The sequence below is a fragment of the Ambystoma mexicanum genome, chromosome 5q (assembly GCF_040938575.1).
Source record: "Ambystoma mexicanum isolate Mex_15411 chromosome 5q, UKY_AmexF1_1, whole genome shotgun sequence".
In the NCBI taxonomy this organism is placed as follows: Eukaryota; Metazoa; Chordata; class Amphibia; order Caudata; family Ambystomatidae; genus Ambystoma; species Ambystoma mexicanum.
This window is the reverse complement of record NC_090933.1, coordinates 292,770,584-292,914,762: the sequence shown is the minus strand read 5'-3', so window position 1 is coordinate 292,914,762 and position 144,179 is coordinate 292,770,584.

Sequence of the window (144,179 nt, the reverse complement as noted above, 5' to 3'; positions counted from 1 at the left end):
CAGGGGACTCCAAACATTAGCATGCGTGATCACTGCATTCTTTCCTGTTGAATTGGAGAAGACAAGGTGAATAATGTGAAGTCCTGCCTGATGTCTGACAGTGACCCAGTGGAGACAAAGGATGTTGGAGTAGAACGTGTCGTTTAACCAGCAACACTGATGTGTCTGACAATTGAAAGGAAAGCATCAGTCTCACAGCTACTCGTGACTATGTGAGCCACAAACAGTGGTATGGGTGTGGCACACCACAACTGATGCAATTCTGGGAACACATCAATGGGGCTGGCATAAGCAGGAAGGGAAAAATGTGGAGGAGTGGCTGGATAGGAAGTAGCGGAAGTGTGGCCTAGATTTTGAGGCAATATTGTAGCATTGGAACATCACTTGAGGTGTGACCAGACATGAAAGGCATCACTGTGTATTGGAATCTGTAGGTATGTCTCCACATCAGCACTGAAAGGCAAGGTTTGAACAATTGACGGGGTAGGTGCAAATATCGGGAGGATGCAGAGACTTTAGCAAGAGGAAGGTTTTCAAAAAGGGCAAATGGGGTCTCAGTGGGGAGAGAGTTAATAAGCGGATGCAGTTCAACAATGAAGGGCCTGTAAATAAGGATAATTAAGAATAGACCATTGAGTTTTAATGTATTTGAAGTACAGAGAATACAATTCAAAATGAAAATTGAGACGCAATAACTGGCAATATTGATCATGAATACAACCCCTCAACCACCCCTCACAGGTCTTTGGGAATGGGATAAGGTAGCCTGGTAAGTATGCAGGCATTGAACATGACAGAGTCCTGGGGTTTATACACTTCTATGAGATGGGCATAAAAGCATTTTTGGAGTTATGAAAGGCAACATTTTCAGGGAGCCCGAGAGTCTAATTGTGTAACATTCGAGCATTCCAATGTCCCCAAGTGAGACTAGTGGGAAAAGTATCAGAGGAGGAGAGAGTGGCTCCCAAGAAAATTAAGGGAGAATAATAAATTGGAGGTATAGGGATGGTCGGGCCACTTATGTGGACAGTGCAAGGTGCAAGGATGGGATAGCTGAAGTTAGTGGACAGGGGATGAGTAGTAGCATGTCATGCTGTGATGAACAAGGACCCTCCAGAAGATGTGACAGGCGAGTTTTTTGAGAAGAAGAGAAGGCAAGTTGATAAGCTCGCAGTGGGGACATGTGGGACTACGGTCTGATTTGAGGGGCTGGGATGAGAATGAGTATCTAATGTCCTCAAAGGATGGAAAATGGGAATATGCACTGAGAGGTTGAATCGGATGGTGCCTTGTGTATAAAGCACCAGTTATTTTAGTGGATCAGCAATTATGATGTAGTAATTACATACTATGATCAGTTGGACAGCTAGATAAAAGAATCCAAGACATGGCTAGCTTTAAGAACAATGCTGGAAGTTATCAATTATAAAATAACTCTAGTGCAATGTGCCTATACAAATGGATATTATGATGATGATATACTGATAAACTATACACATACAGACTGAAGAAATTGCTTACCACCCTGTTGTTGTATGTTAGTGACATTGGTTTAAAAAATCAATTGTTGGAAAATTAAGGTCATGGCCTTAACATGAATGGTAAAAAAGTACAAGTGGAACCTGTAGAGTAATCATATATATATTTTTTTTTTATTGAATATAGTTGAAATTACATCAACTTTGTCAATTTATAAGAAATAGAAAAATCCATAAACATCAAATCCAAATAACACAAATATTCATAAAAGATTACAAAATGCTAAAATATCATCATACACATTTTTTTCAGAAAGGGATAAGCAAAGAACTCTTAATTTCATTCCATATTGAAGGCTTTTAAAAAATTGATGGTTGCAATTCTTATACTCATGCATTCAGTGGCTGCCATGGCGATCCATCTATTTCTAGGATCAATTTGTGCAAAATACGCAAAGTGGTTAACAAAGTGCAATTTTCTTAAAGTAGATAGCGCAGGACAGTTCAGTAATAAATGTTGTAAAGTTTCGACAATCGTTATATTTTTGCAAAACCTACACCAGTTAAGGTCAGAGGGGATTTGCTTTCTTTTTGTTTTAACCTCACGGGTGGGCCAGATGTTAAACCGCAACCGAAGAATGGCCGTTCTTATAGCAGCAGATGGTGCCAAACGTAAATAAGCAGCTATGTCTTTATAACGCTTGGGACCAAAGATTGCAGAGTCAAAGTCTTTGTAGGTTAGCACTGAGTTCTTGTATCAATCCAGTCTATCATGTACACCTTCTTCTTGGCTTGCTCTGGATGAAGTACAAGAAACTCAAGTGATATGTCAGCGTTCACCATAATTGATAAGATTTTTGAAGACCAATGTCTCGGAAATTTTTCTGCGGAGCTAAGCAAATAGCTAGAAATGGAAGATAGTGTGGAGTTATCACATGGGGCTAACAAACATTTGCGAAATAGGGCACATAGACGCCAGTTATATATGGCAGTTAGAGAGGTTAATCCCAATTCATAGCGTATCAGCACACCAGGGATACACTGTGGAAGATGTAAAGTTGCACGCCAAAACTTGGCTTCTAGTAAATTGAGAAAACCTGGGGGAACAATTAACGTTTCTAAACCATAAAGGATAGTTGCTACAACATTCTGATTCCAATATGTGATGGCAGCTTTGATAGAGAATTTGCCATATTTAGAAACAATTACTCGAGTTTGACAGATTGCCGTGACTAGCTTATGTTTAATTTTATTCAAATGTGAGTCTAGCGTTGGACAACCATCAAAAGTTAGGCCCAAGTAAACGTAATTTGGTACCATCATTATGGGTATTCCCTCAATTTGCCATTCTAACACGTGTTTACGTAACCCTTTCGGGACATACGTGACAATTTGTGTTTTTCCAGTGTTTACTACTAGTTCATTTTCTTTAAAATATGAGCATAGTGCTGACAAAAGATTACGTAAACCACTGGGAGTTTTAGACACTAAAACAAGATCATCCGCATACCACAAGGCACAAATTTTTACACCGTTCAGTTTAGGAGCATCAGTTGTTATTTTGCTAAAGATCCAGCATACGTCGTTAATAAAAAAATTAAACAGGGCGGATGCTAAAGTGCACCCCTGTTTCAACCCTCTAGATGTTGGAACTGGGGATGAGAGCAGACCCTCAGAATTCAATCTCACATAGACCTTAGTGTATGAATGGAGGGCAAAAATAATATCAATAAGAGTTGGAGGACACTCCGCTTTGAGTAACTTATCTATGAGTTTTGGTCTTGAGACCGAGTCAAAAGCGGAGTGTAGATCTATAAACGCAAAATATCTGGCTTGTCTCTTATTAACTGCTTGTTGTCTTATAGCATTTAAAGTAATTAAATTGATGCCAGTACCTAAACCTGCAACAAAACCAGTTTGTGCTGGGTCACGTTGATTTGCTTTATTTGACCAAGCATTAAAATCTCTTAATACCAACCTAGAGAATATTTTGCCTGGAACATCCAGTAACGTTATTGGACGATAGCTTTTCGGGTCCATTCGATCACCTTTTTTATAGATCGGAATGATCACAGAAGAGCGCCATGAATCAGGAATATTTTTGGTTTGTATGATGTGGTGGAAAGCATTGTTCAAAATTAGTGCCCATTCTGTTATATTTTGTTTGAGCATTAAATTAGTAAGACCATCCAGGCCTGCTGCTCTAGATGAAGAAGATGATTTGATAAAATCTTGAATAATAGATCTTGTACAGTACAGAGCCCACCCATTTATAGAGCTACTGTTGTACCTATAGCCAGTCATCTTGGAGTCATCATATAGAGTAGCAAAATGTGTGACCCACACTGATTCAGAAACTCCATTGAGTTGTATATGACCTTGGGGTGATATATTACATTTGTTCAACAAATCCCAAACCAATGCAGAGTTTTTGCTACGACAAGCTACCAAAAAGTGTTCGCTGTCTATTTGATACATAGTTGCTCGCCTCATGCGAACCTAATTTCGATATCTCGATGCAGCAACCTTAACTGCCTTAATTTGATCGATCATGGGGAGTTTACGATGATTTCTGATCTCTCTTCTGTAAGCCTTTTTTCTTTCACAGAGAGCTAGATCAAACTCATGCACATGTCTTTTAGGTAATTTACTATGAGTGGGATAAAGATTTGCAAAAGTGCTTAACAGGTCTATATACGAACCAGTCTTATGTAGCCGTTGGTTGTCTAGAATAGCACCATTCAGGGCTAGTAATTTATTAACCGACCATTTGAAGCGGTTTTTACCATTATTAACAGATACAGATTGATTATAGTAAGATGCAGTTTTCGAATGATTTTCAATTTCGGCCGCCCAAAATAGTGCTAAAAGATGGTGATCGCTAGATGACTGTTTTACTATGATAAATTTGGTGGTATTCGTAAAAATGCTATTGGACATACAGATGTAATCAATTGTAGATTTTGAGTTGCCTCTCTCCCAGGTGTTCATTGGGGGAATGTCACCTATAATCGCACCATTTGCCATCTTTAAAACGTGATCTTCCATATAGGAGATCCATTTTGCACCCTCACGATTCAACTTTCTAGTGTGCGAATCAAAACAAGAAAGGTTCAGATCACCCATAAGTAGGATTCCAGAGATATTTTTTTGTGCAGAAATGTACTCGAAGAAAAGAGAAAGTGTATCATAAGAACAGTCATCATTGATTCCTACCGGATTTCTGTAAAGATTAATAAGTGGGTATATGTGTGAATTAAAGGAGATTTGAACCAATTGCATACATTTATTTGGTGCTTTCCAGGGAGATATCTTTAGACCCCTACTCACTTTCACTGCAACTAACAGTCCAGCTGTAGGTCTACCTTTACCAGCTTGAACTGCTGGTAGCAGACTAATCTCATGGTCATCCCTTATAGGGGGGTTTACTAACCACGTTTCTTGCAATGCCACTATATCATAAGTGTTCAATTCATTGTTTATAGTCCACTGCAGGTGAGAATAGCCTCTGGTATTCCAGCTAGCAAGTGAAAGATCAGTAGTGGGCATAACTGCTCGTGGTTATAAGTGAGAATTACAAGATGCTCTGGGGTCTGATGAAGAGTCTTTAGTGCAAAAATTGCAGGCACAAGATGGTGCAAGGGTGGTACCTACGACAGATTTGTTACCATCAATCTCCTTAGAATGCTGACGTGCTGGATCTTGGGCTAGTAAAAAGCCAAGATTGAATAGATCCATTCTGGCGTTCCACAAAGTATTACGAACAATTCCAGACTTTATCCAGAGTCTAACGATGGAAAGATTTTTGTCACACAGAAACTCAACTTGATCCAAATCAGTGGAAGAGATGGCATCTAACCCCTCAATATCTCCAAATATATTTAGAACACTAGCACGACATAAGTCGTATTTTGGAAAGGACCCATCGCGACACTTCAAAATTAAAGTGTGGAATTGATTAAGTTTCTTTGAAAATGCAATGTTATCATCATTTATGTAAGGTTTGGTGCCATCATTACGTAAATCAGAATATCTCTTATTGTTTTGTTTTGATAGATATTGAGGACAATTCCTATTACAATGAGAAGGTTTAGAATTCATACAAATATCTGATCTGCTTGAAAGAAGTGAAGCTTCATTTTGGGTATTATGAGAGGGGTTATATGTTTGAAGGGGTTGATCAATGGTATGTGAAGCTTCGGGTAACACCTCAGAAATTTTTTTTAGTAGATAGGAGTCTACAGCAGCTCTTAAGGAGCTTAAACGGTCTTCAACTCCCACTGTAGAAGCAACAGAGGGAGGTAACTTACTAGCAACTGTGTTAATGACATCACATTGAGTAGGTAATGATGTTTGTACAACAGGAAGGGATTGTTTTATTTGTATATTATCAGGCTTAAATGTTAACAGATGTACCAACTCATTCAAGGGATCATACATAGGAGGCGACCTTGAGACTTCCTTTAAAGCAGCTTGAGAAGATGGAAAGTTGGCTGGCATAGCTTTAACAACAGGAGAATTTTCGGCTATAGCGGCTAATTCGCTATTCGTGACCACATCGCGACTATCTATAGGGGCAGTAGCACTGTGAACAGCAATTTCCATCACCGCCAAAGTTTTTTTATTTCTTTGTGTAGCTTTGGATGAGACAGATTTTGTCTTTTTGTTGTTCACTAGTGAAGACCCAATTTTTCGTAGGTTTTGGTTGACGCCCCCCTTTTGTTTACTGGCGGCAGATTGAACATCACTCTTCACAGGAGAAGCCACACTGATCCAGGACTCATTATTTTTTGAGGTCACAATTTCCTCCACACATTCAATCGGACGGATAATTTTAGAAAATGTTGGCATTACTGGGGTAATAGTCAAAGGATTTCGAGTCAAATTTTCTAGATGTGAGAGACGTTGTGTAATGGGTACCCCAGAGTATTCATTTGAACCTTGATGGGATAATATATGGGATTCTAGATGAACTACTCTTTGTTCCAGGTTTCCTAATGAAAGACTTTTAGCACATTTAAGTGAGGTGTCCTTCATCCAATCACTTATATGGTCTAGTTTAACAGTTTGAACAGCTATCTTCTGATCTAAAGAGTTGAAAAGCTTAAATAGAGTGGACATAGTAGTGTTAATGGCCCCCAAAGTAATTTCTAATAAGGCAGGATTAGCCGAGGTAGCAAAAGATTGTTGTTTCCTGTCAGTAGTTTGACAGCGGTGGGGGGTCGGATGTAAGAAAGACACCTCCTCGTCGAGTCTTATTGAGTCCATGGAGCACGGTTGTGCATAGTCAGTCATTATAGAAGCTCTTGAGCTTTCTAAGTCCCTGCAATCAGGAGAATTTTGACAGGGTGGAGATGTGGATTTATTTGGACTGGCATATCCCATGTCTTCAATAATTACTGAGGCCAGCGAGACGTTCTTGGTCAAAATATCACGTGCTACATTATGGCTTTCGATTGTCGTGTCTTCAATATGAAGAGTCGACTCTTCTAAAACAGTAGCAAAGGTTTGAACGGATCTGATAGGTTTAATAGGAAAATGGGGTACAGTTAATAAAGTTTGATCCGAAATAGTAGAACTCAAAGGGCAAGTAGAAGCCTCGTTGTTAATGGTGGGATATTGATTTGGAGGTTCACTACATGGACAACAATTAGGAAGCTGTGGATTCGAAGCAATCTTAACAAGAGATGCCAAGTTAATCGGATCAGACATTGCTATACCATCTGACTTTGTCTCATAGAACTTACGAATGTCAGGTTGAGTGGGAGTTTTATTAATTGGGGTTAAAATGATATTTTTCTTAGAAATACGAGTTCAACTTTTGGTCTTTTCCTGTGATTTTGGGATATTTTGGTTCACAGGTGTCTTTGAAAGCAAGGCTAGATCCGATGAACTAGGCATAGAACTTGGAGAAGTAACCATAGGGTCTCTGGTGATCTCCGATGGCATGCCTGTTTTCAGGGTAAACATGGAATGATTTATTACAAAACGTTAAAAGGCGATGTAATTTTCTCCTTTGATAAAAATGCAGGGCACCAACTCAAATAGCAATAAATGCTGATAAAATTTCAACCACACAACAATTTGGAATGTAAGCGATTAATGTTAGTAGGTGCAGCGGCAATAAACAGTACCTGAGGCAGGGTGGTATAATGCCACCATCCGCCAAACAGCCGCTCAACAGCCAGTGGACTTGACGCCACAGGGCTTATCGCCGCAAGGGTCCCTTCAGCTGGTTCAAATGGTGTTCCAAAGTCACGTGATTGAACACATGAGCGACACGGGTCCTACCTCCTCCTGCAAACACGTGACCAGTAGCAAGAGCACGACTCGCTCGCAGTGCCACTGGGAGGTGAAAAAGTACTTGTGCAGCTTGTGCACAGTTCAGGGAACCAGTTTTAAAAAACACACGTTCTTCCTGGACAGAACGCAATGCACCGCTCGGGCGCCTTCCGGCCGCTCAAATGGTGTTCCAAAGTCACGTGATTGAACACGTGAGCGACACGGGTCCTGCCTCCTCCTGCAAACACGTGACCAGTAGCAAGAGCGCGACTCGCTCACAGTGCCACCGGGAGGTGAAAAAGTACTTGTGCAGCTTGTGCACAGTTCAGGGAACCAGTTTTAAAAAACACACGTTCTTCCTGGACAGAACGCAATGCACCGCTCGGGCGCCTTCCGCCGGCTCAAATGGTGTTCCAAAGTCACGTGATTGAACACGTGAGCGACACGGGTCCTGCCTCCTCCTGCAAACACGTGACCAGTAGCAAGAGCGCGACTCGCTCGCAGTGCCACTGGGAGGTGAAAAAGTACTTGTGCAGCTTGTGCACAGTTCAGGGAACCAGTTTTAAAAAACACACGTTCTTCCTGGACAGAACGCAATGCACCGCTCGGGCGCCTTCCGCCGGCTCAAATGGTGTTCCAAAGTCACGTGATTGAACACGTGAGCGACACAGGTCCTGCCTCCTCCTGCAAACACGTGACCAGTAGCAAGAGCGCGACTCGCTCGCAGTGCCACTGGGAGGTGAAAAAGTACTTGTGCAGCTTGTGCACAGTTCAGGGAACTAGTTTTACAAAACACACGTTCTTCCTGGACAGAACGCAATCATATTTAAACTGTATATATATAAGTATTTGGGGATTAAAATTGTGGGTTTGAAATATGGTATGCTGTACAAGTATGTCAACATGGAGGGGAAATGGTGGCAACTAATGTTGGTTTTTTCTTTAAGGACTCATTATAGTATATCTATTTGGATTTGGATTTAGCTTCCATTGAACCCAGAGCAGTACAGTCCTCGTTTCTATACTTGAAGCTAAACATTTCAGCTCCACATACATTGAATACAAGATTAAAAGAGTTTTCGATTGGCACTGGACATGATAAAACATGCAAGAGGCTATTAAAAAAGCATTGACTTACTTTAAATGGACTGCTTGGGTCTTAGTAGCTTAAAACTCTAATACTTCTAAACTAACATATGTAGTCTATTTGCAAACCTGTACCTCATTGGCAAGCGAAGCTGATGCCTCTGATTAAATAGATTACAGACCAGTCAATAATACTTATTTGAAGTATGGTGACCAGTTTCTGTGTCCTAAAACAGAAACGATTACATGAGAATGAGATTCAATGTGCTACCCACGTTAGAAATAAAAGGTGCATTGAGTGGACTACCGTGATCATTACCAAGATGAAGATTCTGTGGGTCATATCAAGATGCTATGTCCATACGACATCTGCTTATCTCCTGCCTTCATTGAAAGAATGCACAAAGTGGCATTGTAATTATTGACTGTGAAATTAAAAGGAGCAAACAAAGTGTGTGGTCTACAATTATGCAAAGTGAGGATATTGCCATTGCATCTGGTTGCATGAGGTGTGGATGATCATCTATAACAAACTGTCAATTTTAACACATTGATTATAATTAATAAAAAGTTTGTTAGTGTTAATATAGGTCAAAACTGTTTGATTTCTGCATAAAGAAAGTAGCTAATAATCACAAGATGAAAGTAGTGATACATGTTAAATGTTAATGTATTTATACAAGGGTTTCTATATGAATCGAATATGCAAATGAAGTTCAAACAGCTAAAATGTTAGTGCAGTTAATTTACCGCCAACCACACCAGATTTTAATACTATGACAGGCAGAAAATGGAAATGTACTTTTTGAATAATTGCATCTGCTTAGCAACCTATCCTGGTTCATACCATATTGTGTGCTTACTTGTGTGTGGCACATGCTATCAGTGTGTCACTGATCACAACCTCACACAGTTACAGCAATACTGCGAGTGGTGTCTAAAGATTGGGAGTAGTATGCGTTATGTCCCTGGGCCCTGTCTAGTTCTAACAGGGCCAAATCGAGTCACACACAACTTTGCAAACCTTTTATGCAGATTCCTACTTCAAGGACACATCAGGGGTTGGCTAGAGAGATCCTGTAAGTGACTGCCTTATCCTATTATCTAACAACACAACTGCTTTTAAGAGGACCACTGAATATGAAATAGTCAAGCAAGAGTGCTAGGTGTAAATCACAGCTGTACAACTGTGCCAGTGTATGGTAACTATGGTGCTGGTGTGCTGATTGTGGGGCATCATGAAAGGAAGCAGGATAACCTCCTTGGCTTTGGCAAATTATCTTCTGCTGTACCTGGTCTTTAAGGAGCCAATAAGAACAGGCAAACAGTTGCTCCTGGGGATTGCTTGTTTCCGTGCAAAGGAGACATGGCTTTAGAGCTTGGGATGGGTCCTTTTATTTTAGGGGGAATTGTCATGACATATTCAAATACAGCTGTTTCCCTTGTAATGTAATAGACAGGAGAGGTAATCTAATGAACTGAATGATGACCAGATCAATTCTATTTGGTTACAAGGCTTTATCATCCTTACATTTTAGTATTCTCAAATGTATAACACTGAGGCATTCATTTAGACAGTAGCACTTACCCCTAAGAATCCAGTGTAGGTCCCTCTTTTAAATCAGCATGCCAATGGGCCTGTTAATATGCTACAGACCGGAGAAAATAAAACGCACATCTTTTCTGGATATTATTTGTCATGTATCGAACTGAGAATAGGTGTATGGTTTTGGTGCCAATATTAACACTGACAATGATTTTGTCTTACAATACAGATTGTCACACTTTCAATTGTTGACATTCATTTGAAGAATGGTAGGAATTCTCAGAAACGTAAGAAATTAAGATATTGAACGCAGGAGCCTTTAATATGTTTTCAAACAAGAACATGTTAGAAAATGAAAATCTGTGTAACAGGTTTGTTTTAAAACAGTGATGGCCTATTGGCAAACATCCTGTAGGGAAATGTAATCTGAATTTCAACTAGGACTCTGCATTTCAACAAGGGTAAAAAGTTGATACCAGTATGTTTGAGCAAGAGTGTGAGACTCATGTGTGAGATTCAGGCTGAATCTAGTAGCTCTGCACATGCTAACAAAATAAAGGTTTTCAATTGGGCATTGCATAACACTTATCACTTTGCCCCACGACATCACAGTTGTGGGCTGAGTTGCATTAAAATAAAAACAGGAAACTAACATATACTAATTTACTTTATCCATATAACATACAACGTATTCCATACTAACTGTTAGGAAATATTGTATGCAGTACCCTGTGTGAGACTGTACCAGCCTTGTCCTCTTGGCAAAAGTTAACCCACCTTTGGTATAAGGATGTAATACACAAGTTGGTAGAGTGACTGAGCTGCCAGGTTTATCTCAAGAGGGGTCAATGCGAGCTGTAGGGTTATAACATAGACATTCACAGTGACAAGTATCCACATAAACACACTCTAGGTTTATTGATTAAACATGTATGTATTAATATAACAGTCAGTTGACTAAGCCTTCCTTAAAAGGGAGCAAAGTATGTAATACAATAATATACTTCAAAAATACACACTCTCAGTTTCAAGAAATCAATAGATACCTATTTGGGATGGCACACAGATATTTCCTACAGTCTGAGGTGACTTAAATAACTAGGACACTGTGGACATTGATATATCACTGGCACATTTAGAGCAATACTGAGGTTAGTGTCAAAAGGAAAATATGAGGGAATAAAACAATGGTTAACACATATTCTTTATCAAGTAAGTACTTTTTGAACCCCCAATGCAAAGTAAAGTATCCCTTTCCCAGCTACACAAGTTGTAGAATGTGTGACTTTTGTTGAGGGATAGTTAAAGCACAAAGTCAAAGGATAGAAGAGTCTTTCAGGGAGCTAAGACAGCCAATGTGATTGAGCAAAAGTCTAGGTGAGCTGAAGCACTTCTTGAAGCTAAGTAAAAAGTCTTGCACAATGTTTTAGTAATCTTTGTAGAAAATGAAATCACTGTTAGGCCACAAGCTGGGAGGCTTGTGAGGGGCAAAGCTGCAAGCAACTCTGAAAAAGCAACTAAGGTGAGTCTCAACTGAGAGCTAGCAAGGCTACACAACAAGAGGTAAGCAACCCCTCAGTTTTACAGTACCTTTGGTTTGAAGAAATTGGTTCCAGCTGGCTTCTGTTCTAGTTGTAGTATGGCAGATGCTATTGTGCCTGGGCCTCCGTCGTGGGGACAAGAGGGATGACATCTTGGGACTCCTCCACTACAAATTGAAGGTCAGCAGCAGCAATGGACAAACTTCAGATCAGCAGCACTTTGTGGTTTCAGCTTCTCACAAATAGCACCAATTAAGTTCTCGGATACAATACAGACTTTCCTCGCATCTGTGGTCCAGCACTCTGTTGATGTGGTTCAGGCTTGGTCAGTTCTGCTTCATGGGAGTTCTGGAGGATCTTCCTGGAGCTCAGGTCTGACTTAAAGATGACACACTCGATACTGGAGTCCCTCCTCCTGGGAATCGGTTCCTGCAGCAGCAATGGAAGTACAACCAGCTCTGAGAGGATTTCCAGATGAGTTCGTCTTTGGGTTCATTGGTCCCACCAACCCAAGGGGAGAAGTCGCCCTCTGCAGGGCTTCTCGAGTCGAGACAAATTTGGAGCTTCAGCAATGCAGCAGGGTTTCACCAGGCAAACCAATGGACCAGGAGTTGCAGCAAGAATCTCTTCCAAGTTCTTCTTCGAAATCCTTCATCCAGTGGTCAAATCTGCCTTCCAAGCAAAAGACCTCACCTTTTATGCAGGTTTCTCTGATTCATTTGCAGCCTAGCCGTCAATCACACAGAAGGTTAGCTGTCCTCTGAGGGCAGCCAGCCAGCCAATCACCTTTGGGTGCATTCCTGTAACCAAGGAGACTAAGCACAGGGAGTTTCAGGCACCTCCCTCACTTCCTGCCCTGCCAGACATGGTGGAACCAGAGGCGGGCTTCATCAGTGAATCCCACCAAAGACAAAATTAACAAAGGGACCAAACCTGGTTTGGCACGTAGACCACATCTCAAGAAGGACTTTTCCACGAAGAAATGGCAAAAAAAGAAGACCGGGCCATTTTGACAAAATGGGCACCCATGGGTGCTTTACTGCAGCTGCAATTGCAGCCTGTGGTAGAAACACACAATGGTGTGAAAAAGTAAACCACTGTCACCACCATTAATTGTAGAAAGGGTAAAAGAAAATGTTACATGGTAAACTAGACAAAGGGGATACTAAGTAACCCCTCCAGTACCCTATTGTAAGATAGTATATGCTGGGTCTAGAAAGTTACAAAATGTAAGTAAAGTCAATTTCACTTCACTGTCCTTGGAAACAGTAGTTTAACCAAGAGAAGGTATTCAAACCTTGCGGAGATCTGGAAGACTCCCCTGTGTCACTGCACTGAAGGTGCTGTGTGGCACAATGTAAAGGTATGATGCCTATGGGGTTTGTCAGTCTTCAAATCAATGAAAAATACACAATAGAGTGGGAAAAAGGTCTCACTCTCTCCAGGATAAAAATCAAAATATCTAAAATCCAGCAAAATTCTGGGGGTTTCTAAGGTAGAAGGGAATTAGCACATTTCTGAGAATTTTCCCTAACACTAACAATCAGTGCAAATCAGTTCATGCCTGTTTTACGCTTTATGCAGATTGATTAATCCAGTGTGCAAGGCATTTTGGCTGTGCAGGGTTAGCTTGGAAATGCAATACATAATACTTGGAGAATAAAGGCCGCGCCGTGTTCAAATGAAGACGTGACAAGTCAGAAGTGTGGAATGTGAGATCCGTTCTGCTAAAGACATTGGGCCTCATTATAAGCATGGTGGTAGCCATGCCTGTATGGCAGGCACGGCTACCGCCATACTCGCTACCAGCCCAGCCACCCGCGATTGGGCAATAACTGGCCCATTACGAGTTGAATGGGCCGGTAATTGCCCATTCGCGGGTGGTGGTATTGCCAGCCTCCTGATCCCCATTCTGCCCCATAGGGCAGAATGGGGGTGGGAGCATGGTTGCACCGGCACAGTTGATAAGGGTGCCGGTGCAATCACGAGTTCTGCTTGCGGGTGCCGCACAGCCCACCAGGTTAGACCTGGCTGGCAGTCAGGATCCCGCGAGCAGAACTCGTAATGCGGCGGGACAGTATGAACGGTGCCAGTGCCTTACCGGCACAGTTCATACCGTTACTGCCAGGGTTGTAATGAGGACCATTTTATTGTTTAAAAGACTATCAGAGCAGGAAAACAGGGCTGAGATGTAGCTATTTTGTTACATTGCTACCATTATAAGCAATCAGGATGAGCACTGTCAGGGCTTTCGAGAGGGCTGGATGATTGACAAAAAGGGAGGTGGTTTTGAATGACACACAAGGTCACAGAAAGGGGAATGCATTTCTACAGTTTATCTCAGGAGGATAGCTCAGGGGCAACTTGCTCACCTTGGAAGCAAGATGATACAGAGCAACACAGGTTCGATCCCTGGGTACGCGCTTAGAAACCTCTGGGTATTAAGCACATTATAAATAACCTACCATATCATATCATGTAGGTAGGACCTATATTCTGGGAAGGTCTCAGAAAAAGGCTTAAAAAGATTGGCCAGGAAAGGGGTAAGGGTTTGCTCTCACTCACTGGCTCAAAAGCTGCCAGCTGTCTCATGAGAGGTTCCATCCCCAGGCACTCTTATCCTTTGGTACTATGGGAGAATCGTACGGCAGGAAGGCTGGTAGAAGAATATGTCGGCTCATTCCAGGCAAAAAGGGTGTGGACCAGATAAAGAGTTGTTCTGTCTGACAACTAGCCTGAGGTTGCAAGCAGGTCTGGAAAAACACACACTTAAAGATTATCCTTTTGGTGAATTCATTTAATTTGAGGAGGGTGCTAATGAGTGAATGCTTAATAGTAGATAGTGCAGACTGAATAAATAATTGTTTTAGGTGTTGCACTGCACCTTTTAAATGTAGACAGCTGTCTTCAGGTTTCTCAATTAATGCGATAAAATTCAGATGTGATAAAGGTCATACTCTGCCAAGTGTTGTTGCAAAGTTCAAGGCTGGTGCTGGCAGAACTTTGGGCAATTTTGCAAATATAATGTTTTGAAACCCATAGAAGGAAAGGTTTAGTTTATGTTTGAAATACAATGTGGATGATGTGCATTGTATCTGTCATTCTATGTAACTTGCATATTTCTAACTTCTGATAAAGAATAGCAATTCAAAAGTTGGATCATGTCAGAATTTTTATTACATATTTTGATCTCTGATGGTAACACGGGGCACTGTGAATAAGCAATAGTGAGCTTGCATTACTGCCTGTGGTAATTTCACTTTGCCACATGTGAAAAGATAACAACCAAACTGGTTATTGTACACTGGGTTTTGGAAGGGCTATGTGTGTGTGTGTGAATGTTCATATTGCATTTACATGGTAAATGTATTCTGAGATGCAAGCCAAAAGGGCATAACATGGTGATGTACATAAAACACTAAAAGGATAATGTCATGATTGAGAGTGTACTAAGTCTAGTATTTACTCACCGTTAGTAATCCCGGTATAAGAACAATGATCAGGTGGTACAATAAAGTTAGGATCACCACTATACCACAGAATACCACAAAAAACCACCAACCAAAGAAAATACTAATAACCAAAAATGCTACCTAAAATGTCTCCAACAATCCCCCATGACAATGTATCCCTATAATATTGTGGCATGTTGCTAGATCTGCGTTAATAATGAATGATATATCCTGCCTGGCAGTCTAGTGTACGTGAGGGCTGCCCTAGTGCAGGTATCCATTAAATCATTGTGCTTCCACCTGTGATAGTATGGTATGCCTCATGAGTCTCTATTTTGACAGAATACTAATTTACAAAGCAAACATATAGTAACATTTTATTTAATTAATAGCACATATACTGTGGCTTGGAAAAAATACAAATTTGAAAAAATAAACAGAAGAGTTTGCTTCTGATCTCAAAAGAGAGATTGCATGTTAACAGGGACACAGATGGAGTTATTAAGCATTAACGATGGTGCAACATGCTCTGACAGGGAACACAATGTTCCTTAAATATGTCCTTTTAATTGTCCTTCCCCTTACACTGAAGCACATCCAGCTATACCATTATAGTCCTTAACAGTCTACCCAAATAGAAGCAGCTAGGACTATCGGCACTGTGAGCAAATGTACAGAGGTTTCAAACAGGCTTCAGCCACTGAAAGAAATGCACCTATGACAGCCACTGTCTCCCAAGAAACACTCTGAAAATGTACCAAGACAAACCCTACCTTACTATAATTCATCATTCTTTATATGCATTACTATTGCTGTCAACCTCAACATCCCACTAAGGACTTCCCTATTGCCAGCTAGTGGCATGCGTGAGGGGCTTAGCAGCTTAAGGTTATAAGTGAGATTTGATTGATATGCCTATGGGTTTATAGTGAGTTTCCTCCAATCAGCCGAGACTGGTAGCACTAAGAGCTAAAGGAAATCTTCTCTCCTGTGGATTAGTGACAATTGAGGACCTCCTTACCCCTTATGCAGGGTCAATAAACTTCTGAAAAATAGGAGTGTGTGCCCTGTAATGAGATCTATTTATGGAAAACATGTACTTTTCCATCAGTTGTATGATTACAGAGAAATATCCCAAATCTAATGCCCCCCCCCTTCATGAATTCAACTCTACACTTGTCTCCCTTAAATGCAAGGGAAGGGTGGCTGAGAGGAAATGGCATGCTTCAGCTACATCCAATGACAAACTGGCCTGTCGCCTGCTGCAAAGGCAATACCGGCTCTCTGTCCGCATCAAGAAGAGATCCCACATCCAAGCCTATGCCTCTGCGGCATCTAACAACTCTGCCAAACTCTTTAATATCTGCAAGGAGCTGGTCAACCCTGCTACAGTCTCTACTTCTCCTGTCCCCTCAGAGGCCCTCTGCACGGCCCTGGCTTCTCATTTCATCTCTAAAACTCAGGGCATACTGTCATCTCTCTCTTCCCCCCACCACCTCTACTCCCTGCTCTTCCCCTGGCCCTTCTTCCGCCACCTCTCCTCTCTCCTTCTCTGCCTTTCCCCAGGTCTCCCTTGACACGGTTTCTAGACAAGTCCTATCTATGAAAGTCTGATCAAAACAAGTTCACCTCTGTTCCTCCAGAACCACCAAGGACCACACTGGCACCCTGGCTCCTGCTCTGGCTGACTTCTGCAACCACTCCTTTGTCACCGGAATCTTTCCTTCCACCCCGAAGCACTCCTGTATGCACCCTCTTCTTAAAAAACCCTCTGCCGACCCTTCCTGCCCGGTTAACTATCGCCCAATCTCCATCACTCCTATCCTGGGAAAACTCCTAGAAAAGTCTGGCTTCAGAGCTGCCAGAAGCACAGAAACTGCTCTCCTGAACATCTGTGAAGACTTTCTCTCCAACCTTGACTCCAATACCCCCTGTGTCCTCATCTAACTTGATCTCTCTTCTGCCTTTGACATGGTCAACCATGCCATCCTGCTCAACTGTCTCCATGATAACCTGGGTATCACCAATCAGGCACTGGCTTGGCATACTTCTTTCCACTCTCTTTTTAACTTGGGTCCTTCGTCTCCTCTATCTCTATCTCTACCTGTGGTGTTCCCCTAGGGGTCTAACCTCTCTCCCTGGCTGTTCAACCAAAACCTGGCACTTCTTGCCCACCACATTGCTGCTCTCTGCCCCAACCTCCAATGCTTGGTGGATGACACCCAACTCATTTTTAGGCTCCCTTCCACCACCTCCTCTCCTTCTCTCATCTCTCACTGTCTGTCCGCTATCCAGGAATGGTATGCCACCAATGATCTCTACTTTAATGCCATAAGACTGAGAATCAACTCATCGGTGCACCTGCTCCCTCCTTTTCTGTCACTCTCTGGCCGGCCTCTCTTGGCCCTCTTCCTGCTTCCACATGTGAGGCTAAAAACCTCAGGGTCATCTTGAACTCCTCTCTTGTCTTCTCTCCTCACATCTCCGATGTCTCTAAGAAGTCTCACTACCAGCTGCACCTCCTCAGAGGTATACTTCCTTTCCTCTTCTTGCCCAGAGTCTCACTGTCTACAGAGCCCTGGTTCTCTCGTGGCTGCACTACTGGAACAGCCTCTTTCTAAATCTGCCTGCCTCTACTCTCTGCCTTCTGCAACTCATCCAAAACAGGACTGCAAGACTTATCCTTGGCATCAAGCCCAGGGATCGTATCTCTCCAGGACTGAAATCTCTGCACTGGCTCCCAGTGGCTATAAGGATTAAGATATCAAAACTCTCTGCATTGTCCGCAAGTCCTTCTGGGGCCTGAGGCCTCAATACCTTCAACTCTCTCTTCCTGAATATCTTCCTTCTCGGGCTCTTTGCTCATCCGCCTCCAACTCCCTCCGGGTCGGTCACTTCTCCAAGCAACAAGTTGGTGGTAGATGTCTTTCCTTTGCTGGGGCATCCCTCTGAAACAGCCTCCCTGCCTCTGTGAAACTTGAGGAGAACCATCTCCGGTTCCAGGAGCACCTCAAGAACTTCCTATTTGCTTCTGCTTTCTCTCCTCCTCTCCCCTGATGATCTCCTGGCTGAAATTGCACTGGTTACCTGGGTACCCTCTGATCTTGGGTCCAGGTCCCCTCCCCACCAGTTGCACACCTGCACTGCCCCCCTGGCAACCCTTGCACTCGGGGACCATTTCTGTATCCCTACAGCCCCCTTCCAGCACTTGACACCTAATGTCTGCACTTACCTGTTCACTTGCCACCAGCTAGCTGCATTTTTATTTATTGTTTTTTTTTATTTTATTGTTTATTTTATTTATTGGGCCTTATTACGAGTCTGCTGGTCCGGAAACTATGGTACCGGTAATCTTGCCTGTACCGTAGTTCCCAGACTGGCAGACTACAAGCTGTGCTCACGGATGCCTGTGTGCCCGCCAGGTCAGACCTTGTGGGCACACAGGCACCTGTCAGCATGACACGTCGGATGCACCAGCACTATTTACAGATGGTGCTGGTGCATCCGGCTTCCCCATTCCCATATAGGGCTCAATGGGAATGGGGAAAAAAAAATCTGGCGCCCTGGAATGGGCAATTACCCGGTCCGCCGGGGTTGCCCATTCCATGGCGCTGGAAAACAAATGACTCTGGCGGCAGCTGTGCCTTTATTAAAGGCACGGCTACCGCCAGGGTCGTAATGTCTTTTATTTATTTTCTTGTTATCCAATGTACTGAATTTCCCCCTCCTCCTTTTCCCCTGCACTTTTCCCTTCCCCCTCCCCTGCGCTTGCACGATCTCAATGTCACCTCGCCTACTAAGATTGTTTGTCTCTGTCTTCCCTCTATTCCTCCTCCATTGTCTCGTCGTGCCTTGAAATCCTTGTGTATAGGCACGTTATAAATGCCACATCATATCATATCATATCACACTGGGACACCAGACAGGATATTTTAGTCTTAATATTTTGTTTTATTTAAGATTTTAAAAAAAATAAAGGATTTACAGTGGGTCCCTAACTTGTAATGCTGGGGGAAGTCAACCACTTTTGTTAAAGAAAATACAGGAAGCGTGTCTACAGAAGGAAATAATGCTCCCTGCCTGCTGTAGTCTTACTAAATTTTTATTTCTTGATATCCAACTTATTTTTCATAATCACACTAATAAACGTACATCAAAAAACACATATGAATGGTGATTCTAGACAACGGACTCACACATTGATGTATTGCTTGATTTAACCTTTGTGAAAGCATCAACCTACAGTAAAGAAGTATTAGTATCTGAAAAAGACCACCACCTGAAACCAAAAAAGGGAAGCAGTTCTCAGAATATAGTTAGAAATGAAGCAATTTACTTAATTTGCTCTGAAACGATTAAGAAATATAGTTCAGTTCAGTGCAAAATCATTATTTCGGGAACAGGCCCACAAAAGTGCAAATGCTACCCATAGGTAAATCTGCATCTAGCATTCCTTCGCCGTGTGATGACATGCACCTTCATTATAAAAAAAAAAATTAAAAAAGAAACACGCTTGTGTTAAAATGACTGTGGAAGCACAGGAACTTTCATGCAGAACTGATGCTTAAAGGGCTCTGTCTTTTTATTTCACTTCCCACATTGGCTCTGATGTTCTTTGCCTTTCTAAAGATGGCCGACTGCATTAGGGCTTGTAGGCTACCTTTGGCCTGAACCTGCTCCACCACCATTGGCTGCCTGTTTCTTCATCTGCCAATCAGTGGCACCGGGAGGCGGGAGCTGGCCCATCCACCAAAGGCCCACATTGGGGCCCTGTCTGTGCCTGTCTGGGCTGAGGAGGACCAGGAAAGCCACATATATTCATATCTAACTACGATCCGTCCACCGGACTACTTACTGAGTACTCCACTGTTACTGGTTTAAAGGCCTCCCATGATCTCTGCAGTCATGAAAGTGAGTTTGGCTGACCTCCATAACTAACTCCCTTGAGGCATTGTCCGTGCTCTTCACCTCCTCCATCTTCTTCTAACTTACTTTCATCCCTTTCACTGAATTTATTACTCACTTGTGTTTTGAATTACCTGTGCACCATCGACATTGTTTGCTGCCTTCATTCAAGTTCGATTTTGGGTGTGCTTTTAAAATCAAATTAGGGTGTTTTGCATTACCTGTGCACCATCTGCATTGTTTGCTGCCTCCATTTTTTAAATAAATGTGTTGTGTACAGTTACATCGCTGTGCCACTCTTCTAATGTAATTATGTTCCTGCTGTGTTTCACTTCTTCTCTCCGACTCAATCTACTAGGCCCCCCTTGGTGAGTTCACCAGAATGTGCAGTGCTGCCACTCCTCCCTCAGTCCTACGCTAAAACCTCTGCCCTCCTATGGCTCTCTCCATCTCTCTCATATTCTCTAACTTCTACACTATCACCTATCCCCATCTCTATCCAGGTCTGGCAGAAAAAACACTGAGTGCAACCCCTCGACTTCCCATTGCAGACACCTATGTCAGTGCTTCCTCTAGAGAGGTTTTCACTGATATCCTTTCCTCTGTCCCCTCTCCTGATCTCTGGACCCCCCATCTCATCTCTACTCTCTTTCCCTCCTCACATTCCTCTCTGAATGGGCTGATCACTGCTTTTTATGCTCTTCACATCTAACCTTATCCTCCTGTGGGATTTCAACATTCACCTGGACTCCCAGCTCTGTATCCACTCTATTCACTGACCTCTGCTCCTTGCTTTCCCTCTCCATTCTCCCCACCGGGCCAACCCACACAGCTGAAAAAAAATAATGGATGCCCTCATTCACTCGAATGTCACCCCTCCCTCCTCTCTCCTGGTTTGACCACTCTTTCCTCTCCTCACATCTGGGTCCCATTGGCCCCATGACCACCCCCACCCAAAAGTCACACCAACCTCGTTCACTAACACCCACCCCTGAAACCAGTGACAGTGGCTGAATTCGCCTCCACCTTAACCCCCTCCTCACCTGAGTCTAGCTCTGACTCTGCCCTCAGCAACCTCCATATTTCCATCACCAACGCTCTTGACCTTATTGCCCCAGTCATGAGGATCCGCCTGAAACCTGCCTAAAAGTGTAACACTTGGTACAACACTGAACTTGGAGACCTGAAACAAAGTGCAGGGCAGCAGAACAGAAGTGGAAAACTTCAGACTCACCTTCTGACAAACTGGCCTGCCACCTGCTACAAAGGCATTACAGACTCACCATCCGTGCAATGAAAGGAGCCCACATTCAGCCACGGTTCTCCGGTCCATCCAATAACATGGCTGGACTTTTCAAAATCTGCAGGGAACTAGCCAACCACTCTGCAGTCTCCTCCTCCCCTTCTCTTTCCCAGTCCCTCTGCAATGCACTGGCCTCACACTTTGCCACCAAAACTCAGGATGGACCAATTGACTACCCTTTCTACACTTCCTCACAACCCATCCCAATCCCCCACCACACTTCCCCCTCTCTGTCCTCCTTCCTCCTTCACCCTACACAACAGATCTCCTCTTGCTCATCCAAGACCAGCAAGGACAACATTGGCTCTCTTGCCCCTGTTTTCGCTGATTTCTGCAGTCACGCCTTTACCACTGGATCTTCCCCTCCCCCTTAAGCCCTCCTTTGTGTGGCCAATCCTGAAAAAACCTTCCTCTGACCATTACTGTCCCGCCGTGTATCACCCTATCTCCATCACACTCTTCATGGGGAAGCTACTTGAGAAGCTGGCCTTGCATGCACTTAAATCTCACAATTAACTTGTTGGAGGACTCCACAACCATCAATCTGGATTACGAGCATCCAGAGGCATGGAAAAAAACTTATGTTCTGAACACCTGTGAAGAACTGCTTGCATCTCTGGTCTCCAACTCCCCAGCTGTCCTTCTCCTCCTCAATCTCTCCTCTGCATTTGACACAGTTAACCATTCCATCCTCATACAAAGGCTCCATGATACACTTGGTATCTCAGAATGGGCACTGGATTGGCTGTCCTCTTTCCTCACTAACCTCTCTTCCCAAGTCATCTTGGGCCCCTTCTCCTCTCCTACTTCTATCTCTACCTGTGGTGTCCCTGAGGACTCTATACTCTCCCCTCGCTCTTCAACATCTACCTTGCTCTCCTTGCCTTCCATGTCTCATTTCCACATTCTCATCCACATTCTCATCCTAATTCCAGTGTAATGCAGATGACACACAGCTCTTCTTCAGACTCCCTGCAACCCTCTTGCACCCTCCATCATCCCTGACTGTCAATGATCTCTACCTCAACACCTGTAAAACTGAGGTCCTTTCCACTGGGACCCCTGCTCCCTCCTTCTCCCCTTCACACTGGCCTTCGTCTTTGGCGCTCCCCCTGCACCTTCAACTGAAGCCAGAAACCTTGGAGTCATCTTTGACTTCTCTCTTTCCTTCCTCCCTCACACTCAGAACATTGCTAAGAAGTCCAATTATCAGCTCTGCCTTCTCAGAAATTCTAACCTAACTTTTATCACTTTCTATCAGAGGCTCAATGTGATTGAAGCCCTGGTTCTCTATAGATTTGACTACTGTAACAGCCTCCTCCTGAATCTGCCTTCTTCCACTCTGCAACCCCTCCAGCTTATCCAGAATGGGGCAGCAAGACTTATCCTTGACCTTAAACCCAGGGATCGTATCTCATCTCTTCTGCACTAAAAAGTCTTCACTGGATCCCGGTTGCTGCACAGATTAAATTCCAATCCTTCTGCATCATCCACAAGGCTGTCTGGGCCCGGGACCACATTATCATCAACTTTATCTCACTATGTACTCTCCCTCTAGACCACTTTGCTCCTCTGGTACCAACTATCTGTGTGTAAAGCATTTTGCTAAACAGAGGGCAGGGGGTCACTCACTTTCCTCTGAGGGTTCCTTCCTTTGGAATAGCCTCCACCTGCGCCTTGAGCAGGATCTTCTGAAATTCCAGAAGCTCCTTAAGACTTTCCTCTTTTCCATCTCCTTGCCCCCTTCTCTCCTCTGCTAATCTAAGTTGCTGAATTGGTGTCCTTGGCCCTTATGCATCTTTGGGGCCCTGACCTCCCACACCACTTCTTCCCAGCTCCTGTCTTTCCACAGCACTTTGTATTTGCACACCCTCTGCTTTCGAAACTCACACTTGCACCTCCCACGGACCAGGCTGTGTAGCATTCTACATGCCTAGCACTTCATCCGTGGCTCACCTTTGGGCTCAGAATCGACACTCTCCCTCCCTCTCTGCCCTGTGGGGGCTTTGAAACAGTATATTCTTATTGTATAAGAGCCTTAAAAGGAAACAATAAATAAATAAACAAACAATTAATAAACACCTGTGTGTACAGGACAAAAGGACTTGACTTCACAATTACTTACACAAATAAACCAATAAAACAGGCATACATTTCTGTTGATATTATTAGACACAATCAATAAATACAGCTAGGCAGCATTATACCATGAAAATGTAAGTTAAAGTCACAGACATCATCTAATTCTTAGTTCTCACCTGCCATGCTTTGACTAAATAACTGGAAGCTGCAAAGACCACTTCTTCATTACATGTCATCTTGCAGATGGCCAGAGCATCTCCAGTGGTTTGGGACTGAAATGTTAAAAAATATGGAAAGAAAGTGACTTAAGATTTCTGTTATATTTTGACAAAGGGCCAACAGTTGCTAAGATTGGATGTCTATCAGTATGAGTACTCTGCAACCGGAAAGATATTCCGGTGGGTTTTTGATGCAATTTCCTGTTATAAACAAGAACAATCTTATTTAAATACATTTCTGATGCAAGATCAGTTGTATGCAAAATATAGCCACACGATCTTGTCAAATAAGCGTACAATATAATTTCCTCTTCTATATATAAACCTTTGATTAAGAAATAGAAGTATCAGAGACATATGTTGCCCTAATATTGTTTACTAATTCTTTGACTTGCTTAAATCTAAAATGTTGCACACTGTCCATGACAAACTCTTTGATATTTTTTGTCATGAAGAATGCCATGTGGCATTGGTCGCAAAAGGTGGTAAAGCCTTTAGTTTCTCAGAGTTTCAGTTTCTTTTTCAAATGCTGCCCAGTGCTAATGTTTAATGAGCAAAACATTTCCATTATTTCATTGACTACGGCAGATATCAATAAAGGACTTGTCATCTAAATTTCAATCTGAAATGTCTGAGGATGCCAGAGAGCCCAAAATCCTGGGGAAAACCCATATTATGTTCAAACTGTTAAATGCTTAAATTTGAATTATAAATATCAAAGAAAATATTCCTTGCATTACATTGCAACTTTCTGTGACATCGTTTTTAAACAGGGATCCCACAATACTTGGATGCGCTATCTGGGGTTGAATGCATTCTTGTGAAAAATGTCTAGCTAATCTAGTAACAAGATACTCAGTTGTGTTCATCTTTCAAAGCACTAAGGCAGGTAGTGACACTGCCTGTCATAAGTCAGCTCCCTCAGGCATACCTATTTTCACTCTGTACCTGTTCAAAAAATCCCTCTCAGAAGAGCTGTTCCTGGCTTAGGAAATAATTTTGTATTCAGTTAAATCCTGTTGTAGAATATGTCCCCCTCATTTATATTTAGTTCTTATCCATTCTGCTTTACTCCAGTCACACTAGTCATCTTGCCTCTCCATTTTCTGAAAACTCACCTTCTTCCTATGTGTTTCAGCTTCAATCCCCAGCAAACTCCATCCATGTAGCTTTAGACAGCATTTTGAATTGGACAGAACCTTTGATACGTTTACTTCACTTTTCTCACAACCACCAAGGACCTCCTTCTTGATAATATTGGCCCAATTAAATTTGATTTGCCATGAGGAGTTGTATCAACTCCTTTTGAGTTAAACCACTATTGAACTAGAATATTTGTTTTTCAAATAATTGACTGCACAGACCTGTGATATTGTTCTAAATAGTATATTCACATTCATAAAACATATTCTGAATCTGGGGACATCTTTTATGTTTCTGTCACTACATGCATGATGGTGTTAAAAATATGTGAATTATGCATCTACCATAGATTTTACTGTAGCATTCATATATGTACACACTGTGTGCTTCTCTACTAAATCCAGATCTTTATCTGGTTTCACATGGAGACACATGGTTCTGAAATTCTAACTAATAATGGATTACCCATTGCCACATTGTCCTGCACCTTCTGAAAGCTGAGTTTACTATACTTTTTAGCTACATTTCATGAATGTGGCGTACTACTTTAGCAACAGAAATCATATGTGTCATTTAATTTAAACAAATTAATTGGTATGCTATTCTTTGTAATGATACAAATTTATATTCTCTATGAAGAATCCATTTGTGAAAGAATTGCATCATGCTCTGCAAGGTTACAGGTTCAGATCATCTCCAGTGAAGATCAATCAGTTAATGCTGGTGTATAGATAGCAATATAATACATCAGCAATTAAATACAATTTAAACAACTATATCATGACAGTAAAATGTGTGAACACTCTATGTATCACGCTTAAATTAAATGCCACGTGTATATTAGCATCAATGCTTCTAGAAATTACTAAGAAAATCATATCACATTAAATCTCTACAGCAAAAAGTGACATAAGCAATGAATGAAAAAATAAATGTGCCCCTCTCTCATGCATCATTGACATGTCATCAGTACATCAATGTATGATGACCATAACTTTATTTATAAAGGTCTGCAGTGTTCAACTTACTAATATCCAATAGACTGACAAAATGTAAAGACCACCTGGTCTTCATTGCTTAATATTTCCAGCCATGAAGAAGTGTAGTAAGGTTTTTCTTCTCATCATGTATAATCTGGACGAAAAATTTGAAATTATGTAAGTGATTCTGTTGTATTGGTACAAAAAAGGACATTGACATCTAATACTAATATTTTCTTGACCATGTATGCATTAGAATTTAAATTGTAATACATTTATCTGTCACTCCCATCAATATAACTTAAGTATTCATTTCAAATATTCTACCTATAACTGTCAGCGTTCCCATGTGATTTAGGACTGAACACTGGATTTTTTGAATTCTGTATGCACAGGCATAATAGCACCTCACAATTTCCAATACCATGTAATTTGGTCCCTCTGAGGGTTTTCAACCTAGTGAAATGTTGAAAGGAGCAATACAAATGAAAAAAAAAGAATGAATACCCTCCCGCTTTACTGTTAATCATTCACAAATGTAATTTTATCATCTGAAATTTCACATTCATAGTCATTCCGTGAGGTTTGGTAAAATAGCATTTATGATTAAAATAAATGTAGCCCCTTTTAATGTAACTATTCAGTGAAATTCAGCCCACTATATTGCTCCTTAACAAATCCCCTACTATGCTTCATTTTCAATTTCATGACCATTGTAATTTACTGTGAATCACATCGATGTGCCTCCATTTGTATTGTTCTCTGTTTTTAATCATTGGAAAATCATGTTAAATAATAACTTGCGTAAAATGTTATCAGTAGCTTTGATTAAGGACACACACTTATAACACACACTTATAGCAAGCTGTTAACCTTCTGCCTCCCTTTTTGGCTATAGGTAAAATACCAGCCTTTTCTCAAGCAGCCTGCAGTGATACCTTGCAATTGCATTCATTATATTAATTAAAAAAAGAGACCACACATCATAATGGAATTTAAAGACATCAGTAGAAATGCAATCTGTACCCGCTCTGGTGTTGACTAAATTGAAATCGTTGTGTATATATCAATGAATTCTGAAGGCTATAGAGAAGTTGGCATATGCTCCTTACTTTATTTACCTTACCCCTATTTCTAGTATGAGCTACTGTAACATACTCTGTTAACACTAGTTGCACATTTCTATATATGTTTGATCAATTAGATTTCCATACAGAAGGTTCAACCTTATTAATCAGGCTGTGAGTTTCCTGCCCTTTAGCGTAGAGTTTTACAACCAGACTCCAGAATCTTTTGGGATCTTAATTGGACACTGCTAGAATGACACCTTTCCAGGCCTCCCACTCAAGGTTCTGGTTTTACTTTGTGCATGCAAACTTGAGTTGTTTCCTTAAAGAAGAGATACATTAAGAGCATATGATATGCGATTTGTAGGCTTCTAATCATTTCTCTTTTAATGTTTGATCATAATATCCACATTTTTGCTAACTTATTTTCGATTTGCATAGCCCATAAATTTGTAACTAACTAATCACAGAACGTACTAAAAGAGACCACTCTATGATCGCCCAGAGTTGCTTCTAAATACAATAGAACTTATGAAAACATAGAATTATCTTAACCTTCCCATTTTAGAGTATGTGATTTGTTCAATATTACTTTCTCTACACAGGCAGGTAACTTCAAGTGACTAACTTTATATAAAGAAACTGAAAAGTCAAATCTACCTATAAATGGTCACGATCAGGAAGGGGTCTGATTAGTGATTACCATATCCTTGGCTGTATTTAATTTCTACTGAGAAGTATCCCTGTGTCTGCTGGTACATGCAAATTGCAGCATCAGCATGGTAGAGACATCTGAAATCGCATCTTGAGCCAACCTTGCCACTAAGGGAGCTCGTGTGAATGGCTGTTGATTATCCTAAAATGGATGACGCCTCTCAAATCATGGTAGGGGAACTTTAAATTGGTGTCATTATGTATTCGAAGTCTATCATTCCAATCCCTTTTTTTCACCTGTTGACTGAGCTGTTTCCAAGGCATAGGTCACAATCAAAAAGAACTGTGTATGAATGCAATTGGCACCTCAGGAAGTAAGGAGCAAGGTGTTGTGCATTTTTTTAAAACATTTTTTATTGATTTTCATGCTTTGAAGGAAAGAGTTGAAAGCAGAGAATGAATAGCAGGATACATATTGGATATGATTGAATGCAGTTGAAAGTGAGATGCAAAGATGGTGTGTGGGAATTCCACCTCAGGAAGCGTGGGTAGATACATACATCATTTTTGTAGCAACAGCCTCAATGCCTATGAGCAATGACTGCAAAGTGACTCGAGCCATAGAAAACAATGAGTTACCAGTGAAAGCAAATGTAAACAGTAAAACAATGAGGGCTGCACCTCTTAGGATGGTGAAAGAGGTGTGAGGGCTGAACATAACTGAGCATCTGTGTTATCAAACCGAGATGTTGAACTGACTCCCATGTTCAGGATTCACAGACTCCAGAGTTCCCATGACACTCCCTACCACTGCTGACTAACACCCAAACACATATGCAAACCCACCAACATCACCCGAACCATCTCTTCAACATGAAACCTGATATCTTATGTCAATTAATTATAATCACCTGTGTTTAACAAATTCTATGACTTGTTTCCCCTCTAGTCATTGGCAGCCAATGCCACATGCTTGCATGTTAATAAAGGAAGAGGTGAGGTGGTAATGTGCTTTACACTCAAAACAATAAAGCACAATGATGAGATTGTTGACGCTTTAATTGAAACAGAAACAGCCGACACGTGTTTCGACACGCAGGTCGTTCTCAAGGCTGAAATAGTTTTGTGTACACATAGCCGAAAGCAAATTATCATGTTCAAAACAAAATTGAATATGGTCAAAGAGGTGAAAAGATTAATGACAAATCAAGGATAAATACAAAATAGTACAACAAACATTGAAGCGTACCACATACCCGGGTTGAAGAGTGGAGCAAAGGAAGCGAAGACAGTTGCAAAGAAAAGAAAACAGTGTGATAAAACAGTTAAAAATAATAATGAGTAATGGAGTGTATGGTAATGTAACCATGAAATATATTGACATGTATTAAGAACTCACTGAATATATACATCATTAGAATATATAGTGTGGGGTGCTGAAAAAACCCCATAGGATGCACAAATCACCGGAGCCACTACTTGTGCACAGCAAGCACCAATCACCTTAGTAGCAGCAGTGTAAATAACAACAGAAACACTAGAATCTAGTGGATACCCCATCAAAAGTGGATGGAGTAGGAGGCGTGAACAGAACTACTCCAAATCCAGTGCAAGCACGCATGCTAGTAAAATAAGTAAACCACTTACCAAACGTAAGTCAATTGTAATAGTGTATTCTTAAACACGCGTTCTGTGCTGGTATCCAAATAAAACGTATAGGATAAGGAACCGAGTCATAAATCAAAACAGATCAAGAATTGACATATAATGTCACAATGAAGCCACATACCTAATGGAGCTTTCGAGTAATCAAATGGGAAACTGGTAACCCGTGTCGAAGAAGTGTAGACGCCACAATGGCAGTATCAATATATAACCTGTAGAAAAGTTAATATAGTCATAACTTGCCACACTAAACCTAATATCAGCAGAGTATATAGAACACGGATATTTATGTTATCGCACAAAATGCGAGAAAGGAAAAGCAACAATAACCACAGCAAACTTACTCGTAAAATCGAGCATCCAATTGTAGAGGGGAATTCCCAGAAAGCAACCATCCTGATAGCGTCTGTCAAATAAATACGCACGCGAACGTCACAATGGTGACGAAAGCCGCATCATGCAAAAAATGCGTCGCATCGATGACGTAATGGGTAAACAATCCAAAGAGTGGCGCGTAATAGTGCCATAGGACAACGTCGCACCAATTACATCATAGATAAACAACCATTGTATGGCGCATACAAATAAAACGTGTTTGGTTAAGTTAACGAGTACATCAATTCATCCATTGATTAAGTGTGAATACCATAAGTACATACAGAAAGAAAATACCCAAAAAATACACGATAAGTGAAACAAAGCAATATCGGACAAAACGATCACAAAGTAAAGGGAGCATGTTATTACTGGAATAATGCGCGATTGTCAATTAAGCAAAATAGAATGCCAAAGCCTTAGTTAGATATTAATGTTATGAGAAAACCATTAATGGTGCATGCAATAAGAAAAGACAAAAATGTGTATAAAACAAAATAATAAGTAACAGTGCTTGCAAGCAGGAGCAGAAAGGGCTCTGGTGTGGTGCAACCAAAACCTGCCATATCTTATACTTAGTTAGACGATCACATTCATAATGGTCTTGAATGCGATTAAAGGAACAATCAAATCAACTCCTCAGTAAAATAAACCATAATATTACAGAAAAACAGACATCTCATGATCAGTGTTAAGACCTCGTGTTGTACATCGTAATAAGCAAATAAGTTTAGCCTCCATTTGGTGTAATTTAAGTCGGAGATTGCCGCCCCTTTTCCCCCTATGGGCCTTCATCAGTCCAATGAAACGCAAATCAGAAATATGGTCCATCTGATGTTCCAATTGCCAGTGAATGGCCGAAGGTAATTTAGGTTCCGGCATTCTAAGGCTGGCCAGATGGGGAAAAAGGGGCGGCAATCTCCGACTTAAATTACGCCAAATGGAGGCTAAACTTATTTGCGTATTACGATGTACAACACGAGGTCTTAACACTGATCACGAGATGTCTGTTTTTCTGTAATATTATGGTTTATTTTACTGAGGAGTTGATTTGATTGTTCCTTTAATCGCATTCAAGACCATTATGAATGGGATCGTCTAACTAAGTATAAGATATGGCAGGTTTTGGTTGCACCACACCGGAGCCCTTTCTGCTCCTGCTTGCAAGCACTGTTACTTATTATTTTGTTTTATACTAATTTTTGTCTTTTCTTATTGCATGCGCCAATAATGGTTTTCTCATAACATTAATATCTAACTAATGCTTTGGCATTCTATTTTGCTTAATTGACAATCACGCATTATTCCAGTAATAACATGCTCCCTTTACTTTGTGATCGTTTTGTCCGATATTGCTTTGTTTCACTTATCGTGTATTTTTTGGGTATTTTCCTTCTGTATGTACTTATGGTATTCACACTTAATCAATGGATAAATTGATGTACTCGTTAACTTAACCAAACACGTTTTATTTGTATGCGCCATACAATCGTTGTTTATCTATGATGTCATTGGTGCGACGTTGTCCTACGGCACTATTACGCGCCACTCTTTGGATTTTTTGCCCATTACGTCATCGATGCAATGTATTTTTTGCACGACGCACTTTCGTCACCATTGTGACGTTCACGTGAATTTTTATTTGACCAACGTTATCAGGATGGTTGTTTTCTGGGAATTCCCTTCTACAATTGGATGCTCGATTTCACAAGTAAGTTTGCTGTGGTTATTGTTGCTTTTCCTTTCTCGCATTTTGTGCGATAACATAAATATCCGTGTTCTATATACTCTGCTGCTATTAGGTTTAGTGTGGCAAGTTATGACTATATTAACTTTTCTACAGGTTATATATTGATACTGCCATTGTGGCATCTACACTTCTTTGATACGGGTTACCAGTTTCCCATTTGATTACTCGAACGCTCCATTAGGTATGTGGCTTCATTGTGACATTATATGTCAATTCTTGATCTGTTTTGATTTATGACTAGGGTCCTTATACTATACATTTGTTTTGGATACCAGCACAGAAAGCGTGTTTAAGAATACACTATTACAATTGACTTACGTTTGGTAAGCGGTTTACTTATTTTACTAGCATGCGTGCTTGCACTGGATTTGGAGTAGTTCGGTTCACGCCTCCTGCTCCATCCACTTTTGATGGGGTATCCACTAGATTCTAGTGTTTCTGTTGTTATTTACACTGCTGCTACTAAGATGATTGGTGCTTGCTGTGCACGAGTGGTGGCTCCGGTGATTTGTGAATCCTATGGGGTTTTTTCAGCTACCCCACACTAGATATTCTAATGATGTATATATTCAATGAGTTCTTAATACATGTCAATATATTTCATGGTTACATTACCGTACACTCCATTACTCATTATTATTTTTATCTGTTTTATCATATTGTTTTCTTTTCTTTGCAACTTTCTTCGCTTCCTTTGCTCCACTCTTCATCCCAGGTTTTTTGGTACGCTAATATATATATATATACATCTTTATATGTATAATATTTATGACCTTCAATGTTGTTTGTTGTACTATTTTGTACTTATCCTTGATTTGTCATTATTCTTTCCATGTCTTTGACCATATTCAATTTTGTTTTGAACATGATAATTTGCTTTCAGCTATGTGCACTCAAAACTATTTCAGCCTTGAGAACGACCTGCGTGTCGAAACATGTGTCGGCTGTTTCTGTTTCAATTAAAGCATCAACAATCTCATCATTGTGCTTTATTGTTTTGAGTGTAAAGCGCATTACCACCTCACCTCTTCCTTTATTAGTTTCCAGTACCAGCCAGGGTGGACTGGCTGGCGTAGGTGGTTCTGCTGCTTGCACTACAATTTGTATTACGATACCTCAGTGTAATCAGTGATCACTAGCGCACAGACCCTTGTTTGCGAACCCACAGTGTTTTTCTTAGACTGCTTGCATGTTTTGTGAGGCGGTCACTAGATTTGTCACCTCCCTAGTACTTGAGCTAAATGTGCGATTTTCCAAAAGAACGAGCCTATCCTATTACAATGTTTTACCTTACGCTTAGGTAAATCCCATTTTGGAGTTCCACGTCTCTCTTAACGAAATCCGACTTATATGCTTTATCTCTCAGACATCTACCTAAGCAACATCTTGCGTCTGGCTCCGACTACACGGCTGATAATGGATCCCAACTACGCCTGCCTTATTTGGACTCACAGCCGAAACTCATCCAAACCACCTTATCTTACTTGGGAGGATAGCTCAGGGGCAACACGCTCACCTTGGAAGCAAGACGAGACGAGCACCACAGGTTCGATACCCCAGTCTGCACTTAGAAACCTCTGGGTATTTAGCGTGTTATAAATAACCTATCATATCATTATCCGAACCTCGAAGGAGGTTTGGGGAAATGTTGGTGATCTATTGGAAAACGTTCATTTTTGATTGTGGCTTAATGGGTTCTACTGCATGTTCTCAAGGAACGTGTGTAAGGCAACTACAGAGATGTGTTTATTGAAATCAGAATTGAATCTGGTTAAAAACTGCCTCTGTCACCTGGACACTATGAGTCCCAGCACCTACACACTCAAGTCCTTACCCTTACTGTGCACCACCCCACCCTGCATTCCAGCAAACAAACTTTGCACAGTGAGCCCATACACTTCACACCAATTCTGTCTATACCATCAGTCACACTGTACCCAGCATATGTGCTCTTATGTGTACACTATAATTTCCATGAGCAGGCAGCCATGGGCAGGAGTATTGTCACATGGGCCTGTGCCTGGTAGAGGCACCCATGAGAAGCATATCATCAATGCACTTGTTTGGATGCACCAGTCTTGTGCACACTTGACAGGTCCAGTCTGTGCTCTGCCTCTAATATCACTGATCACCTCCTTTGCATCATTGCTAACTCCCTCCCAACTTTACTGTCCTATTCTGAGTATAGTGGACATACCTCTAGTTTGCCACAGTATCTTTTCTTCTGTACAAGGTACGACTCATAATTAATTTGAAAATAAGTAAACCTGTTCACTAGCAAAATGACGTATGTGTTCGATAAACTTCAGTTTGTCTTCCAGCGATCAGGACTAGTAATGGGTAAGCAGGGTTACAGTTTAAGGTATAACATTCCAAACTGTTCGCTTCAGGACATGCATACAGCTACTAGAAAGTTGGCACGGCTAACAAAGTAAACATGTCCCTTCACAATAGTTGGCAACGTTGCCGCAGCAAGCAGACCCACTGCCCCCATCTATATAGTCCCTGGTACTTCAAAGGTATATATACTCAATTTCAAGTCATTCCCCGCTTTCAACAGAATTCGCCAATACATCTATCGCGTTGGATGCCTCCACTGCTCCCCCTTCAGTGCATTACCCGCGTTTCCTGTCGCACTAGGAACACCTAGCTCCCTCTGCACTCCAAACATCCAAACAAACCCTTCACCAGACATGACAATAGGCATGCGCACAACTGAGCCATCCGTTCTTTCCATATACGGTTCGACTGGCAAAGAAACCTTCCACGGTTTTACTGGCATAGGCAGCATATGGTATTGTTTCACACGTGTAATGGAACAAACACCATGCAGTAGACCTGTTAACATCCTAAAGGCATTAGGAAACAGGACTCCGAAAAACCAAGCACGCAGCAGCACACTTCGTTTACCCCTATCCCTGAGAGAGCCTTGCTACCCCTGTGGTCTCCCTTGCTACTCCTAATGTAGCTCTTTGTTTCTGGAGTGGCTGGTTTTCTGATAGCTATAGCCAGTAAGGTAGCTCAGTGGTTTTAGCGCTCGCTGCTGCAATGTGATCTGCAGGTTGCAGGTTTGTCTCCCGGCAATGTCAACTCAGCCTTTCATCCTGCTGAGGTTGATAAATGAATCCCAACACAGGTTGGGTGATATTGTATGTATATTTGTTCTATATGAAGCGCTTAAGCGTAAGTGCCATATCATAACACATAATGATTGTTTGGCCATGGACGTCTGCTTGCATTCATAGTAATTTGGTAATATGGGCCTACACTCACTGATATTAACAATACCTATAGGGATCCATTCTTGTATGAAATGTATATCAGTTTACAGTGATATGCTAACCATATTTTGCGTAGTGTACTTAGAGACAATGCTCTTTAATGCCACTGTTTTGTAAAGGGATAAAAGGTCATGTTCCATCACTACCCGTGATGTCACTTTGGGGTGGGGTCAAATGACATCACTTCCTGTGATGTTATCAGAGGTCAAGGGTCGTGTGCTGTCACTTCTGCTACCTTAGAGATTTTGGTGAAATGACGTCCCTAGAGACCAGCTGTGACACTGTGACTCCACATTGTCATTTGGGGCTTGATACACAGGGGTGGGGTGCCACAAGCCCCTCACTCTAGTGCAGTTTTGCATATTACAACCAGGAACGACAAACATTTATAGAAGATAACATCTACTGCAACCAAAAATTACCACAAGCCATCACATGCGCTCTGTGCCATGGCTGCTATTTTTGTTTGTTTTTAGCATGTAATGTTTTCAGTGTGAAACTATTCAGTAAACGTGTATGTTTGTATGATTCCGTGTCAATTCAGATATACGTATAAACAAATGAACAGTATTTCCCTACAAATAAATGAGGCGCGTGTATCTTCTGCGTACATTTACATCACAGTGATTTCACCACTATATAAAGGTGATCATGCAATTGAGCCGTGCAGAAAGGAAGCTGTGAGGGAAGTCAATGACGCGGAAAATATTACTCTCCCAATCCCAGAAAGCTCTTGCGTCCCATGCAAACATGTGTAGTGGTCAGTCATGACCATAAAGGTAAGACACAAGGACAACATGCGATCTGTGCTTTCTACAGTGTGAACATTTACTGCGGGTTCTCCTTCGCACTCACACCCAGTAATGGTAAAGCACAACCCGCGTGCTGCTGAGCCTGGTCGCCATCTTCCATCTAGGCCGGTGTGTCGCCAACATGTGCTGACTTGGTGACCTCGGGAATTTAGGAAAAGCTTAGGTCCCCAACAGTAAAGGCCCGGGTATGTGTTTTAGGCTGAAATTGACCTAACTGGCTGTTGCTTCATATCTGACTTGGGCTGTGCAGCATTGTAGGTATACACCCTCTGGACATATGCATGTTTAAGCATCAACCCTATTAGCTATTTCATCAGGTGTGGAATATGTGCCCTTCGAACCATAGATTTTCGGGCACCAGGGCACAAACAATCGTCTCATGAATTGCTTTGTATGTGCTTCATTTTGGGGGCACTGAGTCTGTTTCGGAATAGTTACCAGATAAATGCGTTGCTAGTCTGTCTGTCCCTCTGCTTGAAACATGCTCCAAACAGCCATGTTTGCATTAAAATAACAGATGGCGTGACTTGGCAGAGGCAGCCTCAACATTGTCATCTCTCGTTTCAATTCCAACGGTGATACTGAGGTTCATTGGGCCAAAGTATTACAAAAACAAAACGGGGGGAAACGGCAGATTTGAGGGAGATGTTGCCAAACTAAGCGGTGGGATACCATGGGGATGAATATCAGGTCGCAAAAGGCCATCAGCGCCTCCTGTGTCTGGATTTGGAATTCCTACGGCTGGCACAGGCTCGTGTATATGCCCGAGGACAGGAAAGGCTGTCCGCGTGCACTGACTGCATGATTATCATTTTGGCGGGTAGAACTTGCTCTGACACACTCACGGCTCAACGGAGTTCCATGTCCTGGCTGCATATTGTTTAGCAACAGCCGAGATGTTTTGTTATTGTGACGGTTTGTAAGAAGCATGATTTGCACCATAACCCCATATGTGGTATAGCGGCTCTAAATGCAAAACAATACCAGACTAAATAATAATAATACCATTATTAATAATAATAATAATAATAATAATAATAATAATAATAATAATAATAATAATAAGACTAATAATAATGATAACACACTGTGTAACGTCGCTTCATGACAGAGACCCCCTGCTTATAAGCACGCATTATCATATAACCCCGCAATATTGCGGTAAAATAGCTCATTGGCTTGAGCACTCACTGCTGCAATATGAGCGTGATCTGCAGGTCGCAGGAATCCTGGTAAGGCCAACTCAGCCTTTCATCCTTCCAAGGTGGATAAATGAGTACCAATTTCGGTTGGGTGATATTATATGTAAATATGTGCTCTGTAAAGCGCTTTGATTTAAGGTGCTATATAAATAAAAACATAATCATCATTTACCCCCGATGCCTGGACAACAGATGAATAAAGGGCTGTCTAAGCCCTCCGACCTGAGACCTGCGATTTCAACCCTTAAATCAGGGATCACCCTTGGGAGGCCTTCCTACATATCACGTAATTTATGTAGTGTTATATGGCCGTTAAGGAGAGTTAAATAGGCACCCAAATGAAACACCCTCAAGTCCTCCATTAAGATGAATGGGTTTTCCATTAATTTGCGACAATGGTGTTATGTAAATTGCAAAAAGCTATCATGAGAGAGGTGACTCCGGTAGATGACGCGGCATTCTGCCCTACAGTGCCGGCCATCTTCTATTGTGTGTTATGTCACGTTAGCAACAATAACTAGCTTACATTCTCATTATCGAGCTCTCAAGTAAATGTCTTCGACCATAACTGCCTATTGCTAAACTGTAGTTTGTTGAATAATATTGCATGTAGGAGTAATTGGTGTAGACAGGCACCCATGCCCCGGTACAGTACAGATAGTTTACGTGTTTTGTTCTGGGAATTCATTATTTAATGTATGGTTTTAGGATGCACCTTACTGGAAATGCAGTTTCTTAAACGCTCGGGGGGCGGGGGGTTTTTAATCACAGAGGAACAGGGATGGGAGCAGACACAAGGAAAAGGGCTGGGAGGGCAAGGGTGCAGGATGCCCTGCTGGGATCATGGGCGTAGGACAAGGAGGAGCCACTAGCCAGCAGGCAGCGACACGTGCTCGGCTCCTGAGAGTGTGACTCCGACAGACTGCTCCTGCGACACCGACTCGACCTGGAGTCCTGAGAGGCTGAGACTTAACGAGAGAGACCTCACTTAGTTACTCAGCTAAGGTAAGTCAAAGTGCCCACCCCCTCCTGTCTGTGCTGCAGAGCTTCGAAGCAGCCGGCGTGTGATTGCTACATAAAAGATCACAACGCAGTAAACTCTACCAGTTTGTGTTTCTTAGGAAGCTTGCGGCAAAGGGACTTTTTTTCCCCACAAGCTCTGCAGGTGAGGCTTGAAGGGAAAGCACTGCAATTACTTGGCAGGTCGATCATAACAAGGCCCCCCTACCCTCCCTACTCAACTCACCGCCCCCACACACACCTCGTCACTATTGAAGGCCGGGCTTTGGCACTGGCCCGGGCCCACACACCTGCTGCTGTCCTTGCTAATGCTTGTATTGTGCTGAAGCAGTACTTGGAGCAAGTCTCTGCCTTCAAGATTCGGCATTGTGTCCATTAGACCACGCCTCCCCCATCACAACCACTTAGACAGGGCAACAACAGGGAAGCGATTGCATGGCTAAACACCACAGTTGTGCAACTTGATGGATGATGAAACGGGTCCCCATGTTTGACGAGACTAGCACTGCCAAGCACAGCTACACACTGCCAGGCTGTTGTGTGGGAACCATGGCGTGGCGGCTCTTGTCCTTTGCAACAATAACGTATTATTTTCAAACATCAAGTCATGTCAGGCGGGGCCCCTGGGCCCGTGCTTAGCTACACTGCGCTGTGGATATCGACAGGAACGCGTGTTCTTTTGCACGCACAAGAACAGGGCCAGTTCAAGTTGCAAGAAACAGCAATGTATGTTACATGTATTGTAATTGCGGTCGATGCACATCTAAAGGTGATTGGCCTGCGTTGCTGTGGCTACATTTCCTAGGGCATAGCAGACATGTTACAGAATTAGCAGTCAATGTCAGATATTCTCTACTGAGAACGTAAAATTAAAATAGCAGGCTCTAGAGGGTGTGACCAACCTAAGAGGACCTCAGTCAATTTTCGCTCTGCTATAGTCTAGAAGAATATCCATGTTGGCATATCTGTCTGATCCGCTCACAAGGACCTTCCAGCCTAATATGCCTAGCAATTCACTGCTGAGCAAGGGAATGAAAATCAACCCTGTCCATGTGTTCCTGCCTCGTTGGGCATAATCAGTGCCATGCAGCTGCCTCTCTAAGAGCAACGTTTCCAGCACTAACTGTGGGTGAAATCCTAAACAATTAAATATTATTCAGCAATCTGAGTGATCCCCCACTGAGAAAGAACACAAAATAAATAGCCTGTTCTATCGGCCATAACTCACCCAGAAGGACTGCCATCATGTTTCAGCCATCTTTTGTATACTGCAACAAGGATATCGTTTTTTGTATGTGCCTGACTCTACACACATGGACAGTACAGCTTGAAATATTATGCATATCTCCTCAGAGCACCAAAAGCTAGCGTAGAGCATGATATTTTCTTCTCTGTCAGGCCTGGTCTGCTATGCAGATGCTAGTCCCCGGTCAGGCACATGAGAGCTAACACGCAGACAAGGTATTGTGAGCTCAGGCACTGCCCTTAGTTCCAATCCCTTCTCACGTAGCTGGCTTATTGTGATATAGGCTCACTTGCTAGGTTGATGAAAAGACAATCACACATAGTTTGTACTGAAAATAAAAGTGATGTCATGCGATCATCTGCAGGAGCTTTATTATTTGATCTGTCTTGACCCGAGCCGTGATATGATGTTGATATATCAGCAAGCAGGGCTTTATGCTTTGCAGCATTGACATTTAAGTCCAAATGTCAAGTGGCACCTCCAATTTAAGGCATCTGCCAGACATATGAAATAAAAAAGAGAACTGTTTCATAGAGGTTTTTTGTTTTACTATCTCTGTTCCTGTGTCTGTAATAAACAGTCTTTGAACATTCAGAGCTCCGGAGCAATACCAACTCATCCTCTGCAGCAAACACAGGGTGCCCGTTTTCTCACTGAAATGAGGCTGCCACGTCGGAGAGGGTGCAGGGAGAGCTGGCGTTTTTAGAGTCGGGATGCTGCTTACCAGCTTGTAGAAGGGGTGTGACCAACCAGTTCATGCTGATTGCTCCTTTTAGCTGAAGCCTGATTTGCATATTCGTTTTCTTTTTCGTTAATGCCACAACAAGCTGATCAGATGTGGATTGGAGAGTTGCCCAAGCCAACGTCAGTGGTTAAGACTGATTAAAAACCTTTGAGCCATCACTCTTTGGGGTAGCATAAGTCATCCTAGGTTCAACGGGTATGCCCAGACATGGGCACTAACATTGCTGTGCTAATACTGGCAGAAACACAACACGGTTGTGTTTGAAAACACTGCGGTTTTTCTTTCCGAGTTTCTCAGGCTCCTCCGAGCCGGAGGAGCCTGAGAAACTTGGAAAGAAAAACCACAGCGTTTTCAAACACAATAACGTTGCTTCAAAAGCGACCGCAAACATAAATACAACGTTTTTAAAGCTGCAGTTTTATTTCTAAGTTTTCCGGGCTCCTCCAGCCCGGAAAACTTAGAAAAAAAAACGCAGCTAGTGCTTATTTTTTTGTTAAAAATAAATAGCACTTACCGAGATTCAGCTGCAGCTTTCCTGCTCTGGTCTCTGGTCCCCGTCCTCCGCGTACAGCACCAATGAAGGAAAAGCCACCCAGCGGTAGCTTTTGTTTACTACAACTGGGTGGCTTTTCCTTCATTAGTGCCGCAAAAGCAAAAGCAGCACAGACGGGCATCCATTTCACAAAATGATTGCGCCCATGTGCTTGCTTTTGCGAATTTTGACCTTGAATAGCTCAGCATTTTACATAGGAAGTTTAAAAAAAAAAGTGCTAGTATTTTATTTTTAATGTTGCCTATCTATTTTTTAAATAACATTTTTAGCTGGACTACCCCTTTAAACAAACACCCATTAATCAATCTTCAGTGCTGCTTTTATGGTTCCCAGCCTTACTGTGCCACATGTTCCTGTCAGACCTTCCTGTAGAGTTGGGTGCCGTTTTATGACATGCAGAGTATATGCCAGTGACTCCACCCTCCTCAGATTCCTATCTGTCATGTGCAGACACAAACAGATCTCCTTTTTCCCCAGAACTCTTCAATATCTCCCTCTGGCGCCCCGGGGGATCCTAGATCTCTGTAAACTACTCTATCACACCTGCACTGATGTCGCCCAACACTTCCTACACGGCACAATCTGCAAAATAATCATGAATCTCTAGCAACATGCCTGACTATCATTGATTCATACATTATAATTGGAATGGGTTATTTATTACGTGCTTAATACCCTAAGGCTTTTAAGGGCATAGCTGGGGCTCAAGTCGTGCTTCCCAGATGACCGTAGTGTCCCTGAGCTATCCGAGAGATATGAGAAGAGCTTTCCAAAACACTTTTGAAGAAAAATGAAACATTCTGTTCTTTAACATCAAATGTGTCATCAACTCCCCTTCAATTGAAAACCTTGGCAATTGTCTGTGGTCAGTCAATAACACCAAGATCCAAGGTAAAACACCAAAGAGTAATTTTGAACTCTAAAATGCCCCAATAACCCAAATCAGGTCTGTTGGCAGATCATAACACTACTCCTTTCCACAGTAGTGTATCCCATCTTTGTCTCTCCCACAGTAGTATTAGCCATCAGCTTCAGTCTTGACTTTGCGAGTTGCCTGTAGATCAGCGAATTTGCACAACCATTGGCCATCTGATGTCCTGTGGCTGACCTGACCTGGCCTGGTGAACACCTAGAGCGTGGAGCACTCTCACACTCAAAAAACTGCTCAGCTTCTGTAGGTAGGATTATGGCGAAAGATTCATCAGCAATGACAGGAAGAAGGGGAGCCCTGTAATGCCCCGGCAGCTGGTGCACGCCATACCTGCACCACTTGCCATCTAAGGATTCTCAGTTAAACAATACAAACAGAAATATGAGCTAGAACATAGAGTTGGATCAGCATAGGTACAAATATATTTTAGGACACTTTCCAGAATGTTTATGGTGGCCCACCCAATCAGATTTGTGGAATACTGTGCATTATTAGCTGTTTGTTGCCCAGAATGATCCTCTTATGGACGGCTTTCTCCAATGTTAGTTCCATTCCCTCTGTGACTGTTTATTCTTTTTGGCCCATCCAATTACATAATCCTGGCTCCCAACTCCTCTTCAAACCTTGTATACAGCACTCATTCTCTCCCCTGCCCCCTTCCCTCACACTCTGCCTGAACTGCTCTCTTTCCCATCACCAAGCTCTTTGGCTACATGATCTCTGGGCTGTTGCTGACACCATTTCCTCTCAAGCCATTTCATACTGCCTGCGTTTAGCCCAAAGGACTCTAGTCTTCTACGTTCACCCGCTGCCACTGTCTATCACTTTACATGCACCATTGAAGGGGGGTGGGCAGCTCAACCTACTCTTTACTGTGCCATGCTCTCTGGTCTAATGTTGTTGGACTGCCCTGGTCATGCTGTCATATGCAGGCTCCTCTTGTTGCAGAATCCCAGCGCTCCCAGTTGCCATGGCAACACTGCACAGGTGGAACATACGGCTCACACAACCACTTGGAAAGTACATTGACCCCCTTGGGAAGAAGCAATGGCAACCATTATGTGGTGTTAGTTATCGTCCCATTTATATGCACGCAACGCACAGGGCCATACTTTACCCGCTCCATCTGCTGTCAGGGAGTGGGCACCGCCCGCCAAAACTTTCCCTACCAAACCGCGGCTTCTACAGGCAGGGGGAGACCCGAGACAACCTCCTGAACCAGATTGCTATGAAATGGGATGGAGACGCACGTAGCAACTCATATAGCAGTAGGGCAGCACACAGCAGGGCGCACAACATGGACTGTCCAGCTGCTGGCCTAGCCTGGCCTGATTAATCGTGTCATCTTACCATGCAAAGTCCCCAAGGTATTCTCTGTCCCCGCCAGATTTTATGTGTCTCTTACGCCCCTGGCTGGGATGTTGGGGAAAGGGGGAAGGGGCGTACAGTTTAAATCCACAGTACCAAGAAAAGTGCATTCATAATTTACACATTGAAGAAGCATCACATCAAAAACAAATGTGCGTGGAATGTATTCACAATGAGAAATCTGTTCCGGGAGAGTCTGGGGGGTATTCAATGCAAGCACTGCTTAATCATGATGGGGGAGGGCCTAGAAGAAGTGGTTCTCTGTGAGTTTGAGGGAAGGGGGGTTTGGAGAGCACAGGGGTAACTAAAAGGTGGTGATCCCGGGACTGGCACATTAAATAAGCGTGGCTTGGTGCTGTGGAAGAGCCTTACAGCGAGCTTTTCTTGGAACTGGCGAGTTACTATTCGTTCAAAGTTCTTTTGTGATGGAGTGCATTGACGTGTGAAAGCACATATGCGGCCTTCTTTTCTTTTTTGATCTTTGCCCCCCCCCAAAATGAGTGAAGTTAAGCAAGGAATCTAGAGGGACCTGTTTGATTGGTATTGAGGCAGATATTGTTGCCTTTCATTCATCAAAGCCCCCTGTGCTGTGAGGCATGCGCTGATTGGTGAATCTGCATGAAGTAAGAACTCGTAGAGCCCGCTGATTCCCCCATGAGTCACATAGCTCGTGCACTCATGCCTCATACGGATTTCTGTGAGCCACACATTTGACTCCGATCGACTGACTCTACTTGAGCAGCACACACTCTCCCTACCTCATCAATAGCAGTGAATTGCTCATGTTGTCTGTCTCTGCCTCCTGTCCTGATCATCAAGTGACGACGGGTCGTCTACTGCTCAGCTTTTCCTTTCCTTTGAAGCAGACTGCAGTGACACAGATCTTCCCTTTTATGCTGGACAACTGCAACATGCAGGAATGGTTCACCACAGAAAGCAATGAAGAACACACAGACACTGCGCCAGACCTGCCAAGCCCACTGAGCAAATAGACCAAATCAATTCCTTTCCTTTTAACTATTCCCCTCCTAGCTTCTTTCAGTATTAATATGAACTATTATTTGCCATGTTATGCCTCCACGTTTAATTTTCAATGTCTTCTGTTAATATGAGGGGTATTTTAGTACCTTAATTGACTCTGGCCTTTGGCCATAGTATGCATCATGGGTCCGTAAAACCTTGTTAATAGCCCTCGCTGTGCCGGGGCCTTTAACTCAGTCTTTAGAGCCCATAGCAGCTGCTACAGTGGAATGTTGAGATCTCTGTAGACAATGGATCAAAGGAGCTTACCCACTGTTACAAAACTTGATTTTTCTTTCAACATTTCGCCCGCCGTCTACCTCTTTTCATATGTTGTCTTTGCCCATAACCTTGTCCTAGAACTCCATCGGCAACATTTTTCATAGCTGGTACTTGCCGGCAGCTGGTTCTGGTAACAGTCTGTTCTGTAGAAAACTGAGGTTCCTTGGGATCCTCCTTCAATCTTATTGCAATGGGGGTCATCACGAGGTAGAAGGTAACTTCCCCTTACCGGGTACCGGGTCCGGGTTACTTGAATGAGGAATTAGCGGGCCATTCCGACCTTGGAGGGCCCGGTATTTCCCCATTCAGGGAACCCAGACCCTGTGCATCCCTATTCCCATCCGAGCTCCCATAGGGCTCAATGGTGGCCTGCTCGCGGGACCCGCTAAAACCGCCTGGTAAAACCAGGCGGCCTTAGCGGGTCCCACAAGGATACCTCATAATATTGCGGTAGGGGGTTAACGGCTTCGGCACCTTTAACAGCGCCATTAACCCCTTACCGGCCACCTCGTGATGAGGCCCAATGTGTCCTAGTCAAATTTAAATCTCGGCGCAGGCTGATCTCTCTTTGGATGAGTGGCTTAGTATTAAAATAAGTGAGTGCAATGCCTCCTTTTCTGACATACTGGCTATCCCGGCTGACAATGGGCCCTGTCTTCCTCTGAATCAAGCACGCTCCACCTATGGTGGCTGCCCGGACCAAAAAGTGCAGCAGCTGCCTGGGTCCACATTTGCTTGACTCTCTAATGCAGGAAAGACGGGAGCCCACCACTCTGAATGCATCCTAACAGGCCTCCAATATCTTCAAGAGCTTGCTTCTTGAAAATGGAATAAAATACAGCTTTTGGGGATCTCCCTGAGTGTGAACTGGCGGCATTGTGAACACATGTATATGGTACTGTGTGGAACATTTCCAGCAAGGAGTACCGGACACAGAGGCTGATCTGTATTAGGCCCTGAATAAAGTACAATCTAAGCACCTTCCCTTTAAAACTCTAGTTCAATATTATGAATGACGACACCTTTAATTAAGACAATAATCCCTTTGCCATTTTGACAGGAAAAACAGTAATGCAGGCAAGGATACATTTGCGAAAACAAGTGGTGACCAGCTCAATGGTATGTAGACATTGACACGCAATGACGACGTGTCCATCACACTAGCCATGGTGTCAAACAAAGAAGAAAATAATTGTGAGCATGTTGTACTTGTGTGTATTAAACACAGACACAACCACGCTGATTAGACAATGTGTTCTCGCTTTACAAATCGTGGACATATTAAGCAACAGCCCTGTCTTACCTGTTACCTCCCAGAAGTTGCACTTCAGCAACGGCCCCCCTCATGAGCCCCGAGTCTCGCTATACTTTTGCACATGTTTAGCTATTGAGAGAGATCTTGAGGCTTTATGGTAAAGAACACACTGAGACAAAGGAGGCCAAGATTCATTATTACACGTGGGTTGCCCAGACAGACATGCCATCTGGCCCCCACTGCACAAAGTCTGGTGCAGTTGGCACCCATGTGGTGAGAAATCATGGCAACACAACACTTTGGAGTGAATCCTCTGTGCACCCATGCTGGAGTTCCTCTCACATAAGCCATGCAACAACGGTCCACCATCCATTCCTCAGCTGGCTCATGACAGGATGAGGAAAACAAAAAAAGAGAGGCTTTTTGCTTGCTTTTCACTGAGCTTTTGAAAACATGGCAAATCCGTATTTCTTACATACAGCCCCCTCCCAAATGGTGTTGGGGGCCTAGGGATGTTTTCTTGGACATAGCTTCAACATGGCTAGACCCACCATGCAGTGAGTAATTTCCAGACGTACCCCCCGCCCGTGCAGAGAACACCTCCTCACCAGCAATTTCTCCTGTAGTAGCTCCCCCGGTAGCAATTCAGTCCCACGAGAAAATGGGTCCAATTGGACACATAGCTCCTCTATCCCTCGCCCTCATTCCATCTATCTACCAAACTTTGCTTCCCACTACCACTACTGAGTGTTCTATCAAACGCCTCCTTTGCTTCTCTGACAGTCAAACACTTTGAGGCCCTAAACTATGGTAGGAGGTGCTGTACACATCCAAGATAACAAGAATGCCACCTTCTAAAACGGCAATGTCAATGTCATGCACATTGTCCAATTCCATTACCTGGGACACTCGTTCCACTAAAAATGTACACCTCCCAGTGACTTCTTTCTTCTCCTTTTTCTTCTGTCCTTTCTCTCCTTCTTACTCAAGCTGTCACTCTCTCCCTTGTGACGAGATGGCTATTACCGAGCCAGGGAACAGCACACTGTAATGGCTTCTAAGCCTTATGCTCTACCAGCACCGTTACTTGCCCAGCAGTATTCGGGTAATATAAATGAAACATAAAACCCCACGAGATGCATACCTCCTTTGTCTCATAAGTAAGCACGGACGGTGGCAGATTAAACTCTCTGTGATGTGTGAACCAGAACAGAAATATCCAAACAACAATCGTGCAGTGCTGCCAAATAAAAGCATCAACACAGGTTTCGTTGCTGAAAACATAGGCAAGGGGTCAATATTGTCCATCTCCCATCCCTAAAAAGTAAATAAAGTGATAAATGCAAACTCAGCTATATGCGGGTGTCTCTGGGTATGTGTGACAGGATGGTGAAAAGAGCAGCAGAATTGCATAAAAAGAGCAACAGCACAATGGTTACCTATGCATGCCTTTTAATGGAGGGCACTTGTCCAATGACATGCTTTGTGATTGAAACCAGGTGAGCAGTTTGACTGGATTCAGGAATAGAGCCATACATTGCTGTCAGCGGGTGACTCGGGGAGCTCGCCAGGATCCAGATGCAGGCACCAGTGGTACCATTGGGCAAATCTTGATCACTTGACATGTGGCTTGGGGATGAAAAAGCAGGTGAATGGGATCTGCGTCAAGTGGATTTTACTTCACAGTTTTCCTGGATTCTCCGGGCAGCTCTGCGTGGCGAAGCGTAACTCAGAGCACAGGAGATAGGGAAGTAGGACAGTGTCAGAAACTTGATGATAGTTTTATTTCAGATCTATCATTTTGATGCAGCTCAAATCAGCAAATGCTGGAATCTGCAAACAGCATTGCTAAAAGCATCTTCTGTGCGCATGCTGTATGGTGCTTCAAGGTCCTTAAACCAGTCCTGGGCATTGCTGCCTGTGTACCAACAGCTTTCAGTAACATGTTTTCTTCCAGCTGTTGCCTCTCTTGTCCCCAGAGACAGCTGAAGAAAGCGTTGCCAACTCTACACTAGGTGTTGTCTTCTCCCTATGCAAGGGCCCTTGACAAGCATTAACTCCAAAAAAGAGTTCTGCCTTGATCCTTCTGTTTAATGATGAGTGCGAAAGATGATTCCACAAATGGAGAGCTTCAGCTCCATACTCTTGCAAATCCCTTTTGAACGCCTTTAGTTAAAGGCAAATCAGTATCTCTGTTAGAAATGTTCCCATTTCTGCAGAGTCCTTCATTTGCCAGAAGTCAGGGGCTTTTAGAACGACTTGGAGTACAATACATTCCAAGATGGCCAAATAATTCTTTTGGTAGCTTTTTAGCCACTTGGTTTCCCTTGGCCTCCCTTTAGCCACACCTTTCATTGATCAAGTGTTTCTCCTCTGCCCTGCAGCATACATTGAAGTGCCTGTTTCTAGGCCTGCACCCTGAGGAAGCAAGACTCTCCACTTTGCAAAGTTCTCAGAATCCACAATAGGTTTACTGGGTACAGTTGTACCCGTGTGTTGTGTGGGCAGCCTTAAAGGCAGAAGCGTGCAGCAGATATATCTGTCAATCTGTTGGCAAAAGAGGAAAACCAGGCTGGTGGATAAGGTATGTCAGTCAATATGTTTTCGGCTATTTAATGTAATTCCTTCATGGATCACATGACCTTATCCTTACTTTAGCAGTGTTCCTAATTCAAGAGGGATGGTGCCACTACCACCATATTGATGAAGATACCAATTAAAAATGTAAGCACATTTCTTTGCCCTCATATGGATTCAAGTTTTGATTCCAAAAAAGGCCAGTGCACATTTCAGAATAACTTATTTTTTTTTTTTTTTTTTTTTTTTGCATTTATAACGGATATGTGAAGCTTAGATATGTTGCAAATATACAGGCAAAATACGAAATGACATTACATCTGAAATAATACAATATAATACAATATGCAAGACTTAGGTTGCGCGTAGAGGCAGAATAATTTACATCTCGGTAGTTGGATCTACACACAATTTACAATCTAGCAGCAGGTCGTGCTAACATACCCTAGTTACAGGGCAAACTAATTCTCAGTCAGGTTGAGGTGATTAATTAGGTTCTTTCTGAAGGAGTAGGGGAGGTCGGCTCTCAGCTGGTGTGGCAGGGAGTTCCAAAGTTTAGCGGCCTTCACAGGGAAACTGATGCCGCCAATCTTAGAAAATTTGAATCTGGGTACTACCAAACAATTAGTATTAATAGTTCTGGACGGTCTGCTAGAAGTTCTTCTGGATATTCTGTCAATGAGATAGCTTGGTGCCACGTTGTGTAGCGCTCAATGTGTCAAAGAGGCGATTTTTTGTTGTATTTTATTGAGGGCGATAACCATTTATGCTGACGTCTGATGGTAGAGATATACACTCTTTTGTTAATGCCTAGTGCAGCTCTAATGGCATTGGTTTGTAATATTTGGAGTTTTTGGATAATGGTTTTATTAGCACTGCTGTAGAGGACGTTGCAATAATCTAATCTTGATAGAATCAATGCTCTAGCCAGTATAAGGCAGCTGTCGTCGGGAAGGAAGTGCCTGCCTGCTCTGATCAGCTTACAGGTATAGGCCCTGGTAGAGGGCAGAGAATTTAAAGGACATTGTTGCATCCAGGTAGAAACCAAGTGTTTTTACCTCCTTGGAGACAATAGTATTATTACTGTCAATGATGAAGGAGGCATATTCATGCCCTAGTTTGGAGATGTTGGGTGGGGAGCCAAGGATGATCAGCTCTGTCTTGTCATCATTCAGGCATAGGCCGTGAGTGGCCATCCATGCCGGAATGATGAGATAAATCCTATTCACCAACGCCAGGTACTTGCCATGATCCCCGGAAAGCAGAAGGAGAATCTGAGTGTTATCCGCGTAGTTAGTGTAGGTGACACCCAGAAGGTCCAGATCATCGAACAGTGGCTTGTTGAATATATTGTAGAGAGTGGGGGACACGCAAGAACCCTGAGGGTCACCACACATGATAGGGGTAGAGTCCGCAGCTGCAGAGGGAGAGAATACTCTGCTAGTTGTCACTCAAGAAGGATTCTATCCATTTAACAGCACCTCTAGAAAAGTGGGCTGCTGTATCAAGATGCCCACAAAGGACCTTATGATCAACCAAGTTGCATGCAGCTGAGAGATCGAGTAGTAGTAATAATGCTGTTTTCCCTTGGTCTCTCAGCTCATCGATTTGTGTCTTCAGGTCTATCAGTGCAGTTTCCGTCCCGTGTAAAGGTCGGAATCCTGATGGAGGGACCCCTAGGAATTTGTGCTGTTCGAGGTGTTTTTGGATCTGCAAATATGCAATTTTATCCAAAATCTTAAGAAGGAATGGTACTGTTGTGATAGGGCAGTAATTGGTAGCGATAAGAGGGTCTAAGTTTTGCTTCTTGAGAAGCGGAAGTACCCAGGATTGTTTCAAATTGGCTGGGACGATGCCAAAGGAGGTGTTAATCAGTTTGGATATGAAAGGGGAGAGGTCTCTCGCCACCTCTTTTATGATATGCGCTGGGCAGATATCACCTTTACAGTTAGATGGTTTGAGAGAGAGGATTGTTTTTTCCACCTCAAGGATAATAGTTTTGATGAAGCAGAATGTGGTATTTGGATCGGAGATATTTGCATTAGATGGGGGGTGGTGGTTGGTTGGTTGAGAAAGGTTCAGAGAGTCTTTCTTGTTTTTTATTTTAGTTTGGAGGGTGTTGATTTTACTAGTTGTATCTCTGAGCACCAGTTCCTGTCTTTAAGGCAGATATCGGGGGGAGAGATAGGGGACTCTAGCTCTTTTAGGATTGAGAATAATTCTTTCATACTTGAGTTGGACTTTGTAGACATGCTAGCCATAAACCCCATGGATGCCACCTTCCGTCTGCACTCAGTAATGTTCCTTGCAATGTGTGGAGTGTTTGAACTCTGGTGGCAGAACTACCAACCAAAAACTGATTTCTGTGTCGTAAGTTAACAAATTGGCCACGTTCACTTATTAAAGTGTAGCCGCATCTAAAAATAAGATGTGTTTAAGAAGACAGTTTGTAGATGCACACCATTCTATTCCCCAGCGTGTAATAATTGGTTCAAAATGTAAATAAACTGTGTCAATAGACATCGCCATATTGTGAATGAGGTTGTCTTTGTGAATAGTATGCTGGGAACATACATGAAAAACTGTTCCCCAGTTTCGGTGTGTGCACATTTCCTGTTTCGCACAAATATATGTTAGATACGAAGTGGTCTGACAGCTTTTGGAATGCCAATTAGTAATTCCAAGATGAGAGCATAGACGTGTGGTGTTTTATATGGACTTTGGTAAATACAATTATAAAACTAAGGGCCTGCAGAAGCATTTGGGTGGAAATCCAACAAATCCAGTTTTTGAAAGACAGGGCAAGAATGAAACTGTTTAACATATCTGACATTCGTGGCAGAATCAATATACTTGAGCCCCTGAAATTTCACAAATCCAGGAGATTCCCCCTTAGAGTTGACATCCCTGTTTCTCCTCTCAATTTTTCCAGCCCTGCCAGCAACCTGTCTACCGTGTGCTCTCTCCTCTAGTCTTCCCCAATAACACCCACACCACACCCATATTGACACACACAGGAAACACAGTATCAATTCTCTTAAAGTCCACTGTGCCCCGTTGTTTATTTTACATTTCTTCAATCATGAACATCAAACAAAGTCCACCATCCCTACCCAACAGATATGTCCTGCCTGCTCCAAATAGTATCTGCTGGAGCCTCTCCTGCCTTATGCTAAACTTGACCTTGTGGCTTCCTCTTCCTCACCGTCAGTCACTTCCCTTCGCCTGCACCATGCTGGCTCTGGGTGCCCAGCCGCCATGATTGAATACTTCCGCAGTATCCTTCTTCTTTGTTGGCAACCTGATGGCATCCTCTATGATACCGGGCAGTTATTCTTCTTTTTCCCTCATCCTTCCAGCAGTCAGTCGTGCACCACAGTCACACGCTTCAGATTTTGAGTTAGGCCACTTAGTTTACTTTCCTTTTTTGGCAAACAACTACTTTTTAACAACTATGTTATTATGGCCTAACGATCTGACTAGGGTGAGATGTAATAGCTATTATATGCCCAATCTCCCTGGTTAAGTGACGGTAGCTCTGCCTTAGGCCCTTAACTTGGAAGCAGGTCAATAACACCCATTGCAGCCCACTAAGGCACGCAGGAAATTCTCAATCTAGTAGGCACAGAGTGATAGTGGAATTGTTGGATAATTATTTGATAGGCTGAAAGGGAATTGGGTAATGTCCATGTAGAGTTGGAAATCTGGGGTAAAGGGCTCAATAAGGAATGCAAGGGGTTTGATAGAGGTGTTAAATAGCCTGGGGCAGAAGGCGGTTATGTGTGTATTATCTATTCATTTGAGATTCTCTGTATGCAGAATTGCTTAATTTCTGTACATTTGTAACTGTTTTGAAAAAGAGGTAATGCTCCAGAAGCCCATTGGAAAACGCTCTGTGATTCAGGACCTTTGTGTTTTCATGCTATGTAAGAAATGTCCTTGCCCCAAAGAGAATACACATGTCAAACCTGGCTGCAGCAGGGTGTATATGTAATTAGGCTCAGCTAGTATAAACGCCATTTAACATTGATATTCTCTCCCTATATATATATATTAAATATTCATACTTTATGCAGCATCAAATGTACATGCCTTTTAGAACTCTTTGATTTTTGTACTAGTTTTATGATTAATAATGTGTTTATTTTTATATTATTGTGTGTACTTTATGAATAAAATATGAATATTTAATCCTTTACTGACCGGGCTTACCCCCTTTGTTCGCATATCGGAGTCGAATCTATTTGCACATTTTTCTAAACAACTATTTGCCCATGTGACAACTTTTCTTGGTTGTTTGGTTATATATTGCCCCCAGGTCCACGATGAAGTGGATGCCCATCATTTTGCTTCAACATGTAAAATCACTGGCATACGACTTTTAGAAAATATGATTCTGAAATTCATCTGTCACCTCATCACGCGCGTGATATGATCATTCCACAACTGGGCATACTCCTCTGTTCCAAAATGAGTTTCATCCACCATAATGAGGAGCTGACATTTCAGTGGTTAAATGTGAAGTGCTGGGATATGTTTTCCAATTCCATTTCATTTGACTCCTGGCTTTCGGTCTCTCCCTTTCATCTTTAAGCTTTATAAATTGAGTACCATTACATTGGGTAAAATAAATATTACTTATATCATAGCAAATCTGTTTTTGGAAGTGTTATGCAAAACATGTAAGAAATATACAGAACTCCTGTTGTAGAGTGTTCTGCTGTTCTTGAGAGAAGATTGCGCTGTAAGCAATACAATGAAATGCAAATAAATGCGATAACTTACGCCTCAGTGATTGTCAAAAGGGCATTGCAGGTCATTGTCCCATTTCGTGACCAAATAAGTCGGCAAGGCTGACATGGCATTCAGAACACTTTTCACATTTCAATTTTGGGAACTGTTGCTGGAGGCAGATTTAGGAAATGTAGTAACTTCTTAATAAACTGAATATTTGACACCAATGATGCTGCTACTTTAATAGTAATAAAATCCCACCCCAACCCACGTACAACCTTATCTTCGCAGATAAAGTACATCACGCCCTTACGTGGCCTCTACTACACCACAACCGCCCATGCAAGCACCATTACACCATATAATTCCAGCTTTCCAGTTATTAGCCAATAACGAAAGTCAAAACTGCGCACCTCACTCAGAGTTAACAAGAAACACATCTGCCCACGTGTTATTCTGTCAGAGAATTGTGTGTGAAGAGAAGGCATAGACCCACTCGGGTACCTCGTCTATGCTTTCATATGTACCGTGGCACTATGCACAGTCATTGGAAGCTGTCAAAAGATCAAAAGTGCATGCCTCCCCACAACGTCAGACCAGCAGCATACCACTACCAATATGCACAATTACCCCCGGAAATACCACAGCCATGGCATTGTTTTGGGCAACACGCTCTACCCCATAATGCAACGATGCATGGCTCTGATCCCTTATTGTGTCAGGCCAGTACTGTGGAAGCACTTGAGTGTGGACAAAAGTAATACAAGTCACATGACAGACCGAGCATGCTCAATGCTATCTTATACCTATTCCTTTATGGACGACAATGGATCTAAGCAGCTTGCAGAAACAGCTGGCCACCATCAGTTTTCCAGCTGTCTTTTGTCTATGACATGGCAGTTCTGGAATTGTAGAGTGTGGTTATGGTAATAGTGGGGGTTGTTCTAGTCTGTGGGCCTAAGAATCCACATCTCCATGGATGTGTGGACCAGTGGTCAAAGCACTGACTACATCACAGCACACTGATTGGTCTGTCCTTCCTTTATCAGCCAAGAGTGCTCCCAGAGTAGTGGAAGGAGGCAGCAATGGTGTTTATTTTATAATCACTCAGACGTATTCAGGGCAGTAGACACACATCTGGTGACATCTGGGAGAAGTTGCACGAGGTGAATTCCCCTTGACCAAGGCCTTGTGATTTTCATATGATTTGTTGCAGGCGACAATAAATAAGATGTCTATGCTGCCTTTTAAATTTCCAAGAAAATGAATGTCCCCTGCTTTTCCTATGTCCATCACCTCACGGTTACACATTATATTAGCAATTGTCAACCTATGAGAGAAATAGCTGCTGTGGCCAAGAAGATCAGCTCACACTTCGACTGGGTTTAACATGCCAAAAGCGCATGCCAAACATTGCCAGTGCATATCCTGAAGCCACAGTGGCCACCCATTTAAAACTGCTTTTACCATGTTGGATAGATTGTGTGAGCAGAGCAATTCCATTACTGATTAATGCCACATTCAGAGCAGATCTCTATACCAGGCACTTTTGACACTGTCACAGTTTTATTACACAGCACACTCCAGCCAGGGACTCCTTCCCCCGACAATGAATGTGGCGTACAAGAAAGCGCTTTTTTATTTTTAATAAACCACAGGTTCTTTTCTGTTTGAGTAGGCCTCCAACCCGTCTCGCACCCAACCTCCAAAAACACCCTGTTTCACAATGCACCAGGAAACAGGCCGGTGTGTATCAATAACATATTTATTAATTTTTTATTTAATGAAAAAAGAAATCAAACAATTTCACATGTTGTGGTAACACAATGCACTAATCTCCACAAAACAATTAGGTTAAGATATACTGTTACAATTCTCACTATCTTTAATTCAAACACAGAAAAATAGCAATTTTAGAAAGCAATAACACCAACGGTTTAACACTCCCCCATGCAACACTCACCCCCCAAACATTAGCTAACTTGAATGCAAGGCAGTGGGAAGCAGTAGGGATAGAGAGAGAAAATCAGATTTGGAGTACAGCCCACCACCTCCAAATGGGAGGTCAGCAAAGAAAGTGAAAACCGTTTTTTGGAGCAAAAATGGCAGAATGTGATTTTGATAATTACTCACAACTGCTATGAGACAGAATGAAAGGAAATTTGTATTGCTACACTTGAAGAGCTAGGAAAGCTTAGAGACTACCATTCAGCACACCAAAGAAACAATAGAAATTAAGTAGGAAAATCAGTTTTGGAAGGAAGCAAATGCAAAAGGAAAGATACAATGGCAAATGGAAATTCAATTTACACAGGATTACAATGACGGGCAGCTCAGGGAAGGGATATAGCTCAGAATAGGAAAATCGTTTTTCATTGACACGGAGAGAGACACATAACAGATAGACTTGTAGACAAAGGGAATTGCTCTCAAAGGGACTGCGGTTTGGGGTTTTAACAGAACAGATGCAGATAGGAATTTGTGGGGTAATGCACACAACACAGAGACAAACTCAGTTTTCAGTTACAAGGAGACTAATTCTTTTGAGGCACCACTTTAATTACTATAATTATTAAAGAAAGACACCAGGGACAAGGGGGTTAATTTCGAATTTTAACCAACTTGTACCATGAATTTCAATGGGGGAATTCATTGATTTACTAAAGATATGCTAGGGATTTAGACAGACACTGAGAGGTTTACCAAAGGGAATATGCTAACACACACCGGCTAAACACAGATTCTTCTATGGGAAGGTGACTGAATTACACTGGCAAGTCAGGGTTTTCAATGGGGTTTTCAATAGGATTTTCAATAGGTTTTTCAATGGGTTCAATGCCACAAAAGGAAGGGTTTATGCAATTTAGGGCTGGGGTTATTTGCTAGTTAAAAAGTAAGCCTTGGTTCGGGATTCTGGAAAGCCAGCTGGATCTCAGGACACTCTGGACAGCTAGGCAGGGGGTCTCATCACTGCACTGTGCCTTGATTTGGGATTCTGGGAAGCCAGCTGGATTTCAGGACACTCTGGACAGCTACACAATGGGTCTGGTCACTGCACTCTCAAAAATGGTATGGTTCAGCTACCTCCTCTCCGTCCTCCGTCTCCTGTCTCCCCGGATTTTGTGTGTGTCCTTTGACTTAGCACAGTCCCCCTTATATAGCACAAATGACATAACTCACGTTACAATCTAGGGGCAGTACTCTGTAATTACCCCTACTGCTCGGATAGGACAGGTTATCATTCCTCGCTCCGCCCCCTGGCATGATTGGTTCAAGGGAAGAGAGCAACATCTGTCTATTTGCATTTATTCCCCTACTTTGTTCTCTTGGCCACTTTTTGACAAAAAAACAGTTATGTCTCATAACTGTATAATTCTACTAGCCCCTGACATATGCAATAGAGATGCCATTTTAGTGGGTCATAGGGAGTTAGGTAAGCCAATTGCCAACTCTGTACGGGGTAGCATGGCACTTTGGCAAATCCTTTTCATTTTCATAAAATGTATAACATTTATGACTCTGCAAATGATCTATCATGTTCCTAATTTCACCTTCCATCTTTCCATCAAATCTCATAGTTGTTACAGGTTCCGAACAGCCATAAACTAGTCTTAACTGGCCATTTCAGTCCCCAAAATCCTAGGAAAATGCAATTTAGCTCTTAAAAAACGCATGGATATTACATAAAAACATAGCATAAAACAAAATTATTTCTCATTCTAATTCCTGCAAAAATGCCTAAAAATGTAATCAGTCCTTTAATGTCAATTGGGAGGATCTGTCCTCCTCTGTGGGAGGGGTGCTATATCCCCTACAGCCAGTGACCACAGATTTTGATGACCCCCTTTGAAGTTGTCTGTATGTTCTTGGTAGTGGGTGCAGGAAGGAGCTCACACCTCCAGTCAAGTTTTAGTCACACTTGCTTTCCTTGAAATCCCTGAGCCCCTGCCTTCAAGTCTGGCAGAGCAGGGAATTATAACGCCCTCAGTACATCCCACGTAATTGCGGGATGATTCACTAGTAGGTGCGACTTCAGTGGGAAGCAGGTCTTTCAATTGAGAAGTTTCCTGTCTGTGCCCCAAACTGGTCTTTTTCCAGTAGTATGAGTCTCTTCCAAGCTGACTGAAGTCTTGTGGGTGGATTGCTTAGTCAACCCCACCACAGCATATTTCCCTGACATTTCTGTGCTAGCAGAGCTATCCTTTCACGGTGGCTTTTTAAAGTTATTTTTCTTTTCCACATGTGTGTAAGCCATTCTTTTTCCATTTGCAGTGTTTCAAAGACTGCTGTTCAAATGAAATGGAAAGCAAAAGCTGTGTCGGTTTGTAATGTTGAAATCCTTGCACCTTATGTGAATTAAAAGTAAAACAAGGCCGTTTTTGCGATGCAGTGCATAAGGTCATGTCATTCAGGTGAAACAAAAACAAAGTTGGGCTGTTTTTGAATGCAGTGTATAACTTCATGTCATTTAAGTAAAACAAAACAACGCAGGGTGGTTTTTGGATGCAGTTCATACTTCTTGTCTTTAAGGTGAAATAAAACATGCAGGGCCGTGTTTGGATGCAGTGTTCAACTTCATGTCATTCAGTTGAAATGAAATAACGCAGGGCCGTTTTTGGGTTGCAGTATTCAAATGCTTGCCACTCATGTGACAGGGAAACCAAACATGGCCGTTTTTGGTATCAGGGTTTAAATGTGATGTTTCAGGTGGAGGGGATTTCAGTTCAGGGCCTTAAATGCACACCACAACAGGTTGTCCCTGGATGCTGCGGTCTACTGCCTTCCCTGATATTTTGAATAGGCCAACCAGTGTCTAAGGCATCACAGTTCTTTTTTCATTGAGGTTTTCCCACTGGTGTACCTACTTGAGCTAAACCTATAGAACTTTGCCAGGGTCCGTGCCTTGGAAGGTGATGCTGATGTGGCACAGTTTGTGAGGGACCTGCATTGAACCTTTGATGGAGATCCATAGGCAGTTACATTTAAATGTAATATTTATTACCTGATGCCCTCTATAATGGATAATCAAACAAGAACGTGTGTCCCAAAAGGAAAGAATGCGAGCTCTAACAGTGGAATAAGTCACTGTGTGCTGTCTCAATGTACAATAGCTGGAAAAAGGATCACTCCTAGCTACGTGCATCTACTTACTACCTAGTATGGTGTCCTGGTGGTGGCTCTCTGCCCAGCCTACAATGGAGCCACATTTGAAAGTGAAGGTGGGCAGTTTCCACCCGTAAGTGCCAGTGTTGAGCGATGAGGACTCACAGAACACATCGCAAGTAGGGGACTTTGTGCAAAGAAGTAAAAATGTCATGCAGCAGCACTTGCAAAATAAATTTGGAGACAGATCGCAGGCAGCATACAGATCATGAAACAGCCCACATTTTTCCAAATTCACTGATAGTTGTTTAAAGCTTTGTAAACAGTTTGGGGATAGTCTAATGGGATGTGATGCTGTGGGATATCCTCCCCAGTGAACCAGGCATCTTTCATGCAGGCAGATCATCAACACACATAGAGAGTGGACAATCATCTGCACAAATGCTTGAGGACAAGCTACTGAACACCTTTGGAAAGGGATGATGAGCCAGTACAGTACAGTAACTGGAACAAGAAGTGGTCAGTCTGTCTCTTCAGTTTGAATTGAATTGCTAAATTGCCCCTCAGAATTATGAAGTTTGGAACAGTGCAGTCCAGGCAATTATCTCTAACCACAGAAGGAGCATCAAAGTGCTGCATGATGAAAACAGTCTAACTGCAATGTGGACATCAGTTGAACGACATCTACCCACAGCCATCACACCAGCTGAGAAGATGATTATGATGATGATTTGTTTTCTAGTACATGTCACACACCATAAAAGTGGAGCATGGTTATTTTGCTGAGCATGTGGGTGGTTAAAAGATAACAGCATTTGTGACTGTGAATCCCTGGCCAGTTACTGACATGCATATGCCTTTGCTGTTTGTGCCAGTACAGTTTTTGATCCTACTATTTTATCTGTTATCTTCACAAGTGCCAAGTTCTCCCACAGCGTGAAGTCACACCCTTACATCCACTAGATCTCCCACAGAGCACTGCCACCCTCCTTTGTGGGCAGACTTCCCAAGTGGGCAGTACCTCCCTCTCCACTGGCTCCTCCCCCCGCACAGTAACCTGCAGCATATACTTCTCTATGATAGCCACACTTCCTCGCCTGGGAGGCATCAGTAAGTACAGGCAATAGGTGCCTGCATGCTTCATCTCCCGTTTCATGGATTCTGAGCATAATTGGGCACTGGTATTGACATGGTGACCCAAACATCCTGTTGGGGCTTATCCAGCAATAGTTTCATGCTGCTGGCCATGCTTGCCAGCACCTCCTGCACCAATTGGACAAAGTTGTTCAGTGCAGTGGTTTCCTGCTGCTTGGCATGCTGTGGCTAATGATGTTGTCTTACACCGTGGCATGGTAGGTTCTAGCACACACATTCTCATCATCACGGGAGAGAGAAAGGGTGCCTCTGAGACACTAGGGGACTCAGAGGAGGCAGGGGACTCATTTGGCCAGTAAACATCTTCACTTCAGCAGTGAAATGGTTGTGAATGTCTGCCACCCCCAACACATGGCCCTTCATTCTTGGTCTCACCTCACCTTCCCACAACCTTCATTTTTGCAGAAGACCATATACTCCTAGCCCTTCAAGGTCTCTCCCTGTTGCAAGTCCAAGTACAGCCACACTCAGTAACATGATGGGGAAAGGTCTCACTGTGTGGGAATCCTCATCCTCCATTGCTCCCTTTGCAATCACAGCCACAGAGTGTCTCCACTACCTGCTCATCAACTACCTCATTCCCCTTAGGTAGGTCCACAGTCACTGCAGCACCTCCACAGGTTGGCCCACCACACTGAGTCTCTTCCCAAGCATGAGTCTGGAGAACCTTTCACTCCCCTGCACCCTCATCCTACTGGATAGTGACTCCTTCTTACTCGGCAATTGTGCCCACTGAGAAAGGAATCATCATATGGAATTCCTTCTTCATGGTGCTTTTGTGTGGAGTGATCTGTGGTTGTATGGATGTTCTTTGAAGAGTATGGTCTTCGGGTCCTTTTCGAAGTGTAGGACGGAGATGACCAGTGCTGTCTCCATTGATAACAGATTCCAGGGACTGGGTGCATAGAAGAAAAAGGTTTGCATGCTGTTTGTTTGTCCCCCGAAAGTTTTTGTTTCCAGTCTGGTGGTTATATGGCTTCTGGTGGTTCTGAGCCCTCTAAAACTGATGACTTTCTCAGCTAAGTATATTGGTGTTTAGATGGTGACTGTTTCCTAGTCGAAGCAGGCAGTGTTGAACATTGTGCGTGCTGCAATGCGTAGTCAGTGCATATCTTCGATGACAGACTGATGTTATTGAATTTTCTTAGTTATTTGATAAGATGCGCTGCAACATGCTAGATGGCTGTCCGTCCGAGGTGCCATCAGGAATCCTGCGAATAGAACATTGCCACCATCCAGGGATCACATGACCAGTGCTTCAACAACTGCTCTGCAACTCAGGACAGGGATGAAAGTCGTTAATTTGCAGAGAAGCTGGTGACCTTTAAATGGATAGTACATTGGCATGCCACATCCTCCCATTGATCAATGTCATTTCGAAATTTCACACAGGGTGAAATTGTTCTCAACCTGGACTCCTAAAAGGCATGGAAAGATCCTGGTAATTGGAGGATAAACATTCCTTAGATAAAACCCTCATATGGACCTCCTTTTAACCTAATGTTTAAATCAGATGTAACTGACTTAAGTTATACCTTCTAGTTGATGTGCATCCTAAATAGTACCAATTTTAGAAGGTTTGACAGTAAACAGCCAGTGAATTTCAAAGTGATCTTCCTGACTGACTGTTTACCTAAATTCGACAGCAAATTCTTATTAACTGAACGTGTAGTTTGTGCTGAGAAACATCAGATTATTTCAGGTATGCAAGATGGCTTTAGGATAAGATGGAGTAGGCTGGAACAAGCCTTTATGTCAAGTGCATTTGCTAAAATGTTAAAGTACAAAATGCTCTACATAGCCTTTATAACCTTCAAAACACTTTTTATTTTGTGGGCAGGGAGAAAGTCTGGACAGTTGTGAAAGAACTAGCAGTGCTCTAGTTGTAATGAATGACAATATAACTATGTCCAGATGCAATCAATAAGAGGAGTTTACAGACACGTTTTCTATTGCGGTCGAGGTGAGGAAGGACTGCATATTCACGCCCCTGCTGTTTATATTGTATATCAATGATCAAGCAGGGTGGATCAAAGAATTGGAATTGATGCACCCACCATTCGCGGAAGAAAAGGAGGCATTCAAATCAGTGCAGATGACGTTGCCTTAACATTGAAATCCCCAATGGGAAGAATGAAGAAGGAAGATGCTATACACTTTACAAGTGTTTTTGTAATGACCATAAGCTAACACGGCAGCACTGTTTTGCCACCCTCGAACGTCCTCCAGGGGGTTTTCAGGTTTAACGTGGATCACATGTGTAATGTTAACTTCTTTGACTGAATGTGCATACTTTTTGCTCGAAATGGTTCAATGTTACATCATATTGAAAAGTACTGTTGCATGTTGAGCCAGACAAAATGTCCACATATGTTGTAAAGAGGTGTACATAACCGAGGTCTGGACAGCTATTTCTTATGGCAAAGATCTTTGGGTGTTTGTCTCCAATAAATACTTTGAAAATTGCATTTTTTCAAGGAAGGGTTGACACTGACTCAGAGTGTACTAACTGTCCCCCTTAGATGTTTACATGGAACTGGGCCTCCACCCCATCTTATACAATTCCTGTTTAAAACCCATTATCTTCTATGTATTTCTTGTTTTATAAACAAAAAAATACGTGTTCTTATTTTTTTTCTAATAAATTGTGGAATGATTAAACTGTATAAAATTACAAGTACGCCGATTCTTTCTATGATGTGGAAGTGTTGACGGATGTTTTTATGGTCCTCAAAGGTGCTTTATTTTTAAATATTTGTACATCCAGGGTTTTTGAGTTCAATAAAACATTGTTTTTCTGACTCCCCTATGTGTGTTACATGTGAACTAACCAGACAATGGAATTGGTTTTACAAAAACATATTTTGGAATTAAATAGAGAGTTAGAGGGATGTTCATGGTTTAGGCTCAGCTATACAAACATATTGTCTGTTGGACCTCAACTTGAGTCATTTATGGAATGAAACCTCCTATTGAAAGATAGGTCCATTCAAGCTCTCATGGAAGCTTAGAAGGCATGTGATATTGATCAACAGTTTTCAACGAAAATATGGAGTGGGGGGGGAATGACTGGATTTTATTTGGCTCATAGGGACATTTGTTGGGTCTGAAATACATTTCTGCTTGATAAACATAATAAGAGATTGTTATACATGAATTTCTGTCCGATTATCCTGCCTCTGGCTAGATGGACCCTGACGTCTGTTGAACATGTCATTTATTTATTTGTTGTTTATTTATAAAGCGCTTATAGACAGTTGAAGTGCTTCAAAGCGCTTCAAGGCGGGGAGGGAACAAAGGAATACAGTAATCATTCTTAGGCCTTGAAGATTCCGAATGACACATCCTCTCAATTTTCCTTACAGTGAAATTATTGTAATTTATGCTACGTTTCCCCTCATGTAAAATGAATGTGTATTAAAATGTGGATTTTTCCTTGCTTGACTGGAGGAATAATACAATGAATATTAAGGATATGGCTTTCCTTCACACCAATACTGAAATTAATATTGTGGTTGTGGTATTGAAGTGGATTGACTGTACCTGGCATGTGTAGTTAAAATATGTGGAATTATTTTTATGAAGTTTATACAGTTCATGAAGGATGCTCTCCTGTCCAAAAGTATTCCCTTGGCCTGGATGATGATTTTGATCACAACTTCTTTCTTTCTGTCTTGTTATGTTTACTTTTATAGATTACTCGCTGATATACACGGTGTGGGACGGGATTTCATTTTCTCACAGGTACTATTTGTTAGAAATACCTTAAGATAGCTTTAAGCTTTTCGGAAAAGCGCCATAAGAAAAGTGAAAAGAAAAATTCAATACAGTTTTTGATTATTTAATAAATATTTGAAAAATATTTGTATTATTAAGACTACACAACAGAATTGTTTGTTCTTCTTAGAAACTCATTCTCATATGTATAACTGTATGTGAGAACAACATGGAGATTCCTGAGCAGCACGATGGGTGACTTGATGCCAATGGTGCCAACAACTATGGAACTAAAGTTTGATATTACCAAAGTACATGTTCAAGGCTTGTTTATAAACCTTTATATTTTTTCAGTTGGTGTAAAGGTATACAACTGATTTGGGGAACAAATAAATGCCTGTGTGAGAAACATGAAAATTCCAAGTTGATACCAGTGCACTTGAATGACTGGCCCCATGCCTAGTTGATCATGATACCGATTGCCGCCTACCGGGAACTGTAGGAACTTGAAAATGAACAGCTTGTCTGTCGGAATTAGTCGGATGCAGGGGACGAATACATCCACTCCTGTTCCCTTCCCGGTCAACACTGTCACTTTCATTATTTTGGGCAACAAGTCAAATTTCTAAGAGAGTAACAGAAATGCCTGTCACACCTCTCTATATTGCAACAATTTGGAAACTTCTGGAATGCTACCAGCCTTCACCTTCGCCTCTAGGGTCACCTAACAGGTCTATTCGCCTCCAATACGCCTTCGCCTTTTACCTCTGATCCGAGTTGCCTCTCATGCGCCAAAACACTGGAATGCTACCTACGCCTCTCAGGTCGCCTCCCAGGTCCCTTATGCCTCGCCTGCCCCTTTGCCTTTCACCTCCCATACACCACAAACAAACTTTTTTAAACTTTCACATATATATATATATATATATATATATATATATATATATATATATATATATATATATATATATATATATATATATATATATATATGACACACAGGGCCTCATTACGAGTTTGGAGGTAGCCATGCCATTTTTAGCGGTATGGCTAACCCCAAACCGGGTACCGGGTTCCAGAAATATTGAATTACCGGCCATGCTGACTTTGGAGGGCCCGGTAATTCCCATTCACGGTACCCGGACCCATTACATCCCCATTCCCATTTGAGCCCCCATAGGGCTCAATGGGAAAGGGGAGGATGCTTACAACGGGCCCGTTAATGACAGGCCCATTGTTAGCATCCTGGTCTGCTAGCGGGTTCCGCTAAGGACGTCTGGTCTGACCAGGCATTCTTAGCAGAACCCGTGAGCAGACCTTGTAATGAGGTGGTAGAGTGATAATGGTGCCGACAGCTCTACCGGCGCTGTTATCACTCTACCGCACTTGTTGTAATGAGGCCCATAGTGTCATTGTTTAATTTAAATTGTATTATCTGTATTAACTGTTTTACCATGTTTACGTTGTTGCTGTTCATTTTAATGTGTACTTTTATGGAATTGTGGTGATTCCAGTCAAAAATGCGAATTAAATTAATAGGATTCTTTAGTTTTTGAAGATTTTCTTTTATTTTTTTTTACATGAAGAATAGCATATTAAGAAATGTTAAGAAATATGCTGTAGGTTTATCTCTTTGTATAATTAGATTAATTACATTGCTAACCGATATTTGCTCTGTGCAGTCAGATTAATTTCTTTCCGGTCAGTGAACTGCTTTAATTACCACATGAAGCCAGAAATCTTGATTTCATAGCCAGATTTGTGTATCCCTTTTCAGAGCCTTCATTGCATGTCTAAATTATCTCTCACTCTGCTACCAGAGAACTTGATTGTCGAGCTAGATTGAGTCTTACTTGGTTTCTAGAGATATGTTTTTCATGGCCAGATTAAGCATTTTAGCTGCCACTCAACTTCTTTGCACATCTAGATTTATTTATTATCCTTTCAGAACGTTTAGTGCCTATCCGTTGGAATTCGTATTTTACAAACAACACGATTGCACAGTTAGATCAATATATTTTGCATCTAGAGAATGTCATTGCACAGCTAGAATAATCTACCCACTGTCGTACAAATACATTGCACAGCTATACAAATTTAGTCTTGAAGACATGGAATCATATTGCATAATGAGATTAATTCCTATTCTGCTGCCAGAGATCTTATATTCGTTGCCTAAAGTTGTATTGCATGTCAACATTCATTCTTACACTGCTTCCAGTGTGTCCGTTGCAGAGCTGGATGAATTTTCTAAGGCCAGAGAGTGTCAATTCATATCTAGACTACATTTTTTCAGGTTGCCAGAGAAATTTAATTGGAGAGTATGACTGATTATCCTTACTACCAGATAAACTACATAGTTAATTTAAATCTCATTCCTTCGCCAAATTATTTCACTGCATAGCTTGGTTGATTGTGTTGCTGACTTTTAAATTAATTTCATAGTTGCATTACTCATCCTGCATTGCTTTCAAAAACCTCACTCCATAGCTAAATCAAGTCATATCCTACTGTCATAAATAATGTCACACATAGCTATATTACTTGGCATCCAGAGAGTTATTTGGTTAGCTGTGTTTATTATTCTCCTCTCCCATCTCTTTCTTCACCAGTGGTATCCAGCAGGGCCCAAACCTTTTTCCCCGGCCCTTTAAAATCTATCTTTCCCCGCTTGCACACCTAATTTCCACCTGCTCCCCGAAGTTCCAGTGTTATGCAGATGACACACAACTCTTCTTCAAACTTCCCTCTGATCCTCTCCTTACCTCCTCCATCATTCCTGACTGCCTATATGCCATCCAGTCCTGGTGAGCCTCCAATGATCTCTTCCTGCCTCAATTCCAACAAGACTGAGATCCTTCCCATTGAGACTCCTGCTCCATCTTTCTTCCCCTCACTCTGGCCACCTGCTATGGGTTCTCCCCCTTCTCCTTCATCTGAAGCCAAAAACCTTGGAGTCATCTTCGACTCCTCTCTTTCCTTCCTCCCTCACATCCAGAAGGGCCAAGAATGCCCACTGTGAACTCTACCTCCTCAAAGGAATCCTTCCTTTCCTCACATTTCCCCAGAAGTTCAATGTCTCTAGAGCATTGGTACACTCTAGGCTTGATAACAGAAATAGCCTCTTCCTTAATCTGCCCTATTCCTCTCTACGCCCCCTCCAACTAATCCAGAATAGTGCTGCAAGACTTATCCTTGGATTGAAGCCCAGGGACTGCATCTCTCCAGAGTAAAATCTGTCCACTGCTCCTGGCAGCTGCAAGGATCAAATTCAAATCCCTCTGCATCATCCATAAAGATGTCTAGGGCCTGGGACCACGTTATCTACAACTGATTCTCATTAAGAACCCTCCCCCAGATCTTTGTGATCCTCGGGCACCAACTCCCTGCGTTCCAAATGATTTGCTAAACAGCAAGCTGGCGGACAATCTCTTTTCTCAGCTAGCTCCCTCCTTTGAAACAGCCACACCCTGCCTCTGCGTCTTGAGCAGGATCTCCTAAAATTCCGGAAGCTCCTCAAGACTCTCCTTTTCACCTCCTCCTTCCCCTTCCCTCCTTTGCTAAACCCCACAGTCATTAAGATTGGTGACCAGGGTGTGACTACCCGGGTCCTGGTGTCCCACCCCCAATCGCCTTCAGCCTCCGCCCACTCCCAGCACTTGCCTTAGGCACCCACTGACCTGTGCTATCAATAGCATTTATTTACTGGCAGTTGTACACTCCCACCAAGTGATCTCTGCCAGTCACTTAACAGTTTGCAAAATACTCCCTAGCACCTCCCTCCCTGTAACCCCTAGCACTTACCCCCCTCATCCTTCTCTCTCTGCACTTTCACTCCCTGAATGCTCACACAGCCTAGTAGGACCACCTCCCATTTTCCCTCCCTTTTGCCCTGTGGGCGCTTTGAAACACAATATACTTGATGTATAAGAGACTTACAAATGCACAATAAAAAGATAAAATAAAATAAATTATTTCTAAGAATTTCATTACATTTCTTGATTGACGTATTTACAGTTATAGACCTCTGGTTCATAGCTAAATCAATCATCATTCAATTATCATGGAATGGAAATCTCACTGTATGACTACATTCATTTGTATTTGTTGTCAGAGAATGTCATGATTTTATAGACAGACTCTGTTGCTGCAATACCATAGATCACAGCTGGTCTATTTGATGCTGCTTGATTTGGAAATATATCAAGACTGTTTCTGCCACTATTATTTAAAATAAACTTTATGCCATAACCTGACACAACTGAAACTGTTTAAACTCATTGGGCCCCATCACGACTTTGGCGGTAACCCTTAAATCCGGCAGTAGCGCTATTACTGCCACATTTAAGGGTCCGCCGAATCAGGGCTTCTGCGGATTTCTCCCCAGCTCTGAGCTGGTGGGAAATCCGCCGAAAATTTGCGCTATTACTGCTGGCGAGAAATCCGCCAGCAGTACTAGCGCAAAGATTCCCCATTGAGCCCAATGGGGAATGGGGCATTGTCGAATGGGCTCAGTGGGGAATGGGGACTTACATTACAGCCGAACTCGTGATCCGGCGCTATTAGCGCCGGGGAGTTCGGCGGTAGGGCTAATACAGCCCGCGCTAATAGCGTTACCGTTACCGCCCAAGACGTGATGAGGCCCATTGTCTGGTTGGGTTAATCACCTATCAATATAGAAACTTGTTGCACAGCTAGTCTTCTTACCACACAATCAGTGTATTGGGAAAGCCATCTGTTGCACATTCAGATCCTTGCGTAGCTCAGGCTTGGTTCCTAGTGAGTATTTCGAATGACATTTTTTCAAATGCCATAATGTCGAAAACATGTCACCGAAAAAATAATAATTCTAATGTCTTTTTTTTGTTATTTTTTGTTTGCAATGGGGGGGTTCCCCCCAACCCTCCTTTTTTAACCGTTTTTTACATGTAAATTCTAAAATAATACATTCAATTTTTTTTTTGTTCAGTAAAATGTTTTCGACACATTTGTCATTTGAAAAAATGTTTTCAACATATTAACTGGATACCCTCAGGCTTAGTTGCAGCACTAATCATGGCATTGCCTAATCTACTTGCTTACCTAAGACAATTTGACAGCAGTATTTCCACTACATAACCACTGTTTCCATCAGAGCAACACCTACCTGTTACCTAATCAATCGGACCCACCTTCCGGTCAACAAATGTGCCACCATCATAGACAAAACCACACTGCCCAGGAAAATGCACAACAGCTTCCCCCACAAAACGATTGTTGTTTCCTTCTCACAAATAAAATGAATCATGCCTAGAAAACTGAAAATGGGCACGTCAGCAACACATTGCAAGATGAACCAACAGGAAACAATAACAACCACTGCAACCACCAAACAATGCCCCAAGCAACTGAAATATGAATATCTGTGCCTGACCCAACTTTATGAAGCACTTCACACCTAGATTACCATTGATTATGCTTTGTATCATGAAATAACATTCCACAGTAATCCCACATTGGAAACACATATCTACCCGACATAAAACACTATTTGAGGAGGAAAAACCCCTTGGATGCTTTTACTATAAGCAACAGACAATGCATCTTTGTCTGCCCACAGCGCTGAACTGTGTAGTAGTGGGTTGATCAAGTTGCCCCTCAACAATGCCTGTATGATAGCTAAACATTCTTCTGAGATCTATGATCTTCCTGATAGGGAAAACATAGACCTACTTTTCATCTGAGAAAGATGTTGACCCCATTATCACTCACCAGTTATACAATAAACCATTTCTGAAGGATTCAAAATTACATTTTCACAAATGACAACTAGAAGAGGGCAGAAATTGCAATCATTCACTGAGGTTGCATCAAAGTTACAACTCTGATCCACAATAACATCCTGGACTGTGCCATCTTATTTGAGACTGCTCATTACACACGCATCAACACCAGTCTTTCTTCTCATATACAGACACCTGTTCTACAACTCTTCTTTCTCCAACTACCTGGCAGATGGGATCACTAACCTATCCATAGACCTTCAATAACTAGCTCAGGAAGGAAGAGAATGTGACCACAACATCTTTTTATGCAACCCCTGTGCTAATCAACTTAGAGTTGCTAAGAATTGGTTGGAGGAACAAGTCATATACCAGTCACATCACGGACAGCGTCATCTGCAGTATGGAATAACGAAACCTGCAAAATCCTGACTACCCTTAGGGTCAACATCTCTATTCCAGAAAACACAGCTCCAGCAAATCCCTCTAAAGGTCCCTAAATGCTAGCCAGACCATGACAATCTCAAAGCCACTAATCCCAACATGTCGACCTAACCTCTGACCAGAACTTCAGATTACCTGCCCAACATCATTTACAAATGAATAAAAACAATTCTGGACACCATGCATCCAAAACCAACTTTAAAACGTTGCCAAAGGTACAACCCCACAAACCGAATCATATCAAAAAAGAAAACTGGAAAATGTGGTGGAGAAGCAACCGACCACTAGACCAATTAGCCTACCACTGGCAAATGAGGCATTACAGAGTAAAAAGGATCAGATGCAAAGCTCCCACTACTTGCATCTCATTATCTCAATGTAACGCAGCCTGAGTACATCTTTAAAATCATCCCTGAACCCAAGGGCCCCATAGCTGGCTGGTAATTCCCATGCCCATGCAAACATATGTGATTCTATTGCTTACATGCAGCTGCAAAATTAAACAATGTTGAACAAATTCAAGACAACCTTGTCAAGACAGGACCAAAACTTCCCGAGCCAACTAGGGAAGAGACTCTTCTTCCGTTCCACCATTAACTACTTTCAATAGTATCTCCATCAATTCCTCAATCAATACCAGCAACTCCGTAGCACTCAAAAAGAAAGATTATAGGAAGAATGTAGATTGTGTAAACTCACAATGTAAATAACAAAAAAAAAACATCAGCGATTGGAACCCACTCAACCGATCGACTGATCAGGGGATCATACTCTTTGCCTTATAATCTTCTGTTGTTTAAACCCTCCAGACAAAACCCACAACCCATCGAAGCGACTTAGCCAACTACTGCTATATCTCTAACACACCTTTCCTCTGCAAAATACTGCAAAAATGTTTCTTACTTCAGCTCTGTGGATAACTTGAGATCAACAATCTCTTCTATGAACCTCAACACCACAGTAAGTCTACCATTTAAGGATTATGCGCCTCTCATTACCTTTATTATATCATACTACCCCATATTAACGGGCCTACATACATTCGACATGCAACCAAAAACACCACGTTTCACATCTGCATCGCTGCTATGCCACCACCCACCCCTCCTTTCTCTTACAGATCAAAGAGCATCCAGACCAACAGAAAGTTGAGGAGGGCACTATACAAGACCTCGTCATCATCATCATCATCATCATCATCATCATCCTTATTATTAGTATCATTAATATTATTACTACAATATATTACAGTTGAGTGGTGAAGATATTTTATCACAGGTGAGTAATGATGTCAAAGCTATGAGAGCATTATTTGTTCGTTTTCAAACTGTTTATTTTAAACTACCGAACCTAACTCATATACATGGTATCCAATTGTTTACATTATTTTTGTGCAGCACATTGCAGCTTGCCTATTGTCCAACCAAACATTTTCTATATTAAATGTATCAACAGCTGGAAGATATTTTGAATGTCTTAAGAAAGAGATACAATATTGAATGACATGAAGGTGTGGCCATGTAATTTAAGGAAGAACAGGTTCCCTAACATAGGTAAACATGTATTGAAAGTAACGGATGTCCTCATTCTCCTCTTGGATCACGGAATCCCTGGCTGACTTGCAATATCATTATAAAGTACACTAGCAAGTACTTTATTCCACGTGTTTATGAAGTGGTGACATCGAAATCAGCAGTTCTCTCTTAGGGTGGAATGGAGATGCAAACAGAAGTAATCATATATCATCCTTATGTGTGTTGGATATCATCCCCTCATGAAACATCACAATTCCAATGTTAGAGAAACATGTTTAGAGGTCACCAAACCATTGTTTCCAGATTTTCAACGGCCAAAACAATATTGCACTACATTGTACATGTTAATGAATCGTGCCGCACGTATTAGTTTGAAAACTTAGTTTAAATACTACAAGACAGCTGTACTTCTCAAACTGTGTTCTCGCCAGAATTTCCAATATATATAGGAGAAGGAAAGCCAGCATTGACATGGGATCTCTCCACAGCCACCTTAATTGTGTATTTTTAATTTGGTCAGTTGGAGTTGGAGTGGGGTAGAATACACGGTTACACATTGGAAGGTAATAGAAGGACAACTGATAGTCATTGTGTGTTATGTGTACTCAGTAGTAGTGAGGTCGGGACACAAACACATCAGTTTGCCCAGAGAGGCAAATGCACTCCTCAACCTTGCCCTTACACACCAGTACAAAACTCCGGGCCAGAGCGAGATAAGCCAAACAATAAGTCATGCGTGACTAATAAAACATACAAACTCGTATTTGGAAACACTCAGAAAAATATGAAAATGTTTTCTACTACAATTGAGGAAAAACTGCTATGAAGTAAAATGTGAAAAATATCGCCAAAAAAGCGACTTTGTATGACAAGCAATCCATGTAAACTACGCCATTTCAGCACACCTATCAGCATGCTTCCACACACAGAGTAGTATATCAGGAATCTAAACGCCTGTCCACCCGCACATATGGCCATAGTTGCTTCAACAACAAGATATCCATAAGCATAAGGCATACAGCACAGACTGAACTACAACAACAAAAACACACTGCACAAGATAAAAAATAAAGTACACACTTCAATGACAAACACATTACTCAATCCGGTCTTAAATATTCATATTTTTTCCAGGCATCCTCAGTTCTCAAATTCATTCTCAAACACGATGTTCGCAGTACCAGTAAAGAGCAGAAGTCCAAGCATCTAGTTACAATGCATGTCCCACACAGCCACCACCCCCTCACAAAGGCCATGCTTGCACACTGTGGATACCAAGGGATATATCTGACACAGAGGTGTGAACAAGGCATTATAAAATGCTTGCAAGTATCATATTCACCTCATTTACTCCCAACCCATTGCAAACACGTAGGACACGTTAATGGAAAAAGTAGGTCTTATGGATGGAGGGTTTAGTTCGCAAACAATTCGAAAACCAGAATTTCGAGCCATTTAAGTCCTATGCATTGTGTTAAGTTGTCTTGTTATTAAACATGAAAGGTTTGAGGCCAGCCACGGGTAAACAATCAGGCCCTTGAGAGTGAGAGCAAATTACTGCCATTACCAGGAGAGCCCTTTAACAGGCTCTGCTGCCCTGCTGGGACCTGCCACCCTTCCTGGTGGCATTGGGGCATACTAATCTGTGTTTTATTGCATTTTGCTCTGGCGCAGGAAACAGACAAATTATGTTTAAATAGCTTTAAAAGAAAGGGGGTAGATCAGTGCTGGTGTGCTGAAGCGTGGGAAGGGGAGTGTTAACATTATTTAAAACACATGTTGTGATCCTTTTCCCAAAGCACAGCTTAACATTATAAGTCACCTGAGCTTCAATGGTAAAAACTTAATAGCACAACCTGAAAATGATCTGTAGACATCAGTAGCTTTCTACGACATAACAGGACAACCATGTTGGAAGAACAGTCAACATACCAATGTAGATTGAAAGACATATCTCTTCCAGAAAAAACAAAAAACAACTACCTGGTAAAACATGTTATTGCCCATTATAATTGACATAACGATTACAAGGCAGGAAAACTTTTATTTGATGAGACAATTAAATTAAATGGGAAGTAGCAAATACGTTGCTGCATTTTGTGGTAACATCTGCATCCTTAAAGTGAAACCACGTTGTCAGACTGCAGTTTGCATTATTCGTCAATGATGCCAAAACATGTAAACAAATCACTTGATGGCGGCTGAGAAAGATGTGGTCCAGTGGACGAAGGGGATGTTCACATGTAGATTACGTGTAAAATGATTAGAAGCTATTGTCAGTAAGTGCATATTTTAGTGTCAGATTCTCTGATTATTTTTGTCCTGACAAAGTAACACATTTCTCGTACAATTAAATTAAATTAACCTTGCACCATTCCCTATTTGCTCCAGTATTCGTATTGCGACTGGTTCAGGGGATTGCCCCATTCAGTGGGGATCAGAGACCCTTCCCGACATTGGATAGGCAGCATACCAGTGTGTATTCCAGGTACAAGCACCGAAATCCCTGTGCAGATGAAAGGCAACCCACCCTGGTGAACACTGACAACACCAGGACGCCAAAGCAACACACACGCTCACGAGCAAAAGGGAGCAGGTCATGGAGGACTTTTAAAGGTGTGGATCATTGGAAAGCAGTCTCTGAGGAAAGTCTAGCCTGGCCAGAGAGGTCAGGTGACACAAAAGACCAATGGGACATGAGAGGAGGCAAAGGTGAACGTTGTCTATCAGCAACACATCACCATACAAATGGTCAGTGCCGATCAACAAGCAATCTATTCCAGGGACCCACCAGTGGTGGGAAATATATTTAGTGAAGTAGGTATAGTGTGGCTCATAGAGGAAAATGCACCAGGAAAACACATTTCCACTGGCCAAAATTAGTACTGAAAATAAATTAGAGGGCCATCTCATAGAGGATAGGAGGAAACAAAAAACTGGGCTTCGTCCAGAATTGGGAGTTGGATACTACACCTGTGGAAAACCCGGCCATATGACCAAATGTAAAGGAGGAAAAAGACTATGGAGAATGGAATTCTTAACTCCAGCAATACATGAGGATTGCTCTTGAGAGCAACCCTGCAGCCCGAGGAAGAAACTGCAGAGCCAGAACATCTTGAAAGTCTTTTTCTCAGAGGATCACGGGTCCAGAGTATACTTCCTGGCCCATCTGCTACATGGGAGACACAGGCCACAAATCTCATCTTACAATGATAGTCCAAGGGAGATCTGGTAGAGCCTGGTTGGACTCAGGAACCAAAAAATGGCCTTACCAGCGGAACTAATCTTCCAAGAAGTTCTAATTTATGGCTCACTGTCACAAATAGTATGCAATCATGGGCATATGACTCTCTACCTCTAGGCTCAGGTGAAGATCCAGATTTTGGAAGATACATTTCCATCACTATAAATGATACCGGGGCTGCTGGAGGAAGTGCTCCTAGGCACTGACTTCCCCATGTTTAGTCAGTGCTTGAAAACCTTCAGACCTGGCAAGACAAATAGGTTCAGGGTTCCTACTCCATGGTGGCTAGAAAGAAAGAAGCTGCTCCCTGATGATCTGCGAGAATCAGCCACTGATGACAGAGTCTTCCTCTCACTATAAAGAAACTGAAGCATGGCAACAGAAGTGTCTTTTCTTCGCTCTCTCCTGTCAGAGTACATTTCTCTGCAATGTGTATTTTCTATGTGGCAGGCCTGATTAAGGTGCTCCAGTGTCCTAATCCAGCCTTCTTGCCTCATGTTTGACGCGCTTGATGTAGATGCACCTGGCTCAGTATGATGGCATATCACAATGGACTGTTTTTTTGTTGGGGGAAGAAAGAAAGAGAACTACAATAAAACATGAAAAATATGCCACTGGTGGTGCAATACAAATAACATTCATATCTGACACAGATGACATCACGAAAATCATGTCACCAAAAACACCACTCGACCAGCTACACTTGTCCTAGGCAAACTCATTAAGAGGCAAACAATGTCTGATATGGCAAAGCTGGGATTTAAATATTGGCCGAAGCCGTAGAGCCAAATATGTATTAATGTATGTATTTATTTGAACATTTGTACAGCGCACAAAGCCCACAGGCAACTAGGCGCTAAGACTTAAGATCATGGTTACATTTCTTTTCATAAACAACACAGTTGCAATACATTTACACAGTGAGAATACTTATCCGCTGCAGATTCAGAAATACAGGCAAGGGGCAGGTAGAGTTGCAAAGTCTCGGTACGCTTAATATTTGTCCTAGTCAGCACAGTCATCAGCACGGGGACATGAGGCTGAGAGGCAAATGTGTCCGTAGTGCTAGGTCAGTTTTAAATAGTAGGGTTTTGAAGTAATTCCTCAATGACCAGAGGGACGTGTCATTTCTAAGTTAAATGGGAAGAGCGTTCCACAGTCTTGGTGCAATCACTGGAAAGCTTGATTCTCCCGATTTCTGTCTTTTGTATCTCGGTATGAGGATCAGGTTAGAATGGAAGGAGCGGGTGGGTCTGGTAGACTGGGTGTTGCTGATCAGGTTTGAAAGGCTGGCGGGTGCCTTGTTTGAGATGCATTTGTAGATGAGTGTGAGAATTTTAAATTTGATCCTATCATGGATAAGGAGCCACTGGATATTTCTTCTATGGGAGGAGATATGGTTGTTGATAGGGATATTTAGAGTGGCTCTGAGGGCGTTGTTTTGTAGTTTGTAATTTTTTTATGTTTCTGGTACTAGTTCCAGTGAAGAGCGAGTTACAATAGTCAATCATGGAAAGTATCAGTGCTCTGGCCAAGGTGATGGAGTTGTTTGGTGAGTGCAAAGGTCTGCTAGCTCTTATTAATTTGGCTGTATAGGCAGCCAATGATACTATGGCCTTAACCTGTCTATTCAAGGTAAGGGAGGAGTCGATGTAGACCCCAAGGGTTTTTATTTTGTTTGCAACCTTAAGGGTGTTCCCATCAATGTTAAATGATGTGTACTCTTGTGGGTACATAGTGATTACCATCACAAAAAACAGCCACTTCTGTGAAGAGGCCCATATAAGTAGGAATGTTGCACAACTGAAGATTAAGCATGACCAAAATATACCTACCCATCAAATGGATGATGGAAAGCACACACGTGCATGTCTCTGGAGTGGTCCTATGTCATTTTCTCAATTTATGTAGGTCGCCTAACAAAAAGACCTTTTTTTCGCCCATTTTAGGCAGCCCACAAAGATCGAACAAATGACATCTCTTCACCCCCAAACCACCACCCCCACCCACTCTTGTGGCATTTGCTTGAACTCCCCTCCCACAGCCCCTGCCGCCTCCCTCCCCTCCCAAGACTCCCCCCACCATGACAAATACAAACACACACAAACACACACGAACACCCAACACACACACACAAACACACACCCACAAACGTACTCACTCTCCGCCTACACCGCTACCGGGTCCGGGCGTGTTTGACAGCCTCTGCACGCGCTCGTGTGCTTCGAAGTGGTTGACAGCTCAATTTAGAAAGAGCGCTCTGTGTGGTCACAGAGCGGTCTTTCTGAATCATGTTTTTAATCGTTTTATTAAAACAGTTTTTTCACTTAGGACCATCTGGACAAGCACACATTTATAAAGATGAACAGTGGAAGTGGTATCTCATGGAAGCAAAATGGGGTTAGATTTCAACAAAATGTTAGTGTGGTCAACAGAACCTCATTGATGCATTACAGATCAATGTGTAGAGAAAATAGAGCCAAAAGCGAGTGTAGTCAGACACATTGTTCAAAATGTATCACTACGCTAACTCATCCAGAAATATAAATCCCTTTCAGTACAATTGTACAACCCAATATTCTCTGCGAAAGTAGGTATAACATGTCTTGATAAGCAAACATTCTACCTTGTGCCTACATCATGAATGCAGCATTTGGCATATATCATATAAAAAGTATAAATTATCTCATAAAATGGCCAAACTGATGGTATTTCTAGCTGAGATGGCCGATGTTTGAGAAGGGAAGTATCTGTTTACTAGTATACATTGCATTCACAGTACTTCCATCTTTCTCCACTAAACGGATTTCACCAAAGAAGAAGCTAAACATCACATAAACGATTTTTAGACCCAGCACCGGAGAATCAAACGTCAGTCCAGGAGATTCAGCATTGTGTGTAATGAAAACTGGGGACAGTGGGACGAGGACATCAAGTGTTGGACTGGTTCCTCTAGAACTTTTAGGGATGGGTAATGGTCTTTGTTGATCACAGCGGCTAGCATAAACATTTCAATTCCTTGTCAAATCTTTTATGCACACTTTGAGGGGATGGCACATCATTTTGAGGGCACTGGCGCATTTAATGTACACATGACTTGGTTGAGCGCAGAAGCTGACATGGGCATTTGAAAATGTATCAACATTTAGGTGTACATATTGATGGAGGGGCAAACAACTTTTTTCAGCAGAGTATCTGACAAACACATAACTTGAATTTCTGGTCAAATTTATTAGCACACTTTCAGGGAGTTAAATTATAAAGAAACCACATGTATAGAGCATAATGTTTGATAAATCAACTATTTTATTACTTCATATATTAATCACGTGTTCATAGAGAAAACATATAACAGCTTTTATGTAGTTGTTATGCTTTGTTGAGTGTGCAACATGAGGCCTATGAGTGTGTGGCATGTTAAAGTATTAAATAATAATTACAAATAATAATAACAAACAGTCCTTTTTTTGTTTAGAACCAAACCATTTTTCAAAGGTCCACGTTTTTCGTTTACAACACGAGTACAAAAAACACACCTTAAGTGTTGTCAGTAAAGATATTTTAAATCTAAGGAAGTTACCTTCTTTAGATGCCTTTATCCAACGAAAATATCAATTTTCTTGATTATAATAATTCTATTCAAATTCGTTGTGAGCTATTAGTAATGTTACTCATGTTCAGATTCAACCAACTCATTACTATGCCATTTTGTGTCATCATAGTGCCAACACGTGTTTTAGTCGCATAGTCCTACTTTATTTGTGACCTCTGGTGATACTTTCATGGCAATGACTCGATTATTGATTAACTGTAAGTGTGACTTGCATTGTGACTATTCTGGTGAGTTCCTTGCAGATATACTCCTTAATTGTTTAGTAGTCCCGCGCTAACAACCATCTTATGTGTTGGTGGATAATTCATTTCCGTTTAATCTTTTTCTAGCTTTTCTCTGGCATTTCTTTATGCAACTGTGTTTGATAATGCAGGTTCACCTTTTTATTTGTTAACTTAAAGTGTGCTGTGATGCACTTTGGTAAAAACCTTCGCCTGTATATCAGTGGATGTGTTCAGGGGCATGTACGCTGTCCTCAGTCAGTGATCCTGTGGGATAGATGTGTATCAGAACATTTGTGGAATGACAAACATCATTGTGGATTGATGGTTGATTGAACGTTTGCTCACTCACAACTTGCATATGAAAAGTAGAATATCAATTTCTTGTCAAATCTTTTGCCAAAGATCTAGGGGAGGGAAAATGTCTTTGAGAAGGGCTGATATTTTACTCATGCCTATAATTTGCTTGATTGGGTGCAGGTGCCGACACAAGCACTTTCATTTTTTGCAAAATGTATTGGCACACTTTGAAAGACGGGGAACCTTTTTTGGGGTGTGTTATCTGATTCAATGGTCCTCATTACAACTGTGCCGGTCCGGTAAAATGGTGCCGGGTGCCATCCCACCCGCCAGGGTCAGACCTGCCAGGCGGGATGGCACCCGCTCGCAGAGTTCTCACGGGAGCACCGGCACCGCTGTTAACGGTGCCTGTGCTCCCATGTCCCCCTTCCCATTTTGTCATATCAGACTCCTTGGGAATGGGGACTAACAAAGTTGCCGGTGCCTGACTTCCAACCACTTGGAATAGCCCAGTGCCAGTAATTCATTACGGGTCCTGCGGCTGCCGGTCTTACCGGCACGGCTACCACCGGACCCATAATGAGGCCCAATGTGTGCTCATGCTTGACTTGATTTAGAGACATCACTGATGCACATGAACTATTGAATTTCTTGTCAAGTTTATAAGCACATTTTATGGAAAGTGGACACATTACTACAAAACATGGTTTACAGGCTATTGCAATTGAGGTCAACAGACACAGCGTTGTCAGTGTCTGAGTAGCACATCAACCATGGCTTTCAGAGCATTGCAACACTGTCTAATACTGGTCTGGCTGTGACTCATACTTCACTACTACAGACCAACACCCACCTTCTCTAACATCTAATTCTGGCACAACTGTGAATGTACCACATCCTGCCATTTTGCAACATTCTAGATACATGTTCCAGTGTTGCAGGGGTTTGTTGAGGTGTCAGCAGAGGAGACACCCATGACATCTGTTTTAGAAGGGGATGATTTTAACTAAAAGGGTTTGGAATTGCAGCTCTTGATAGTTAACGGGGCAACATGATTGTGGTCAATCACCCATGTTAGAAGTGCAGAATGGTTTTCAGCCTGGAGCAGCCAATGCAAGCCCCCTTCCCACTCCTCTGATCAATGAATCCAATGCCGGCAATGATTGTGGTGATGGATCTGAAAAGGGTGCTGGCAAAGATGTGGACTATAGTCCAACTTGTTGCAAGAGAAGCTAGAACAATCTATCTGAGAACATTGATTCCGGGCCAGCCCCAGAACCTGCAGTGAGACAGAAGTACTGAAAAAGAACCTGTCTGCACAACCCCCAAGTACCCCAAAAGCAAAGGTATTTTAGAAAGCATGCAGCATGGCACCACTCGCTTTGCAACACCTAGTCGGCGGCCACAATGTGTCAGTGAGTTAAAAAATGACAGGACCAACCTAGGCCATGCAATCAACCATCGGCTTCTGTTTGTCTTGTGGGCAGTGGTCGAAGTGTATGAAAATAAGTAGTGGCACTAAGTTCCCTGCTGGCCTGCACCCACTCCCCACAAACATCACCACGCCCCCTGTCACGTGCCATACAAGCCCCCAAACACATGTGCCAGCTGCTTAAGGGTACGTTCATGCAGTGCTCTGAAAGTGCACGTTTCAACTTCTTCCTACACTTTTATTTTAAAACAAAGCCATTCCGTAACGGTTTCTTTTTTTACATAAAAGTATAGGAACAGTAAAACTTAATTTAAAAAAGTAGAGCACCGGGGGAGCACCGCTCCCAACCGCTCCCGCCCACTTCGACAGCTGCTTGTGAGGAACAGTACTTTCTCTCCTCCTGCCTCGACAAACAGCCGAAACTACTAGCACCAACTATGTGTGGAATTATTTTCTTCTGGATCTTCTTGTGCATCGCACCACCTATGTGCTGTCAAAAAAATAAATAATAATAGTGGTAAGGCATCAATGCTTGTCTACCTGATGTGACAACGTGCACATGAATGGAACCAACTTTCATAGCAACAGTCACAGAGGAATCAGCAAGTGCCCTACCCTGTCACACTGGAAGGGGGAGGTGTGTTAAAGCTGTGGACAGTTAGTCTAATCTGTATATGAAGTTATGCTAGTGACAGAGTAGCAATGGGTGTGCTCCAGACCAGTCTGGCAACAATGCTGGCAGTATACTGTCTGCCATATGCTTTTGTTAAGAACACGTGTTTGAGGTAGCTGGTAGTAAGTGCTGATGCCCAATGGTAAGGCTACACCTGAGCTGTATACTGTTGTATACTGTTGTAGTTCTTGCAGAAACATATAGGTCGGGTATGGCACTTCACTTCGCAAAGGATATGTAGATGAGTAGCTGGGGCACAAACACAATGGTACTAATGGTGCATTGGGTCACTTTCCCTCTACTGTCCCGCTATTGGTGAAAATGGCTATAACTGAGAGCATCATTTAATCAACCAACAAAGAACTTTGTGCAGGTAAGGCTTTGATTTCAGCAGTCACAAGATGCAGACAACTGAGATAAATTGAAACAGGGTTTGCTGAGTGGCAAGTTCCAGGTAGTTATCCTTAGCTGACACTGGCACCAATGTAATTCATGTCCGTAGGCTGGGGAACAACATGCATGTCCCATGTTTTGCCTGCTCTCATTTCATCTGGTCAGACAGCACCAGAAATACTTTTCAAGTGTTGCAGGTGCAACACTGCCACCCACTCAACAGACTGGTTGACATACTGACTCACCAGAGCTTCCACCATAATGTATTGAAATATCTCACTGATTAATGTTCTCGGATATAAACATTATAGGACACTCGGCTCTTCTTCACAAACATTTCCCCATGGGAACCTCTTAACTCATTAGGTGGCAAGCTTTAGAGCGTTAAAACCCCTTCCATACGTTATAAGCTGTTAAAACATTTGTTTTGAAATAAAACAAAAGAACCAGCTAAAGGACAAGGCGGGGTGCATGCTATTCTCTGTAGTCACATCAAGAGAAATAGGCACTGATATGGGACTTTGCTGAACAGTGTGCAGGAGATGTGCATTATGTGTTGTCATCTCATAACTTGAGCCCAGTAACACTGCAGCTGTTGTGGTGTTTGTCTGTGAATGGCTTGGTGCAGTTTTTTTGTATTGTATGTTTTATTTAAGTGTGTTTTTATAGCAATACACACAACCCAAGGGCATTTAGGAGCTAGTTACATTGGATAAAGTCAGTCAGGTAGGTTACAGACAAGTTGAGTTACAATATGCAGCACAGGGCTGCAGGTCAAATCAGGTATTTTGCAGATAGGTTCAGATCAAATCTGGTATCATACAGACAAGTTAAGTTATGTATTCAGCACACGGCTGCAGATCAAATCCGGTATGTTACAGCAAGTTCAAATGCATGTACAGCACAAGGCTGCAGGTCAAATCGAGTATGTTACAGGCATGTTCAAAGGCATATACAGCACAATGCTGTAGGTCAGGCCAGGTATGCTGCAGACTGGTTCAAATAAAGCTGCTACAATGAGGTGCATAAGGTACAGAATGGATGCCTACCACAAGAAGCGGGAGGTGGGCCTAGCTAAGATTCTGCAAGCGGCCATTGGTGGTAGAAGTAGGTAAGGATGAACTCTTTTCGTAGCATGTGTGGCTGTCCAGACTGACAGCAAGTTCTGATATGCAAGTTAGGCTAGCAGAATCGAAGAGGGAGAAAGTGAGAGTTGTTTCGGAGAGTTTCTAGGCCACAACAGTGACAACAAGCAAGTTACAGAGTAGCCAGGGGATAAGATGTCCGCAACAAAAACGGGGGTTAAAGTAGTCAGGTTTTAATACAGGAGTACATTATGCTGTCAAGGTATTGTCTAATTGAGGCATACAGATTCAACTAGGTAGGTTAGTAATGCAGTAAAACTATCAGGGTGTAATTTCCCCAAAATGCCCGGGGTAGTGGAAGTGACATCACATGGTCATTGACATCTGAGGACATCATTGGAAGTTATGTCATTTGACTCCACCCCAAAGTGACATCATAGGAAGCGATGGCAAACAACCTGTCACCCCTTGACGAAACAGGAACTGGCATCACATAGAATTGTTCCTAAGTACACTACGAAAAATATGGTTATGATATCACTATAATGTGATATAAATTTCATACAAGAATGGATCACCATATGTATCATTAATATCAGTGTGTATAGACCCATATTACCAAATTACTGTGAATGCAAGCAGACGTCCACGGCAAATTGATAATGATGTGTTATTATATAGTACTACACTGAAGCGCTTTATATGGAACAAATGTACCTACAATATCCCCCAACCTGTCTTGGTACTCATGTATCAACCTCAGAAGGATGAAAGACTGAGTTGACCTTGCTGGGATTCAAACCTGCAGACCAGACACACATTGCAGGAGTGAGTGCTCAACCCACTGAGCTATCTTATCAGCTATAGTAACATTTGCAATTACATGTCTGAATGTACAGAAAGTCAGAAAACAAATTACACTCTGTAGAAGATAAAATTAAACTGCTAACTGTGAACAGCAGGCCAGTTCATCTACAGACCCGGTGCACATTTGACCTGGCCACATGTCAAGCTTGCATGGATTTACTTTTCAGGCTTTAGAGGTTGGCAAAATAAATACCATTGGGAGGGTTCATAACTGTTTATTAAAGAATTAAAAGCAGTCCATAGAAAGCAGCACACTCACATGGCATCCCATTTTCTGTGGGCACTCATTACCTCATACATGCAAACCAAAAAAAGCCTGAACAGCATGCCAGGGAGATAGGAAAGATAGAGACATTACAATTAAGCATTGGCACAATGAAATCAGAAGTCACTATGTGGTATGGTCAAACATTTCTACACTCAACACAAGCTTTTAGGCACAAGAATTTTGTCAAGTGACCGGGAACACCTAGCTAGAATGGGCCTCATTATGAGTCCGGCGGTAGCCGTGCAGTGGCCATCTTAAACTGGTAAAAAGCTATCATTGCACTGGTGTGCAATGATAGCTCCACTCTCACTGTCCCACTCCTATAGATAGAGGGGCCACACTAGAACTCGCTATAATTGGTAATAAACAGGCATGCCGGTATGATTATAGCTAGAGTATTGATTACTTAGAGTTATAGTGACATTGATGTACTGACTTGTGCATTAAGCCAGTCAAAAAAAGAATTTGCTGACACTTTGGAACCTTCCCACACCACGGGAATGTCAGCAATGTACTGAGTCCATTGTTTTATTTGTGCTTTCAAAGGATTCATGCCAGAGCAATTTTGAGCTTCTCGAAACTCTCGACGTATAGTTTGGCCAAGATAGGTGCCATTGTTGCCCCCATCACCATACCCTCAATCTATTTGTAAAGAAATCCCCATACATTCAATATAATTGTATGTTAAGGCAATTTCAACACACCACATTATGAAAGAATTAGGAACAGGGTCGCTTTCTGAACTATTCCACCAAACCTCTCAGATTACCTCTTGGGTCACTTGTTGAGGTATACTAGTATAGAGAGATACTATATCTAGCCCTATCAGAAGGTTAGTTTCATGGTTGAAGGCAAGGCTTTCAAATGTGTGTATTGCTTGCATGGTGTCTTTTAAGTAGGAGGTCATGTTACTGAAAGACCCTTTCCCTAATGATCTACACATAGGGAAATGGGTTTTAAGTATGAATTGATGCCAGTCACTATGGGGCATCCAGGAGGGTTCTGTACAGTTTTGTTAAAGCTAGGTAAGCAGAAATAAGTCAGGATGGCTGATTTTTTATTAAAAAGGAAATCAGCTTCCTGTTTACTAAGCCATCCTCGTTCCTCTGCCTTTCTCACTTTTAACTCTATGCTGGTAAGGGGCGTTTTAGTGGGGTCTTCTGACAATATTTTCTAACAGTCTGTATTATTGTGTTGGCAAAGGCACACATTTATGTAGTCTTGCTTGTTGAGAAGCGCATTCCCACTGTCTTTATCAGGGATTTTATAGATGCCTTTTCTTTTTTGGTCAACTTATGAAAAACCTGGGTTTGGGTGGATTAAATGCATTTTACATCTGTCAAAACTTTTCTTTCAAAAACTAATGATTCTGCAGAGTGTGTGTTGGTGAGGGGGTGGGGGTGGGGGGTGTAGCGTGGAGGGTTGTCAAAGACCGCTACAGTTAGTAGAGGAATTCTGCTCACAATTTTCAAATAATTGTTTTAATGAATTTTCTTCATGAATCTATGGCATTCACCTCCGAATTCAAAAGGGCTGTGTTATTTGGTGAGAACAAAGCCAAGTCCTTTATTGAGAATGTTTTTTTCAGTGTTGGATATGGAGTGGTTAGAGAAGTTAACTAGGAGCCAGTCCCGCTTCTTGTCTGTCTTCGGTCAGACATGTCAGACCTATTTCTATTTCATTGAAACTGTAGTATTTTAGCTTGTCCTCGTCCTCTAATAGGTGGCCTGCTAGTAGAGAGACCTTCATTGGTATTGTCTATTTTGCTACTGGGCCACCGGATCGTGATGCACATATTCATCCAGATTGATCATTATTGTGGGCATACTTGAAGCCCAGCTGTCATCCATTGGACTGACCGCTCATCACTACCCTACCCTACTAGGGGCATCTATTCCATACCACCTGCCTTGATAAAGACCCACGCGGTCGAAACATGTGTCGGCTGACCACGATAGGGACTATGAGTCCACATGAAACAATTAATAAATAAATAATAATTGCACGAAAGACAGACATAAGTGAGGCAAATCCACTTTTCTGAGAAATCAAATAAAACGCAAGGTATCCAGGATAAACCCCTAAATATTTTGCTACTGTCCTTCCAAAATTGATTAAAACTATGTATCTCCAATATTATGGAGAAACAATTATTAAACAATGCAAGTCAAATATATATAACAAATGTAGGTAAAGTGCTATAGTGACTACTGTCTAGGCAGATTTATAAACCTTCGGGCATTACAATTGCGAAATCTAGCCATGTGATATGAAATGTGTTTACAGATCTTCTCTACCTCACTAGTTAGTCTACATTTTGGCTGACATGAGTCACTATAGCACTTTACCTACATTTGTTGCATATGTTTGACTGTTTAGCTAGAATTACTGTATTTAGATTGCCTCTGTGATTGTGTATATAATACACGGCCTGCGGTAGCGGGCGTGTAGTTATGGTTAAGTTGCTAAACTCATAAAAAGAGCACTTTTTCGGCAGATTATCACTTAGCTGCCCCTGGGCAAATCCTAACCAAACTTTGCAAAAAAAGTATATGGCTGGCTCTGAATTGTTTGGCCAAGTTGGGCAAGGTTTCATGCGGGGGAGGCAAAGTTATAGGGGGGTCCCAATTTTTTTTTTCCTTAGACTGAATGGGGAAAAACTTTGCACATGGCTACAGGCTGAACGGCTGGAAGGATTTTTACATTTTCAGCAGGAGTGGGGGCTTGGGTCAGAAAGCCTGATTTTGTGTGTTTGGTGGAAATCCGACCAGTACTTCTGTTGCAAAGAAGTTAGATGCACATCCCAAAAATTGAGTGATATCTGGGTCCGCTCGGCGGACTCATTTCCCTGTTCGCTCCATGAACAGAAGTGTCATTGGCCGGCAGTACGGCGTGCTGTCGGAGAAGTTTGGACGCGGCCGATGGTTGGCTGGAGGAAAGCATGGTATGCGTCAACATTTTTTGGGAAAGCCGCCATGGTTTATCGGAGGACAGTGCGGCGGCGGAAGGGTCTGCAAAATGTACCGTACAGAATGCATTGGCAGCAATAAGGGAGGGAACAGGTGGGGGAGTGAGAAGTGGTTCATGTGACATATGTAGGCGAGTACTTTGTGTGGTGATTGGAGGCAGCTGTCATAATGACCTCATAGCTTCTGCCGCAAGCTGTTTGTAGCAACCTCTTTTCGTGGTGAGTGGTGGCAGGTCAATTGCAGGAGGGGACTGAATTGCACATGAGAAAGGTTGGGTGGTAGTGCAGGTGGCAGTGCGCTGCGATGGAATGCATTAGTTGGGCACATGGTGGTATGCATGGGTGAATGAAGGTGTGGTGGGTCTGTGGTAGGAATAGGCTATTGGGTGTATGGCAGAAGGCCGTAGGCCATATGGTGTAGGGCATGTACTGAAGAGTATAGGGCTGCAACATTCCCACTGCAGGAATGCATGTTTGACTCTGCATTCAGTTGGGAGTTGGTGCTTGCATAGTGTGGTGTGTGCAGATTGGTGTAGTATGGCCAGTGTTGCAAACAGAATGTGGGAAGGTTGCCAGTGGCAACATACTTTGTGAATGGAAGTGGGTATGTCCATAGTACATGATTGAAAGTGCACAGGGATGCAGGAGTGAGTGTTTTGTTTGTAAATTATGGTAACTGTTGCAATTTGTTGCTGCATAGCTCCATTCGGTACGCTGTGGTTGGAGATGCGACAGTGAAAAGTCACGCAGTGTGGGCACTGGGTGCAGGGTTTGCATACTGTCAGTATGTTAGAGGGTATGGTTGAAGGGCAGCTTATATGTGCTTGGATAGTGTGCTGTGTGCACAATGGTTGCAGTATGGGCAATGCTGTAAATATTTTGTGGTTAATTTGGCAGTGACATGATACTTTGTGAGAGGAAGTGGGTACTACAATAGTATGTGAATGAAAGTGTGTAGGGGTGCCAGAGACAGTGTAATGTTTATACATTATGGTAACTGTTGCATCTAACGCTCTGCATGTCCATTGAGATGTGGAGGTTGGTTAGGAGTGCTGGTGCCAGTGGTGTGTATGTGTACAGTGGTAGTTGGCGACATGCTGACATGCATGGTTGCATCATGGTGCGGGGAATGTGTGGAAGGAGCATACCCACTCATGCACTGGGTGGTGATCTTTGGAGAATGGGTTTGGAGCACATTGTGGACGTGCTACAGCAGCATAAGTGAGTTGCAAAGCATATATTGTGCATTCCATGGTTGTGGTGATAGTTGCAACATGGTACAGTATTTGATGTGCGGCAGGAGATGGTACAGTGAGAAGCTGTGTAGTGTGGACATAGGGTGCAGTGTATACGTAATGTGAGTAGCGAAGTGGGTATGGTTGAAGCGCAGCTTATGTGTGGTTGGTAACTCTGCTGTGTGCAGAGTTATTGAAGTAGGCCCAATGTTGTGCTGCTGTTGTCCATAGGTTGCCAGTAACACAATACTGTATGAATTTCACTGTATAGGGGTGGTGCAGGCTCTGGTATGTTTTTCGATTCTGCTAAGCGAGACACAATTTTGTGAATGGGTGTTTTATGGTGTGGGGGAGTTGGGTGGAAGTGCTGTTATGTATTTAACGTGTGTGCATAATGTTAGGTGCCCCCATGGTTGCTTGCTTGGATGTATAGTGTTGTGGTGGATGTGGAAAGGGCTGCAATGGTGTGTGCATGGCCAAAGGTGTGCTGGGTGCCTCTTAGGATCTTTGTGGATGCTGCAATCATGCATTAGTTTGCAGAAGTTTCTGGTGGAAGGCCTTTGCAATCAAACAGAACGTGTACAGAGAGTGTTTAATGGTAAATATGGAGCGTTGTATAGAAATGACAGTGTACAATGCAGAGATTTTGTATGTGTTTGAAAATTGTGCTGGAAAAAGTGCAATGGGAAGAAGAATTGTGTGAGCTGTAGTAGGCCGTGGCCCTCATTGTAGATGGGAAAGGGCACATGCACATCCTGCCATTATAATGCCATTATAAGCTGGGTGGAAAGGCAAATGGAATTGTGGGAAATAGGCCAATAAGAGTTTAAGGCGTGTTTGACAGGAAGAGGCGGTACCATTTCATCCCAATACTGTGGGCCTCATTACGAGTAGCCCAGTAAAAACGGGTTCATTACCGGCATGCCGGTAAGAGCGGGTCCGTGCTCATATGAACCCGATAATAGCGGGTGATTACGAGTGCGCGAGCACGCACAAACCCCCATGCCGGTAATGGTAATACCGGCATGCAGCTAAAGGCCCTCCAACCCCCCGATAGCGGCATCACGGGACCTGCCGATACCGGCACCGCCTCAGAGCAACCCCTAAATACCGGCCCGGTAATACCACCATGCTAATACCGGGTTCGCAAAACCGGACCAGGAAATTACATCATCGCGCAGGAACAGGAAATGGGCCGGTGGCCATCTTTAAAAACACAATCCATTGCCATACTCCCTAACCACCAGTTTTTTCGTATCATGCTGTGTTGGAAAACTCTGAGGATGTCCAAGGCCACCCGGAAGACGACCACCCGGCAGCGGAAGAAGCGTTTTTCAGACGCTGAGCTCAATATGCTTGCTGACACTCTGGCTACACATGCAGCCATAATGAAAAGCAATGATATGAAGTGAGAAGCCCAGATGAGGAGAAAGGAAATCTGGCAGGAGGTTGCCCGGAAGGTGTTGGCCGTGGGGACCACCACACGCACCGTGCGTGACTGCTGCAATAGGTGGGACGACCTCCGCTTGTGGGTACAAAACATCATATCGAGCAACAGTAGGGAGGGCATGGAGACAGGTGGGGGTCCACATTCACTTGCTAAGCTGATGCCCTGGGAAGAGACTGCCAGCACTTTTATCGATCCTGAGTCAATAGAGGGATTCGGAGAGATGGAGATGGGTGCAGCATCATCCACAGAAAGAGGTGAGTGACCCTGCACATCCCTGTAGAGGAAAACATGACTTAGCACTAGTGACATGGATGTGAGACTAGGCAAGGCAATGCATGTCCCTACACCCACATCAACATATCCAAGTCAAGATTATGGCCCAAACCCTGCCACACAGAAATGCATGCTGAGTGCCAATCCCATAACCTACACACGGGCAACATACCAGGACCGTGCCCATGTAACCCAACACACAAACCCCATATCAACGGCATGCCACCTGCCATGCAGTGAATGCTAACATGCCCCCTCTGAATACCCTGCTTGACACACCTGTAAGACATGAATGCATGATCAAATTAATAATGAACAGCACCATTGTATGCCTCTGCCATGTCACACCATCACTGATGCCCTGCATCTCTTCTATCCCCCAGGCACCGATGAGGAAGAAGCAATCCAGGAGACCACCGCAAGGGCATCCACCTCACACCCTAAGAAGAGGGCTACCACCACCACCACCACCTCCGCTGGAGGCAAGCAGGCCACAGCCACTGCCAGTGTGCCTGTGCGAGCTGGGACACAGCCAGCAACACCTCCTCCCAGTGTGCCTGACACCCTACTGACCCAGCAGGCCACACCCACACCTGTCGAAGGGGAGTCCCTGGAAGCACTCGCCTCCACTGGGGAAGAACTTGATGCCAGTGTGGATTCTGAGGGAGACACCGAGGTGACATGCCCAGCCACCCCGAGCCCCGTGCCCACCACCTCGCCCCAACACCTGCAGTCACCCACCTGCAGTGAAGCTGATCCCTGCCTCTGTGACTGTGACCTACCCACCTCTGATGAGTACAGTCCCGAAAATGCCGTCCATGTGATTGCACAACCCACCACTCCAGCCCCCTCAAAAACCCTGGAGACACGATTGTCGAGGGCGGAGGCCCGACAGGAGGCCATGTTAGACCTACTCTGCCAGTACATAGCGGACGGGGAGGAAACCAGGCGGGGTATTGCCACAGCAATTGCGGGGACCACAATGGCCATCGAAGCCAACACATCCACTGTTAATGCATCGGCTCGGCTAATGAGGGACTGCCTGGGGGCGGTGACACAGGTGCTGACTTCAATGCTGCTCCATATGCAGCGGCCACGGCTTGCAGGTGGTGTGGAACCTGCCAGCGACTCACCTACTACCTCCACACCAGCTTCATCTGTCCCCACCAGCCCAGTGCGCCAGACACGTGGGAGTGCAAGGCACACTGAAATGCCGCCTCCGGACAGGAAGAAGTCTCGGAAGTAGTGTGGGCGGACAATGGGAGTGGGACACAAGGTTGGGGGTGAATGGGTGCATCTTGTGGAGTCTATTGGGGGTATTGGTGTTGGTTGGGGGAGTTTGGGAGTTTGTCAGAGGGGTTTTGGAGTTTATTGGGGGGGTTTTGGAGTTTGTTGGGGGGTTAGGGAGGGGGGAGTGGGCACATTTCTGCTGTTGTAAATAATACACACGTTGTGATAAGAAAAATACATGGCTGGACATTGTTATTTTCGTGTGCATCCATATGTTACGGTGTTCAGTGCCAGACTCCCAACATTCCCTGTGTGCATGTCCACATTGGCCCAGTGTCTGACTGACACATGTCTTTCGTAGTCCCTGTGGGTCAGGAGTATTCGTGAATCTGTGCTTGGCGTACTGCATTGCCATCCCATGCATCATGTACTAGCAGGGGGGCTACTTCACCTCCGTCTCCATCCTCATCATCCTCACCCGGGGCATGCATGCAATGTCAGGTGGCAGTGGTACATTTCTCCAGATGCACATGTTGTGCAGCATGACACAGGCCATGGTGATCTTTGCCACCTTCTCAGCCCTATATAGGAGTGCCCGACCAGACCTGCTTAGGCAGCAGAAACGCGCCTTCAACAGGCCAAAAGTCTGCTCTATCACAACACGGGTGCGGGTGTGCACACAAATTTACTCCTCATCATGGCTGTTATGCGGGTTCCATACAGGGGTAAGTTGCCACAGCCTCAAGGGATATCCTCCGTCACCTGCAAGAAAATACAAATAGGTGTGTGCCTGAGCTGGCACCTTGAGAAAGCACAGTAATGGCGGCCTCAATTTGGTGTGGACATGCACATGTCCCTGTACGTGTGCACAATTGTTACCTAGATGCATTGTAAACTGTTATGAGGTGTGGTAGACTGGATGGCGTTCAATAGATGATGGAGGGTGTAATCATGCATGCTGAGGTGGATGTACTGTGGGAGTACGACAATGTTTAGCCTCCCATTCAAGCAGTTAGTTCTATACATGGTCACACTAGCCACAGGGCCCAGTTGCCATCCTGTACAGTCATGCATTGCTTGCCATCACCATGGTGGCCTGGTTGTGCCTCTTACTTGTTGTCATCGATATGCATTATTTGTTTAATTTGTGCCAGTGATGTGTCATGTTCCGTTTGTGAGGTTCAGGTCTGGAGTGTTTAGCTCTGCATGCATTCTCCAATCACCGACAATTGCCACCCAGTTGGGGCATGCATCCTCCCACCCCTTTCCCAACCAGGTGGAGTATGCATCCCTACACATCAGTACCCCAGAGCACTGCCATGGCCCAGTTGTGCAACTCACCAAGCAGCCAGGCACGTGGTCCAGCATGTAGCTCCATGTGACGGGGTAGGGTGGAGTTGCGCAGTACCATGGCATCATGTGTTGATCCGGGATATCGGGTGCAGAAATGTGTGATGATCTTGCTGGAGTCACATGCCATCTGCACATTGATGGAGTGGTGTTGCTTGCGATTGTGGTACACCGCCTCTATGGCATGGGGGACTACCAATTCAACATGGGTGCAGTCCAGGGCACCAACACAATTGGGCATGCCTGCCAGTGCATGGAAGCCTACTTTGGTGTTGGCTATCTCCTGGCCAGTCCGTGGTAGGGATATGTTGGTGCTTGCGTGCTTCAGGAGGGCATCCAGCACTTGGTTCAACCAGCGTGAAAAAAGTGGTTGGGAAATGCCATGCAGCTGCCCCACTGTGCGTTGATAGGTGGAGCACGGACACCACCTTTAGTAGTGGGGGTATGGCAGTGCATATTTCTATGAGGCTGCCTATGTTGTTGTGTATCATGTCCACTATGGTGGTGATGGTGTCCCAGTCCAACCGGTACAGGGTGTGGATCTGCTCAGGGGTTAGTTTGAAGGGGATGGGTCTGTAGCAAGGGATTGGGGGATGCCTACGAGGCACTGATGGCTGTGGTGGTGGTATTTGCTGGGCCTGTCTCACCCTCCTTCTCCACCTGGGGTCTCCTTTGTGCTGCCTGTTGTTCCGGCTGTAGTTTTTGTTGTGGTTGGTGTTGTTGCTGTAGCTGTAGCAGTATTGAGTTGTAGCGCCATGATTGCAACAGCTAGTAGTGGCATTTTGGTGTTGAAAGGGGTGTGGTGTGTGGGTGTGCTCATTTTATACTGGCCCAGCCTCCATTGCCTCCACCTGTGGGGATTGTGTGCACCTGTGGCAGTTGGCTTGTTTCCTGATTGCTGTTTGCGGGTGGTCCGCGATGCCTGTATGGCCGGCATTGTGCAGCCTGTGATTACCGGCTTCGGGATGCCGGTATTTGCACGTCCGCATGGGTTGGGATGTCCCCCTATCACCGGCATGCCGGTATTTGCTCCCCGAAGGGGCGCGTGTACGCGCCCATGCCGCTATTAGCTGTGCCGTTATTTAGGGTGCCGCTAATACCGGGTTGCCGTGTCAGAATACACCGTAGTGGTAAACGATGCCGGTATTACCATACCGGCATCGTTTTTGCCTTACCGTCAACCTTGTAATGAGGCCCTGTGTCGTAAAAGTGGTCGAGATGGAGAGACGCACAGGGCTTATCGTTGGTGATACCTTTGTGCGCCATCTGCACAGGTGTTGTGTGCAAAGAGGCGTTTCTAGTAATTTCGGGTTGGAAGGAGTGGATGCTATCTGGGCCTGTCAGGGTGACTGCAGTTTCGGCAGGATGGTTCGCCTGTGCAGACATGTGGCATCCGTCACAAACGTCGACTTTGTTGTGCTGCACTATGGAAGTCTACATTTGGGTTACATGTCACGTGGACGATTAATCTGTCACCTGAAGAGGTTGCTGACCGCAGTGATGCGTATTTTTCCTACTGCCAAGGTCCTTTTCTCATACATAATGCCAAGAGGAGTATGGGTCCATGACGGTGCAATTTGTCCCCAGCCAGAGGTCGGAAGATGTGCTATAACAGAATTATGCGTAGGTTTATGCAGACCGCTGGCATGTTCTCCACCCACTTTGAGATCATCAGGTCGCAAAATTTTCAGTGGTTCTGGAGAAATGGCATTTATTTTAGCGCCATTGGCAATGTTGTTTTCTTTTACGCTGTGTCAGAAGAAATGACCAGAATGTGGTAAAAATCTGAGGAGAGGCAATCAAAAATGCATATAAATAGAAAATACAACAAAAACTTGTTAGCACGCACGTGAAAAAAAAAACTTTACACATGTACGCTGGAAGACTGCATCCCCTACCGAGTTTGATATTGTTTACCCCGCCTCACTATCACGAAAAGGTAGTGGATTACACAGTACTTTCAGGATAACACATGCCACATCCAGAGTGGCTATGTGGATGTGTGCGGATGGAGAAATTGTGCATACTTTCATTGAACTTTGTAGTGGAGATACTTTGGAATTGTAGAACATTTGTACTGTAAATGTGTAGCAGCACATTTCAAGTGTTGTACAGGAGTGACAGTGTTGGATGATGGCAGCTTTGATGTGATTGGTGGATGCGTGTGCACCTATTTACGTGCAACTCAATGAAGTAGAGCTGCAGAGAAGATAGTGCAAAGGGAAGACGGACTGCTCCAGCTTTACAGGGGTGTGGGCTTCGTGCTTCTTTGGAGGCCCATGTGCCAACATTTGCCCTTTACACCACCTTGCCCAATTGCCATGGCAGTGTGGAGAATAGCCGATCACGTAGTGTGGGTGTGATTAACAGGAAGGGGAGGTGAAACTGTTGTACATTATACTCTGTGTACTGAGGGTGGTTGACATGGCAAAACGCATTGTGTTAACTGTAGGTGATCCCTTTGTCATAGATCTGCACAAGTATGCACTGCAAAGGCACTTTGATGGCAATTTTGGTTGGGAAGGAGTGGACACATTGTGGAACGCTGTATATGAGTGCAATTTCGGCGATATACATGCACTTTGCAAAGACCTTGCCAGTTTTCCAGTAGTAGATGTGATCGTCTTTCATTACGGTGGCATGCAAATGGGTTACCTGGCTTGCTTAGATTTGTTACATAGACTGCAGAGATGGCTGGATGTCATGAGGACAGTTTTCCCCACTGCCAAGGTGCTTTTCTCATCCATAATATCCATAATACCACAAAGAGTATGACCCCCTGCTCATGGATGTTGTTCCCAGCCAGACGCAGGAAGGTGTCTCATCAACAGAAGCATGTCTACTTTTTTGTCCGCTCGTGGAATGCTGTTCTGCAACAATTACCTCATTAGTTTTAGAAATGCAGAGTTTTTCCAAGAAAATGCCATTTTGTTGTCACCCATTGGCGATGCAGTTTTGTTTGCTCGTCTACAGGATGCGGTGAAGAGTTTACTGTACTAATGTGAGAACAAGAAAACACAAAAGCTAATAAAAATCGAAAAAGTGTTTCTGTAGAAGCATCTAAACAAAAAAAAAAACAACAGGCTCTTTAAAGGGTCACCCCTTGATACGAAGTCCCCCTACCCCGGTTGCAAGTTATTACCCCACGCCCGCACACAGCACAAAAGCCACATGAAGGGATTTTGCAGGTGGCGGCCACGAAAATGGAACTGTGGGGATTGTCCAATCAGATGGGGTGTGCTGCAGTAGGGAGAGGGACTCCTGCTTCCCTTGGGCTCGGCCCTCGATGTACTTGGGGACCTGCACGTGCCACAATCAGCGCATCTCACTATGCTGGCCTATGGAAATGGGACTATAGGGATTGTTCTAGCAGGTGGTGCTTGGTGTGCGTCACAGGAAAGCGCGCCAATAGAAAGAATGACTCCTCCTGCTTTACTGGGGCACGCCCCTTGCGGTACTTGGAGAAAGGCGTGTGCTACATTCTGCGCTTCTAAGCACGCTGGCCAATGGAAATGGGACTACGGCCTTTGGCCAATCAGGTGCTCAGGGTGTATGTCACAGGAAACAGCACCAATAGGGGGAAGCAGTCCTCCTGCTTCCCTGGGGCACGGCCCTCACGGTCATTGGGGAAAGGCATGTGGCACATTTTGTGCTTCTTACCATGGTGGCCAGTGGGAATGGGACTATGGCCTTTGGCCAATCAAGTGCTCTGGGTGTGCGTCACAGGAAAGGGCAGCTTTGACTTTTTCAATTACTTTGTGTACTGCAGCTGGCAAACATGGAAAGACGCACAGTTTTCGTTGTGGATGAATGCTTTGCGGAAGATCTGTGCGTCTATGCCCTCCAAGAAGACTTGTCTGGCCATTTCGGTTTGAGGGAGTGGCCGCTTTGTGGTGTAGTGTCGAATCGTGCTGTTTTGGCTGACTGCGTGTAGAATGTCAAAGAGTGGCCTCTTCAGCAACTGTACGTTTTGTGATTGTGCCCTTTGGAGCCTTCTTTTTGGATTACATGCCTTGTTCCTGTGTTTAGTCAACTGAAGATTATGATGAAAGCAGTGCAGCACATTTTTCCTACTGCCAAGGTGCTTTTCTCATGTATATCCCCGAGAATAGTATGGAAGTATTCCAATGATTCCTATCACCAGCCACATGTCGCAAGAGGTCTCATCAACAGAAGCACGTGTGACTTCTTGAGTGCTGCTGGGATGTTCTCCTGTGAGAATGAGAACATTGGTTTGTGATACATACACCATTTCAAGGCAAATGGCATGCAAGACCCTATTGTTAGAATGTGAGCTGATCTTGAAAACACACATTTACGTATGAAAACTGCAGAAAAAGTACTTCTAGGGAAGCACCTTTAAAAAAATAATATTACAAATCAAAAAGCCCCCCATAGACTCTTTTCAGAGCCAGCAAAACTAAGGACGTCCATTCCCCTGGTTATTCCCCCACTCCCGCACGGTTGAAAGTTATTCCCCCACTCCCGCGTGCGCGCGCACAGCACGAAAAGTATGCAAATATTGCGATAGTTGCAGGGTGGCACGTGTTACATACACCCATTTTGAAGATGACAGCCATAGAAATGGGCCTGCAGAGGCTACGGGATTGGGTAATAAAGTTTGTGTGTACGCACAGACTGTGCTACACTGTGCATTTGTCGACATAAATGCAGAGAGTGCGGTTATGGTTGTGTGTTTCATGAGGCACAGCGTGCACATTTTAGGGGATTCTGACTTACATTCACTGAAAGTCAATGGAAAACACTGTGCGGTGGGTACTCATTTTGCAATCTATAAAGTGCATGTGTAGTGCTATGGAGTACTTACAATTAAGTGCCTGCTTTTGGTTTCTCTGTGTGACTCTTTGATGACATGTTTTCTTCAAATGTATGACCGGCAGGAAACCTCTTGACACTTTCCGTCACACCGCTGAGTGCAGACACAATGATCCTCATTACGAGTTTGGAGGTAGCCATGGTGCTTTTAGCACCATGGCTACCTCCAAACCAAGCTCCATTATCGGGTTCCTTCAATGAGGAATAAACGGGTCATTCCAACATTGGAGGACCCGGTAATTCCTCCTTGAAGGAACCATTCCCCATTCCTCAAAGGGAACCTCGTAATCAGCGCTCCCGTAATGAAGGGTGCCGCTCCCATACCGGCACCCTTCATTACGGGACCGCAAGGGTCATAATGAGGCCCAATGTATTTGTTGTTTCAGGGGTTATGGAAAGGCAAGCAGCATATAAATGAAAGTAACACAGCCACGTGACAATGCAGGTTGCTGATCCTTGTTTAACAGTGGCAGTTATACAGTTAGGAGTACTGTAGCTATACATTGGTAGGTTCGCAGAGCCACCCACCAAGTCCGCATCAGTACTTTAAATGTGGTAGCTTTCTGCATGATTCCCTAGGGCTGCTGACAGGGGTGGTTTTACCATTATACAGTGGATTACCTATGCAATGGGCTAGGTGTGGAACAGAAACACATGCACTTCCACAACTACTTAAAAGTGCATTCGAATATGCAGCCATGAGGCCACTAATGGAGTCCTATGAATACTTGCAGTGTGATTGCACATACGCAACCAGGTGCAGTGTCCCTAGGAAACGTCCATATTGCTCATTTGTACTCATTTCGGCCAGTACTGTGCAACACGGATTTATCATTCCTGTTAACACAAAAAGAGAGCCTACTGCCACACTACACAACATTTATTATTTACATGTATATTTGGTGTGATACGCCAACACTATTCGGAAAAGTAAAGGGTAGTGCAAATGGACAAATACACCAGACAATATGTGCACTTCCCACACGTTTATCATGAGGACAGCCAAGGAATTAGTAATAAACCGTTGTTAACGGGATGTTGTGGTTCTGTTGCTGTATGAAATACCTATCCTCTTTACAGAAAACTCTATGCTAAAGGAACGTTAAACTGTGCGTGGGAACCAACTTTATGGGAGCAATACAATGACTGCAACCTATGTAGGTGAGGGCCACCCAATAAATCCTTCTCCCGGCTCATCTCCTATAGTATCCATATAGGTGCAGCCCCTTCTGTACCTGACCTTTCCTGCCGTTCCTTCTGTGGTGCATGTGAGAACACCATAATAAATGAAAATGAACTGGGAAAGGAAAACAGATAAATAAAGAAAGCACCTTTCACAGATCAACAACTGAATTGGCATTGAAAATGCAACGCATGCCCGGCAGGAGACGTTGCAGTGTGGTAAACACTTTAGTTCAATCAGTTAGAAAGGGGGGTCACTGTACAATGAGGTTTCTTTACGTGTTGCAGAGCGTTTTCAAGACAGTCAGTGCACAACATGTACCACAAAAAAAATCACAGCTTTCAAGGCACCAATTTAAATGGGGTGTGCAGAAATTGGGATGGCAGGCATAGTAAGATGAACATTATAGCTGGGGAAATTTGTGCTGTCAAACGGAATATTCTCATGGGGGAAGTACGCAATAGGCACATGTCGAACAAAGGCACAAATACACTTCTTCGCAATGTACCACACTGTCTGCATTCACAGACCAAATAGGAAATGACGCTGCCACATCGGATGCATAATGCGATAGAAACATATGCAAGACATTGGAAACAAATGCATGAACTGGGCAAGTGCCTCCTTCATCGCAAACAGCACTTAAGGTTGTGTAACATGCTGCACCATTTTCCCTGTGCAATGAACACCAATAATATCGGCATGATTGCGTGTCACTAAAGTGTCACACAGAGAAACCAAAATTTGGCACTTCTTTGTAGCTACTAGATTGCACTACACATGCACATGATAGATTGCGATATGAGTAGCCACTGCACAGTATTTTCCATTCACTTTCACTCAATGTATGTCAGAATCCCCAAAAACTTTCACGCTGTGCCTCGTGAAACACACAGCCATAACCGCACCCTCTGCGTTTCTGTTGACAAATACACTGTGTACCACAGTCTGTCTGTACACACCACATCCACAAACTTTATTGCCCAATCCTGTAGCCTCTGCAGGTCCATTTCTATAGCCGTCATCTGCAAACGGGCCACCCTGCAACTATTGCAATGTTTGCAGACTTTTTCTGTTGGGCGAGCGCGGAGTGGGGGAATAGCTTTCAGCCAGGGGAGCGGACGTTGTTAGGTGTGGTGGCTCTTAAGAGAACCTTTGTTTTTCTTTTTTTTTTAGTAAAGGTGCCTCAGTGGAAACACTTTTTTTGCGGTCTTCAAACGTAAATGTGTGTTTTAAATTTTCACTGCAGTGTGTAGATTGTGAAACAACATTTCATTGCGACTGTGCAACAAAGACATGCCATTTGCCTTGAAAAGATGTATGTATCGCGAACCAATGTTCTCATTCTGACAAGAGAATATTCCAGTTGCACTCACAAAGTCACACATGCTTCTGTTGATGAAACCCCTTCCCACCTCTGGCTGGCGACCGGAATCCTTGCAATACTTGCACACTATTCTCGGGGGTATACATTAGAAAAGCACCTTGGCAGTAGGAAAATTGTGCTGCACTGCTTTCATCATAATCATCCATTCACTAAACACACTGGAATAAGGCATGTAACCCAAAACGAAGGCTCCAAAGTGCACCATCACAAAATGTACAGTTGCCGAAGAGGCCACTTGTCGACATTCTAGAAGCAGTCCGCTGAAACAGCACGATTCGACACTACACCACAAAGCTTCCACTCCCGCAGAAATTACCAGACAAGTCTTCTTGGAGGTTATACATGCAAAGACCTTCCACAAAGCCATCACCCATGATGAAAACTGTACTTCTTGCCATGTTTGCCAGCTGCAGTACACCAGTAATGGGTAAACTGAATGCCACCCTTTCCTGTGACGCATACCCAGAGCACATGATTTGCCAAAATCCATAGTTTTATTTCCATTGGCCACCATGGTGAGAAGTCCAAAATGTGCAACGTGCCTTTCCCCAATGAGCCCAAGGGCCATGCCCCGGTGAGACAGGTGGATTCCTTCTCCCTATTGGAGCTCTTCCTGCACGTACACCCTGAGCACATCATTGGCCAAAGGCCTTAGTCCCATTTCCATTGGCCAGAATGCTAAGAAGCACAGAACGTGGCACATGCCATTTTCCAAGGATGGCGCAGGCCGCACCCCAGTACATCAGGAGAAGTCCTTCTTTGTATTGGTGCACTTTCCTGTGACACACACCCTAAGCACCACCTGGTAGGACATTCGCTGCAATCCCATTTCCATAGGCCAGCATGGCGAGAAGCACCAAATATGGCACGTGCAGGTCCCCAAGTACGTCGAAGGCTGGAGCCGAGTGAAGCAGGAGTCCCTCTTCCTATTGGCACACCACCTAAGCATGTGATTGGACAATCCCCACAGTTCCATTTCCGTGGTCTCCACTCACAAAATCCCCGGATGTAACTTTTGTGCTGTGTGCGGGTGTGAGGAATAACTGGCACCAAGGGTAGGGGTAGTTAGTGGTAAGGGGCGATTCATCAAAGAGCCGGTTGTTTTTTATTGTTCAGATGATTCTATGGAAACACCTTTTTTTCGGCGTTCATTAGCTTTTGTGAGTTCTTCTGCTCACAGTAGTGCAGTAAACTCTTCACCGCAGCCTGTAGATGAGCAAACAAAACTGCATTGCCAATGTGTGACAACAAAATGCCATTTTCTTGGAAACACTCCGCATTTCCACAACTAATGCGATCATGTTGCAGAAAAAACATTCCACCAGTGGACAAAAAAGTATACATGCTTCTGTTGATGAGACACCTTCCTCCGTCTGGCTTGGAACAACAACCATGAGCAGTAGCATACTCTTTGCGGTATTATGGATGAAAAAGCAACTTGGTGGTGGGAAAAAGCATCCTCATGACATTCATCAATCTCCTCAGCCTACAGAACAAATCTGAGCGTGGCAGGTAACCCATATGCATGCCGCCGTAATGGATGACGATGACATCTACTACTGGAAAAGTGGTGAGGTCTTTGCAAAGTGCATGCATATCGGCAAAATTGCACTCATACACAGCATTCCACGATGCGTCCACTCCTTCCAAAGGAAAATTGCCAGAGCATAGTTGTGCAGATCTATGACAAAGGGATCACCTACAGCCAACACAATGTGTTTTGCCATGTCAGCCACCCTCAGTACGGAGAATATAATGTACAACAGTTTCACCTCCAATTCCTGTTAACCACACCCACATTACCTCATTGGCTAATCCCCACACTGCCATGGCAATTGGGCAAGGTGGTGTAAAGGTCAGATTTTGGCATGTGCGCCTCCCCAAGCAGCGCGAGGCCCGCACCCTTTTTAAGCTGGAGCAGTCCTTCTTCCCTTTGCAATTTGTTCTCTGCAGCTCTACTTCATTGGGTTATGCGTACAAAGGCGCACATGCATCGAGCAGTTGCATCAAAGCAGCCATCATCCAACACTGTCACTCTTGCACAACACTTGAAATGTACCATTACACATTTACAGTACAAATATTGTTCCATTCCAAAGCACGTCCACTACAAAGTTCAATGAAAGTATGCACGATTTCTCCATCCGTGTACATCCACATAGCCACTCTGGATGTGGCACGTGTAATCCTGAAAGTACAGCATAATGCACTACCTTTTTGTGAGAGTGGTTGGGGGGATAAACAATATCAAACTGGGTAGGGGATTCAGTCTTCCATCGTAGATGTATGAAAGTGTTTTTTTTTGTTGTTTTTGTGACGTGCGTGCCAGCAACTTTTTATTTTTATTTTCTCTTTATGTGTGTTTCTGTTTGCCTCTCATCACATTTCTACCATATTCTGGTCAATGCTTCTTGCACAGTGTAAAAGAAAACAGCCTTGCCAATGGCGCTCAAATAAATGCCATTTCTATGGAACCACTGCGTATTTGGCGACCTCATGATCTCCTACTGGGTGGAGAACATGCTAGCAGTCTCCATAAACTCACACATAATTCTGATTAGAGCACACCTTCCGACCTCTGGCTGCAGACAAATTACAACGTCATGGACCCAAACTCCTCTTGTTGTTATGCATGAGTAAATGATCTTTGCAATAGGAAAATGTGCATCTCTGCGGTCAGCAACCTCTTCAAGTGGCGGATTAATCGTCCACATGATATGTAATCCAAATGTAGACTTTCATAGTGCAGCACGACAAAGTTATGGTTCTTGACAGACGCCAAATATCTGCAAAGGCAACCCATCCTGCTGAAACTGCAGTCACCCTCACAGGCCCAGAGAGCGTCCACTCCTTCCAACCCGAAATTACCAGCAACCCCTCTTTGCACACAACACCTGTGCAAATGGCGCACAAAGTTATCACCGGCGATAAGCACTGTGCGTCTCTCCATCTCGACTACCCTCACGACACAGTACTGGGAGGAAATGCTACCGCCCCTTCCTGTGAACCACGCCCTAAACCCCTACTTGCCTATTTCCCACAATTCCAATTTATAATGGCAGGATGTGCACGAGCAGTTTCCCATTTACAGTGAGGGCCATTGCCCAGTGCAGCTGAGACAATACTTATTTTTGCAGCACTCCCCCATTGGGTGCTGTCAAATTTTTCCCACAAGCAATCAGCAATGACATACAAAGCTTAGCATTGCACAGTGTCATTTCTATACAGCACTCCATATGTACTGCTGAACACTCTCAGTACACGTTCCGTTTCATTGTAAAGCACCTCCACCAGAAACTTCTGCTAAATAATACACAATCGCAGCACCCACAAAGATCCTCAGACGTGCCCAGCACACCTTTGGCCATGCACACAACATTGCAGCCTTTTCCACACCCACCAGCACACTATACTAAAGCAAGTGACCATGTGGACACCTAACATTATGCACAAATGTAACATACGTAGCGACACTTCCACCCAACTCCCACACACCATATAACAACCATACATGAAAACATGAAGCAGAATCCACAAACATACCACAGGCTCCATCACCCCTATGCACTGCCATTCACAAAGTATTGTGTCACTGACAATCTATGCACAATAGCTGCACAATATTTGGCCTACTTCAATAATTCTGCACACAGCACACTAACCAACCACATATACCCTGTATTTCAGCCACACCCAGTTCCATACTCAAATTACGTACACACTGCACCCTGTGGCCACACTGCACAACTTCTCACTGCACCATCTCCTGCTGCACACCAAATACTGTAGCATTTTGCAACTATCACCACAACCTTCGAATGCACAATACATGCTTTGCAACTTACTTGTAGTGTTATAGCACGTCGACAATGTGCTCCACACCCATTCTCCAAAGATCACCACTCTATGCCTCATGCACTGTCAAACCTATATTGCTCCAGTGGGTGTGCTCCTTGCACACATTCCTGCAATGTAATGCAATCATGCATGTCAGCATGTCACCAACTACCACTATGCACATACACACCACTGGCACCAGCACTCCTAACCAACCTTCACTCCGCAATGCACATGCACAACGTTCCATGAAACAGTTACCATAATGTATGAACATTACACTGTTTCCGGCACCCCTGTGCCCTTTCATTCACATACTATTGTCTTTCCGAATTCCACTCAGAAGGTATTGTGTCACTGCCAACGTAATCACAAAATGTTTACAACATTGCCCATACTGCAGGCATTGTGTACACAACACTTTATCCAAGCACATATAAACTGCCCTTCACCCATACCCTCTACCATACTAACAGTATGCAAACACTGTGCCCAGAGCCCACACTGCGTGACTTTTCACTGCAGCATCTTGAAGCACAGCGCACCGCCATGGAGCTATTCAGCAACAAAATGCAACAGTTACCATAATGTAAAAACAAAAGAATCTCTCCTGTATCCCTGTGCACTTTCAATCAAATAAATGGGCGTACCCACTTCCATTCACAAAGTATTGTGTCACTTCTAACCTACCCACAATCGGTTTTCAACAATGGGCTATAACGGCTGAAATGTGCTCCACAACCATTCTGTACATGTCATCACCCTCTAACTCATGTACATTCAAAAATTCATTACTGCCATGGGTGTCCTCAAGGCCTAGGCTCTTGAGTGCATGGCCTATGGCTTTCGGCCATGCACCCAATAGTCTAGGCCTTGGACACACCCACAGCTCTACCATACGGACAGTGTGCAAAAACTGCACCCAGAGGCCACACTGCGTGACATTTCACTGCTGCATCTTCAAACACTGCGCACCGCCATGCAGCTATACAACAACAAATTGCAACAAGTACCATAATGTACAGACAAAACAATCTCTTATGCATCCCTGTGCACTTTCAATCACATACTATGGGCGTACCCACTTCCGTTCACAAGGTATTGTGAAACTTCCAACCTACCCACAATCTGTTTGCAACACTGGACTATAACGTCTGAAATCTGCTCCACAACCATTTCCTTACAAGTCACCACTGTTTAACTGATGCACATTCAAAAATGCATTACTGCCATGGGTGTCCTCAAGGCCTAGACTCTTGAGTGCATGGCTTACGGCCTACGGCCTTCGGCCATGCACCCAATAGTCTAGGTCTTGAACACACTCAAACAATGTAATGCCACCTTGCATGACACCATGTCAGCAAGTAGACAATCCACATACACACCACTACCACCAGCAGTCCTGCCCAACCTGTACAGCGCCAATGGTGCTAAGCAACACCATTGTACCAATTCATATAACGGCCATGTGGGCAGCTAGCATTAAGCACAAACAAAACACCCATGCATGAAAACAGGTTGCAATTACCAGAATCCACAAATACACCACAGCCTCCGCCACCACTACCCACAGCCATTCACAAAGTGTTGTGTCACTTACCACAACATTTTCACAACATTGGGTCTACTTGAAGAAATCTGCACACAGCATAGGCCATGAACACACCCACAGCAACGTAATGCCACCATGCATGACACCATGGCACCCATTAGCACCATCCACATACACACCATTGCCACCAGCACTTCTACCCACCCTGCACACCACCACGCAGCTATGCAGCAACAAATTGCAACAGTGAACATAATGTGCAAAGAAAAAACTCTCTCCTGTACCTCTGTGCACTTTTATTCACTTACTGTGGCCGTCCTCACTTCCATTCACAAAGTACTGTGTCACTGCCAACCTACCCACATTCTGGTCACAACACTAGCCCTACTGCAACCAATCTGCACATACCACACTATACAAGCAGCACCCTGTACCAAATGCAGAAAGAAACATGCGTTTCTGGGGTGGGTATGTTGCAGCCCTACGCTCTTGAGTGCATACTTGACACCCTATGGCCTACGGCCTTCGACCATGCACCCATTAGTCCAATCCTTCACACAGACCCACCACACCTTCATTCACCCATGCATGCCACCAAGTGGCCAAATACCATATTCCATCCATAGGGGACAGGCACCCGTTGGGATGTACATTTCAGTTATTTGCAGCAAAACTACTACAGCACGTTTTCTGACCCACGCCCCCACTCTTGTCGCAAATTTGGTGAAAATACAGCCAGCCTTTAGGCCTGTGGCCGCATGCAAAGTTTTTCCCAATTCAGGCTATGGGGAAAAAATATGTGGGACCCCCCCTATAACTTCCCCCTGCACGAAACCTCGCCCAACTTGGCAACAACATTCAGAGCCGCCGTATACTTTTTTTGCGAAGTTTGGTGAAGATTCGTCCAGGGGGAGCGAAGTTATAAGCTGCCGAAAAAGTGCTCTTCCTATGAGTTTAGCAACTTAACCAAAACTACACATCCGCTACTGCGGGCCGTGTGATATATATTCACCGAAAAAAATCTTGTTAAAGTGACATTCTGATTAAGTTGCACAAAAACCCATGAAATTCAGTGAAAAAAAATGTGTCAAAGGGACGTTATGGTTACAAGTAAAACCGAAAAACCTTTGAAATTCGTCAGTTATGGTACGGTAAACCATGGGCACAAAAAGTCAAACATCGAATAAATATGTTTACAACAACAATACCTGAATCCATAACATATCTATGGTACATTCAAGTTATTTTCTTGACTTGCACAGAAGGCAAATGTGCTCCGAAACAATACCAAGAATCCCTACATTTCTTCCACCAAACAATTAAGAGAGGTCACCATGGATTATTCTTAGAAGAGCTTACCCTTGCTGCGCACACTACTTCTGCTAGAAGGAATTGTCATCAAGAAACAGCTATATCAAGAAACATCAAGAAACAGCTATATACAGGAAACCAATAGACAGGAAATAATACCTGCACAGGACAGGTTTAGATCAGAACCATGCACAATGATCACATATCTATAGCCATGCCATCTGGCACCAATGTTTATGTTTCAATAGGAAACAAACTCCATACATTGTTCCTACCAAAAGTTCACATAGCCAGACAAATTGACAGGGAATGAGTTATGCATTGAAAGAAATCCATAGACATCCTGCTACAATACAGAGAAAGCTAAATACAAAATGTACTTGGCTATCACTTATCATACAGCACTTACTCAAATGTATGTCATTGTTAAGTACTTGCAACCAGCAATCATCGGGCATGAGGAGTTGAGGTACATTTTCAATGACATTCTCTTAATTGCATACAAGCAACTGAGAATCTAGCAATCCCTGGCCAGAGGAGCATTTATACTAGATCAAGAAAAAATAAGACAAAGATCTGTGACAAATGTATTTATTTAATTTTTTAGTTTTGGTCATTTGTAATTTGCCTATATAAAAGTGTTTCGAGGCACAGCAAGGCATTGGGGGAAACAGGTAGAAGAAAAAGTAGTGCTCCTAATAGGCCTTGTGACATTCAGTGCATGGGGAGGGGAGGTGGGGATGTGCAGGAACTGGGCAGAAGAGCTTATGAGAGGGAGAGTGCCAGGGTAGGCCAGGTGGAAAGGGCCAGGGGGAAGCAGAGAGTGAAGAGGAGGGGGGGTCTGCAAATAAGTACTAGTTAAGAGGCTGGAATGGCTCGAAGAGGTGCAAGTCAGCCAGACAAGTGTAGGAGGAGAGCATGTGAGGGCAAGTGCAGGATGAGGGTTGGGGGAGCAGGGGATAATAAGTGCAGAGGTGGGCTGGGCAGTAGGGGCCTGGTGCCCTGTATGGCCGCCAGTCTCTGGGAGAAGGAGATATTAGCAGGGGAGCGGGAGGGAGAAGAAAGAAGAGAAAGTGAAGGTCTTGAGGATGTTCTGGGACCTAAGGAGATCCAGCTCAAATTGACTTCTTCTTCTTCAAGAGTACATAGATAAAGAATGGCTGAAATGCGTACTAAGCCCCACTTTTCTGCAAAGTCAGAGTGATCCCAAATATAAAGATAAAACAGGCAAAGATAAGATTGTATAAAAAACATATACTTCTAATTACATAAATCAGTTCAACACTCAAAAATGCTATAAATACCCACCCTTTCCAAAGAAAGACAGAGAAATGCAGAATGCAATGTAATAGCAGGGTGGTAAAACGGTATCAGGTCATTTTATCCCCACAAATAATTTTGCCATATATTTGGTCACCAGGATAGGCCATAGGTGACATTATTTCTGGAGATAATTTCTGGGGTAAATGGAAGCAGGGTTTGCGTGGCTGTCCCCAGCTCCCTTAAAAAAATTATGAGGGGTGCAGGGGTGTCCCCTGCAGGTTCCATGGGTTAATATCACCGCAAAAAAAGCTCCATTCTTATATGGCAATATTTTTGCAGGGATATTAACACATGAAACCGGTAAAACAGGCAAGAAACACAACAAGGAATATTAAAAACAATGTGTTCTTAGTGGAAAAAGGTTTAAAAGTAAATTAGCCATTTTCTACCTCCCCAAAGGATGTACCGGGGGAAAGGTCAGTTGAAAGAACCTTATTCCAAGTTTGGAAAGTTGTACTGTGTCGAGCCAGGCTCTGAATGGTTGTGTCTGTGGGTCAAACATGGTTGGAGGGGGAGTCACGTGGATCCCTGGCGACAACTCAGATTTTAGTGGGGTTCTCCATGTGATTTCAGACAGGTTAAATTGATGCAGGTCGAATGGGTCATCAGGAGTGGGCGTGGTTCAAAGCACTGAGTACAGCTTGTTTCAGTCAATGATTAACACGCAGGTCCATTGTGTTTGATTCGAGCTGTTCTGCAACTTCCTTCTGTTTCAATGCTTGGCTTGTTGCAGCAGGTGATGGAGCTCTGCTGGGGCAATGTGAAGTCAAACTAGTTCCATTATGTGAGCACGGTGGCTTGAAGATCAAGTGAGTGTCAAAGGCAGCAATGAGAGATCCTTCTGGTTCAACATGGCTGTGCTCCAAATAGTATTTTAACATCTAGAATGTGACATTAGTCCATTTGAAGATCTGATACCCCTCAAACCACTTCAGTGTGTGTGCTGGTGGACTGTTCCAAGCGAATCCAGGTATAGAGACTTAGTGTCCTACTTTTTGACCCTGGAAGGCAGCCATTATTTTCCATGGTTCATACATGTTAAGTGATGGTCTGCTAAACTGAACCATGCTGCTTTTTGGGACCAGCCCCATGTTATAGAGAAAGGGTCTATCAATTTGGTTAATAAGGCAGGTACCAAGGCATGTAGACGATCTATGGAAACTGCATGTCTTAAACTCTCATCTGGGCGACCATACCTGAGAACAAAGCAGGTTTTCGGCTCGGTTTTGAACAGTGCCTGGATATAATGACTCCGGGCTTGGCATAGTCACACTTCTTTGATTTAATAGCCAATATTCTGTGGGTTGCTGCTTTTACTAAGAACTGGAATATGCAGAACTGTGCAGAGTGCCCAACCTGTGGCGCTCACTTTGAATGTCATGATGCCTGCCCCCGGAAGACCAGACCAGGCCCAGCAGCCCCGGAAGCAGGCATCATGCCACTTGGAGCATGCCCAAAAGCCCCAGTTAGGGGCTGTTTGGGTGCAGTCCTGGCGCCTGTGGCGCCAGGCTCATAAAGATAAAGACAGTCCTGGCGCCATGGGCCCCATGGGCGCCAACTTACCTGAAGCAGACCATGCTGCATACTCACCTGAGGCAGACCATGCTGCATGAAGACTCAAGCCAAATGAGGCTTAGGAGGGACTATTTTACTGAAGGGACTATTTTGTTACTTGGGTGGGGCTGTGGAAGAATACTGACTGGATCTTCTTCCAAGGCTATTTAAACCACGCCCGGACAGCCACACGTGCTTCGCGTTATTCTGCTTGCTGCAGCGTAACGCTCACCGTGTTTTCAGCAGCTCCAGTCTTCAGCCACGCCCGCTTCAGTCCTGGGAATCCTGAAACAAGAAGAAAAGAAGGATAAAGGTTAGAACAGGAGTTTTAACTTTAATCCTTACCTGAATCCTGATCCATTTAGCCACGGAACTGAAAGACAGAAGTCTTTGAAGCATTGCTTCGCATTCCTACGTCGCCGCGCTGAACTCACCTGCTTGGCGGTACTTCAGCATTCCATCACGCTCTCTCCATCTCGCGGCCGCCCTCTGACACCTAAGGAGACAAAGACAGCAAGGTGAGCAAGGGGACTCTCTAAGGCTATACAAGTTACCCCCAAGGACTTACCTGATTTACCACGGGAGGTACTCACCTTATCTCGGGTCATCTCGGGTCGGCGCAGTCAACTCTGCTTTATCGCCGTACCGCGGCCCCTGAGGGGAAAACCACAATAGACTTACCTGAATCTACCAAGTGCCATTTGGAAATCTTCGAGTGGATTCATCGGCAACCTGCCAGGAATCGGACAGAGTGAAGATCAGACATTTGAACTCTTATGAACAATTGGACTTTAGAGTCAATACTGGAACTCTCCAATTCCTCTACGCCAGTGAAGTAACTGGTCATCAATGCGCCCCTGCAGTCAACGCAGGATGGAGAGCTCAACCATCCAAACCATCAGGTGAGACTAAGGAGGGGACATCAAGAGTGATCTGTGGGAAGACAACGGGAGTGGGGAAGGCGGGTTGACACTCAATTCTACGGGTGGTTAATTCCTCTTCTCCTTTGCAGAAGAATATTCTTGCGAGCCAGACAAACTAGGCTGAGCGGGCCAGTCCAGTCAGTCATCTCGGCGCTACACATCACGCTGGTGGAAACAACAGCGGCCCAGTTCCGGTCGACGCCCCCGTGGGAACCAGGTGAGCGTAACATTGAAACTCATAATCATGTTCTGTTTTTGTATCCTGGTTACAACAATCTCAGAGTTAGATATTTGCTGTTCCCCTTCTATAGATCAGAGGGTAGCCAAAGGACAATGGGTGTGCTGGACTATTGCAAAAATTCAGGTGATCTTAATATATTGTATTTTGTGCCCAGGTTTCTGCATAGGACATTGCTATGGAGGCTCAGAGGGATCAATTACATGGAGGTTATAACAATGTAAAGTATCCAATTTTACCTCGCTTCTTAATAACTTCGAGGACGTATTACCTGGTCGGATGCAAGTGATGCTGACACACCGCATCAAAGTAACATGAATTGTGTGATTAGATACACATGTTTTAAATTTTTTATTAAGATTATTAATATTTTTTAAGCCTGTATTGACTTTTGTAATTTTGGATTTTATGTTTTGAGGTAAGTGCTTTGATGGTATGTATATCGAATAAAGCTGATAATAATCATTTGTCTGACTTAACAGGTTAGTTTCGACACAGCGGTGCAATGTGCCATTCTTTAGCTTAATTATGTATTCAAAGCAGCGCATATAATTACATTTGTGTGGCTGTCAGGAAGATGCAGACACACGTTCTATTTAGAAGAACTCTGAAAGCTGGTATTAACAATAGAATTGTAAGCCTATTGTATCTGTAAACAACTTTAGACTGTGTGAGGAAAATGTGAAAGAGTACAAACTACTTTCAAATTATATGTTTTTAAATAATATATTTCGATACAATGGATATTTCTTTGCACTTGCTCGGTCCCACATTTCAGACGCCTTACGCTTAAGTTTGTGGATATATTAGGTGGATATGTGTTGTGTGAATAACATGTTCCTGTTGAAAATAATTTTGAGTTCTGCAAGAAATTAACGTTTTTTTTAATAGGTGTATTTATGCGTCTGGTATAATGCCGGATGTTTTGCTTTACTGCTAAGGTTTCTGAGGACCGAATTCGATGCCATGAGAGCGAAATGTCAAGCAACGATTAATGTCATTGTGTGACTACTATCTGTTGTAGGCATAACATTTTCATTATGCCTAATAAAAAATTCAGAACCTGGATTTTGTGTGACTTATGAAAATGTATAAGAAAAGAAAGTTATAGATCTGAAATAATATTTAATGATAAGGTTTACACGTATGGGCACGCGTCACATTGGTGAAAACCCCAGCTGTCCAGTTCAGATCGATGCCTCTGTGTGACCCAGGTGAGCGTAACAGAACACAAAGCCTACCCACAAATTCCCACCCGGGCGTATGGATACCTCAGAGACTGACCAATTGGCCCAATTACTAGGGGAATTGAGGGCTGAAGTGCATTCTGCCCGTCAAGAAACCAATGCTCTTAGGAGAGAACTGATTTTGTCAATGGAGCGAACTGATGACCTTGCTAGGCAACTATTGCAAAGCCATGCTGGACAAGCACCCCTACCTGGTTCTGGGGGAAATCCAGCTACTGTGTTATCGGGTAACCCTGCGCAAATAAACCTACCAGGAAATATTCCATTAGCTCCACCCAAACGCTTTGCTGGAGATCCCAAAAGGTTTGCCGTGTTTATGAACCAATGCCGCTTGCACTTTTTATGCAGACCTGGAGCCTTCCCAAACGATCAAGCCAAGGTAGCCTTTGTATTGTCATATCTCAGCGGCAGTGCAGCTGATTGGTCAATTCCACTAGTTACTCAGGATGACCCAATTCTTTGGGATTTTCAGGGCTTTCAAACAAGCATGGAAAGACTATTTGCCCGGCACTCCCAAGGACAGGCCCGGGATAATAAACTTTTGTCCCTACGACAGGGTAACCAGGACCTTCTATCCTACATCGTGACCTTTAATAGGTTGATAGTGGAAACTGGATGGCCGGAGGCAAAACAAATCACGTTATTTCATCGAGGGCTTCGAGGAGAACTCAAGGATGTCTTGGCTCAAGTCGTGGACCCACCTCAAGACTGCGCTGAATATATTGACTTAGTGGTCCAGTTAGATCACAGACTTCACAACAGAAAGGCTGATCGAGCCAAGTTTGGAGAATCGGGTGTTGGTCAAAACCCACGCTAACCCCAAAGGAGCAGATGCTTCAGAACCCATGCAAATCGGAGGGGTTGAAGGACCCTTAACCCAGAAGGAAAGAGAAAGGAGACGTCAAATGCAGTTGTGTCTATATTGTGGAACTTCTGGGCATTTTCTACGGGATTGCCCTGTAAAACCACCCAAGAAGGTGGTAGGAGCTGCTGATAAAAGCTATATGGAGTCAAACTCGAGAAACGACCACGCCCGACAAGCGTAGAGGTCCGCTTGCCGAGCTTGAAGAAGGATACTCAGACCTCGCATTTCATCATACCAATGGTCCTCGTGGATCCAGGGCAGCCATCACGTATGCACGCAGTAAGGGCATACATTGATAGCGGGGCCATAGGAACCTATGTGCGCTATGAATTGGCTTCCAGGGTGAATCTACCTCTCTGCCGAAAAACCACCTCAGATGTCATCACCACAGTCGATGGAACTGAAATTGCCTCTGGGCCTGTAACTCATTCCACCGCAGAGATGACACTATTGGGTCAGGATGAGCATCGAGAGACTATTGTGTTTGATCTAATCAAAGCCCCACAGTTCCAAATAATACTAGGCATACCTTGGTTGGAAACACATAATCCTTGTATTGATTGGCAAGAGAAGAGAATAACCTTCCCGGATTGTGCACAAACCTGTTACCCAAAGAAAAATCAGAACGCAGGCCTGGCCACAGTAACCACAGCAGTCATGCAACTACCTCCAGAATACCAAGAATTCCAGGATGTCTTCCAAAAAGAACAGGCAAACACCTTACCTCCTCACAGATCGTACGATTGTCAAATCGATCTCATACCCGGTGCACAACCCCCTTGTAGCAGGATTTATGCCCTTACGGAACCTGAGAACCTTCACATACGACAATACTTAGACCAGTACCTTGCCAATGGCTTTATTCTCCCATCCAAGTCCCCTGCATCTTCAGCTTTGTTCTTCGTGCCCAAAAAGGAGGGTGACCTCAGAACGTGCATAGACTACCGCGCATTGAACCAGATAACTGTTAAGAACCGATACCCATTGCCTCTGATCCCTGAACTACTAGACCAAGTGAAGGACGCTTGTATATACACTAAATTAGATCTCCGGAGGGCATACCATCTGGTACGTGTAAAAGAGGGCGATGAATGCAAGACTGCTTTTCGCACTAAGTATGGGTTATTCGAATACCAGGTGATGCCTTCCGGGTTGTGCAATGCACCAGCAGCCTTCCAATACTTCATGAACGATGTCCTTCGTGAACTCATTGACATTTGTGTTGTTGTATAAATCGATGATATTCTAGTATACTCCTCTTCAGAATCTGACCATGTGAAGCAGGTCCAAGCAGTCCTTGAGAAATTGCGCCAGCACAAACTATATGCAAAACTAGAAAAATGCGTTTTTCATGCCACAGAAGTTGAATTCCTTGGGTTTACCCTGACCCCAAAGGGAGTCCGAATGGACTCACGAAAGTTAGACGCAATCCTTAAGTGGCCATCACCAAGTTCAGTTAAAGGAGTACAAAGCATGCTCGGCTTTGCCAATTTCTACCGCAGATTCATCCCAGATTGTTCACATGTCGTACATCCCATCACAGCACTCTTGCAAAAAAACAAATGCTTTATGTGGACTGAAGAAGCTGAAAATGCCTTCGAAGAGCTGAAAGCGAAATTCACATCTGCACCTGTATTAAAGCACCCGCGCCCTGACCTTCCATACATAGTGGAAACTGATGCATCCAGTCTAGCCATGGGAGCTATCCTGTCTCAAAAGGACCCTAAAACTGGCCAGCTTCACCCAGTAGCATTTTGGTCCAGAAAGTTCTCGGCACCCGAGTTAAACTATGCGGTTACCGACAAGGAGTTATTAGCCATTAAATCCGCCTTCAAGGCTTGGCGGCACTATGTTCTCGGTGCCAGGCATACCATTACTGTGATCACCGATCACCGGAACTTACAGTATTTAAAAACAACCAAGGCCCAATCGTCACATCAATTACGATGGGCATTGTTCTTTGCCGAGTTCGATTTCGATCGACCAGTTTGTAAGAATGGTAAAGCAGACGCCTTATCCCGAATAGGGATGGGAGAGGCAGAAGTGACCCAGAACCAGTACCTATAATTTCCGAACAAAGGATTCTTGGCATGACTACTCTACAGACACTAGAGGACATTCAGGTAAAGATCCAGCAACTCTTTGATCCTACAGCCCTGCAGGACTGGGTAAAGAAAGGCCCGGACTACTCTGTCACCAATGATTTGCCTTATTACCAAGGGCGGTTATTTCTGCCACACAAGGAACTACAAGAGCTAGTCATTTCCCATTATCATGATACCCTAATGGAGGGGCACCCATGTATTGCAAAAACTGAAGCTAAAATTAAAAGACAATTCTGGTGGCCCACCTGGTGAAAGGATATTAAATCATTGTGATGTCTTGTGACATTTGCGCCCAAAACAAAAGTCAAAAGAAAAAACCAACTGGACTCTTTCAACCTTTAGACATTCGCCTACACCATGGCACACCTTATCGGTAGACTTTATTACTGTTCTACCTCCTTGTAATGGATGTAACACCATTCTTGTTATTGTGGATCTTTTTTCCAAGATGGCCTACTTTATTCCTTTAAAAGGATTACCTTCAGCCTCAATCCTGGCCAAAGAATTCCTCGAAAACATTGTTCGCATACATGGATTTCCGTCCGTGTTGGTCTCTGACCGGGGCAGTCAATTCATTTCACATTTTTGGAAGAAATGTTGTCAATTGGCGCAAATCGACGTGAGATTATCGACCAGTCACCACCCCCAGACCGATGGTCAAACGGAGTGGACCAACCAGACTCTTGAACAATACCTGCGTTGTATGTTACATCAAACTGAGAGTAATTGGAAGGACATTCTTTGGATCACATGGCACCATCCTCAAACCTCAGACCTTGACTCACCCCAACACTTAGAAATGCCCACAGTGGACCATCTACACGCTACGATTACACAAGCCTTTAAGGAGGCAACTGCACATTTAAAACAAGCAAAGGAGAAATATAAGAAAGATGCTGATCGTCATAGAAATGATACTCCACAGTACCAGATGGGTGCTCAAGTATGGTTGGCCACAAAACACATACCTCTCAAGGGAACGCAGACCTTTAACCCTAGATATTTGGGACCTTACTCTATTAAGGCCATTATAAACCCGGTGGCCGTCAAGTTGGACTTACCTGCTAATATGTGAATTCACCACGTCTTTCATGTGTCACTTTTGAAGCCAGTGCAACCAGGGACAAGACTAACCAAGCCACCAGACCCCATCCTTATAGACGGGGAACCCGAATTTGAGGTTAAAAACATCCTGGACTTCAAGATGGTGAAGTCAAAACTTGTTTATTTAATTGACTGGAAAGGTTACGGATCACAGGAAAGGTCTTGGGAACCTGGTGACCATGTGCATGCACCTCAGTTGGTGAAAAGATTCCACCGAAATTTCCCAGACAAACCAAAACCACCTGGAAGAACGACTTTAGGAGGGGCCTTGGGGGGGAGTGCTGTCATGATGCCTACCCCCGGGGACCCAGACCAGGTCCAGCAGCCCCAGAAGCAGACATCAAGTTATTTTGGGCAAGCCCAAAAACCCCTGCTAGGGGCTGTTTGGGTGCGGTCCTGGCGCCTATGGTGCCGGCTCATATGGAGAGTCAGTCCTGGCGCAGACCATGCTGCAAGAGCTCCAAGCCAAATGAGGCTTGGAAGGGTCTATTTTACCTAGGGACTATTTTTTTACTCGGGCGGGGCTGTGGAGGAATACTTACCTGGGACTACTTTGGAGGCTATTTAAACCATGCCCGAAGAGCAGCACACGCTTCGTGTTATTCTGCATCCAGCAGAGTAACGCTCATCGTGCCTGCAAGTCTGCAACCAGTCTTTTGCCACGCCCATTTCGAGTTTGGAGCTCCTAGAAAAAGGGAGAAAGAAGTAGAAAAGGTTAGAACAAGAGCACTACCTTTGATCCTTACCTGAATTCCCGATCCATCGCGCCTTCGAGCTGGAAGAAAGAAGTTATTTTATGTGCGTCGCCTCGCCTGCTGCAGCGCCACGCTGAACTCACCGGCCTTCGCAGCATCTTCACATTCCACCGCATCCTCCTGCATGTTCCCGCTGCATTCCGGCACCTAAGGAGTAGACAAGAACAGCAAGGTGAGCCAAGGGAATACACAGAGGAATATTAGTAACCCCCCCATAGACTTACCTGATTTTACCACTGGGGGTACTATTCCTCTTCACGGGTCGGCGCAGCTTCCACTGAATCTTCGCCGAACCCTGGCCCCTAAGGGCAAACAAAAGGACAGCAAGGTGAAACAAAGGGACTATCAAGGGGAACCCTCCTCACCACATTAGACTTACCTATTTTACCACCGGAGGTATTATTCCCCGAGACTTCATACTTTCTCTCAGTGCCTGAATAAGGGAGAAAGCAACAGGTTACATATTGACATTATTTATCAAACTGTGTTGGAAATACAAATCCTTACCAGAATATTACCGGTTGCCACTAGGGACACTTCACTAGGGTCAAGCTGCAATCTGCAAGGAATCGGACAAGAGTGAAAGTCAGGCATTTGAACTCTTACGAACTACATACTTTTCAGAGTCAATATTGTTCGGTAACTCACCAATTCCTTCGAGCCAGTGAAGCAACTGGTTATCAACGCACCCCTGCTCTCAATGCAGGATGGAGAGCTCATCTTTTCAAACCATCAGCTGAGACTATAAGAGGGGACATCAAAGGTGATCCGTGGGGAGAACAGTGGGGGTGTGAGAATTTACACTCAACTCCATGGGTGGTTAATTCCCTTTCTCCATTTGCAGAAGAATATTCCTACGGGCCAAGCAAACGAAGGTGGGCGAGTCCAGTCCGTCATCTTGGCCCTACGCGTCACATTGGTGGAGACCGCAGCTGTCCAGTTCAGATCGACGCATCTGTGGGAGCCAGGTGAGCGTAACAGTTACCCGAAGAAGTATAAAATCAGCTTATGAAGCTAGTGGGAAGCCATGGTCAGAAATCCAGCTAACCTTAGGGCACAATGGCAGGGTAATGCAAGAGAATGTGAGAAAGAAGCTTGAGGAGAGGAAACAAGAAGATGAAAAGTTAGTGCTGAAGAAATTATCTAAGTATACAACGGAACGGGTTATGTTGATGAGCAGAGAAGGAGTAGTTGCTCAGCATGCACAGAATCAACCACAGATGGCAGGGGGAGGTTTTGCAGGATGAAGGGATATGAATCAGTGGCAGAGAGGACAAGGATGGATACCTCAGCGAAGAGGGTTTGGACAACTAATGCAGCAGAATGCAGAAGTGCTTCACTGGAACAGCAAAGAACGATGGGGGGTCCCACACAAGGCTGAGTGTTCAGACAAACTGGCCACATATCGTGAGGATGTAGATACCGGAGCGGGATGTCTCAGAATGGGGGAATGCAGCAACAGAAACAGCCCGCATACCAGACAGAGAAGACTGACTGTTATGCCCAAGATCACACAACAGATGCATAGCAATGACACCCAAACACAGCAGTATTAGCCCATGATGCATGCATTACAGATGCAGGGACACATTCAGCAATCACAACCAGCACAGCAGGCACTGGTTCAGCAAAACATAATAACTATGACACATGCAGGCTCTACAATGCCGGCTCGTGGGCAAAAGCTGGGAGGGGTAACTCTTTTAGGGGGCAATTCATTCATGGAACCACCACCATTTCTCGATGAAGACTTAGGGCAGGCCCAGTGTCTTATGGACTAATAGTCCCTATGATATGGATCTTCTAAAAGGGATATGAGTGGTTAGGATAAAGCTTAAACCAGGGTCTGTTTTACCAAGGGCAAGACAATATTCTCTATCAAGGGAGGCAGACAAGGGTATTTATGAGGTAATCACACATTAGTGAAGCAAGGCATCTGGTACCCTCTGAATCACAGTGCAACCTTGCTGGGGGGTCATGGTGCTTTATTCACTATTTTCCCCCTTTGAACCAAATTGTTGAAGCAGAATTCCTATTGGTTCCGAACCCAGACACAATTTGTGCAGCATCCCAATGGAAGCTACGCACTACACAGTAATAGACTTGAAGAACATCTTCTTTCTATGCCACTCCATGAAGAGTCACAGAACTTGCCATCCTTCCTATATAGAAACTGGAAGTGGAAACACACTAGACAATCCCACAAGGGTACTGTAAGTCACCTTCTATCTTTAATAGGGTCCTTCGGGTGGATCTAGGAAATATACAGATAATGAGCACAGTCATACAATTCGTGGACAACATTTTAATCTGAAGCAAGTCAGAGGAACAGTGCCAAAATGACTTAGTATACTTGCTTACAGTATTGGCAGAAAATGGTTATAAGGTGGAAAAGGCAAAAGTACAATATTGTCAAAGGGAAGTGCTATATAAAGGGCAGTTGTTATAACAAGAAGTGCAAAAAAAAGACTCCAGAAAGGGGTGAGGTGATCAGTAGAATGCCAATGCCAAGACAGTGAGAGAAATGCAGCAGTTTCTGGGCCTTTGCATATATTGCATTTATTGCAGAGCCTGGATGTTTGACTATAGCACATACACAAGACCCTTGTTGAGCGGGTTTAGTTAGGCACAGAGAGGGAAAGGTAAGTTGATATAGACACATGTATTGACTGAAGTCTTCAAAGAGCTAAAGAAAGCGATATGCACAGCTCCAGCACTAAGGATCCCAGACTATACGACAAATGTTATTTTTTCTCAAACTCCAATGGAGTAGTGATGACTGCGGTGCTCACACAGAAGACTACCCTAGGGCACATGCCATTAGGTTATTATAGTGGATGTTTAGATCAAGGGTTGAGTGAACCCTACTCTTGTGAACAAGCTCTGGCTTCAGCCGCATATGCGGTAGAGAAGTCAGTGAGTATCACCATGGGGTGCAGCACCACACTTTAAGTGGCGCACGCACTCTTTGCAATTCTCAAAAAACAAAAAGAGTATGTTGACCACACAGCAAGCATCTGGATATGTGGTAATTATCTCAAACACAGTAAATAAGGTACTGAGGTGCAGAACTGTCAATCCGGTGACATGTTTAGCTTAACATTGTAGAAGAGGGAGACTATGTACCCGATTGTACTACATACACAGAACAATATCATGACCTTCCAAAGGTGGGGTTGAAGCCACTTGAGGGGGAGAAGTGCTTTACATTGACGGATCATCGACAATAGTACAGACAACACGGGAAAGGCATATGGGAACTGCAGTGGTTTGACTAAAAGCAGACAGTACAGCAGAAGACATAGCTAGCACGAGATCGCCTCCCTTTTTTTCCAGCACACACAGCAGAATTAGTGGCTCTCATAATGGTATTAGAAGCATGCAGGCACCAGGAAATCACAGTGATTTTAGATTCGGCCTATGTGGCATCTACAGCACACTCTGGCCTGTCACGATGGTAGAGGAGGGGATTTAGACATGCTGATGGCACACCGGTGCAGCATGAGCCCCGATTGGGAAGGCTCATAGATGCGGTTCAACTCCCAGCAGCAGAACACGGTCATAAACTACCAAGCCCACATGACAGGGAAGGGAGCAGTCTCCAGGGGCAACAAAGCAGCAATCGTGGAATCAAAGCATGCAGCATGTTTTTCAGGAATAACAGATTTCGATATCCCATCACACACACATATATGTGTGCACAATATGATTCAAAGGGAAGGCTGTAATAGGTTACCAGATTCAATGTAAGGGCACCTGGTAAAACCCTGAAAAACCCAGGTGGGCGTCCTTAAGTAAACAAAAACGAAATTTCAGGGTGAGAGATCACACCAATCCTACATATTAACATATATCACAGTCACAAGTAATACATTTCTGAACTGAAAGTATTTAATAACATTTAACAAAAAGTGATGGGGATAAATGACCCAGGAGTGTTTAAAAAGACCAATACAGGTATGTATAATCCAGTAAGGAAGAGCTGGATATGAATGTGACCAACATAAACAGAAACACTGCCAAAACTTAGTCAAATGTTTCAGTTGTGCAGTTACAGAATGAACATAAACGTGGTTTCATGAACATTTGGAAGAAAAGCAAACAACAACAATGCTTGTGCTGTGCATTATTCAGATGATATGTTTTTTTTTGTTTACTTATAATAGGTTACCAGCCACACAGATAATGGAGTTTCAGGGAAGGGCTCCAACAGAGGAGAAATACTTATGGGTGTAAAGGGGATGTTCAGTATCTCCTACTGATGCTCTCTGGTAACAGGAAAGCACAGGCAAGCTAGTTCTCTCAATAGCACTAATGCAGATTGCACTCACGCAACGGCATTATCCCACTCATATTGGTGAAGATGTACTTGCTGCTCACATTAGGAGAGATTGTTTCTGTCTTAATAAGTCAGAACATTTCGCAGCATTCATGGACATCTGTGGCACTAGTAAGAGGTTCAATGCAGAACAGATGTTGTGTGTAGTGAGGGGAGTCAAACCTTGACCAATCAGGCCTTTCCAACATCTCTATATCGACTATGTCGATATGATCCAGGTGTGCCAGGGCTACCACAGCATGATAGTGGTTCTATGCCCATTCTCCTGATGGATCAAAGCTGGTCCCTGTTCACACCTCTATGTGCTCAGGGAACCGAAATTCCTTGTTTGAGATGTATTCCCATGATGGGGGGTATGTGAGGTCCTGCGGTCAGACAATGGGCCCCATTTTGTGAATAAGACCTTTTAGCACATTACAACCCTACTGGGGATGCAGCAAAAATTCTCCTGTGCCTATCACCCGCAAGAGAACAGTGTGTGTTTGCGCCTCAATGGCCTGCTCAAAGAAAACATTACAAAAATAAAAGCCACCTTTAAAAAGGGGTGGCTTCATTGTTTGCCCTTAGCTCTGTTCGCACTGCACAATCAGCCCAGATCTGATCACCACTTAACACCCCATGAGGTGGTAACATGACGGTGCATGCAACTACCCCTGGCTCCTCCCAATAGAGCAGTGACAGATGCAAATGCAACCTCTGATGTGTTTAGAAATGAAATGTATGAATATGTGGCTTCTTTGATGGCTAGTGCATCTTTTATTTCTTGTCAAATGCACACGCAGGGGGTAGAGGTCGAAGAACAGTCAGGAAGATACCATCTCAGCCGCAAGTTAACAACTCAATTAACCACTACTTTATCCATAGGATACAGTCCTACTCCAGAACTTTGTAAAGCCCCAGTTAATCCCAGATTTGCCGGCCCCTACACTGTAGAGTAACCACGGAGCATGCTTTGAAACTGAAGGGGAACAAAGTTTGGAACTACATTAGAGAAGTTAAGCCCTGCCGAGGTGAGACCGTTTCCTATCGAAGAGAAGACGATTTAATACAATAAGAAGACAAAGACAAGGAAGTAGAATGACAACAGCAGATAACATGGTCCAAAGCAAGAGAGTTAGGGAAGGACAACACGTACACCTAGAGTAGACACACTACCTTTTCCTTACAATAGGTATTTGTCGAGAAAGTAAGGACAGTTGAAGCTATATAGTCCTCAGTAGACGTAACACATATCAGGAATTTTTTATCCGCTTTATGATAAGGACAGAAACTGAACAAATGATTCCTCCACAATTGTTTTTTCATGACTATCTGTTATCTGTTGCCCACATCTATCCACAACAGACATGCAGAAACCCGTCTATCATTACTCTGCTTGGTGATTCGAAATCCATATAGTGTGGGAGCGATTCTTCTTTGCAGGACTCGCCCAGTATTATAGGCGTCGAGCATAATCTAACATACACTAACACGACAATGAAGCATTTCTCAGGCTTTTCAGGTGAGTTGCACAAACCCTCAGATAAATGCAAAGAAACACTCAAGAATAACAACATGGAAAATATAATTTGTAAAATCATGATAATGTTTTGTGTCTTCTGCTGTCTCTACCTCTTTACACTCCTTGCTTTACGAAGGTTGATGTTTCCCCAAGCACACTCTTTGAACCTTAATAATGTAACCCCAATCCATGCTGTTACGGAAGCCATATTTAGGCAGGAAACAAGCACTGCTAAAGAAGTAAAGTGAATTAGGCACAGTGCAGAAGTAGAATTTAAGCAGGTAAATTCCTACATCGCTGATTCAGCCCATATATCAAGCAACATGTCGTAGAGGCCAAAGTGGGGGAACAAATGACAAAAGCGATCTGTTTTGTTTGCTTTCTTATCCCCTATGCCATGAGTGCATCCAGAATGTTTGAGGCAACAGATATTCAAATGAGAGGAACACTCAGGAATGTTGGACAATTTCTGGAATACAGAAAAAAGTATGCCATGCAAAGGGGAAGTACGGACAGTGGCATAGAAGGAGTTACAGTGTCCCAAGAAAGGACCTGTAGAAATTGGAGGAATGCCAGGATACTGGGAAAAACCGCAGATGCTGGTGTATGAACAAGTATACATAACAGAAGAATGGAAAAAAGGAGTGGTTGGGAGCAAAGCACATGCTCTCCCCAACGGTTCCAGTGGGAGTAGCACAGCAAGAAAATGAACAGTTCCTCATGGAATGGGAAGCAAGATCAAACTGCTCACATGGGTAGAACACAACGCATGGCTCATGACCATCATACCACTCAAGGGAGCAGCTTTATGTTTCCAGAATGATGGAGAAGTAGAAGTTCGAGAAAATGAAGGATGTAAACAGAATTCAAAGACACCAGGCATGAAGGTCAGAGCAGCAGTGCTAATGGACCACTATTGGGCCTGTGGATTGAAGGTAAACCTGCAGCTGCCACCCAACTGCTGAGGAATATGTTTACTTGTACATCTGAACTCTCCAGCATTAGTAATGCCTCAAAAGGAAATACAAATTGAAGGGTTCCCTAAAATGTATACCAGCAAAAGGAAGAAGAGATCTGTAGGGTTGACCAGAGTGAAAAGGGCGAACTATTCCTCATCAGAAATGGAAAAGGCATTGGATGTGATACCACCAAAGCACAAGCTGTTCAGTAGAACTGAGATGTTTATTGCATCTAATATTCCAGCAGTACGGACACGCACAAATGCCAAATGGCTTCAGTTTACATGTTGGGAGCTGATTCAGACAATAAACTCAACCGTTAAGGGGTTCAGCGCCATCAAGGAAGAGCTGAGAGCAGTTAGGCTAATGGCCCTATCGAATAGAGACGTTCTAGATCTCCTAAAATCCATGAAGGGAGGCGCTTGCACAAAGATTAGGTCTTCTTGCTGTACATTCTAACCTGCCAACGTTGAAGACAACAGAATGATGATAGAAGCCATCACCCGACTCTTAGATCTACACATGAAGATGGAGGCATAAGCGAAAAATGAAGGAAAGAAAAAGGTTGACTGTCTCATGAATACCAACATGGATGGCCAATGGACTGAAAGCACTGGCAGCAGCTTTGATTCTAGCTTTGCCTGCATTTTGTGTCATCAAGATAATCATCACGCAATGAAGAAGGACAACTAAGAAGACTTTAGGGATGAAAGTGCTGATAAACCTAGAGACTGAAGAAGATGAAGAAACAAAAACATGAAATGCACTGAAATCACAACTGACACAGTATCCTCTGTCCCAGACAAGAACAGTATTCCAGTATCCCTACAACACCTGTGACTATTGGTGAAAATGGGTTTGGCGCAAGTCTATGGGTACTGCAGTTGCATGAAATGGAGCCTGGATGACTATGCAAAATGCTCTGGACATCCTGGAGGGATAACAAAGATCTGGCTCCCGGAATTGCAGACAACCCAAGAGAGTGTGCAAGTAATATGGTTGATAGGTCGACCAGAGGGAAAATTGTAGATGCGGGGACAAATCTGACCCTCATGCCCCCACATGCCTCTCAACACGGAGGCAGAGAAATGGCTCACTTTCAGGCCCATCACCGCAATCATCAATGCATCACAGGTGTGAGAATGATTACTCACTCATGCAGCTGTTCAGACCATACCCTATCAATGACTTGGACGATATGGACATTAAATCGATTGAGCAAGTCAACTAACTGCAAAGTCAGAAACCGATGACTTCATCACTGACATCACGATGTTGCTGCATTACACATGAATTACATATACAGTCATTCATGAAGTTTATTGAATATAGTCACAAAGCACGTGATTATGACCTATGTAGGTAGAGGACAGACACACGTACATATCTCTTTATATTCATATTGTTCGCCAAAGTGGAAACCACAAGATGCCAAGTATTCATATATTTAGCGTGCTCATGCTTGACGGCTACTAACATGGGGAAGCCACAGGGAATGATGTAGAAGCTATAAGTCTCTGATATGGATTACAAAGGTACATGGAAAAGCTGAAATGATTGCTGCAGTCAGAGGTGAGCAGAGACGTGGCACTCAGCCAAGGACAAGTGGAGACAGAAAGTTCCAGTTACCAAGACAATAAGCCACCTGCAGAAAATCAGGCTAAACTCCTCATAATTACAAGCAAGGCAGCTTAATTCCATGTTCTAGATATAAATGACCCAGCTGAAAAGGACAATCCCTATTCAACCAAGGTAAATGAAGAGGACTGTTCCCATCCAACCAGAAGGGAAAAAAGCTACAAGTGTTTCCCACAAGCTGCCAACTGAATGCACTCTCCCAAGCTTAGGTGATCAGAGATGGCAACCTTAGGGAACATTCGGCACCTCCATTTTTATTGCCATTGCCTTGAAAAGGTACACTCAGTTTGGTAACTGTCCAGGGTGCCAGGGATGGGAGGACACATTCTGACCAATCCAGATTCACCTTTCAGGTGGGCATATAATCTTTTGCAAGGTCCAACTGTCTCTCTGCGACCCTGAAACATTGTAGATCTATACTAGTAGAGGTGGTCCTAGGAGGGGCCCCTAGACATGGCGATCCAATTGTAGAATGAACCCATATATCTTCTATATGTAGCCTAACTGACAAATGTAAATGTGTGATATGTTTCTGGGATGGAGCCTGAATTTGGAACGTCACATTTGGATAAAACTGGGTGACACATGCTTAGAAGACTAGAGCTCCGGAGAATACTTGTTTTTCTTGTGTGATCCCTGTCATTTTGTTTGCTAAATAAAAGACAGTGGGGGTCATTCCGTGTATGGCGGTAGGGAGTTAATGGCACCGGTAAGGATGCTGGTGCCATTAACCCCCTACCGCCACATTCCAAGGTCCCTTAGTGGGTCTCACTAGGGCCGGCTGGTGTTACCAACAACCCTTACCGGGACCCGTTAAAGGAGCTAATAATGGGCCCGCTATTAGCTCCTTCCCCATTCCCATTGAGCTCTAGGGGGGGCTCAAATGGGAATGGGGAATGGTTTTCGAAATGGGGACTTACCGGGTCTGCATAGGTCGGAATGTCCCGGTATGTCCCCATTCTGACTACCCGAACCGAAACCGTGTTTGGAGGCATGCTCGTCAACTGGATCATCCTCTTAGTGGATTGTGATAGTCAGGTTTGTTGCATACTCATGTGGCTAGTTGACATGACCTATGTCAGGAGAAGGCATTCAAGGCTTACATGACAGGATTGTAAATGTAATGGAAACTCAAAAATAAGCCACTGCATCACCTGTCACCAAAAACATGTGCAAAGGAACATTTTGAGGCGACTGACTCCAAACAGCATGTGGGGAGGTGTAACCAATAACACAAACCACATTTGATGAAAGATACATGCACACACTCAATGATGTAGGATAACTCACATCTTTAGTGACAGTGACCATCACCGAATTATCACCATATTAACTGATACATGTTCAACCCTACGCGTAGCACATCATGCCACTATTGGGATACTTATATCACCAACCATACTAATTTGTGACAGTCTACAACCTTATCTGGTGGTACTGCTGGTACGCTGTTAATTCCTCACCACCTCCACCTAACACTGGGCCTCCGTATTTAGTGATCGGAGGGTCGGTGTCCTTTAGAGGGAATGAGGACCTTGATGGAAATAGGCTCTTAGGGTGTCTTCTGAGAGAATGTGGGTGCTGGGTGAGGCAATAATTCTGAAATTACTTTAAACATTTGTTTGGACATGCTAAAGGAGTCTGTATGACAAACTGCACATATCATACACATAATTGTTGAAATGCACGCTCTCCTATATGTGGGAGGCTGTAGCAATCCACATGACCCGATCAGTTGACTTTACTAATCATGTCTGCATGTCCAGTCCCCCAGCATAATGATGTGCCCGGTAGCATGGGCAGTTGAGTCACTGCCTTCTAGAGCAGCATGGTCCTGTCACGAGGACAAAAAGAAATACAGTCCACCTTGGACGGAGGGAAAAAGAAAAGAAAAATAATCCAGTGTTCCTCCATGGGCTCATGGACACCAGGGTGCAAGAATATAGGGGGTGGTGGCAGCATGGCATGACCTCCATGTTTCAGTTGGAACCACCATTGTGTGGTGGATCCAGGGATGTTGCATTCTGACCATGCATGGTCAAAGCCGGATCTTCATTGGCTAGTGAAACTCATCAGAGGAATGCCTGCATGAGTGCCCCAATTGCAACAAGGTCCTGATGATGCCTATCGCAAGTGGCCAAAGAGTCTGCATGCATGCTGACCCTTGACATCTCCAACTACATGATGGTATTTTGCTGCAAGGCAGCCATCTCTTGTCAGTGGACATCCCTTGAGGCCACAAATTCATCATGCAGGGATAGACTCAAGGCAGTGTCCTTATCTCCAGTTGGCTGCCTCTTGTGTCTCATGGCCTCCCTTCTCTCCTGCTGCATTGGGCATGGTTCAGCAATGTGTGCGTCATTGGAAGAGATGACATTTTCAGCCAGGCAATGGATGTGCATTGCCATGTCCTGCAGGTCCTCGTCTTATTGGGCCATGCATGCAGCAACTCCTTCTCCCATTCCAAGTGTCCAGCAGGCACACATCCACCAAGTGTGTGGCCTATCAAACCAGGATGCCAAAGTCTGTACACGTCACAGTGAGTGTACTGTCATTGGCTGCAAGTATACAGCCCTCCCACTGGCATTAGACTCTGCTCCTGCATCCTTTATCATAGAAATAGAAGGCAATGGTGCAGACACAGAAGCCACCATAGATACAGGACTCTCCACTGCCAGGCCCAGGGTCACCTGGCTCTCCTACTCAGACTCATCAGTCTCATGGAACTCAAGGAACTCCATGGAATCCCGGCTACTCAGTGAGGGTCCCTCCACCATGTCCCTCAGTATGCTTTACACAACAGACTTGGCAGTATTATCAGAAGAGGAGTTTGCAGGCCGGCTGACAATGGCCTGAAACAGGCGGGGATTCTCACAAGGGACAGCACCCCAGGTTGTACTGGTGGATGCTTGTGCCTCATCCTCTGTCTTCTCCTTCTCCTCCTCCTCCTCTCCATCTGCTGCAGCCTCATCTGCACAAAGTCAGACAACATTAATCAAAGGCCTACCTACCAAACCGAACATGCAAATGTGAATTAAAATGTTACAGACACAAAAGGACCAGCTACACATACATCAGACATTAAAACTGGGCAACATGTGATGAGGAATGATCTGTGCAATCATGTCAGGGCACTTTATGTACTACATCAAGCCACATATTGGAGTACTAGGTGATCATACATTCAGACAGACATGTATGAGAGTGGAAGATGTAACAGTAGACAGATGGATTTCTTTATCTCTTTGCTGAGCCCGTTCTTCACTTGTTCTATGAATACATGCCACATGTGGAAGTGTCATGTATCCTCCTGCTGACAAAACATGCATAGTATCTCATGTTGCCTACATCCCCATCACCCTGTTGCCATATTGCCCAAGACCAGGATAGTAGTTACCCATGCTCAAATGCAATTTAGCCATGTGTGAGGAGAGTTCAATATGGACATAACCAGTGTGCACTTGCATGACCACTGAATAAATGACAGTCCAAATGTGGAATGCACATTACTTATTAATTATCTTAAGCCAATCACTGCAACTCCTGTCAAGAACACCCCCTCATGCAACTTGTGACTAACATTGTAGCTCATCCAGGGCCAGTGAATGGATTACTTTGATGTCATCTACTGCTGAGTGTGATTCCATGTGAGCCAAAATATGCATTCAAAATGCACTACCCACAAGTATAACACTGTGTGTCCAATGACATATGTCTTGCAGATCATTGGCACACATAGGTGTATTGGCCTGTATTAAGAATTCTTTCTACAGTAATGCGTGCTGTAAGATCAATGTCAACCCTAAACATAGATCAAGCATCCACCTTTTATGAAGCACAACATGCAATGGAAGTTACCAACTGTAGTGATCATTTACGGGAGAGAAGGACCATGACCAACTATCCTGCAACATTTGATAGCGTATAACGTGGTGAGGAAAACATATGTATCAAGCACACATTAAACTCACCTCATGTGGAAGCTTAGGTGTCCATGCTTCCCACACTAACCAACTGCTCACTCATGATGGGATCATGATGAGATCACTGGTGAACTTTTCAAATAGAGTTAGCTCCTCAACATGTGGTGATCAACGTCCAGTAGTCTGGGCAGAGGCCACATTGCTGTGGAGCTTCACCTTGATCCGTCTAGTGATGTCAGACATCTACTTGTGGCACTCTCCCACAGTGCGCCGCTCCACCCCACAGGCCTCCTGCCACATACTTCACTGCTGGATCACAAGAAGGGTACTGCCAGCCCGAGGGTACAGGTCGACATGTGTTTGACAAATTAATCCACAAAGATCTGCAACAGTGAATCGCTTCGCCTTGATGGCCCCTTCTCCCTAACCTGTAGATGTTCGTGGGATGTCATCTGGTACCTCCTATCCTTAGTGGGACTTGGCATTACTGGGCACCTGTAGACTCACCAGCACATTTTGCAGGTGAACCCTTCTTGAGCTACTCCTCACTGATGAAGCTCAACAAGGCCGAAAAATATTTGAGGATGCTTGTGGTCTTGTGCAGAAGGAATGTGACCTAGCAGTTTGGGCTGGACTGCCCCTTTTGGGGTGGGAACAAGCCTAATTTGCATACAGTCTTTCCCCTTTTGTAACAGCTTGGCAGGCAAAGACCGATGGTTGTCCAGAGCAATGCCAAGGGTTAGGATTAATTCCAAACCATCAAGCCATTACCTCTTTTGTTTTATGTATGTCACCTCGAGTGGGACGGGTATGCCCAGACGTGAGTCATGTGCCTGCTGGCCTTAGAGACCCAAGCTACTCCTCACTCATGAGGCCCAACAAGGCTGAAACATGTTTGGGGATGCTTGTGGTCTTGTGCAGAAGGTATTTGACCAAGAAATTCAGGTTCGACTGCCCCTTTTAGGGTGGGAACAAGACGGATTTGCGTATGGTCTTTCCCCTTTTGTAATGGCTTGGCAGGTGAAGAATGATGGTCTGGAGGGCTGCCCAGAGCAATGCCAGAGTTTAGGATTCATTCCAAACCTTCCAACCTTCACCACTTTTGTTTAGCATAGTCTATCATTAATACGTAAATATTTTATGATTCAGTGCAACAGTTTGCTGTCTCTTTGTGCCATGTGCAGCATGTCTTGGTTTGCTGTTGTATGTGTGCTTTGGTGGTTGTTTGGCCATGTACAACTTTTGTTATCTCATGATCTCCATCTGAGTGTGTCCTGTATCAGTCAGGTGGTTTTAGGGCACACTCTGTGGCTCATATTGGTAATGAGCTATTTGTTGGGGATATGTGTTCATGCTTCGGGTGTGTGTGATGTTTAGTAAGATGGCTTCATGGTCAATGTGCGTACGTGGATTGGGGTCAATGTAGGGAGATGACATGTATAGACTTGCACGAGTTTCACATGTTTAGGAACACATCTGTTGCTCAGCAACTTCTGTGTTTTGGCGTACAGACATGATGCTCATTAATGAAGACGATGTGCGTGGGTAAGTCAACCATGTATGCTGTTGTTGGCAAAGCACTTCCTTTGTTAATGTTTTCATAGGCGTTGATTCATTGCAGCGATTATTTGAGGTAAGCATGATGGTATTACTTAGACTGACTTGCCCATGTTGCTATTTGTACATATGTTTTGCCAGTAGGGAAATGAGTAGCACAAGGGTGTGAGTAGCAATCTATGGTTGACTGATGCCATTTATGTTGCAGGGGTATTACATGTCTGCCTTCAGTGTATCTATGGAGGTAGAGTAAGATTTGAACTGTGTGGCCCTCATTACGACCCTGGCGGAAATCGAAAAACGATGGCGGAAATGCAATACCGCCATCGAATAGCGCTCGGTGCGATTATGACCCGTCACCGTAAAGTACGATGCCATTAGCGACACCGTAGTGAACGCCAACGCTAACTGCACCAAGTACGCGCACGCGCGCCATGCCAAACCGTAATTACCACCATGGCGCAACGGTACGCGAATTCTGACCCTAGCGGACATATACCTAACGCCATCAAGCATGGCGGAAAGCACCATTCCGCCATGGTGAGAAGTACGGCATCGCGAACCAACCGTAAAAGGCCCTACTGAGTGCCTGTACACCACTCCCTGGCCACATTGCACAACTCCTCGTAGGTGCAATGAAGTCACAATGCAACCAGTGAAATGTACAAGTCACCCATGCATGCCAACGAACAAATGAATCTAGGGGCTCCAAGTGCCTTGTGAGTGGCCATCCATATTTGCCATGGCACCATTGCTGTACTGATGCAGCACAGGCATGTGAAGGTTCAAGTCCAGCAACATGAACTGAAATATGAGACAAACAAAAACAGGCCCCCCATCGCTTGACACCAGTGTAAGGCAACATTCAAAGCAGTATCCTGAGTGAGACTGCACCAGCCCTGTACTCCTGCCAGTAAACAAACCAACCATCAGCATAAGCATGTACCACACAAGTTGGCAGAGTGACTGAGCAGCCAGGCTCATCTCAAGATGGGCCAATGGGAGCTGCAGGGCACAGATGGTACGAATACAGAAGCTATTCCAATGGACATGACCTCAGTCTCCCTCCAAGAAACGCACGCAAACACAGGCACCTGTGACCAGCCATATTCTGATAATCACATCATTCCACCAATCCACCTGGCTGACCGGCATCTGTTACACAAAAGCTAATCCCCCGCCCCTGAGCATGACATCATTAAAACAGTCATAATGGCAGCCCCTATCCCTGACCTCACTGGGCTTCGTAGGCAAACGCGCCCAGTACAGTACCACGCAACTATACTCAGAAGGCGGAACCCAATGCAGATCTTCTCACAATACATCGCTCCACAAATAGGAATATGCTACATTACTTGCAAAGAATAACGCTACACGGTCAATATCATAATCAAAATTTAATGCACAACAAAATCACCAAGCCCATACAGCTATTAGGTCATGAACTCCAAAATATATTTCATTATTGTGGGCTGCATCCGCAATAAATGACCAGCTTCTGCTTGTGTGACGCCCTGTTCCTTCATGGTACACAGGGGCTACATTCACGTTCAAAAAGGCAACATGGAAGCGCCTAGAACCGCAGGGCCATCCCATTAGGTAGGCACTAGTCCAGCTGAAAGGTCGATATGTTGCTCCTAGCCACTAGTACTGCGTAAGGGCATGTGGCCCATTGGCGATCGTCCCATAAGATCATAATGGTGCTCCACTGATTAACATGAAGCAGCAGGTGTCGGGAGTAAAAGCCATCTGCAGGAGTGGCATACAGATGGCAGCGGCAAAAGGGGAGGAGATACCTGTCACCCAAATGAAATGAAAAAGAATAGTATGGGCATCAGAACTTCATTTGAATTACTCACTTCAATGATCACACTAAATCCACAGCCATATGCATGCTAGCCCACTCAAAAGGATTATTCCCACCCAAAATTCACTTGCGAATCATAACTATATAAATCGAGGTGAAAACACTATTACAAACGAGTGTTTGTGTGCATGCGTCTGTTAAAACAGAATCCATTAGATGGGATTAGTAACGTGCATAGACACAAGTGTTTGAAGGCACGTCGAGACAGGGAGGGTTCAACAACGGCAGATAGACGATGGTCCCACTATGGCAGCCCTGCATCACATAGCGCAGGGGAAGTGGATAGATTCCAAAAAGCCCTGTACATGGCAAACTCTCCATTAAATCATCTGTCCATGCATCCATACATCATTCCCTCATCCCGGTATGAAAACGCCTGATTATTTACTCACATAACATGTGAAATTTCCATTGAGTCTGTGCGTAATGCAGTCTGCAAAATCCACTGTGCTCCAGCCCGGAATTCCAGTGTTGTGAAGTAACATGTATTTGGGAACGTCCTGCCTTATCGTCCACTACGCTATTGCGCATCCCATACTATTCATATCAATCATTGCATTCTCGCCATGGCCCTTGTCCGAAGGACATTAAACAATAGAACTTCATATCTGCAGTCAGACCTGTGGGCGTCTCCTCGCCGCTAGCTGAAAACCGAAAGCGCTGTCCTTCGAATTCCTCATTTGCAACATCACGTCGAAAAGGCATCTGTGACCGCTTGAAATCACAAATCCATCCATGTAGTGCGGCAGTGTGTGAAAATGGCAACTGGCTTCACTCACAAATGGGACGCCCCGCCCGTCGGTGAACCTCGGTACAGTGCTGCATGAGGGTCCACCGTCAATCGAGTACTACATTCCACTGACCCTTCACAAGTTTGTTCGCGACTGCAAAGATAGTATGTGAAACAATGGGACCATAGCAGAATGAACATATGAACCAATATTTCACTGCCATCGGGATTAAATACATGATTGTAATAGCAAGATGCCATGCGTCGAATTGCAGCGTTGTGTGCGGGACGTGCTCGCCCAAAGGGGATTGCAGCTTGCACAGGTGGAATGAATCACCACAGGTGGAGGCTATACAGCCTGAAAACACATAAATTGCACACCCAACCCCCTCCCACAACCACACCCACTCCAAAATGCTACCGGCAGGACTAGCGATGTTGGCCCTGGGGGACCTGATAGCACTGCAAGTACTCCAACTTCAAGAAGAAGACGAACACCAACTACTACAACAAGCGGCCGCACAGAGGAGAAGCAGGAGGAGGGCAAGGCAGGGCCAGCAAGGCCCACCAGCACAGCCACTACCACCACGCAGGCAGCCCGCAATCCCACGCCTCCGAGCTCATCCGTTCAACCTCACTGATGAGCAGATCCACACCCTCTACCGTTTGGACCGGGACACCATAACCGCCATTGTGGACATGACACAGGCTGACCTTGTCAGCATGATAGATAGCCCAACCGCCATCCCACCCCTACTGAAGGTGGTGTCTGTACTCCACTTCCTGGCCACAGGCACCTACCAGCACACAGTCGGACAGTTGCATGGCATTTCACAGCCACTGTTCTCACGGACACTATTGCAAGTGCTCGATGCCCTCCTGAAGCACGCAGACGACTACATCTCTCTACCACGCTCGGAACAGGAAATTACGAACACAAAAGTGGGATTCCATGCACTTGGCGGCATACCAGGTTGCATTGGTGCCATCGACTGCACCCATGTGGAATTGGTCGTCCCACATGCCATGGAGGCCCAGTACCGCAACCGAAAACAATATCATTCTCTTAATGTACAAATGGTGTGTGACTCCAACAGGATCATTACACATTGTTGTGCCCGATTTCCTGGATCAACCCATGATTCTATGGTCTTGAGGAACTCTACAATACCACGCTACATGGAGCGACACGCAGGGAACAGATCCTGGCTACTCGGTGAGTCTCATTTCATGCATGATAATGTGGGGTATGTGATGCGGCAATGACCTGGCAGGAAGGGGAGGGGTGCGTACGTAGCAATGTCATTCCACAAACATCCTTTATTGTCCACATACAGGTGATGCCGGGTATCCACTGAAGAGATGGCTCCTTACACCACTCCGGAACCCACAGAACCAGCATGAGGAGGACTACAACCATGCCCACTCACGTACCTGTGTAGTCATAGAACAGGCCTTCGGCCTACTGAAGACTCGTTTCCGCTGCCTCAGCAGGTCTGGCGGGGCACTCCTGTACCGCCATGAGAAGTTTGCAAAGATGGTCATGGCATGTGTCATGCTACACAACATGTGCGTACGTAGAAATGTGCCCATGCCCCCTGACGCAGAACTGCAAGCACCTGAAGATGGTCATGATGAGGGTGGGGATGTGGCAGCACCTCAAGGAGTCCGCGAGGCACAGGAGGGCCGTGAAATTCGTCAGATTCTCATAGATTAATGCTTCTAGCACTCACGCCTGGTGGCTGATACATGGACACGGGACTTGTGGCACTGTGTGTGTCTGGAACATGCACAATATGGACTGTACGCCTATAAAGGCCTCGTACACAAAGATCAATGTCCACACATCTCATTGGATGATTGTGCAATGTTTATAGCATATGTGAAATTATGTTACACACCCCATCGACCCGCCACCCAAGTGAGCCCAACACACCCCCTCCACCCTCCTACCTCCCCCCCGAACACCAGTGTCCAAAGATGCTCATTGTCAGTGGGCAGACGCTATTGCAAGCCCCCTCTCCGGGTATCAGGGGCACCCCTGCCTGTGGAGCGCAGGTTCCTCCCAGATCTACGTTGGGGGCTGCCCTGGACGGAACTTGCAACGGATGATGTCTCTGCCTGCTCACGTCCATGCATGTCCCTAAGGGTTTGTGAGAGCTCAGTGAGCACACGGCGCACAGCGGCAAGTTCAGCACATACGTCTTTGGACGTCGCATGCAGTTCCCCCCTCAGGCTCTCGGTGCTTCTCTCCATTTGTACTCTCAGGCTCTCGGTGCTTCTCTCCATTTGTGCCCTTAGTGTCTCTGTACTTCTCTCCATTTCTGCCCTAAGTGTCTCAGTTGATGTTTCTATGGCTGCCTTAGTACCCCCACATTCATCAGCATGGTCCTTGAGGAGCGTGGCCAGTTGCTGCTGTTGCACGATCACCTGGTCGAGGGACTGTTGCCTCTGCTGTGCCATGGCCATTTGCGGTGGTGTCACAGAGGGGCTGATCACCTCATGTTGCCTTGCCACAGGGCTTGTGGGGGATGGCCAGTCGTCGTCTTGTGGGTGCCCCTGCGTGGTATCCTCATGGTGTACGGGATGAAACAAACAGGGGGATTGAGACAGGTCATGGATGGATCCTACATCGACATCACCGTTTTCTGTGTCGGAGCATGCTGCCATTAATGCAGTGTCACCTATGGTGCTGCTGCCACCAGAAGCAGTGCCTTCTGTGGCATCCATTGGGGGGACCTGTGGTGGTGCTGTTGTGGGCATGCTGGCTGCTGGGGTGCCTGTTGAAGTCCCCTCCTGTGTGCTGCCACTTGATTTGTGCTGCTGCCGTGTCTTGATCCGTGCAGCTGAGGTGGAGGGTCTTTGGCCGTTGGTCTTGGCCCTCTTTGCAGGTGTGCTGGTAGGGGTGTCCTGGAGCTCGTCGTTTGAATCGGACCCTGTGTTGGAGTAAAGGAGGGCGAGCGTTATTAATGGGTCTGTGGAAATTGGAATGGCAATGTATCACATGCATTGGGGTGGTACCTGAGGGTGATTTGGGTCAGGGCCTTGGAGGTGGTTTCATTTTTGTGTGGAATGAGGATGCAGTTGTTTTGCAGCCTGCAGTTAGGGTGTGCCTGCTGCACGTGTAGAGGGTGTTTTTAGGATTTTTAATTATTTATGTATTTAATGTGACTTTTAAAGTGCGCTATCAGGCCAATGTATGTGGACGTTCTCCTGGCCATGTGTTTCTGTTGCACTATGTGGACACATGGTACTTCACATGATTGGACATTGTGGATTTAGCATTGTTTTATTTGGGCCACCTACCTGATTCTTCGGATGTCTGCACTCCTTTCTCCATCCCTCCGACTCCCTCTATACTCTCCATTCCAATGGTGGAGGCACAGATTTCTTCCCAGGGGGTCAACTTGATGGGTGATTCCGATCCTCCCCCGGTAGCTGTGGCAATGTTACGGTTGGCGGATAGTATGCTCCGTACGCGTATCCGCAAGTCGTCCCATCGCTTTCTGCATTGCTGTGGGTTGCGGGGTGCGGTCCCCACCGCACTTACCCGCTGTGCCACCAGGGCCCATATGGCCTTCTTGTTCGCAAGTGCCGTCCTGGTCATTTGCGTCGAGAAGACGACGGCAGCATTCTCCTGGAGGGTCTCTGTGAGCACGGTGAGTTCCTCACGGGAGAAGTGGACCTGCCGCTTGCGGTCGCACGCTTTTTTCGCTACTTTTCCCATTTTTATTGTTTTCACTAGGGTGGATGACGGGTTGGGATGTGTCTCAGGGTAGTATTTTTAATGGTTGTGTGGGAATTCTGATTTTATAGGTGTACGGCGTGCTGTTTCCCGTTCCGGGACCATGTTTTTACTTCCGTTTCCGTATATTTACGGTCACCGTATTTTCCGATTGCCGCTCATTACGGTGACCGCTATGATGGGTGGCGGAATTGCACCTAGGGCGCCGTACGACGGCGGTGAGGGGCGTTTTGGGGACATTTCCCCCATCGCGGACTTTGCACTTCCGCCATGGCGTAGTGCTCGTGCCCGATGGGTCGGAATTAGCCGCACTTTACTCCGTCGTGCAATGGCGGAAACGCTATTTACGCTATGGCGGTCAGGTCAGTTACTTTCCGCCAGGGTCGTAATGAGGGCCCGTGTCTACTGGTGGCAATGTGATTCAACTTTTTGTGATAGGGGGCAATTTTCTGAAGATGTTTTTTGTCTTTTATTGGGGATGGGTCCTCATTTATTCAGGTGCCTGGCTAGATGTTCTCCAGTGCAGTGCAGGGATATTTGAGGAATCTGGAGACATCTAATTCACCTCTGCCCATTCACTTCTCCAGATTGCCTATTCTTCTATGCAGTGCTCCTTTATGATGCCACATATTTTTCGGTGGCCCTGTCCATGTGGATGTGATCACACTTTCACAACAGATATTATTATTATTATTATTATTATTATTATTATTATTATTATTATTATTATTATTATTATTATTAGCATTTTTAAAGCGCTCACACAGCCCGCAGGCATCGAGGCTCTGTTAGAGGAATTGTTTGTTCTTTAGTTGTAATTGTTGTTTTTGTCTTAGTTGCATATTTATAATGCGCTTAAACACCCAGAGGTTTCTAAGCGTGGACCCGGTGATCAAACCTGTGTTGCTTCGTGTTGTCTTGCTTTCAAGGCGCGCATGTTGCCGCTGAGCTAGATATGGCTTATTGTCATTGTGAATGATAAAAATAGATGTTGGATTCCTTTGATTTAATGGCGTACCCACCTCACATGAGGACTATGTCACCTGAAGGGCAAATGAACAAGCTCTTGTAGCAGTAACCATGTGTTTGGTTGTTGTTGTGCAGCTGAGGGAGATCCAAGGGGAAGTCATGGAAGAGGTGACTGACCTGAGAACACCAACACTGCTCCTAATTGAACATGTTGGAGGAGGATATCTGGCAGTTGTAGTTCATAGGATATGCAAGCCAAAAAAATTAAGGAGGGTAGGTGGTAAACACTAAACTGGGCCATGGGTATTGAAGGTGCATAGCTGGCAGATGTCCTTGCACTTCCAAACATCGTAAGGCTGACACTAACCATCATATCGAGCTAGGCCTACGAGCCTGTCCAGCACCTACTAGGGTCTGTGAGTGAGTGTGGGGATCCTTTGCTGTCGGGTATATGACAGAGCCCATTGCACAACAGGCAATGCGTGTGGACCAGCATACAGTTATGTGTGTTCAGCAGCCAACATAATTAGTACATCAGTGGCAGTCAAATTGGTGTGTTCCTAAATCAAGGGGTATGGAAGGGACATCCAGTGAGTTGTTGTCAAGAGAGTTTTGTAGTCAAATTACATGGGTGTGGGTGAGGACTAGTAAGGTGGGCTGGCGGATTCATGGTGGACCTCTGCAGCAAATCAAAAGGATTTTGTTCACACATTTGACATTTTGTCCAACACCAGGTGTCAGTACTGTGCTTTGGAAGTGTGGCCGTTGGGGTGATGTGTATTGGTGAGGAATAAATGTGAGTTTGCACCTTTTTGGTGCAAGTATTGTGTGGAAGGGTGACTGGCAATAGAGTGAGGCAGATTTTGGGGCGCAGATTAGTAGCGGTACTGGAATGAGTACTTGTATGTGTGGCCATAATGTGGGATTAGGGGGCACAGATTAGTGAAGGTATTGGGACCAGGACTTGTGTGGTAGGCTTTAATGTGATATTGGGGGACACAGACTAGTGGAGGTACTGGGATGAAAACTTGGCGGTCGCAGTAGAGGAGAGGAAGTAATGGTGATTGATAGTAAGTCATCCTTGATTACTTCTTTCCCATTTGTCCAGCCAATGTCACACTTCAAACTGTGGTGCAGAGTGCTTGATCAGCACTATGTTCATTATTTCCTTGGGCATGTTGTGGGCATGCCAGGCACTACTTATTTTTCTTTGTGCTGCAGGTTACTGGCTGCATATAATTCTGTGAATCAGCTACCGGCACAGTTCATTTGGGACACGCTATGTTCAGACTTGCGCTACTACTTTATGAGGGCTTACCTCTTTTTCTGTGAATTAGGCCCATACACTTTGATAATGCTTTCATGTGCTCTTGTTCATAAGTGGCTGCCCTTTGAAAGTGATGGCATGAGTTTGAACCATGTGGCTGAACACTTGAACAAACATTTTTTTTTTTACTTCTAGCCTCAGAAACACCTGATGAGATGGTGTCTACCCTCTGAAAAGTGGGCAGAAACCTTCTAGCAAAGTGTAACTTTGACATGTACCCTGGAAATCTGTGCACGGTCAAGATCAGGGAAAACAACCTCTCCAGTTTCCAGGCCAGCAAGCTCACTTCTCAAAATAATAGACCTGTAAATCAAAAAGAACCCCAAATGGCCTCTCTTACTAACACTCTTCATCCCCATGTTTGGCTTACAATAATACTCGTTTTTATAAAAATGAGTTGAAATAAAGTAGATGCCTTTACCTCCACCTTCTATGCTGCTACTATTCCTTTGGCTGACTCACACCATGACAAAGCCCTCTCTAATCTGCATCTTGCCATTTCCAACACTCTAGACATCCTTGCCCCCGCCCCTGTTTCGGGAGGATAGCTCAGCAGCAACATGCTCGCCTTCGAAGCAAGATGACACGGAGCAACAAAGGTCCGATCCCTGGGTCCGCGCTTAGAAACCTCTGGTATTAAGCGCGTTATAAATAACCTATCATATCATGAGAATCTGTGCAAAGCCTACCTCCAAGTGAAACTCTTGGCATGACTCTGACCTTGCTGCCCTGCAACACAAGTGCAGGGTGGCTGAGAGGAAGTGAAGGGCATTGGGTGCATCTTCTGACAAACAAGCCTGCCACCTGCTCCAAAGGCAATACAGACTCTTTGTCCTGTCCAAGAAGAGAGTCCACATCCATGCATGCATCTCTGTGGCCTCTAACAACACAATCCTTCTGCAGTCTCCACCTCTCCTGCCACCCCCCCAAACAGGCCCTTTGTACAGACATGCCTTCTTACTTTTCTACTAAAACTCAGGACATCCTGTCCTTGCTCTCCTCTTCATCTCCCTCTACCGCTCTCATCCCCCCTCCGGTCGTCTCTCCCTCTCCTCCTACTTTCTCCTCTTTCTCTCTGATACAACCTGACAATGTTTCTAGAACAGTTTGATTTATGAAAGTTTCATCCAAACAGGTACTACCCTGCTCCTCCAGAACCATCAAGCACCACATGCACACCCTTGCTCCAGCCGATTTCTGCAATCTCTCCTTTGACACTGGTGAGTTCCCCTCTCTCCTCAAGCACTCACTTGTGCAACCCCTCTTTAAAAAGACTTCTGCCAATCCTACCTGTCCGCCTAACTACCACCCGATCTCTAGCACTCCTTTCCTGGAAAAACTTCTGGAAAAGCTGGCCATCTTCCAGCTTACTCCCCACACTGAAACTGTTTACTGTTTCCATAACAACCATTCTTGCTTCAGAGCAGCCAGAGGCACAGAAACTGCTCTCCTGAACACCCATGAAGATCTGCTCTCCAACCTCGACAACATCACCCCTTCTGTCCTCATCCTCCTTGACCTTTCCTCTGCTTTCGACACAGTCAATCACACCATCGTGATCAACCAACTCTGTGAGAACCTGGTCATCAGAAATCAGTTGGATCCTTTCTCTCCACCACCTCTCTCTCCACATGTGGTGTTCCCCAGGGCTCTAACCACTCACCCTGGCTCTTCAATCTCTACGTGGCCCCTCTGGCCCACCTAATATGCACCTTCTGCTCTAACTTTCAGTGTTATGCAGATGACAGGCAGCTCTCTTTCCGGCTCATTACAGCCTCCTCTCCTCTCTTCCACATTCAAAATGGTCTATTCGCTATTCAGGATTGGTGCACCTCCAACGATATCTACCTTAATCCCTCTAATCAGGACCCCTGCTCCTGCATATCCTCTCTCCCTCTGGCCACCCTCCATGGGCCCTCATCCTTCGCCTTGCTGTGACGTAAAAAATCTTGGTATCATCTTCGGCTCCACCCTCTCCTTCACTTCTCACATCAATGACTTTTTCAAGAAGGTCCACTAAAACCTTCACCTCCTCAGAGGTAGTCTTCCTTTTCTCACTTTGCCCCAGAAGCTCATTGTCTTCAGAGCCCTGGTTCTCTCTAGGTCAGACTACTGTAAAAGCCTTTTTCTCAATCTGCCTTCGTCTACTCTCCGCCCTCCTCAACCAATCCAGAGCAGGACTGTGAGTCTTATCGTTGACCTCAAGCCCAGAGGCCGTATCTCTTCAACCTTGACATCTCTCCACTGCTCTCGGTGGCTCGAAGGATCAATTCAAGACCCTCTGGGTCGTCCACAGGGCTTCCTGGGGCCGGGCCCCACACTACGTTCAATACTCTCTTCCTAAATACCTTCCTTCTCCAGCCCTTCGCTCTGCTGCCTCCAACTCTCTGAGGGCCTGACACTTTTCCAGGCAGAGAGTCGGGGGCAGATCACTTTCCTCTGCAGGCGACTCCCTCAGGAACGGCCTCTCTGCCACTCTCAAACTCATGCGGACCATCTGAAGACCCTCCATCCCCTGCGGACATACCTGTTTGTTGCGCTGAGTGGTTGTTTGGTTACCCTCAGAGTTTCACTGGGTACTTGGCTTCTCTTGACCGGTCTGTCCAGCACTGCCTTCGGGGCCTGTCACACACTAGGAGCTGTATCTGTAAGCTCTAGAGTCCCCCGCTTCCTTGCACTAAAACAGAGCTGCGCTATCCTGGCTGCGCTTTCCCTTCCAGCCCCCTTGATCTTCTCCCATCCTCTTCCCCTGCATTTTGGATTACAGCACTTGCACAATCTGGATGTCACAAGGCCTAGTAAGATCGTTTGTCTTGTCCTCCGTCCGTACCCTCCCTTGTTTTGTTACGCCTAGAAACACATGTGTAAAGGCATGTTATAAATGACTCGTCATATCATACTCATGCAAACATTGAAATACCTATAGAAATATGACAATAAATAGGATAACAAAAGGCATGTTGTTTTTCCCTCAGCTATAATGGAAGACTACAAACACCAGAATACAGTTCAGCAGAAGGCTACAAAATGGTCTTTGAGTTTTCATGAGTTGACTAATAACAAAAGATAACGTGAACAGGTAACCTGGATGTTTTTAATTTTTGCACAAATGCATGGTACATATATAATGTGAACAAATGACATTCTACAGAAAATGTAACATTTTTTGGTGTGTCACATATAAACACATAAACATAAGGGAGTTTGTTTAAAACGGGTTTGTGTGAGTCATATTTTGTTTTGAAAGAAGGCAGAGATGTGGGCAGCGGACTGGTGCTTTGTGTTTGTGCACAGACTACCCATATCGTGGGGTGGCTCTGTTTGGGAGAGACAACAATGTCCTCATTATTGAGTTAGTAAGGTTTCTCTCGTCATTAACCCAAAAAGAATGTAAAAAAAAACACGTCTGCCAAACATCTACTCTACAAAATACTTTTCTCTAACCTCCAAGTGAGTAAGGTAAACTATATTGAGGCCAGGACACCAAAAACTCAACCACTAAAATTATTTTAAACATTCTGAAGCACAATTGCATTTCTGTAACCCCTTTTTTCTTCCACTGGTAATATAAGTCCCACCAAAAATGTTGTATTGTTCTAGCACCCATTGGGACTCCACCTATGTCCTCTGTCATCTCGACAAATTGGCTGTCAATACGATCATTTCAGCTCTAGTAATGATTAAATATTATGCCCATGTAATCAAATTAATACAATATCTGTAATCTATGGCCATCAGTCAAAATCGGTGGAAACTTTTTCTTCATGGAAACACACACGCACAATCACCCTAGATGTCAAAGGATTAACCTTAAGATCTCTAGTCAACATGCAGGAGGTATATTAATTCACAAGTATTTGCTTTGCCTTTGGTCACCCTCTCCAGCTCACTCTCATCAGTAAGTTCACCTAAAGGAGGGGATCATACTCAAGCCCTTGTATATAGATGGGATCTGTCTATCACCTTTTAGTGTATACAAAGGTCCTATTACCTCTGTGTTCCTGTTCCTTGGTAATTTTATTATTATTATTATTATTATTATTATCATTATTATTATTATTATTAGGGTATTTATTGAGCACAGACCTTGCTTTGGGAAGCAACACATCACTTTACAATCATAGGGGGAAGAACACATTGAGGGTAGCAGAGAAAAAAGGATTGGGGAGCTAACAGGGGAGGATGGTCAATTGGCAGCATGGGGAAAGACAGTGGGGAGCAGATCATCGAGTTTAAGGTAGGGTGGGGAGTGCAGGGTGTGTGGACCGAGGTGTTAAGGAGGAGCTATTCCTTGAACAGATAGGGTTTGAGCTTGCTGTATAGCCTGTTGAGAAATTGACATTAAAACTACTAGTGCCAATAAAAGAGACAAAATCTCTGGTTGTGCACTAAATATGCCATTCTCAAAAAGCATAATGCTGTGAGGTTTTGAAATGATGATGTTTAGGAAGTATTGGTTCCATCCCATGGATAGTCACAGAGATCAGAATAACTTCCCCTTTCCCAATATTGCGGTATCCAAGATCATCATATTATTCTCTCTGGGACAGGACCTAGATGCCACTGCATAAAACCACAAAAACACTCTTTCCAGTCAGTCTGAGAGATATTAACTTTAAATCCATCCAGATCTCCCCATCAATCATAACATGATTAGCCATTATTGAACAAAATGTTCTTAAAACATGTTTCTTGCTGCTTCAGACAGCGGTTAACTTTAAGTTAAGCATCTAATCTCTCCTTCTTGTCAGCTCTCTTTTATAATCTCTCCTTGTCATTAGTTACTCTTTTAGACCAGGGGATGGCATATTTAGGACTCTAAACAACTGCTGTTTCTTAGCCTTAGACATGTGGAACAGCCAGGACATTTACCTCTTAAGGCGGTGGCAACCCACTCATTTTGGGCTTCTTAAATATTCTTTCACAAGCAACAATTTCAGTGTCAAAATCTTGAATAGTGCTCAAGTATGTGATTTCAAAATTAAAGAAGTTAGCAATTCCATTCCTAATTAGAGCAATTAACTGGTTTTATACATTGCCTTTACACATGGCATTCCAGTGTACCAGTATGACTTTTCATATGCTTAGGTACAATAAAATCCTCCCCTTTAAAAAAAATGCCCTTTCCATTTCCAAAGAAGAGAGACAGAGTTATTTGAGGGGTCAGAAATGAGAGACAGACACAAGGGTTTTAAGTTCTTAAGTAAAGACATTTTTACTAACCAAAAATTAGTTCAAAAAACACCTCTCTAGCACTATTTCTAGAGAGCAACTTCCCTACCTAAAAACTAAAACTAAGTATCTGTCTGCGTCAGGATGTCTGTAACAGAAAAGCTGTCCTTGTGTCCAAAACAACCCATCCCAACCCTCACACTTATAAACAAACAACACTAGGTGAAAGGTATCGTCTTCAACTTGATGTTAAAAAAAGGGTTCAAAACCAAAAGTATCAGAATTACTCAAAAGATAAATGTTCTCCATGCTAAAAGATCCTTTGATCCCGAAGGTGGTTCTGGCCCCCTGGATTCTTAAACAGGATGGCAACATTTCTCTTTAGCTAACAGTTCCTTGGTGTCTTTAACAGACTCACATAGTTCTTGTTTGACCAAAAAGTTCTGTTCAAGCAAAAAGTTATGGAATAGTACTCTCCCCTGCCAGGAATCTTTGTACAATCTTCAGCTTCCTGGTATACTCGCCTGCTAGGACTTCTCTTTAGGATTCTCAGATTACCTGGTGTACTCTCCTGCCAGGAATCTTTACAGAACTGTGATTGCCTGGAATACTCACCTGCCCGGACTTCTGATATGTTTCACAGTTCGTTGATGTACCACAGTAGCATATTCCATTTAATGCTTGGTATGTCTATTTGATGTGATTCTTTATTCAAATATACTTGCTCAATCTTCTTCACTTTAACATTTCATGTATCTGTACTTCAGCAACATTTGCTTTTAATATATGTCTTATCAGCATTCAAACATTCTTCTTACTTAATCTTGCCTTTGAACTTTGTCTTGGCTGCATTCAAATAATCTTCTTAGTGATCCTGTGCCTTTAACATTTGCTTTGACAGCATTCAAACATTTTTCATAGTGATTATTTGCCTTTAAACTTTGCCTTGGAAGCATTCAAACATTCTTTATCTTTGCATATCTTCAACATCAAACATCCCTCTTATTGGGTGTTGAATATATACTTTGCTTTGGTTGCATTTAAAAAACTTTGCCTTTGTAGGTTTTCTACATCAGCACTCCATTCACTCTTTGGCTTTGTTGTCGGAATTCCCTACTGCCCCAGTGGCTTTGGGTGGACTCATAAGTCTTTCCCAGCATCTCCAAAGGTGTTCACGCCTTTTTGTAGTTACCTCTTCCAGTGCTTTCCAGTTTGGGATATGCAGATGCCTCTTCTGTATCCAGCGCGGCTCTGCCGTTACCTTCCAGCTTTCCCTTGCAGCTTGGAGTGGAGACTGCTGTTAGGTTGAGCAGAACTCACCCCCAATAACTGGTCACTATTGTCATCACTAACTAGACAAC